The sequence below is a fragment of the Hydra viridissima genome, unplaced genomic scaffold, assembly GCF_058129835.1.
Source record: "Hydra viridissima isolate aposymbiotic clone 2 unplaced genomic scaffold, HvirCarnegie_v1 scaffold_6, whole genome shotgun sequence".
Classification (NCBI taxonomy): domain Eukaryota; kingdom Metazoa; phylum Cnidaria; class Hydrozoa; order Anthoathecata; family Hydridae; genus Hydra; species Hydra viridissima.
In genome coordinates, this window is record NW_028324305.1 from 3,760,932 (window position 1) to 3,890,813 (window position 129,882).

Below are 129,882 nucleotides of genomic sequence, written 5' to 3' on the forward strand. Positions count from 1 at the left end.
AAAAAAAACTAAAGCAGTAGTAAAAAAATAGTTGTCGCTTCAATCTTAAATATGCAGTCTTAGGGGCCCATCTACTAAAGGTTTTAATGGCTGTTGAACACAATTTTGCATTCAATTGAGATCCAAATACACTAGCAGACAATATCATTATGAAATGAAAACTTATGATTTCTTGTTTTTGAAAGTTTCATGATGCATTTTAGATTTTGGATATGGTCATTACATACTTTGTTGCTGGTCATCATACAACTGGGAACTGTAGGGAACTTTATTTCCTAGATTAATAAGTTTGTTAATACAAATTGTTTACAAGATTCCCTGCTTTATAGTTACCACAATCCCTCAGATGTTTCCCTTTTTGTTTATTTCAGTACTTACATGGCTGGTATACTTTTTGTGTAAGCACCCTGAAGTTGAATCAAAAGTATACAATGAGTTGAGGGCATTTACAGAAAATGACCTAAAGATGGAAACACTTGATAAATTTGTGTACTAATTCTTTTTAATCTTTTAAAAATGTTCCCAAAATCTTTTATCATAATATTTATTTGTATTGCAATATATTTTTTTATGTCTTTCAAATGAAATTATGGCAGCCTTGATTCATGTTTGTAAGTCATATGTATATGTATATATATATATATATATATATATATATATATATATATATATATATATATATATATATATATATATATATATATATATATATATATATATATATATATATATATATATATTTATATATATATATATATATATATATATATATATATATATATAATAAGTTGGCAGTTAAGTCCCACCATTTTAAAAACTTTTTAAAAGTGTTTATTTTTCAATAAAAATTAAGAACTAAATACTCATTAATCTATTCTTCCTAATTTTCAACAACAGTTTCAGTTCCTTTATGGTAGAAGTTATCTGGTTTTGACAAAAGAATTTCAACAAAATAAACTCTTTATTCTGCATCAGTATTGAATGAAATTCTAAGCATAACATTTGAAAGAGGTCAAAAGATATAGAAATTTGTTAGTGCCAAATTAGGAGAGTACAACAGATGTGGTAGCTGTTCCCTGCAAAAAAACACCATGCTGCCAATTAGATGTTTGTTGAACATAGAGTTCTTTGTTGACTGTTTAGTTCTGTTAAATAAATTTCTTATAGATAATTTCTTTCCTATCCTACCATATGTACAACATTGTTTTAAACGGATAGTTATTTTGTTTTACATATAGTGTTGCTTGTTTACTGAGGCTAAGCTTCTGTTCTTTGTGCTTCTCTATAGAAATAGGAGAGCATTCCATTTTCTCTGTCAGTTTCCTGTGATTTGACACAAATTTTTATGGAGAAGTTGATTGAATTGCTTTTCATCAAACTTAACTAGGTAAGATTGTGTGTCTTTGAGGTCTAAGTTTCCATTGTTGAATTTGGCATACAAATTTTGAGTAGTTTTTTCAGCTATGGCATCAGCACAAATATTGTGAGGAGGTTTTCCTTTAGTTCCTTAAATTTAATTATGCTTATATATTGCTTAATTATATGCCATTGTTAATTTATCTATATCTAAATTAATTTAGTTGAACTTAATATATCAAAAAACATTAAAAACTTTTAGAAAATAAAAATTATTTAAAAGTAATACTGTACTCAGTTAATTTAATAAATAATCAACTGACAAAAAAAAAAAGTTTCATATTAAAAAAAACTTTCAACTTAAAATGTCTTATAAAAGATATTATTAATATTTTAAAAAATATACATTTAAGTATACATGAACAGATAAAAAAAAAACAATCAAACTTTATCACTAAAAATTCAATATTATAATTTTGCTTCAAAAGTAAAATTATGACAATTTGTTAAACAAAATTAAAAGTTTACAAAGAAAAAGGTGGGAAAACTTAGTTGAAAAGTTAGTTGAAAAAAAAGGAGTTATTTTAGATATGTTTTATCTTCTACAGCTATACGAAGCAAGTTATTGACGAAACAATGAGAGTAACAGTCCCAGCTCCATATGCAGCTAGATATTCTGATTATGATATCATTGTCGGTGGACACCTTATACCTAAAAAGGTTTAAATATAGTTGATAATCTCTACCAAATTAACAGTTATATCATTCTTTATTGATAATAATGATGAGAAGTTTCAAAGGTCTTGGAATTTAAAAATGTTTTTGTTTTGTTTTAGACGCCAATCATGTTAGCTCTGGGTGCTGTTCTGATGGACGAAACAATTTGGCCCGAGCCTGAAAGGTGTTTTACAATTAATCTTATTGTCCGAACTTCTCTTCTCGTCTTTATTTCAATTCATTTTTGTTGTCTTTTTCATTATTCTTAATATTCTTATTTAGATTTGATCCTGATCGTTTCAGTCAGGAACAAATGAAAGGCCGCTCTTCTCTAGCCTTTCAGCCATTTGGATTTGCTGGAAAGAGAAAATGCCCGGGATATCGATTTTCTTATGCTGAAGCTTTAACCTATTTGTTTTATATTGTCAAGAACTTTCATATTTCTCTAGTTGAAGATCAATCTGTACGAATGCATCATGGTTTAGTTACAAAACCAGCAGATGAAATTTGGATTAATATTTCTCTAAGGAAAGACATTTAGTTTAGCTCTTACTATTTTATGGAATGATAATTCGAAAATCCTTTTTTCAATTGAGAAGGTTAACTTTCATTGTTGATGAAAAGTTCTTAGATGTATTAAATAACCTCTGAAATATACTCTTACTATTAGTATGAATTCTTGCTTCGACTTTAAACAAATTACAGTTGAATCCCGTTAACTCGGACCCTGGATAAGTCGGACTTTTATTAAGTCGGACGAATTCCCCTTGCACATTCTCTGTCAACTTACTGTAAAATCATCCGCTTAAGTCATACCCTGGTTAAGTCGGACCATTCGCTAACTCGTACTGTTTTTTGAGGTCCTTTCGGCAAAAAAACTTCGCTTAACGAGGACGTTTATTTTGAATTTGCATATAAGTGAGTTTGATAAAAAAACTTCCAATACTTCAATTAAAGTTCCAAACTCTAAACGCCCGAAAATAAAATACTTTTGCGTCAAATATAATTAAACAAAGCTAAACATTTTCACGGAGAGCTTTCGATTTAGTTATGCTTCGATTAAATTCTATTTGTTAATAACTATTGCATTAAAAGTTTAAAAATATCAATTAAAATTCAAAACTTAGAACATTCGAAAATTAATTACTTTTGCGTCGTTTCAAATAGCTTTGAATGCTTCAAAGCTGTTTGAAGAAGAATTGTGCGAGTCACTGTAACGAACATCAATTTTGGACTTTTTTCGTTTATAGTGGATATTATATATATAAAAATATATATTTCACATAAGGTTATATTACTCGATATATATGCACATAATATTTATATATCGAGAAACATTCGATAAGTCTCGAAATCTAAATAAGTCGGACATTTTCAAAAAGTCCGACTTAACGAGAACTTTGCTTAATTCGGACATTCGCTAAGTCGGACAAAGAATATATACCCCTTCAGATTCCGAGTTTACGGGATTCTACTGTAGTCAGGTGATTTTAACAACTATTCAAAAACAAAAGCACCTGTTTACTGCTGCATATGACGGAATAAATGACATAACAAGTGCAGCTGTAAATAATTCTAAACGAAAGTTTTCTGAACGCATTAGTAATCATTCAACAAGTAACTCTTTATTAAAAAATGTGACTCAACCTTCTTTTAGCGAAAAATGGCGTGTTTCAAATTTGTTTTTGATTTCTAACGGCTTTCAATTCGCTTCCAAAAATAACTGTTTTCGAAATAGTTTGATTAACTAAAACGAATGCTTACTTAGAGCAAGGACTTATTAATAGATGGACGTTCAACGCATTGTTATAGATCAAAGATGCCGCCAATTAGCCAAAAACTATGCGTGTTACCGTCAATTCTCTAAATTCATGATACAGATACTCCGACTTCTACCCGTCAAATTTCCGTCAAAAAACCTTCCTCAGTAAACCCATTATAGTTATGCATTTACTGAAGCTTATGGTTATAAAAAACAAAAAAATTAATCAAAAATAGTTCACAAGTCTGAAAAAGGTTGATTTGAGCTATGAACTTTGCTTAATAAAAATTTAGCTGTGTTTAAACTTTGACGTCTAAAACTAGGCTTTTGCAAAAAGGCTTTGTTTGGTTTACTAGAATGGATAGAGTAAAGTGAAACAAATTTTCCTTATTAAATTGAAGCTGCTATGATAAAGTTTAAAGGTCGAAAAAGATATTTTTAGTGTTCTTTTCACACCACTCTCAGATTATGCTTCCCACTTTAAGGTTCAAATCAGAGAGTATTTCTTATTTTTGTCGGAAATGTAGAACTTATTTGCCTCGCTTTTTTCTCTTGAATTTGTGATTTTTTTTTTCGTGAACGACCTTGTTAAAAAATTTCTTACTTTCGATACCTAAACTGCATTTTGTCTAAAGGTATTATAATTAAAAGCATCTTAAAGTTCATAAAATACTATTCGTTTCAGGAGTTGGAAAGATATATAAAGTATGTATTTTTAATGAGCATTTTTGTTTAAGCATTTTTAAACTGTCATGTAGAGCTACTTTAAGTTATGATGATCTTATTTTTTTAATTATTACTGTTGTTACTAATAGTAATAACAGAAATAATAAAAATGATAACACCATACTTTTAGTTGCATATTCTTGAGCCTTCTACAAGTGATGCAAAGCCTTATTTTTAACCTTTTCTAAATATTATATCAAAAGAAGTAATCTTATATTCATATTTATTATCTCATTACAGGATAAATAATGAGTCTTCATGAGGAGTATTTAAAACATTTATGTAGAAAGTGTTGCTGCATAATAAAGCAGGACAGTCACTATCAAATAAAACCTTTTGTTATCTATAAACAAGCAATTCTTAGCTTTTACAAGCTGGATACAACCTCAGACTATCAAAAAGTTCATCCTGAATATTTATTCAAATCATGTTATATGGTCTTATACAGGTTAGATTTAAAATCAAAAAAAGGCTTTGAAGTTGAGAGGAATGATAAATTCTTCACTTTTTCTGAACACACAAAAACCTGTTATGTATGTAACACACTCACAAGAGTTGGAAGAAATAAAAAAGTACATGCGATAAGTATTCATCAACAGTTAAAAGCATTTGTATCAAAGCATAGTTTTGACTGTTACAATGAAAATAATAAAAATTATTTTGTAATAGTTAAAATCAATAGTTATCCCCAATCAAATGGCATGTGGAGACTAATTGTTTTAAATCGTGAAGTGCCATTATCCATTAATATTAACAAATCTCTTCCAGATCAACTAAATCTTCAATCTGCTAATATTATATTCTCCAACATTTCATGCATAAACATCTGTAAATGTAATAATGACTTCCAGTATCTTTTTTTGTAATCAGAAATAAATTTTCTGATTTTAAAAATTTCCGAAGCACTTCAAATGAGGATGTTGGAATAATTGAAACGAGAGAAGGCAATACAGTTGAAAACTTTAAAGTTATTAGACATAAAGGTTGTTCATTAATATGTTTAGAAGTCTGTTGTGATTTTAGTACCATCTACCATACTAACTTGGCTGTAATGGAACCCAGGTTAAAGAGAAATGTCAATCATCTATTACCTTTAACTAGCCATTTTTTAACTGTCTAAATTTTCTTGCACCAGTATATGTAAAAAATGTAATAAAGACAACTTGCATTCTTCTATATGGAAGTTCAATAGTACATTACAACAATTTACAGTTTTGAATAATTTCTAAAATCAAAATTAAGAGTTATTACAATATTTTCATAATCTGGGAGTATTTGCAAGTATAAATTAGCACCCGTTTAGGCGTTAAGCTCCACAACATGTGAGTATAAGCACACCTTTAGTGGCAATGTAACATTTCTTTTCATGCTTTTTAAAATTCGATTCTCTAAGATATTTATTGTACCATTTCAGACAGCTAAATTTAGTTATTAAGCGTTCTTCTGTTTTTTTCAGCATTTTGGTTTCTTCTGCAATCAGCTTCTCTGTAGGAATTGCTGGTGGTATGAGCTCCAATTCAAAATCCTCTGATAACAATTCCGCTAACTCTTCAAGATCTATCTCAATAAAATCATCCACAACTAATTCAATTTGGTTATCAATACTTTCAAGCAAAAAAGAATAATCTTGATTAATAGCAAATTTTTCTGTCATATTCATTTTAAGTATCGATGCTCAGTAAAATACTTTTAAATATATTTTTATTGGATAGTCGAGACCATCTTTTTCCGACGTCGAAAAAAATAAAAATACTCCCCGGTTTCGCAATTATCACCTATTGTTTCGCTTTTGTTATTTAAACAATAGCGTAACACGCATATCTTTTTTATAAAACAATGCGTTGAACGTCCATCTATTAATACGTCCTTGCTTAGAGTAAACAAACGAACTCGCGTGATTTCGTGCAGGTTTTAAGCTCAATGACTTTTAGTTCAATCTCAATAACTTTTATTTCAAGTTCCATATGCTATATTTTGAAGTGAACTAGTATGTGACTATAATACTATGAACTATTAAACTCTTCCCTTCTATTCTCCTAGACTTATACTCTATCCCTCAGATTTGTAAAAAATCAAAACCAATGAGAAGCTACCAATGTTTAGGTTCAAAGACTTTAAAGTAAAGTTAAGTGATATCTAGTTTAGTAAATGCTAGTATTATCTGCCCACTAATTTTTAATTTCTAAATAATAAAAACTTGAAGCATACACTAGAATAGCATTACAGAAATACAGAATATACGTTAGATGTAATATATAAGGAATAGCGGGTTCTGAGCCAAACCCATTTTACACGATAGCGGGGTCTGAGCCAAACCCATTTTACACGTCCGTTATGCATTTTTTCATCAATCAAAGGGTGTCGTTTTCATCATCATCATGAAGGTGTTTCAGAGTCATTGATACTTTTCTATACTTAAGGAAATTCAAGAGGGGTATGTGATTCTAGCGCATGGATAGATTCAAGACGAGTTTGTTATTTGTAGACATATTTTTCAAGATTCTGACGCATTGTTAGTTTCAAGATGTGATATGTATTTTTTTAAAAAAAAATATAAATTGTAATATATTTTTTCTGATAATGTGAGATGTCATTACTCTGTAGGAAAGAGTTTATCATAATCCATAAATGAGAGGCACGGTTTTATAATTAAAAGGTAGGTGTGAATTTCCATCCGAGTTTTGCAAACAGATGGGAGCAAATGTCGTCGTAAAATCTTTTCTTGTCAATGGTTTTTAAAACTGAAAAATCTTCCAGACGACACGGATGACTTCTATTTTGGAGCAGTTGAAACAAAATGTACTGCGCGTTCATAAAACTTTTTCTTTTTAATTCTTTCGGTTTGTCTTTTCCATACACCAGATCGTATAAGAAAGACAAATCCTTAAAATCTTTGATTAACTGTTCTTCGAGGTATTCTATATCGTCTCGCTTACCGACAAGCACGTAATAGATATAGTTGGCATTTTCATACTGATTAGTATAGTTGAGTTGTTTTAAAAAGATTAAAATGTGTTCTTTGGTAATGCGAGAATATTTAACATGTGTGTTTTCAGAATCGATTAATAAGTTTAACGCCTTGAATTTTTTCTCCAATTTTTCAAAGACTTCTTCAGGAATCTTACAGTTTTGTTTGCCTTGATATTGTTTTATGCATTCTTGAAAATGAATGATACGTGAATAAGTATATTTGTTTACCGAATTGGATCGGTCGTAGTCTTTATACGGAACAGTTGTTTCTAACATTTCTTGCTGACCCGAACACAAGAGACAGAATTTTTTATTGCTGTCGTCCATTTCAAACTGACTCGGATCGTTGTTGATGCAAAATTTACATTTGGTATGCAAGATAAGTTTTTGGGCAATTTTAATATCAGTCCATTGTCGTTGAGAAAGCGTTTCTTCTGCAATGGTAAAATAACTACGTTGAAGTTGTTTTTTTTCTTCGTCAAATTTAGCGCGATCCTCAAACGAAAGTTGCGTCTGCAAGATGTCTTGATATCGCTGGATGAGGTAATTTGTCTTGGCGATAAACGTTATTTTTTCAGTCTTGCGTTTATCCAATTCGTCTTTTGTCTCCATCAGGTGTTTAAGAGCTTCATCTGACAGATCGTGTTTGTTTTCCAAAAGAAGAAATATGGATTTTAAGTGCGCTATATCGTCAATGTTATCCTTGTCAAACTTTTCCATAATTTTCGTGTTTAATAAGACAATGCTCATTTTTTAATGAGAGCGTGTTCTTTTAATTTACCATCGTATTTTTTCTATTCAACAGTAAAATATTGTGAATTTAGATAAGAGTAAAGAATAATTTTATATATCCTTATATATAAAATTTACAAGGGTTTTATAGAATAGCACCTAAAAAGGGAATGCTTGAGAAAGGTGAGTTTGGACCGAGCAATAATCCAGATCCAATAGATTGATAGCCTTTTCCATTTTTAATAAAGAGTCCTTCACCAATAGTAGGTTTTACCCAAGGTCTTAAAAAGATTCCTGATCCTGCAGCAGTCATTTTCATTCCATTTCCATTCTTTTTAAAGTAAACGATTCCTCTTCCTGCAATTTTATCAACCATAGCAGAGCCAGCAGAAGAACCTACACCTGCTAACAATCCAGTAGCTAGAGCAGGAACAACCTTTGTAGCAAGAGTGCTACCTATCATGCCTAGTAACGGTAAAAGAGCTCCGATAAAGCCACCTTCAATGGTTGAGTTGTATGCAATTTGTCTTTTGCTCAATTTAAGAGTGACTCCTTTACCGGCTTCATACGCTTTTGTAATTTTGTTCAATTGTGCATGAGTGAGAGCGAGAACATGTTCACCGTTCAATTCTTGATGAGATAGTCTTATATTGACATCAGTCTTGTCTTGAATCGCTTTTTTTATTTTATCAGATTGATTTTGTGAAATGTTTAATTTTACTTTTTGGTAACTCATTTTTTAAATAAAAGAAAAAAATTATCGTTGAACAGCGCTGCTCGTAAAAAGGTCTTGAAGTACAGAGGTTATTTTTTCTCTCACGTGAAATCTGAGGATAATGTCTTTACCTCTAAAGTCGATCAAGTTACCGTTTTGATCTACAATTCTTGTTTCCATTCTTGAAATTCTACCCACCATGATAGGTAAGTATATCAAGTGAAAAGGCTTTTCGCTAATTTTATAGCCTGGAGGAGAGTCAGGATGAAAAGAGTAAATGTCAGATGTTCTTTTTCCGTTATCATAAGAGGCTCCAATCACATCGTTTGTGATTCTGATGATAGATATATCATCTATTCTCGAAAGCGACTCAGACTCGTAATAGTCAATATAACTTGTAACTTTATCTGGATTTGTTGGATCTTCTTTTTTCTCTACATAGGTATATTCTCCTTTATTAAATCCGAGAACAGAAGCTAAACTGTTGTTCACGTTAAAATTCACCCAATATTTTGTTGTTGATCCAGGTTTTCCAAATTTCAGAGTAGATCTTAAAGTGGTCAGGTTTGCACCGATCACAACACCATCCGTTCTATACAAGGTTCCAGTTTGTTTTTTCATTTCATTCTGAAGATAATCATTAATCTCACTAATTTCATACGCGCCTTCTTCAATGTAAATGGTGTAGCTGTTTGAACCAGCGTTAGGACTGTATCTGAAAACATTATTTGTCGAATTGATGTTGGTGTAGCTGTGAACAGTGTCAAAGCCGACAAGAGCCATTTCATAATTTTTATTAAGTTCAAATTCGATGGGGTTGTCAAACTCAGTTTGGATGACGCTGTTTCTTACGGTTGGAGTTTCTTTTTTTGCTTTTGCAAGGAGATAAAATTCGCTCATCTTTTTATATAGAGTTGGGAAAATAAAAATTGTCAAATCCGCTTCGATATTTCCCACAATCCTTTTTCGAGGATAAATCAATGACAGCGAATCCATGAGGTTGAGACCAGCAATATTTACAAAACTTTTTAAACTCTTCTATTTTCATATCGCTTGAAACGTGGTCTTGATAAATGTGGTTTATGTTTTTAAAGTCTTGAGGAAACAAGCAAATGAAATTAGCGTTTTCTCGGATGGTTTGTCTAGGCAGCATAAAGTAGTTTTGAGCGAGGTAAAAGCAGTCAACGTTAGAATGTCTTCCTCGGATATAGTATTTTTCACATTTGTTTTGTTTAGTCAATTGCAAATCGTCAAAGATCATTAAATTGTTTTTAGACGAATCAAGATCTTCAGGATTAGGAACATCGTCAGCCGTTTCGAAAAATTGACATTCCATATCTTCTGTGTTATCCCATTTTTTTGAAATTTCATTAATAACGCATTCGGGGCTTATGTTTAATTCCTCAATTTTGTTTTGAATGTTAAACAAATTAAGAATAACTTCCTTTGGCAATTTCTTCTCGAACGAGTTTTTTAATATTTTATATTCCGGTTTAAAAAGAGATTTTCCAAAGACTTGCAAATGATTGTAATCTAACCATCCAGGTCTTAAAAGTAAATTGAGTAGCAACGTTGTTTTTCCACATCCTGATTTCCCAATAATGATTCCACGTATACTTCTAGGCAAAAGCTTGTTATTTTTCCTTTTGTTTTTATTTACATTCCATGACAAATCAATCACTTCCATTTTTTATTATGTTGAATATAAAAAATGTATTGCGTTAAATGTAAAAGAATAACAGAAACGAACAACGTGCAGCATTCTATAAGCAAAAGCAATAGAAATATGCTTAGAGGAACTTGCGTCATCTGCGGAAAGGGTAAATGCAAGTTTGTTTCTGCGAATAAAGTCAATGGAGGAGACTTGGTGGAATCGATCAACAATTTTTCGAAAAAAATAAAGCTTCCATGGGCAAAGTTTCCAGGAGAAATGCACATTCCAGGGATGAATTTTGCAGGACCGGGAACCAATTTAGACAAAAGACTCACTTCCACCGACATGTATCAAGAATGGAGCAAACCGGTAGACAGAGTAGACAATGCAGCGTATCAACACAATTTAGCTTACAAATATTTAAATGACGTTAAAAGCAGAAATGTAGCAGATCAGATGATGCTTGAAGAGATGAATTCAATTCCTAACCCCACCCAGAAAGAAATAAACGAAAGAAAACTGATCACTCCCATCATCAAAGCCAAAGCTAAATTTGGATTAGGTGTATCCGCAAAAGAATCTAAAAATTCGAAGAATTTACATGGATCTGAAGGATCTAAAAAAAAGCACCGGAGAACCTGAAATGGACAGATCAACTTGCAAACGAGCTTCATAAACCAGTAATGCATCATTTTAGAAGAAGAAAAGTGTTTGTGAATGACATGGATGAAATATGGGCTGTAGATATGGTTGACATGCAATCGTTTTCAAAATTCAACAACGGTGTAAAATATTTGCTCATGGCGATCGATGTGTTTTCAAAGTATGGGTGGATTATACCGTTAAAGAGTAAAACTGGAGTTGATGTAGCTAGCGCTCTAAGTAAAATATTTGAGGAGAGAAAGTGTGTCAAAATGTGGGTGGATAAAGGTAAAGAGTTTTATAACAAGCATGTAAAAGCTCTAGGTGTGCAATTATACTCTACTGAAAATGAAGAAAAAAGCTGTGTCGTCGAGCGATGGAACAGAACAATGAAAGAGAGAATGTTTAAATATTTTTCAGCCAACAATACCAATAAATACATTGACGTATTAGATGAAATGGTGAAAAATTATAACAACTCCAAACATTCTTCCATCAAAATGACTCCAGTGGAAGCTAGCGATGAAAAGAATAAAGGTAGGGTATGGTGGAATCTGTATGGAAAGGATCAAGCATTACCAGAAAAACCAAAATTTTCCATAGGTGATCAAGTGAGGATTACTAAAAAGAAATCACATTTTGAAAAAGGGTACACGCCGAGATGGACCGAGGAGGTTTTCACAGTGTCAAAAGTTCAGCATACTAATCCGCCTACGTATAAAATCGCTGATGCTAACGGTGAAGAAATTAAAGGTACATTTTATGAACAAGAAATGCAAAAGACGCAACAAGAGATATTTAGAATTGAAAAAGTCATTCGTAAGCAAAAGAACAGATCACTAGTCAAATGGATAGGATATCCAGACTCTTTTAACTCTTGGGTGAACAATAAAGAAGTGATTTCTATGAAAAAATGATATTTAAAATTCAAAGATTTTCATTATTCCGAAAAACGAGTTAAATAATTTTCTTTTCTATATAAAAGAAATGAGTTTTATTACAATTGAAAATTTTGATGAGAGTAAATTATCAGTCGGAGAAATTTACTCAGCGACCAAACCAGTAACTTATCAAAAAATACCATTAAAATATTCTTATTCCAATGGAGATGCTCCTCTTGTATTACGATCACCTATCTTATTTTCGTATGGTGTATGCGAGAATAAAGAACCGGCAACACAAAAATTGACTGGTTATTCCATGCCTTTTCTCTGCTTTGATGCTAAAAAAGAAAAAACAGAAGAAGAAGCAAAGTTTATTAGCATGATGGAAAAGATTACTTTGTTCATTAGAGGTGAAGTAGATAAATTGTCAGTCAAACTTAAAAAAGGGGGGAGAAAAAAGCAAATTAATTCAGAAGAATTGACTATTTTAAAATATAAAGCTGATAATGCTGAATCTGCACCAGTCTTTTATGCAAAGACGTTTACTAAAAATGTAAAAGATGAAATAGTCATTACTTCTTTATTCCATAGAAAGAAAACAAATCTTGATATACAAAATGGAGTTAAAGGAGAACGCAGTAATAGAAATTTGGTCAAATGCTCTGGACATGATTTTATCAACCAAAGATGTTATGCTATTGGAGGACTTAGAATTGAGGGGGTATATATTGGTCCTTCAATTGTGTCTATTCAAGTTAAACTGGTGGAGGCTGTCATCATAAAAAATGCACCTTTGCCTCATAGCATGATGCTGTGTGAAGACTTTGATTTAGAGGTGAAAGAATCAGATGAAATAGAGCAGGATTAATTAAAAATCTATTATTTTTTAAAATTTTCTGAATTTTAAAAAATGATCAACGTTGAAGGGATTGTACTGCCGAACAAACCTCTTACCAACTTTCAATTAATAGATGCTGCAAAAAAGCTTAAAATTAAAAACTTTAGAGGTGTTTTTGTGAGGGATGAATTGCCAGAAAAGACAAGAGTAAAAGAATGTGGTATTACCAATACGGGAGATTCTAGCACAGATGGATTTCATTGGGTCTGCTGGTATAAAGACGGAGACAAAAAATACAGCTTTGACTCTTATGCCCAGCCTCCTCTTGTAGAGCTAGTCCATTATTTAAAAAGACCAGTCTATTATAACAGTGAAAGAGTTCAGTTTGGTAACACGTCTTATTGTGGACACTTGTGTCTTTACGTCTTGAAAAAATTACAGGAAGGGGAAGGCTTTCAAAGCGTTATTAACACACTTTGGTGAAAAAAAAGTCGTGTCTATATAAAATGATTGACAAATTTGGAAGAACTGAAATGGGAAGGTATTTTTATGATCCTTCCTCATCAACAACCATAACAGGTGATCTCTATGTCAGAACAGATGGAAACAGCACCATCACTGCAGATTTGGATTACAACTCTCATAAAATCATCAACTTGGGTGAACCGACTAACGCACACGATGCTGCTACTAAAAATTATGTAGACACGCATGCGTCAGGAGGAGGATCATCGATTGGAACGGCAGACTTGGATTTGAATTTTCACAAGGCGATTAATTTGAACGAACCCACTAATTTGCATGACGCTGCTACAAAAAATTACGTCGACGTCAGCTCGAGTCAGTGTATTAAAACAGACGGATCTAGCACGATCACTGGAATCATCGACATGAATTCACACAAAGTGATTAATGTGAGCGATCCTACCAATTTAAAAGACGCTGCAACAAAAAGCTATGTCGACACCAAAGTTGCTTACAATAACATTTCTTACGCTGACATTAACATGACAGCTCATAAACTAACCAATTTAGCAGAGCCTACATCAGCCTCAGATTCAGCTACGAAAAACTATGTAGACACGCATGCTTCAACTACTGTGGGAGCCGCGGACTTGGATTTGAATTCTCACAAGTTGATCAATGTGACTGATCCAACCAGCGCGCAAGACGGAGCGACAAAAAATTATGTGGACTTGCTTTTGCAAAAATCGAGTTTGACCAGTGTCATTCCAGGATCAGGATTCACCAGTTTGGGTTTTAAGTCACAGACGGTGGCGGCATTAACCACTTCTCCTGTGTTTGCGTTTTCCGGAAAATCAGGAGTGCTGAGAAGGTTGTGGTTGGCTTTATACAGCGCCTCTGGCACAAATATTCCCGGTCAAGTTTTCATTCGAATCTTTACAGACGGTGAAATTAATGTGGGGAATTATGCAGAAACCACGGAAGGAATAGGAGTGGACGCAATAGGACTTGCCACTGATTTTCTTTTTTCACCATTGGGAGGTTCGTTTTACGCCAACTCTTTGCAAGGATGCAACATGTTTAACACCACTTCCTTGGGAGGATATTTCACGTTGGACATGCCTTTCAGAAACGATCTATCGATTCAACTGGTGAACAAAAATGCAACAGCCATCACGTATTGGATTCAACCTTTCATTTCCACTCTTGCTTCCATTCCTGCCACCATCCCTCTTTTCAAGCTGTACTGCAGGACGTTCCGATATTTGAGCACCACTTATGGCAGCGAATACGTATTGATGAACACCAACGGAAAAGGAAATGGCGTGTCATTGAAATACATCAAAATGCACATCATTGGTGCTTCTGGAAACTGGTGGGAATCCAGAGTCAGAATGTACGACGGAAATCTACCTCCAGGAAACGGCACCGTTCTCACTCCTTGGACTCCATACAACACCAACAATTACACCTACTTTCCAGGATATGACGGTGACAGCACATGCTTCTTTTCCTCTTCAGGATTAGAAGATTTTTATTTGTCGTCATGGAACGGAGCAAATTTAACTTCCTTCAACAACAAATCCACAGGTCTTCTTTATCAATCCACCGCATCCATCGGTTCCACCACCACCATTTCTTTTTACAGAAATTTTGGAGAAGCAGATTCTATGCCTACTGTCGCAGCTGGTAGAAGGCTTGTCGTCACTCTCAACTCTGGTGATGCACAAGTTGGACAATCTGGAAGTTTTTACCTTCTTCTAGGTCAAGTCTATTATTACGCTTAAAAATTTCAAAAGTGAAATTCCATGGATCTAAAAGATTAAATGTACAGATGAAAAAAAATTTTGAAAATGACTTAAATAAAAATCTTAAGATATAAAAAATGAATTACAGACAGTGTGCGATAATAGAGCGAATGAATGCTATGGATGAAAACGTAACTTGTGAAGATCTGGATAGTCTTGAAAAAGATGTGTTAGAATTACAAAGATTAGGTGAATTAACTGATGATATACTTGAAATGTATGAAGATTTAAATGAGTATAGATATAGTTATTATAGAAATAATCGTTACGATAGTGATGATGATGAAAGCGAAGATGATGAAAGCGTAGAATACATTGATGAGGAGGAAAAAAGAAATAGAATGATTGAAGCATTGTGTGAAGGTCTTCATAATGATAAATATAGAGTGTGTCCTTCTGCTGCTTGAACATTTTTTTAATTCTTTCTGTAGAATTAAAAAATTTGAATTTTGAGTTAAATAAATTTCTTACAATATAAAAAATAACAATGAGTATTATAGATGATATTAATTTATCGCAATATGTAGACCCTGAAGATATAGATCCTGAAGATATTGTTCCTAAATATAAAGGTTCTAAAGATAAAGGCCATAAAGATATAGACCCTGAAGATATAGATCCTGAAGATTTAGATTACGATGAATCGAAGATGGACAAGCTAATAAATTTATTTAATAAACGACTAGAAAGAGATCAAGAACAACATCTAAGAATTGAAAGACCTGACTATGAAATAATAGTAACAGAACCTACTAAATATTGTAAAAAAATTAAAGTTAAAGTTATTATAAAAAAACCATATGTAGCTGAAGTTACATTAGAAAATAAATTCCTTTAAAGAGAACAAAGTCATTTTATTCCTCACATGTGAGGAATAAAATGATGTATAAAAAATAATTTTTTTGTGATAATAAAATGGAAAATAATATATATATAAAATTATTTCATAATGACCGAAAGGCGTGCAATAAATCATATCTTTTTTTCGACAAGTATTTGAAGCATCCTCCCTCAAAAGTAGGAACAAGATATGAAATATTTGCTCAAAAAGACATTACACTAAATCGGCTAAGCCATCAGAAAATAACTTTTATGTTTGGAATAAAACTTAAAGGCGGATTAGCTTTAGTGAATTTAAGAGAAAGTCTAAAATCAAAACTGGATTATTACAGTCACAGCATCATACTAACAGAGTCGGTGGATAATGTGATCATGGAAATTTACAATAACAGCAAGTCAGATGTTATTATTAAAAAAGGGGAAAGTTTATGCTTTGTCAATTTCATTAATGAGTGAAAAAAAAATATTTTTTTTCGCTTAATATAAAAAATGGAATACAATCACGATGCTAAATCTAAACTTTATCCAGTTCTTCCAACAGCTCCTGCAGATGATGGAGGACATGTTTACCGTCTTCAGAAAATAAGCGAAATCCAAAAAGAGATGGACAACGAGAGGAAAAAGAGAGTGCATCTCAGCAAAAAGTATCATCGCGCTTTCAGAATCATTTCTTTTGTAGACACTACGTTGCAAGCAGGCGGTGTCGCGCTTGGAGTTGTTGGAATTGGAACTTTGAGCACCATCGCTGCTGCCCCTGTTGCGATTGCGTGTGAAGGTGTAGCTATTGGAATGGGTTTTTTGTCCATTGTAGGAGGACAAGTCAACAAAAAACTGGCATTAAAAGCGGAGAAGCATGAAAAGATTAAAGTGTTGGCAGAGTCGAAATTGAACACCATCAACAGTCACATTTCAAAAGCATTAGTAGACAACATTGTTAGTGATTCAGAGTATGAATTGATTTTAGACGAGCTTCAAAAGTTTAAGAGCCTGATGAAAGAAATAAGAACTAAAACAAAAATCAACATTGACGAGATAACTAAAGAGTCGTTAATCCAAAAAGGAAGAGAAGATGCGATAAAAGCGTTCAACAATATGTTTCGTAAAAACTAATTTAAAAAACACAGATAAGTTTGCGTTTAAGTTTTTTTCTTGCGTTTTAAAAAATGTCCTTTTTTAAAATACTAGACCCAAACAAGAGGGATGAAATGGTGAGAGAATATGTTGAAAGAAGAAAAAGAATCTATCAAGATAGTTTGAATGAAAATATTTATGATGCTAATCTTCAGACTGATTTGAGCAAGCTTTACAAGCCTTTGATTGAAAGCAATGAAAAGATGATCAAAAGCATCGAAGAAAGTCGCAATGAAAAAGCGCCTCCCAGTTTGGATGAGACAAATCATTTAGGAGACATTTCATCCTTCTATTTAAATAGGTATAATAAGCGTTTCGTAAACGATGTTAAAAGAAATTTCGAAATTAGTAAAATTGGTAATAAATTATACATTGGAAAAATGGAGGTGGAGGTGGATGGAAATGATATCGTTGTTGGAGGAGAAAAGTATGAAGGAACAAAAGGTCTTTGGGAGCTTATGACAGAAACTAAAGCTCCAAACGAATTATTGAGCGACGTTAACGATGAAGATTTGGAAAACTATTCAAAAATTATTTTCAACAGTGGTGCTATTTATTCTAATTCAAATCCAAACAAGCCAAAAGCCTCCAGAAGCGAAAAATACCAAAAAATTATAAAACCGTTTTGGGATAAATTTAAAAGCGAATCTAAAGTCAAAAAAGGTAATGGCGTGATTATACTTCCGAGCGATCCTAACGCATTAGTTCATAATTTTACATTGAGTGTCGCTGCATGGCATGCTGGAAATAAAGAGTCTAGAAATGTGGCTGTTTCCATTTGTGATGAGCTGTTGAGACAGAATAGGATTAATAAAGACGAGTACAAGGCTATGATGGCGTATATCGATATGAAATAAAAAAAATCTTTGTAAATAAAAAAATGATCGTTTATAGAAATAGATATGTTAAGAAGCATATTGTGGGTGGAAGTGGGATAATTGACACGCTTAAGAATTTCTTGAGAAGAGCGGCAACTTCAAGCGCTTCAAGAGCGGCATCTACTTTAGCTAATAAAATTGCAAAAACTGAACTGGGAAGAGAAGCAATCATGGCTACTAAATCTGCAGGAAAAGAGCTAGCTTCTACAGCCATTTCCACTGCTAAAGATGTGGCTATTGATAAAGGTAAAAAGACCATTGAGAAATTGTATGCCAAGACTGGAACTCCAAAACCGCATGAAGCTGCAAAGAATGATCTAAGTCTTAAAAGCAAAGAAATTATTTCAAGCATTGTTAACAGATCAGCACCGGTTATAGATGAATATTCCATGCTTGGAGGAGCGATTAGAATACAAGACCTAGTAAAAAAGGGAAATGGGCTTTTGATTGCATGAGGATCTAAAAATTTTTTTCTTTGATGTATAAAAATGGCAAATTCCGATGTTTTAAATTTTACAGAAGAGATTATTGTTGATGAGGAAATTGAGAGATTTGAGTTTCATGAATACGAACCAGTGAATAAGAATCTAAACGTGGATGGAGAAATAAAAATCAATATTGAACAGCAAGATTTGTTCACGCTTCCATCTGAAGCATACCTTTTGGTTGAAGGAAGACTTTTAAAAGCGGATGGAACTTCTTACGCTGATGCAGATGTTGTTACTTTGGTTAACAATGGTATCATGTACATGTTCAGCCAGATTTCTTATCAGTTGTCGAATCAAGAGGTGGAAACCATTTATGAGCCTGGACAAGCGACCACCATGATTGGATATCTCAAATATCCGTTAGAGTTCCAACTGGGTGAAGGAATGAATCAGCTGTGGCAAAGAGACACGACAGCTTTAGCAGATCTTGTCAACAACACTGGATTTAAGCAAAGACAAGACTACATCATTGCAAAAAGTGAAGAAAAAGGATCGTTTTTGTTCTGCATCCCTTTAAAGCACATTTTTGGATTTTGCGATGATTACGATAAAGTGCTCTATGGATTCAAACATACACTTACTCTTGTGAGAAAGAGCGATAGTGATGCTATTTTTAGAACAAATGCAGCAGCTTCAGGAAAAGTGGATTTGACTAAACTGTCTTTGTTTATGCCTCATGTCACACCCTCTGTAGCGAGCAGTAACAATCTTTACAAAATCATTGAATCAAAAGTAGATGTTCCATTTTCGTTCAGATCTAGACAATGCGACACCATCGCTGTTCCTGTATCCAATAACTTTAGTTGGAGGTTAAGCGCAAGATCTGCTAGTGAAAGACCTAGGTATATCGTTGTTGGATTCCAAACCAATAAATCTGGAAGTCAAGAACTAAATCTTGCAGTCTTTGATCACTGCGACTTGAAAAACATGTATGTCACTTTAAACAGTGAAAGGTATCCTGCTGTTGATTACAATTTGGACTTTAACAACCAAAGATACTCAAGAGCTTATAACGACGCTTCTAAATTTGACAATAGACTTTATGGAGTAAGCGATATAATAACTCAACCTAATATATCAGCCTTAAACTATAGATACATTTGCCCTCTGTTTGTTTTTGATGTAAGCAAGCAAGCTGAGAGGTTAAAAACTTCAGTGATAGATGTACAAATAAAAGCTACATTCAATGCGAACGTTCCTGCAAACACTCAGGCTTTTGCTGTTCTCATTTCTGATAAATTGCTTAGGCTTAAATCAGATGGAAGCAGAATGAATGTTGTTTATTGAAATGTTTTCAAAATAATATTTTTAAAATAAAAAATGAGATATACGAAAAAGGATTTGAAAAAATTGCTGAAAGAAAACGGAATTTCCAAAACCTCAAACAATAAAATGTCTTTATTAATGCTTGCGTTTGAAAACAACTTGATTAGTAAAGATGAATGGATTAAAGACGTGAAGGAAGACCGGCCAGTGGGTAGACCGAAAAAGGATTTAAATCATTTGCAGTAAGAATAAAATGAAACAGTTTTTTCCGTTTTTTCTAGAATGTAGTATTAAAGAGACTGACGTAAATAAAAAAAGACATCTTGAGCTTCTTGCATTTGAAAAAACAGGTGTGTTTCGCGAATCTGTTTACATCACTGAACACGGAAATTTTAATATTCCAAAAGAGTACAGCGACGAAGAGAGAGACAGGCTTTACCAACTTGTATGGAATAGCGAAACAGAATATTCACTAATAGAAAAGGAAATCAAAGAGCGTCTCAGTACTTGGAAAGGCTTGCCTAAAAAAGAAAAGCTAAGAATGATTGACAAGTATGTGCTTGGTTTGGATTGTGATTTAGAGGAGAAGAAAAAGATTTCTGGAAATCTAAAAAGCGCGATTTTAAATCATTCACTTGCTCCTAATGATATTGTATATAAAAACTTTAGAATACTTTGCATCAATGACATAAATTTAAAAAAATCGAATTTGATTTAAAAAAAATCTTTGCAAATAAAAAAAGATGAAATATACAAGAAAGATTTTGAAAAATTTGTTAAAAGAAAACGGTGTCAAAAAAACGTCTGACAATTTAATTACGTTGATGTTTCTTGCGGTTGAAAACAATCTGATTAATAAAGAAGAAGTTTTACAAAGATCAAAAGACAAGAAACCTGTTGGAAGACCTAGAAAAAATGAGAAAAAAGAAAAGAAACCTCTTGATCCTAAATATGCGAGACTTGGTTTAATTAGAAATAATCCTTTAGGTTTGAGAATAACTCATGTGGATACTGGCGAGGTGGTGGAATACAAGTCTGCTTACGAATCACAGAAAAAGACGGGACATGGATGGAATTACTTTGAATGTCGAAATGGAAAAGTAGTGGATGGATATAAGTATGAGATTTCTGGAACAAGAAGTTTTTAAATTCTTTATATTGAATTTAAAAATTGAAAAAATGATATAAATAAAAATAGTGCGTTATTAAAATGGAAAACAAAACGGTGAGAGAATTAAAAGAAATTGCTAAAGAGCAAAGAATAAAGGGATACTCTAAAATGAGAAAGGGGGAACTTATAATGGCTTTGCATCCTCCTAGAGTTGTCTCTGCTCCTGCTTCTCTTCGTAGACGAACAACTGAGGCAAGACCTTTACCTGTTATTGAAAGGTCTACTGTAGTTAGGTTTGTTAAACCAGCTGTAAAAGTTTCTGTTAAGCCTACAAAATTAAGACTTGTTGTTAGTCCTGAAAGACCTGTGCCAGCTCCTCGTCCTGCAGTTAAAAAGCCTGTGCCAGCTCCTAGACAAAGGACTGACGACTTGATTTCATTCAACTCTTCTACTCTCTTGCAAAATCAGGCATCAAGAGATGAACCCTCTATTCTTAACGAATCAGTCGAGGATTCAACAAACGTTATCACTCCGGTTCCAGCACCAAGACCTGGTTTAATTTCAACTCTGACCAGAGTTACAAAAAGTGTAGCGTCTTATGTTAAAAACAAGTTTATCGATATTAAAGACTGGGTAGAGCCCTACGTTCCTGAAGTAGTTAAGAATCAAGTAAACGAATCAGTAGAACAAATCGATGAAAAGATAAAGTTGATCAAATCACTTGTATTAAAAACAGTGTATAAGCAGCCTGTGGTAAAACCTTACACCATAAAGTTTGATATGACCAAGCATTCAGCAGAAAGATCCACCAGAGTATTTTCTTACACACCTTCTTCTCGATATCAAGATATTGTTCCTTTTTTAGACTTGGTGAGAGAGTCAGCTATTCAAACCATGCATGGAGAAGTCAACACAAAGGTAAGAATGACTCTTGTCTGTGAAATGACACGTGTAAGCATCTTAACAGGTGAAGAAATGACTCAACAGGCTAGTTTTTCATCCTTCATGGAGAGACTATTGAAAGGCACAGATGTGAGAGCGCTCATGAGTCAAATGGAAGCAAAAATCCTGAAAAGCAGCGCTAATTTTAACAAAATGGGATCTAATTGCGTCTTGTCTAAAATTATAAGAATGGACATTAGCTTTACTGATTATGAGCCCTTTAAAGGTTCTTCTTACATGGATCTGCCTAAAAAGTTAAAAGATAAAAAAGCGATCATCAACATGGAAAACACCGATAATGAATGCTTCAAGTGGTGCGTCACCAGAGCTCTTAACATGAAAAATATGCATAACGAAAGAATTGATAAAGAGTTGATTGAGCAATCGAAAAAGCTCCATTGGGAAGGAATGGAATTTTCTCTAAAGGTGACTGATGTTGAAAAGTTTGAGAAAAATAATCCTGACATCAGCGTGAACGTCTTTGAGTATGAAATGAACAAGCCTCAACCTTTGCAAATATCTAAACATCATGATCGAAAGGAAAATATCGACTTGCTGCTCATTTCAAACGAAGAAAACAGCCATTACTTCCTTATTAATAATTTCAGTCGGTTTGCCGGCTCCTCAACAACAAAAGGAAAAAGAAAACTTCATTTTTGCAGAAATTGCATGCATGGTTACGACCTTGAAGAAAAGCTTCAAATTCATTGGAAATACTGCTACGATAACGCACCAATGAGAATCGATCTTCCAAAAGAAGGGTCGACCCTTAAGTTTAAAAACTTCAACAATAGTATGAGAGTTCCGTACTGTGTCTATGCCGACTTTGAAAGTTTCATCCAACCCTTTGAGGACATTAAGCAACATGATAGTAAAGAGTCGCATACTAAAAAATACCAAAAGCATGTTCCAAGCTCGTTCTGCTATTACATCATAGGACCTGATGGCTTTAAAAGTAAGTATGAGTATACATCAGAAAGCAAAGACGATGACGTGGCTCAAAAGTTTGTGGCTAGTCTTGAAGAGAACTTTTTAAAAATTTATGACGACAGCGATTCACGACAAAAACAATGGGAAAAAAATAGAATAGAGTTAGATGAGGATAAAAAGAAGTTTGAAGATGCAACCGAATGTCACATTTGCAAAAAAGATCTTAACGGTGACAAAGTGTGGGATCACTGTCATTTAACTGGAAAGTACCGTGGTGCTGCTCATAACAAATGCAACTTTAACTACCAAATTCCAAAATTCATACCCGTTGCCTTTCATAACTTGTCTGGCTACGACAGTCATTTATTCATCAAGAAATTAGGTGGAAAAAAGGCGAAGCTAACTTGCATACCCAACAGCGAAGAAAAGTACATTAGCTTCTCAAAAAGCATCAAAGTAAAAGATTCGATTGATAAGAAAGGAAAGCCAACAAAAGTGTATAGAGATTTGAGGTTCATTGACAGCTGCAGGTTCATGTCAAGTCCTTTAGAAGATTTGACTGACAACCTTGTTAAAGATTTGTGTGAAGAATGCTCAAAATTAGACCCTAAGACATGTAAAAAGGACTGTCTGGTTAAGAAAGGTAAAAAATGCAAATGTAAAGATAATTGTAAAGACTGTGCTCAAAGAAGATTTAAAAAGGGAGACATCATGTGTAAACATCTCAACTCCTTCTACAGTGGAGAACAAAGAAATTTGCTGCTAAGAAAAGGCGTTTACCCCTATGAATGGGTAGACTCGATTGAAAAGTTTTACAAAACGCAATTGCCACCTAAAGAAGCCTTTAATTCTAGACTAAACGATAAAGACATCAGCGATGAAGACTATGCGCATGCGCTAAAGGTTTGGGAAGTCTTTGGATGCAAAACCTTTCGAGACTATCACGAGCTATACAACATGTCTGACGTGCTGAATCTTGCCGATGTCTTTGAAAATTTTAGAGACACTTGTTTAGAATATTATGGTCTTGACCCTCTTTGGTATTACACCTTTCCTGGTTTGGCTTGGGATGCCATGTTAAAGGAAACTAAAATTGAGCTGGACTTGATAACCGATATTGATATGCTCCACATGATCCAAAAAGGTATACGAGGCGGAATATGCATGATCTCCAACCGACTCGGAACTGCCAACAACAAATACATGCAAGACTATAACCCTTCACAACCATCGAAATTTATCCAATATCAGGACGCTAACAACCTTTATGGATGGGCTATGAGCAAACCTCTTCCCGTTAGAAAATTCAGATGGATGACTGATGAACAACTCAACAATTGGAAATCGATGCCTTGCATTCTCGAAGTCGACTTGAGCTACCCTCATGAGCTTCACGATTTGCACAACGATTACCCTCTGGCTCCTGAAAGATTGGTCATTGGAAAAGTAACCAAGCTCGTTCCCAATTTAAATCATAAAGAAAAATACGTCATTCATCACGAAAACTTAAAACTCTATGAACGACTTGGCCTTGTCATTACCAAAATTCATCGTGGAATCAGCTTTGAAGAAGAACCCTTCATGAAACCATACATTGACGGAAACACTGAAAAAAGAAAACACGCTAAAAACGAGTTTGAGAAGGATTTTTTCAAGCTTATGAACAACTCCGTCTTTGGGAAAACAATGGAAAACATTCTAAAGCATGTCGATATTAAACTGGTTACCACAAGAAAAGAAATCTTGAAATTATCTAAAAAGGAAAGGTTTAGTCGATGCATCATTTTTGATGAAAATCTTACTGCTATTCACATGAAGAAAACGCAAGTCACTTACGATAAACCCGTTTACTTGGGAATGAGCATACTTGACCTGAGCAAGACTCTCATGTATGAGTTCTATTACGACTACATGAAACCAAAATACGGGGATAAGGCTAAACTTCTAATGACTGACACCGACTCACTCATTTTTGAAATTGAAACGGATGATTTCTATAAAGACATTGCTTATGACGTAGAAAGCAAATTTGACACCAGCGACTTCCCGAAAGATCATCCTGCCGTTCAAAACGTTGGATTCAAAGTTGGCAAAAATAAAAAGGTTATTGGAAAGTTCAAAGATGAGACCGGTGGAAAGCAAATCACGCAATTTGTTGGACTTCGACCCAAACTCTACTCCTATTACATCCCTGAAGAAGTTGAAAAAGAAGATCAAGAGCACAAAAAATGCAAAGGTGTGAAAAAGTGCGTGGTTGAAAACCACATCACTCACCAAGACTACTACGACTGCTTAATGAACAAAAAAGAACAGCGTGCCACCATGAACGTTTTCAGATCCCATCAACATGACATATACACAGAAGAAATCAACAAAGTCGCACTCAGCGATAAAGATGACAAGAGGATTCTTATGAATGATGGCACTCACGGAACATTTGCCATTGGACACTACAAAAAACGGACTGGCAAACATCTTGAAACTAACAATGCGTCAGAATCTTGAAAAATATGTCTACAAATAACAAACTCGTCTTGAATCTATCCATGCGCTAGAATCACATACCCCTCTTGAATTTCCTTAAGTATAGAAAAGTATCAATGACTCTGAAACACCTTCATGATGATGATGAAAACGACACCCTTTGATTGATGAAAAAATGCATAACGGACGTGTAAAATGGGTTTGGCTCAAACCCCGCTATCGTGTAAAATGAGTTTGGCTCAGAACCCGCTATTCCTTATATATGATGTATAATGCCAGTGTTAGATCAGATGCCGATTTTAGATCACATTATTTTTAGGCTAACGGGTTCGATATAGTTGACTAAGTAGGGTGCAGCCCGAAGGGCGAGCTCTCCCCAACATGTCAACTCTTTATAAACCATAAGTTCTAACCTCTTAGGTAAGTAGAATAGACTAATCTTAAAAAACCTCGTTGAGATAGAGCTTGTCATAGCTCAGCATAGAGCACTCAAAAGTAGTCACAGATGCTGTACGAGTTATATTTATGGTAATGCAATTACCATTGTTTCCAATCTTCAATCCTGAGCCATGAAGGTGTTGATCGCTAGTGCTACGGAAGTAGATAGCGAGGAACTGGCGCGTACCAGCATATCAATCATTAAGGGTTTTGGCTTCGTTGTTCTGCTCACCAGAAACCATGTTCGTCTCGGGGAAGACTTTGCAAATTGTTCCAGAAAGGCATCGACAAATTTCTTCATAAATTCTGTGTGGGTTCAAGCCGTTTGAGTATAGCAATTTGTTCCTCCCCTCTATAGCTATGTTACTCTTACAGGATTGAGACTTGGCTTAGTTTTTTCTGGCTGGCGTGCAAAAGGAACTGAGCTACGGCAGGCATTAACAACATACTTCAAACTGTCAGAAGCAATATTAACATCAAACAGCCAGCTGGTTAGTGTACCTACTTGTTGAATCCTCCAATGACGAATAATATTTTTGAAAATCTGAACAATACGATCAGGAGAGGTATGCTGAGCTGGAGACAGGAATAGGTCACGCATAACCCAATAGACACCATTGGACATAATGCTCTAAAGTTCTTGGCCCAGCATCCAGTTGCTCATCTATTCCAATATGGCTCGGCCAAGATTGCTTACAAAACGAGCTCTAAGGTCAGTCTCCCTTGTGAGTGTAATATCATAGACCACAACCATATCCTTACTTAGACTAAGGAACCGAATCAGTAATGTCTGATCTGAAGGATTTGCTAAGGAGCTAACAGCTAAAGTTGATATGATTATCAACTTTTCGCCGCGGATAGCGTTCTGCGTCAGTACGTCCCTTGTGGGGTCGAGCTGTATGCCATACATGCTGGATAGAGAAGCCATCCTGGTTATTGGAGATATAGTATTTGGAGAATAATCCGACTCTCTAATAGAGATGTTAAATAAAAACACTAAAAAATTGTGCCAGGAGGTGTGGGTGAAAATATCGAGCTTGTAAGTAAAAAAGAATGGGGAAAATTTTTAGATGAATATAAAATATCTGGTTGTGAATCGGAAACAGAGCTCATACTACCAAATATTCCTACAGATCCAATTCCAGGCGAAAGGAGTGAAAAATGGGGCTTAGATAAGTTAGCTGAAATGGATGTTGGTTGTCTCTAGATGGATGCTATAAAATAGTTACAGAAGTATACCGAGATATCCTGATGCTCTTATAACTCCAGAATCGGCGGAAGGGAAATTGTTAACAAAAATCTTGGGGATCATCTACGGTCCAGTTTCGAGCAAGATAATAGGTATGGTAGATCCAATTTATTTATAACTACCGCAAAAGGTACTGGAGGCCCCTTCAAACCTAAAGCTTGGAACGTAGAAATTTTTCCTATCAAAATTAGAACAACTATTTGGATTGTTGAAATAAATGGTCACAAAGTCTCAACAAAAATCCTAGAAGTGTTAGGGGAGGTGAAGGCTACATCGTTTGCTGATTTAAGCCCTGAAAATTCAAATGAACTCGCAAACAGTTTGAAAGATGTCTCCAAGTTATTGGAGTAAGACGGGGTTAAGTTAATCTTGTTCGATAAGATCTCGAACAAACTGAGGAGCGCGGGGCACTACTTGGATGAAAAGATAAAGGAGAAAAAATCAGATTTGGAAAGAATAAATAGAATTAAGAGTAAGATGGCAGATACCAAGATGGAAGAGCTCGGAAGTAAGCACGAACTGCTTGAACAGCAAAAAAAAACCGAAAGGGAATATTCAAAAGCGGAAAAAGGGTTAAAAGAAGCAGAGTTGTGTCTTAGGAGCTAATTCTAACAGATACGTGAGTTTACAGATTATATCACTTCTTCAAGAAGTAGTTTCTCGTTGGGTGAAAGGATCCGTCTAATATTCAGAGAGCAGGGATCGCAATAGGTGTGGTGATGACAACTATTGCCACAACAATAGGTTGGTTAGTTAATAGTTTAGATATATAACCACTAACCGCTACAACCATAGCACAACATGGGCCAGGTTCAAAGCCTCTAGTTCCTGAATCAAAAGGATAAGGGGTCATGGATAGGCTTAAAGACGCGCTTCGCTGGCTCGCAGGGAAAGCTGCTAATGCATTGCCCGGTATACTTGGCTCTACTATTGCCTGATACAGGAGATAAAAAGTTAGACGAGCTACCCGCAGGTAAGTCATAAGACGAACACCAAGCAGGACTCAATGCCTTAATCATGGGCGGTTCGGTAGCCGCCTTGCTGGGTTTAGCGGTCTAGTACGTCGCGCACTGAATTAGCAAAAATATTTTTGTCCATTGCTAAGCGCAGGTCTAAAGATCACACGTTTCAAACAGGAGTATTGTTTTCGCAAAGACAACAGGAGTACTATCAGGCTCATAGAATTTATTATTTATCTGGTTTATCTAAGTATCAGGCCTCATTTTCCACCATCCTGGCGTATCATTAGAATTCCTGGACACAAATGGGGCTGTGTCATCGAGAACGGCAACATCAAGAACCGTGCTACTCTTACCCTGGAAAGTTGATTCACTTGAATCAGCAACGTCAGATGAGAAAAGAAACATCATTTTTCTTAGAGGTTGCAGCTAAAATTCTGGATAGTCGTATCCGCAAGCACGGTGAGGTAACTATTGGTTAAGCTAGCGTGCAAGTGACGCTGAGCGACGAACTGTTACTATGGACAGTGTTTACTTGATGCTTTTTCATGGCTTGGATGATATAATCTCACACATCACTGATCTAATTGGAGAAGAATAAAATTGATCATATAAGATTAACACAATGTCCAAAGAAAGGCTCTACCCGACGTTGTCCAACTTCATGAGCGTACCTTTCATAAAACCATCTGCGTCACATATGGCCCGAGAAAGCTTTGATTTAATAATAGAAATATGACTCATGAAGTGTTTTGTCTGCAAAAAAATTTTTTTTTTTTAAATTCACATTTAATTACACAAATTGAATAACTTCTTACTTTTGCATTTTTATGGCATAAGCAATATCCACCAAATCTTTCAAATAGAACTTTAATTTATATCAACCATAAGTATTTCTGTCGTGGTGGTTAGTATTATTTTCAAAATTGTGTTTTTATCGAATTTCTGGGAAACCGCTGTTGCTCATTTAGTTTGCACATCAAATTACAGCAAAACTCACTAGTTTGAAAATGCCAAATAATTAAATCACATGAAGACTGCAGCAAGACTGTGTGTATGCATTGTATGAAAAAGTGTACTCACAGTCTTACACCATTTTTGATTGAAAGAATCAAAGAGCATTATTCGTGTCAAATTAACTTTCATGATGCAAGAGTGCCTGAAGGCATTTGTGACAGTTTCAGAATTTGTCTTCAAAGAAAGCACAATGGAGGGAATATTAGTCTTCCAACTCTTTTTCAGTTTTCCGCAATAGTCATTCACCCCACTACGAGGTGTCAGATTTGTGATTGCCTGATATGCAAAATTGGCCATACAAAGCTGAATGAAAAACACCCCTTGGAAAATTTGAACACTTCTCAATCTGCAAAAGTTGAAAGATGATGCTCATTTTGTTTAACAGTAATTGGAAAAGGATTGACACACAATTGCACTCAATATACCTTTAGAGAAAACATGATCCAACTTGCTTCAGCAGACCTCACAGTAGGTGAACAAATTGCATCTTCAGTTATCACTTCTAAAGATGCTTCACCATATGGCAATATCAGAGTCATACAGGCGAAAGGTGGAAGACTTCTTCCTCTTACACAAGGTAATGTTTTAAGCTAACATTACTCTGAAGCATTTTATAAGGTGGATTTGAGAAAAATAGAAAACATTTTATTTTTGCTATAACACAAGTTATTTGTTTTTTATTTATTATTTCAAACTCTTAGTTTTAGAAAATGGAAATAATATCTTAAATATGTCCATTATTTATTACAAAAATACTTTAACGTAATTCTAGGTCCTTCTTGCTCAAAAACCCTTTTTGGTAGTAAGTCATAGCTGAGAATAGAGGATTTAGTGCAACTTCATCCAAACACAGGGTTGTCTAATTCAGGAATTAAAAAACTTGCCACCACTTTGAATTGAGTTACAAAATCACCAAATTTTTTTAACCAAATTATAGAGCAATGTTTATGCAACTTGGAAGTCAACTTGCAAAATTATTTTTCTCAGAGTGCAATTAATATTTCTCTGGATCAAACAAAAACAAAGGTAACAAACTGTTTTACACTGCAACAATCTTAAAGAGATTCAAATGCGATCTTGACAAAAAGATAAATATACTCAGAACATCTTGTCAAGCTGGGATTGGATTATGGTGGTGACTTTTTCAAAATTAGTCTGGGCATTCAAGAGCTCAATACAAATAGTCTCATTCCATGCCCACCCAGCAAAAAGACCTTGACTTGCCAAACTGCAGCAGACAGTAGTGTAAAACGACAACAACTTGTTGCAGTTGCTGAAGATGTACCAGAAAATTATGATAATGTGAAGAAACTTTTGACCTTGATTTGCCCTGATAATGTTCCATTTGTTATGTCGTGTGACTTGAAAATGGCAAACATTCTCTGTGGTTTGCAGTCGCATGCAGGTAGTCACCCATGTACATGGTGTGACACTGACTCGCCAAATTTGGAAAATTGTGGAAATCTTTGTACAATTGAATCACTTCAAAATTAATTTAAAGCTTTTAAAGCTGCTGGAAAAGACGTGAAAAAAGCAAAAGATTTCAAAAATGTAGTCTATGACCCTCTTATCTCTAAGTCAAATAATGAACTTATGCTTGACTTGATTCCACCCATGGAACTGAAACTCCTCTACAAAGCATTGAAAGACAGGTGGTCAAATGCGAAAGAATGGCCCACTGCACTTCACATTAAAATCCAGTCTTTTCATGGAGGTTGTTTTGCAGGAAATGACTGCCACAAACTACTTAAAAACATTAATGTAATTCAAAGGATTCCTGAACAGAATTGTGCTTTCCAAATTTTTGGCATCACTAAAAAATTTCGGAAAAGTTGTTTCTTCCTGTTTTGGAACATCTCTTGATGAGAACTATGCCCAAAGAATTACTGAATTAAAGAGCTTATTTACAGACCTAGAAAGGGTAAGTGTGACTCCCAAAATTCATGCTGTGTTTTATTACATTGCACAATTCATTGAAAAATGAAAAGAGCCTATTTGTAAGTTTAGTGAACAAGCAACCGAATCTCTGCATCACAGCTTTCATTCTCACTGGGAGCTATACAAAAGAACAAACAGCCATCCTGAATATGGAAAATGGCTACAGCTCAGTGTTGTGGACTATAATGTTAAACATTTGTAAATTTCAATAGAAATAGCAGAAATATGTAACGTAAAATTTATGTTTATTTGTGTTTGTCATTGATCTTTATTAGAAAGATGCGTTTTCAAACTAGTGAGTTTTGCTGTAATTTGATGTGCAAACTAAATGAGCAACAGCGGTTTCCCAGAAATTCGATAAAAACACAATTTTGAAAATAATACTAACCACCACGACAGAAATACTTATGGTTGATATAAATTAAAGTTCTATTTGAAAGATTTGGTGGAAATTGCTTATGCCATAAAAATGCAAAAGTAAGAAGTTATTCAATTTGTGTAATTAAATGTGAATTTAAAAAAAAAAAATTTTTTTGCAGACAAAACACTTCATGAGTCATATTTCTATTATCAAATCAAAGGTAAGATTCCATAATTCAATAAAAAAAATTACTTCTACTGTAATATGTGCAAAGTATATGAAGCTATCATTAAAACAATATGTATTAAAAACTGAGAATTTTAAAAAATGTTTTTCTTTTCTCAGACAAATTAGTTTGATTTCAATTTTTGCATTTTTGATATCAGGGGTGTGTTTATATCACTCCCTCCAGAGGGTTTCTCTGGAACTTAAGGTTGGGGTTACAACCTTCTTGGGCCATACGTGGCGTCGCCTGTGATCTCAGAGACAACACTGGCGACACTATTTGCCACGGATAGGTCTGCTCTGAGATTCTGGATTGTCCTCCAGTGACTATATAAAATGAAGAGGCTTGCAGAAGATTGCCGACTACTATCTAAAAAGAGAAAAAACACCCCCAAAAGGCTAACGGTCTGAGTAGCTCTGATAAGACTGGTTTGCTGACAAGAGTCATCGCTGCTAGTCTCGCAGAGCATTGCTTTGGCTCGATCCCTGGGATTGCACTTGCTTGAGTCGGCGCAGCATTAGGCATCCTATCGAGTCTGCTCAGCATCATTGAAAGCGGTGCAAATCCTCTTCGAAGAGTTATCACACTCTATATACCCAATATTGTGCTGCAGTGGCCTCCCTCTCGGAAGGTATAAGTGCCGCTATTAATGATAGAGGATTTACGGTCCAACTTACGCCGCCATTAATAATGGAGAATTTACTCTGTACACTGTTCTGGATACGGATATGCAAAAAACGTCCAGCAGCAAAATAGATGGAAGACCCAAAACTCTCGAAGACATCAAGCGATACCTCGATATGAGGTGTAATAATCTCGAATACATCATTATTTTTGAGTTGATGTACACACTGATCGCAACAGCAAGGCGTTTTCTCCACAGTGTATATTACTTTTGGAGGCGAGCTCTGGACTGTGGTTGATACCTGTAAAGAGCTCTGGACTGTGGCTGATACTTCGGTGCGAGGACGATCATTTTTTTTCTGACGATTTCGCGTCTGTATTATTAAGAAGATGAGAGCTGCGGCTCCGATGGAGAACGCTATATACTCAGGTTCTACAATATATTTCGCGAACCAGCAGTGCCGCTTCTTTTGTTCTACTCTCTCACTTGTTTCACCTACTTAACCACCAGTTTCATCATCTTCTTTTCTGGTTCTGATTACTTTTGTCTCTCATCCTCTTCGTCCATATTTTTTGCGATCTCCAGCTTCTGTTTACCAAAGTCTCGAGAAGCAGAAGCTGCTTTTCCATTTGTGCAGCCACCGATGCTTTTCCAGCCTTAACAACTCTCTCGTCTTTTTGTTTCAGATTGTCTATCGGTTCTTCCATCATACTTTATTGAGTCTACAGCTTCAATAGGCAAATCAGGTTCTTTTGAGTTTTTTTTTTTTTTTTATTAAACTGCTGATCACGTTGAACGCACCAAGCTAGACGAGTTAAATTAACATGCTGAACGCCTTTCAACATCAAGGTCAACGGAGCTATACATAAATCGAAACGGCGATATACTTCTACTGAAAGGGTTATTATCAAGATCATTTTTCAGGGCAGCGTAATCACCAACGGGAAAGAATCTCTTTACAAGACCTGTGAATGTTGACGTAGCCATTTGGCTCAGCCCGGCTCCTATGCTCCTACCCAACATTGCGGTATATTCCGTGTACACAACAGTCACCTCCTCCCAATCCATCTTGCTGACATTGTCATGAGTTAGTTTCCTCCCGAGCATTTTTTTACTGCTTCCACTGCTAACAGCAACAGCTAACCGACTACGATAGAGCTTTACAGAGCTATTTTTTTAGGGTTCCGGGCTAACTTCGATGAATGAGTCCAAGTCGTCCCCAAGCAGTTTTTCTAGGAGATTCGCCATTATTGACTTTAAGATATGTCGTTTCAGGATCTTTCTCAAAATGTTTACACAAGTCAGGGTCGACACACAGATCGCCAGCAAAAACCATGGGATGATACACAAAATCATAAAAGTTCGACACTCCTTTCACCATAAGCGAATATTAGAGTAATGGCATATCGTCTCGAATTGAGGTGCAATCGGATCTCATCAACATTAGACGAGTCTTTACCATCCCCTTCATAGTGTCGATGTGACTTTCCATGTCGTTTGGAATGTCATGTGACTTTCCATGTCGTTTGGAATGAGGTAATTTTATTGCTAAACCTGTCTTTACCAAGAGTCTGCGAGATGAGATGCCTGTCACAGCCCCACAGATTGTGGAAAACATTTAGTATCTTTATTTTTCTTGGTTGGATGCGCAGCTTGAGGTTACATTTTTTGTGGGCGTTGCTTTGGTAGTGTCCCATAATGTGAGCCTGATCGAAAACTCTGTCATCACCTAATGGTAAACTGCAGATATAACAGTCTTCTGCTCCTGCTAATAAGATTTGATCTGCTTTATTCATTACAACTTTTTCTGGATTAGCAAAAATCTCGTTTATCTTAGCTCAGTGCTGAGTCATCAAAGAAGTGCTCTACCGCGTCCTCAACACGCTACAGGAAAGAGCCCTTAGCTGCTAGGGACCTGCTTTGAAATCAAGCGGGTTAAGCTCTTTTTTAGGTCAGCTTGGGGACCTTCAACTGGCACGTTTAGACACTCAAAGTTGACGTAGATTATAAATCGTACAGGTGCCTGCCTTTGCTCATTTACAAATCTCCGCGTGTTTTAACCAACCTCTGGCATCACAGTCTTCTGGGGTTTTTCGCCGAGGCCGAGGCAATCTACACTTTAAGCTTTCAGTAGGTCTACTCTCGAAAAGACATATAGGCAGCCACGGCAAGGATGTTTCCTATGTCCATTTTTGATTGTTCGTTAAAGCATCCTCAGCAAGTCCTTGATCCAGATATAGCGACTTTTTTGGATTGGTTTTATCTAGTCTAAGTTGTAGGTCAAAAGTGAAGCCTTTCCGCTCGCTTATATAAATTTAGTACAGTCTGTTCTAAAATCCAAAGACAATCATCAACAGGTCAGGGTTCAGACGCTCATATTTTCTAACAACTGTAACCTTCAGCGGGAAATTGATCCCTGTGAAGTTTAGTTCCCCTAGATGTTGCCTTTACTTAGCTGAGCAATCAAAGTTGGACCTCGCTGGGTATTTTGCAGAGAGGATGGCTCACTCGAAGCATCTGTTATCCATTGAGACTTCCAAGCCTCCCTTCTGAACCGCCCTTTCTAACAATTAAGTTATGCGGGAGATCATACCATTAAGCAGATCGAGCGCATCAGACTCTAGCTCATTAACTAATGGGATAGTGGTTGTATAACTCTTGATTAGCTTAGTACTATTATTAAGCTCGAATGCCGGTAGCCCTTCAGACTATTCTCCAGTTGCCTCATGCGCAGGATCATCCCACTCAAATCCGGCCTCTCTGAAGAACTTGATCACATCTTTGTCACTAATCGTCTGAACCGGAGCCTCAAGTATCTGATCCGGGAATGTCTCAGGTGTAGAAATTGATACAGGTGGTTGGGTCAACTTTGGTGCTGGTAGTCGTGGGGGTGGAGCCGATTTAGGTGTACTTATTGTTTTGGGTGCTAGTGGTCACTGTGATTTGACCGTTTCGGAAGCTGGCGATAGTGCAGAAGTGGGTGTGCTGATTGCTCTGGGTGCAGGTGGTCTATTGAGTTTTTCGTTTTGGCTGTGGGTGGTCTTGGTGGTGGGACCGATTTGGATCTACTTGTTGTTTTGGGCGCTGGTAGTAATGGTGGTGGGCTCGATTTTGGTGCAGGTGCTAAATAGTTCTTCTATTATTTATTGTAATTAAAATAAGTACAAAAAATATTCATTTTCTTCAAAAATGAATATAATATTCAGTTTTGATTATTTTGCAAATAATTACAGATAGAACTACACACAAACTAGAATAAAAAATTACAATATGCTGGTAAGTAAGACAAAAAAAAATTCTCCCAATCTAGTTAAGGGAGGGCAAACCCCCTTTCTATATGAAATTTAAAAGTATTAAAAATCTTTAGGTATTTTGTTTACTTAAAGAACTTCACCTAAATAGAAAAACAAATCAGTTTCAGTTTTAGTTTATTACTCAGTTACAGGTAAAAATTTTTTTTTTTTAGGTAAATATTAGTTTTTTTTTAACTTTCTCTAGGTCATGTTGACTAAACACACACACACACATATATATATATATATATATATATATATATATATATATATATATATATATATATATATATATATTGTTGTGCTCTCTACCTTTATATGATAAACGGGGCATAAATATAGTCTGCAAAAAAATTACCCTTTCTAGGTTACTTTTTTAGCCCCCGCTAGCCCCGTATAGAGTGACAGGTTTTCACACCTAAATTGGACTGTCGGGTACTTTCAAAGTCATTCCACATGAAACTTTTTTGCTTAAAATTATTTTAACATACACGGGCCATATTTCAGGAATATGCAAACTGAATTCACAACATTAAAATTTCAAATCCCCTAATGTTTAGCTCAAATAGCTTTTCTGATCGTTCTGCAAACGAACTGTGATCTCGGCTGCTGCTTCTAGTTCTACAAGTTAAAGAAAATCACCTTCATCTAGAAAAAGACATTCTAACATTAACATTATTGACTGAACAACATGAATGATGTTAACTGTACAATTGCTTTAAGTATTTAATTATGATTTAATCAATCAAAACACCATCTCATTGAAATCTAGCTTCCAAAATTTTCAAGAAGCGGTTCTGATGATTTGTCACTGCTGTTGTTATTATTTTTTCTTCCTTGCAATTTCTCTTAAGTTTATATAAAGGCTTCACCAATTTCTAAACGAATATCAAGTCCATTAAAGTGCCTAACCCAAGCCTAAATAAACATTGTCTCAACACTGGACGAGACACTACTACCTTCGATACATACTGATCCAGAAACTTTCTGGCAAAGAACAGTTTTCTTTTTTTTTTATTGAGGAACGCCATTGCGATAAAATCTGATGATATTTACTGTGCAGTAAAGAGTCATTTCAGCTGCAGACACTATGTGAAGAATTATCATGAGTACCCCATACTCCAGAAGGCTCTCTACAATCTTACGGAAGTCTTCGAGACAATCGTTCTAGAGCGTTGAACCTTACGCAGATCTTGAGATTAAATTTTATTTAAAGAAAAAGTTTTTTTTATAGCATATAGAGAGATGAATTGCGATGCACATGACAATGTCTTTCGTTGAAAAGCTTAAAATAACTCAAATAGGTGAGTTCTTAGGTCTGATCCATGTGAGTAGGGAGGAGTTTGACTTATATGCTAAATTACTGGATCACCACCTCAATTTGCAAAAAAGAAAGCTTTTTTACCAGCATCATTTTAGAATCTCACCAGGCTCATCAGATACGATGGAAAAGAGTCTACCTTCATTATATTATAGCCCAAAAGGGTACTGATGCAAGATGCCCGCCATCAAGAAACTCGCGGCAGCCGAAAAAAGTTACAGGCGTATGGTTAAGGAAGCAGGCTAATTGATAGATTTTCTTACCAGCATCTTACTACATACCTAGGCTTATGATTGGTGTGAGTAAACCTAATGCGGTCCACCAAGCAGACTTACTGTATCTGCCACATGACAAAGTTGCCAGGCGCCCATATTAGTATGCTCTATAGATTGTGGTGAGTCGTTTCAAAGAAGCAGAGCCACTCACTAGCAAGAGCACGGCAGAAGTCGCAGCTGCTACCATTCGCATAAACAAGTGAGGTCCGCTGAGGTGGCCACACCTGCTTCAGGCAAATCCCGACTGCAAGTATCTGGCGGCTACAACCAAGATCCTCAAGAACACGGTGTTCAGGTGCGGATAGCCGCTGCCGGGAACCACTGCTAACAAGGGATTGTCGAGTGTTTTAATCGCACTCTTGTTGAGAGACTGTTCGGCGCACAGACTTCATCAAGGCTGTAAAGGTCTCTTAGATACCCATACAACCTGCTGGGAGGGCTGCTGGTCTTGAGGAGGCTATTATATCTTCTGGCTCTTTCGTGGGTTACCTGTACGCGCCAGGCGAGCCGGAAGGTAGTAGTCGCAGAGCTAACGATGCTGTCTGGTCTATGACTACACACACTATTGATTCAGTCCAGAGACAACAAGGTCTCACAGTCTTACTGATATGCCAGCCAGACGTTTCCTCCGTGAAGAGATATCCATCGTTCCGGATGGAACTGAGCTACCACTAAATAGGAAATTCAATGCATAGCGGGTGGCCTTAAGTCAGAGTTATTTTCCCGCTCAACTCAATCCACCTCTTGGTGTCATTTTGGTTAAGAGAGGTTTTCACTTACTCGTAGAGACCAATCTGGTGCTCGATACTCCTGATCGTGACTTCAGCGTGTTCCACATCACTTTCTGGTCTTTTAGACAATCTACAACGGAATCATGCTGCAGAACGTTGGTGACCACAGCCTTACTGATCCCCTCGAGTTTGTTCTTCACCCCTTTTTTACCCTCATAGAGAATTGAATAAATCTTAGGTCTCAGCCCAACGAATTCATGGATGAGGCGGCTGCTACACTCTGTTTCAACTTGCCAAAAACCTTCTTGTTTTTCACGTTGAAGCACAGGTGATCCTCCAGGTAGTCGCTGAAGTCAAAGAGATCGGATTTCTCTCGCATATCTTTATAGAGATTATCAGCCTCGACCTCGAATATCAGGCAAATTGTATCTGTGTACAGGAGATGTGCCTTCGGACCGTACCCGGCTTTGATCTAACCTTACCAGAAATTATACATCAGGTACTTTGACTTGTCGAGTACAGATTGCCCAACATATCACAGTCTGCTCAGCCTAGTTTTTGTGCTGTGGATGGCCCCCAGATCGCCATCGAATATCCTTTGAGATAAGTACGCAGGATCGGGGACGAGCTTCCGCAAACGGTTCGTCTCACTTATTCGAATGAGATCGACGTAAATCTTCTTTCGCAGATTTTCCATTACCTTACCGAAGATGCTGTTATTCATCAGCTTGAAGAGTTCAATTTAAAATTTGGAGGTGGCTTTTTGTTCCACAAGTCAGAATTCATTTATATTTAGGGTGCCATCCAGGGTTCCTGGCTGAGTTTTACGGCTTTATGGATTTTTGTCACCACCAAAACCAAGCGATTGGTAGAGTTTGAGATTGCGATAGTCTACGACATATCGCTCTATACGCTGAAGGTTTGGAACAATCTCGTGAAACCCTTTGTATCCGCAATTAAACCTCTCACCCTAATTTTTCTGAAAATCGCTGAGCCAGTCATAGGGGACTATCAGTGTTTTGGGGGCTAGAGGATATTCATCATGTATATTGTGTAGCTTGCACTCATACTGTAGCTCCATTTTTGGAGCTAAATTAGGAATGAGCAGTTCTACTTGTATAGCGGTGGTGGGGAACCTTGTCACCATCCAGGGGTTCTTTGTAGTAGAAGTAGACTACCTCTTTCCCGTGGAAGTATTGATCTCGCGAGCTCATTGCTCTACCCCTGCTTTCGAATAATCCAATCATCTAGGCTACCTCAGCCTTGAGGCTAGCCAAGAAGTTCTCCACCGCAGCCTCACCACGGAATAAGAAAGAATCCTTAGTTTGCCCATCAATGGCGACCCTTAAATAACAGTAGCTAGATGGGATCTACTTAGATAAGAAATGGTTCCTACTCTTGGCTGGGGCACCTTCTACGGGTATATTGAGACATTCGAAGTCGGCATATATTACAAAAGGTATGCGTATCTGCTTATATCCATTCACAAATATTGGTGTGTTTTGCCCAGACTTTGGCATCACAGTTCTCTAAGATTTTCTCCGATCCCTAGGCAACCCTTGCGGTGTCCCTTCAGGAGATCTGCTCTTGAGAACACATACAGGAAGCGACGACAAAGGAGCTTCCGGTGCCCACCATTGTTTTACCAATAGCTTATCCTCCCAAGGTCCTTGATCCAGACATTATATGGCTTTTCTGGATCAGCTTTATCTACAATTAGTAGCAGGTTAGTTACTATGCCTTCCTGCTTGCTTAGGTGGATTGGGTACAATCCCTTATTCCATGCGAAGACGTTCACCAAGAGCTCAAGGTTCAGACGCTCAATTTTTCTGATATCTTTAGCCTTCACTGGGAAATCCATCCCTGTGAAGTTTAGCTCGCCTAGATGTTGTTCGCACCTAAGTATTTGGTCAGTGTTGTACTCTACCGGATATTTCGCGGATAGAATGGCCCACTCAAAACATCTTTTATCCCTATTCTTCAAGTTGATGAATGAGCGTTTGGGCATATATGGGGGTGTCTTTAAGTAGCTTGAAAAACGGGATGAGCAATAGGCAACAGAACAAAAGTCCAGCGATTCACAGCGAATGAATTCCAGCCAGATTGCTGTTCACGAATTCCTCAAGTCGCTCTATCATCCATTCCTTCGACCTCACGAACATCCTTGAAATCATTTTTATTTGGGATTGTAATTATGTTGCTCCTCTGGTTAACGGTTTTCCTAACAATTTCTGTCTGATCATCACCATAGAGATTGTCAAGAGCAAAACTGTCCCTTTCCAGTTTAGCCTCATTTGTGAGATTTTCTGCCCTCCCTCATCTTTGTCCTTTTCCAACACTTCACGGATGCAGGGATTCATGTCAATAAGAAGCGCGTAGGCATCCGACTTTAGCTTATACCCTGGTGGGATGAAGGCTCTATAGCCCTTGAAAAAGTTGTTATCGTTGTAGATGACAAAGGCTGATAGATCTTTTGGTGTTTTTCCTGCAGGCTCATCCCAAGTTAAATCTAAACCCAAATGCTCCATGACTTGGTCGAACTCTTCATTACTAAGCGTCAGAGTTGAAGACTCATGTCTCTAATCAGGGGTAGCTTTAGCATCAGCCTGTAAGACTGGTCTGGACTTTGGTAGCATATCTGGTTTTGGTGGTAGTGATAGATTAGTCTTAGGTGGTATAGTGGGCTTAGATAATGCCTTCAGTGCGGGTTGTTTTTTGGTTTCTTGATTTTGCGGTAAGAGAGAGATGGCGAGCCTCTCGAACTCATCAACACTAATTACTTTCTCTCGGTACAAACCTAATAGGTCCTGCTTAGTGACAGCTTCAATGTCGGTCGTTTAGTTAGTACATTAGTATAAGTTTAATCTCTAAATGGAAAGTATATAGTCCATAGATCAACGTCTCGGGCGCCGGCTCACCATATACCCTGTCGTTAGCTGTAGTAAGACCCAGAGCGTTGACCTTTGGATAAAACTAGAAGTTCGCTAAGCCATAGATCTCAGCCTCTCACCGTTGGGCTTACCTCAGAGGACCTAAAAACTACTACTACTACAAGGTTGATCTAAAACCGACCTTTTACTTCAACTTATGAAGATGGATTACGTTCTAGGGATCGCATTGCCACAATATTCGGTATCTAATTAGTAACTTTTAAAATGTGCATTAAAAGTTGTTTTATGGACAGTTTTGGACATTCACTTTTATGTTTAATAAATTTTTTACAATATGGTTTAATGAGCTTTTTAGAATACGACAAAATAAGTTTTAAAATTCTCTTTTGAAGTTAAAATAAGAAAACAATAACAAACAGCTTCATGTACATCACACTTTTGTGCAAATATTAATAACATAAAATCTTTTCATCACCGTATTAAGAGTTGTATTACGAATAGGGTATATCATGTAAACTGCCTCCACCAGTTTGTATAGTACGCCTCTTTTTCACAGCATTTCTTCTGGTTCACCTTTGATCTAAGATCAGGAAATTTGTCTCTGCATTGCACACGCGTTTTTATCATCAATTACTCTAGCGCTCGATATTTTCTGTATTAGAATATTTTTATGCTTAGAAATGCCGTCAATAAGTATCTTCAGCATGCCGTTTGTCCATTTTGGATTTCGTTAACGCTTTCTCAACACCTGCCCGGTAGTTAGTACATTACCATCCATTATAAAATGCTAAAGTGCTTACAACTGAAAAAATGATTAAGGTATGTAGATATGTTAAGCATTTTTATTCCTGTAAGCAGGCATTGGCTCAAATCTAATATAAAACACTTTATTGCTTTGACACTGCGTGAATTGACAGAACATTTTTTTATGATGTAATTATTCTAAAAATATCGTATTAATGTGATTAAGCTTTTAATTATGCTTAATTTAGTTTAACAATATTATTGGAATTAACGAAGTGGTAAAAGGTTTTTCCTGAGACAAGTTAGTCGACTAAATTTAGTTAGACTAAAAAGTTAGTCGACTAACTTTTTTGCGTAACTAAAACTAGTCGACTAACTTTTTAGCGTAACTAAATTTAGTCGACTAACTTTTTAGCGTAACTAAAATTAGTCGACTACATTTTTAGTATAACTAAAGTTAGTCGACTGACATTTTAGCGTAACCAATATTAGTCAACTAACTTTGCAGTCGAACTGAACTTAGTCGACTAACTTTTTAATTTAACTAATTTTAGTCAACTAAATTTTTAATTTGCGAAAAATATATTGTTACTGTTTCCAAAAAATAATTTTTTAAAATCTTGTAATACATTAGTTGTGAAGTGGTTTGAGCGCCATGTTTTTTTCATCTGTTTCAAGGTTCAATTTTCAGAGTTTTTCAGGTTTTTGGAGAAAGGTTTGCGACATATACACCTGGAATTTTGTAGTAAAACTTATCTAATTAGTCGCCCATTATTATTAAGTACTTGTTTTAAATTTCAATGAAAAGCGGTTCAGATCTGGATTTTTCAATTTTTAATTAAAGTGAATTATAAACTATAAAACACATGTGAAATCAATTTATAAAAAAAAACGGTGTCATGTTTTTGAAAGTTGTGTTATGTGCAGATGCATTTTCGGATTTCCTTTATATAATACCTGCAATGATTTTTTGAGGTAGTAATGCCTAATTTATTTCGTACTACACTCATAAAAAAGCAGATATTTACAATCAGAACTATAAGATTGAAACAGTTAGACAACTAATGTTCTTTATTATTTTTATATTGTGTAATTGAACATATATCATGTTCAACTCTCAATTTTGTTTTTCTTTTAAAAATTATTATTAAAATTCTAAAAACTAATTATATTTTCAGTATAAAATATCAGCTGTTTTTTGACGGAGTCGTTCTGCTAACGAACCAATTTTTATTTAATTCAATAAAAGAAAATTTGGGGCAATACTTGGTACAAACAAAACATTTTCATTACCTAATTGTCACAAATTATATTACGTACAAAACAATACATTTTGATGAATGTCTTTAAATTGATTTATTTGTCATGATTCATATTATGTTCAAATAAATTCATGGTATAGGTTATTCAGTTTTTTTTAGCACTAAATCTTGTTTTAGTCAAATAATTTTCGTTAGACTATAAAGTTAGTCGGCTAATTTTAGTTAGACTAAAACAAACCTTAACTCCCACCCCTCATCTTTTGCTTCATCAAAGCAAGTTCTTTTTTTAATTCAATACTTTCTAGACGAACACTCTGTAATGCAAGCTTAAGACGATCTGGAGATGTAAATGTAATTGGCACATTTAATTCAACAGGGATACTAGAATTGGCCAATCTCTTTTTCAAACATTAAACTTCGCTTTTTTCAAAGCTTTTGCATTGAGAACAGCATAACATCCACTCAATTAGCATAATACATGACGGAGATCAAAAATACTTTGTCTGGTTTAAGGGAAACTCACTCCTAGATGAAAATAAATCAAATTTTTTTTGAAATACAATGTTTGATATAAAGATTTGATTTTAATGCAAAGCCATCAGTTATTCCAAAACAAAGGTTAAAAGAAGTAACAATAGATAAAAGATTTTATGCTTAAATATATTGCATAGATATTCTGTATTTTGTATATATTGAATGATCATTTTGAATGAGCCAATATAATACACGAATGTTGAAAGCAAGACTATCATCAACATATATTTCATATCGAGGACATGTGTGGATTGTATCATAAAGTTTAAATTTTGCCACAACAGGACTCACAACCATGGTCCAGTCACAAATTTTTAACTTGCTAATACAATTTAAGAACTCTTCAAATGATTTATATATAGACGTAAATGCAGTGATATTATTTATAATCGTTAAAGCATCTTTTTAGCAATGATGGAAGATGCAGATTTTCTTTGTATAGGAATTGATGGTGTGAAGATTCTTTTGGTAAGCAGAGAGTCGGCAATCATTCAGGTTTTAATGTCTTTTTTTTATCTTTACAAAGTATCATTTCTGGAAGATAATGCTTTTCACAAATAAACAGGCGCTTATTTTCTATTTGAACTTAAATCTTCACAACGATCTTTAAGAATAATGGCAATCAGACTTTCCCTTCAAGAAGTATTAAAACTGTCGCTAGAAGCAGGAACTTTAAATATCGAGACTCCCTTACCCCTCCTAGAAGCACTGCATCCATAAATAGAACAAGTAGCACCTGGCATTCTAAGTATTGGATGAAAAAGATGTAATTTAAACAAGCAGTTAGTAGATAAACAATCGATGAAAACATACTTTGTGCGCTCTGAAGCGGACTTGGCACTAAAAAAATGCGATCAAGGAGCTGATCAAAGGAATACAACAAGTGGCCGGACTATCTATTTTTTATGACTATGGTTTAACTAGGGATCGCCGGTTACAGTGTACGGTATACTAACTTTACGGTAAGCTTTACCGTATACTTGATATGCTAAAAGTTAGTATACAGATTCGTACACCTGTTTACTTTTATTTCTGAAATATTTTCGGACTTTCTTGATAATCAGATAATTATATTTCTTTAATGAATTAAATTACTGGACCATGTCAATTATTTGACTTATCATGATCCCAGTAAGCACGGATACGCATAATAAACGTATTATTTTTTATTATTAACTTTAAACCCTTTTCTGTACCACTTTACTTTCTCTTTACCATATGCGATTGAAACAAAAAATAATAACCAGCCGTAAAAAACTTCCCCGTTATTCCCACCCTCCCCTTTGACAGCCGGATTAAAATTAGCGTTGTTACGACTTTGAAATTATTCGAGTGTCGACTAAATCGATTAATGTATATAATATATTAATGTAATCGATAAATGTTGATTTAGTCTAAAAACTGTCAAGCAACGTTGAAGTATATGATTATAATACTTGAATATTATAATCATATAGTTTACTGTTGCTTGACAATTTAATTTTTAGATGCTATGAAACTTTAAGAGAGTAAAAAAAAAGCTAGGTGGCATGCAATACCGTTATAACAACACATGCTGTTGTTTTATCAAGAGCATTTTCTTTGTTCAACTTTAATTCATCTAATCTACTAGATGAACTAAAATCGAATCTCAAACAATCTAAAACGGAAATTATTATCACAAAGTAAAGAAAATAAACACGAATGGGCATTTTATATCACTTTTTACAACAATTAAAGCAAAAAATTAACAAAAAAATTTAATAAAAAGCGGTTGCGTAGATAGGTGGGGGCAGATAGGGCGGCTAAACTTTTTTTTGGGGTGGCAGATTTGTAAAACTTATTCGCATCCTTAACTGAGTACCATAACACATTACCTAACATTTTGTTTTAAAAAGCATCAACTGGTTACTTCAATGAGAAAAACGAAACGTTAATGAAGTGGTGCTGCATACAGTAAGCTAAGAGTTAAGTTAATCTGATACAGCAAATTAGATTCAATGTTCAGATATTTTGGTTGAATTAAAAAAAAAAACAGCTGTTGAATGTTATTCTTACGCATGGCTCAATCTTTAAAAATAACTTATCTTTACAAGATAAACTTTCTTATATAATAAATAAGATAAACTACTTATAAACATGTCTCTTTACTAATTGACCAGCATCATAACAATATTAGAGATTGATAAAATTAAATGAAGTGCGAAAATTGAAATAAGAACTTTAGGATGATTACCCGACTAAATCGACTTTTAGTCGATCAGTAGGAGACCTATAGTCGATTAAATCGACTATTCGATTTTTTCAGAGTCGACTTATTTTGACTTAAGACTTTTAGTCGATTTAGTCGAAGTCGTAAAAAACAACGCTAATTAACCCTTTAACTACCGCTATAAAAATTTTGCCGACTAATACCGGCGCTTGAAAATAAAAATAATACCATGCCGGAATATTCCGGCAGCGTTACATAGACTTTTTTATGATATTGGTTTAATTATTTGTTATTGCCTGTTCCCCTAATTGGTACTTCTATTACAATATTCACGGATGTTTTTTAAAGAAAAGTCTCCCGAATATTTCCGGCTACCGAAATTATTTTTATACCACTTAGCCCGAATAATACGGATTTATATTGTGGCTTTATTTTATTACGTTTTCAAAAAGGGCGTCCAATAAAAAAGTTTACTCTTTACAAGAGGTTATAAGTTACTTTAGTAGTTTGGATTGTGACGATGATGACGAAGACAGTGGAGAAGATATAAGTGATGGTTCTCACGATGAGATTGAATTAAATCTTAGCAATTTTAATGAAGATTGTACGTAAACTGAACTGCCTGTTTTAAAATAGTTTTCTCATTAAAATTTCAGTTGTTAATAATCGTTATTAAAATATTAAAACTTATAAATAAGAATTAGGGTTTACAAAAATGCAGCCTTCGTAAACAAAACATTTTACAGAATTTTTTAAAAAATTATACTTATTTTACGGAAGATTTAACCGGTAAATTTAATGGTATAAATAATTTTTTATTTTCGACCGCTTTTGGTAGTTAAAGGGTTAAAATATCCATCGATAAAAGGTGATTTTTTGTTAATTAAAATAATCCTTTTGGATCCAGGCTCCAATGTTTTTATAAATAAGTTTTCGCAACATCAAATTAGAGGAGTGCCGAACCAACAGATAAAAAGTCAAAGTGTCAGGTAAAACATTTTGTATTTCCCTTGTAAACGATCATTAAAATTTTTTTCACTAAAGTTAGGCATCGGCGGTTTGATTTTCCGTTCATAACGAGTAATAACGAATAAAGTAAAAGCTTCTATATCAGTCATTTGAAACAAATCGACTTTTAGAATAATTTTTACATTTAGACCTACAAAGTTGTAAGATTCAAGAAAAATATTTCGATATCTTACATTTTGTTTCAACCTGCTTCAAGACATTGCGCAGAATTACTATTCCATTAAAACCAGAATTACAATTCGATTAAAACTTATTTTTAAAAATCACAAACGTAGATAAAATAAAACTGTCGTACTAAAAACTTTGGTGTTTTAAACGCTTACAGAGTTCTATTTTAATAAACTTCAGAAATTTGTCTTTTATTTGTTATTATTTGTTTACAATGAAAAAACCGCCCATGCTTAATCGAAATGTTTTTAAAGTAAAAAAATAGAAAAAAAAAAAAAGAATAGAAAGCAAATTTAAAAACATTTCTTCTTTTTTCTTTTTTGTCGTTAAAGTTCATAGAAAAAAAAAAAATTTTACTTTTTATGATTGCATTAGTAACTAAGATAAGAATCCTTAGCAAGTTATCCATCTCATGTTGCATCATTACTGCTCCGAAAAAATGCTAAGTTTTAATGACATTTTAGAATTAAAAGTCGAATGAAATTCAAAAAATAGATTTTTTTTTTTAGCCAACCTTTAAACAGCCAAAAACTTGATCAATCAACATGGAGATTGTTTCGATCCAAGTATTTATTTTGACTGCTTTGCTTTCAAGTGTTGTTGCTGCCCCAACGTATGAATTTGTTATAAGTTATTAAGCTTATTCAGAGATAAAAAATGGGATTTGAGATCCTAGGAATGTCAATTTAACTATTGCTGTATTAAAATATAGATCTGTTGATGCTTGCATAATGTAATGCTGCATGCTGGCAGAGTTCTTTTTTGTGCCATCTTACCTTTTTGTTAAATCAAATGTTTAGTGCCCTGCTGGAACTGAACTAAGAGGACGACAGGATTGGACTAATCAGATGCCAGCTGGAACAGCATTTGCTTGTTTTACTTGCTGCCCTGAGGGATATTAAAGTGAGGATGATTATTAATAATGTAATTTGTTGTGCAAATGTCGTACTAAAATTTATATGCTTTTTACTTGTCAATGAAGGCGTCTCAAATAAAATGACAACTTTAAAAAAATGTTTGGTCAGCTAACATTACATGAAACTTATAAATTGTATTATTTGCATCATACTTTTTATGATTTTCGTTCATGTATACAATAAGTTTTTCGGCTTGTATTTGCACGCCCTGACATGAAATGATCACTTATGCTCGCGCAAAATTTTTCGCAATTTCTTTTTGTAGGTTTGCATTATCTCAACGAAAACTACTTTTGCTGCGAAACTGGTTCCGGTGCAAGTTGCAGTAAGAAGTTTATTTTTAAGATTTAGATTTTCTTGTGATTGTGATGGTTTTTTCATGATTCAAATGATAAAACATTTTCAGCATATTTAGGTGCAACATTTTTTTTTTAAGTGAGTAACAGATGCAGCTGCAACAGCGGAGTATTAAAGGGTGGAGTTATTCCAACTATGAACAAACTTAAGAGCTAAATGACGTTTCGCAAGTTTATTAAACTGAAATAAATTTTATAAAAAATTTTAGAATGACTTTTTTTTTGATTTTTTGTCATTCACTAGTTTTGTTTAGCTCTCTTCTTTTACTAAAATCCGAAGAATTGGTTAGAAAATCCCCAAATCATGGTTCATATTATTAACTTAAAAACAATATCGACAATAAAATATACAGTCCCAGTGCCCAGTAGGCATTGGACGTCCTTAGACGTCCGCTGGACGTCTAAGGACGTCCAAAACGTCCATGGACGTCCTCTGGACGTCCAGTGCCTACTGGGTGGGCACCCGATGTCAAACCGACGTTGGGTTTACGTTGGGTTTTCATCGGTGATGTCAACCGACTTATTACGACGTTGTTATAACATCGCGATAACGACGTCAAAACGACGTTGTCTTACCAATGTTGTTCTGACATCGTGCGATGTCTTTTGCCATAAATACGACGTAAATCGACAATTTTACTAATAAACAAAATTTACCTACCGTGGTGTGACCAAACAAAGTGATCGGAAGAAATTTACGTTAACTCTATTTTTGTAACTTATTATGGGACATTCCGATCTTAATTATGCGTGGTTGTGGTATTTGGGTGCTTTACCATAAGTGCTATATATAGCCCATTTATGAAGATTGATAAAAATAATTTAGCTATTTTTAAAACTGTATAAATAGAGTAAAAATTTATTAAGAACATGTTGATTAAAAAGTAACAAAAGCGGTGTTGATCTTCAAAATTTAATATAATACGCAATCGGTATTAATCTTGATCACCTTCGGATCAAAGTTGGTAGCAGAGGGTAGTTTTCTTCACAACGGAAGAATGATAAAAAGAAGAAATCAGAAATTAACGAATCAAATGGAAGATCAACTAATCGTCCAAAGTGAAGTATCAGCATTAAACAGGAAGAAAACGATTTTAAACTCTTCGTTTACGCAAATTAAACATCAAATTATTCAGCTTCTTGGAGACGACGATCCGACATGTAAAAACGAGTTACGCGATTTAACTCATCAGTTAACAAAGACACAAAACGAAGTTCTCGAGGTGATGGTTGATTTATCAAACAAGTACGAGTTTCTGGAGTCAAAAGAAAATTTAGAAAAACTCAATCAAGAAATTGAAAGAATAAATGGCGAATTCACGGAAGCGATGGAACATGTAAATAGATGGATACTGTGCAACGGAAGTGAAAGATCTAATTTTGACCAAAGGATGGATCGAAAACCTATGCTGACCATGGAAAAGCAGCAACGTGATCAATGGTCGAGTATTCGAAAATTAAAGGACGAAGAAAAAGATAATAGCGAATATGAATCAATCAAATCGACTCATAGCCGTTTGCGTACAACAAATAATTTAGATGAAAAGACTGCAAAAATTGGACAGGATTTATGGAAACAACTAAAACGCGTTTCTATACCAATATTTAATGGAGATAAAAAGAGCTACGAAAATTGGAAAGCTTCATTCAACGCATGTATCGATCAAGCTCCAGCGACAGCTGAATATAAATTACTTCAGTTATGTCAATATTTAGGTGGCGACGCATTAAAAGCAATAGAAGGACTTGGGCATTCATCGTTTGCCTATGAAGCTGCGAAAGAAAGACTTGAAAGAAAATATGGCGGAACGAGGAGAAAGGTCCTCATGTATTTGGATGAATTGAACAACTTCAAACCTATGAGGGAAAACCAACCAAGAGATTTGGAAAAATTCGCCGACTTGTTGGATGTGGCAGTAATAAACTTAAAAGAAGCTAATAGAACTGAAGAACTTGGTAACGGAACATTATACCACCAACTGCAAAAAAAGGTTCCAGAGATGATGTTAATAAGATATAAACGTTGGGTACATGAATACAGATTAAACGAAAATGTTGAAACTCTAAAAAAGTTTATTGTTGAAGAAGCGGATTTTCAAATGGCAGCAACAGAGACTCTTCATGGCTTAAAAAAAGGCACTGGTAGCAAACCGTCTGAAGGAAATTCATACTTTACAAACAATGAACGAAAAAAGAAAACAAATTGGATAAAAAAATGTGCTGCTTGCAAAAACGATCATAAAACATGGGAGTGTCCAACATTTAAAAATCAAGTTGTTGAAGAAAGATGGGAAACAGCCAAGAAATGTAAACTCTGCTTCAGATGCTTAAACTCTAATCATTTGTCAAAGGAATGCAGGAATACAAGAATTTATGGGATTGACGGCTGTACAGATACTCACAATCGCTTGCTTCACAAAAAGAAACGTCAAAATGAGAGAATTTCTGAAGAACCCAAGAATATGGTAATTGAAAACTCTCATATATCAAACATCCAACTACATTCAAAACACGTCATTAACTGTATATCGCTTCGAACGGTGCCGGTTATTCTTCGTAATGGAAATAAAAGAGTTGTAGTTAACGCATTGCTTGACGATGGAAGTACAAAAACGTATCTGAATTCTGATGTGGCGGCTGAGTTGTCACTGCAGGGTAAAACAGAAAAAGTAACTGTAAACATGATAAATGGAAAAGTTGATTCATTCGAAACGATGCCGGTGGAATTCCAGCTGGAATCATTGAATGGAAAAACAATTATAACAGTGGAAGCCTTTACAGTAAATAATGTAACTGGAAACTTAAAAGCCGTTAATTGGAGAAAAATGTCAAATAATTGGAGACATCTGAGAAACATCGAGTTCCCAAATATTGGACGCAAACCAAAAATTGACATTCTAATTGGTGTGGACTAGCTGAGTTGCATCGTGCAATTAAGGAAGTAAGAGGAGAATTTAATGAACCAGTGGCCCGGCTAACACCGCTTGGATGGACATGCATTGACGGCACTGGAGGATCCCTTCAAACACACTTTACGAAAATGATACCAAAGGCAAAGGAAATAGAAGATGCGAATGACACCATTAAAAAGTTATGGGCAATTGAAGGTGAGGAAGAGATGCAATTTAAAAAAATAATAACAAGCCCAGAAGAAACTACCGCCCTTAATATTGTAACAAGTTCGCTGAAAACAGAAAACAGAAAACAGAAGATATGAGCTAAAATTGCCATGGAAAGAAAATAGACAGCTGGATGATAATTATACAATGGCGTTAAACAGACTACAAAACACGGAAAAACGTCTAATGAAAAACCAAAGTCTCGGAGATGAGTATAGCAAAATTATTAAGCAGTATCTAGAAAAGGGATACTTGGAGAAAATCGATAAAAAGAATCTAGGAGATGGTTGGTACTTACCACATTTTCCAATTCTCCGTCCCGAAAAATCAACCACAAAAGTCAGAATAGTGTTCGATGGATCTGCAAAATACAATGGCAAATCCATTAACGACTTTATCTATCAAGGACCAAAACTTCAACAAGATCTTGTAACAGTTTTACTTCGATTTCGAAAATATCCAGTCGCTTTAGCTTGCGATATAGCCGAAATGTATTTACGAATCGGAATACATAAAGATGATCGAAGGTACCAACGAATTCTATGGAGAAATTTGGATCCAACTGCTGAGCCTGATGTGTTTCAGTTTAATCGACTGGTTTTTGGGATCAACTCAGCGCCTTTCATGGCTCAATTTGTAACACAAGAACACGCAAGAAAGTATGCACAAACATTTCCTTTAGCTTCTGAAGCTGTTCTTGAAGCAACTTACATGGACGATACAATAATTTCTGTTGTTGATGAAAAAGAAGGAATTCAATTGTACAAAGAACTCACGTTACTATGGAGTTCAGCCGGAATGTTTGCACGAAAATGGCTTTCAAACTCTGTCAAAGTTCTTAAAGTAACACCCGAAAATGATCGTGCAGAACATATAAATTTAGATTCTGGAGAATTACCTGCAATGAAAACGCTTGGAGTTGTCTGGGAAGCAAAACCTGATTTATTTACTTTTCATTCCGTCGCTACAGAAGAAAATGCGGTATATACTAAAAGATTTTTGTTAAAAAAAATGGCAATTCGATCCATTGGGTTTTTTATCACCATACATCGTTCGAATAAAAATAGTTATGCAAGAGTTATGGATTGACGGAATTGAGTGGGATGATCGAATTCCGGATTGGATTTCGAAAAATGTAGATCAATGGTTTCAAGAACTAAAAGATCTTTCTATGATAAACATTCCTAGATGTTTACAAACGACTTCAACAGTTGTAAACCGATCCATACACGTTTTTACGGATGCGTCTTGTAAAGCATACGGTGTTGTTGCTTATCAACAATGTTTGTATGACACAGGAGAAGTGACCTGTGTAGTCATAATGTCAAAGGCCCGAGTAAGTCCATTGCAATCTATCAGTATACCAAGACTGGAGTTACTTGGAGCTGTTCTCGGTTTACGACTTGCTGAGAAGATTGTTAAGGCCTTGAAGCTTGAAATTAAAGACGTAACTATATGGTGTGATAGTCTTAAAGTTTTATGGTGGATAAGGAATCACAGTCGAAAGTTGAAACCATTTGTTGCTAATCGTGTCGGACTCATTCAATCAAAGACTGAACTAAAACAATGGAGGTACATACCTACAAAAACTAATATAGCCGATTTATTATCTCGAGCAACATCGGTGAATGAGTTAAAAAACAATAATGTATGGTGGCATGGACCAAGTTTTCTGAATTCTTTAGAGGAAAAATGGCCTCAGAATCACGTTGAAATCACACAAGAAGCTTCAATTGAAGTAAAGAAAAACGCTGTGTTAATGAATTTCGCATTATCTTCCGAAGTAGTAAATCAATTGCTTGATATAAATCAATTCTCATGTTGGAAAAGACTTGTTAGAGTTAACGGATGGATGTATCGATTTATAAATAACTGTCGATGTAAAATTGATTTGCGTACGATAGGTGATATAACAGCTGATGAATATCATGAAAGCGAAAAGGAAATTATTGTTAAAGCTCAACAGGAAAGCTTCAAAGAAGAATATAACAACCTTAAAAAAGGAAAAACAATATCAGTATCAAGCAAAATTATATCTTTAAATCCACAAATTGATGAAGATGGCTTATTACGCTCTTGTAGTCGATTACAAAATGCTTACTACTTGCCTTACGATGTTAAGCATCCAATCATTTTGCCGAGAGGTCATGCGGTTACAAAATTGATTGTTAAACATTACCATGAAGAAGGAAATCATGTTATGGGAACAAATCAGTTACTCACAAAATTATCAGAACGATATTGGATTTTACGAGGACGAGAAGAAATCCGCGATGCAGAAGCAAAATGCAACAAATGTAGAAGAAGAAAATGTAAACCTGCTCAACAACTTATGGCTCCTCTGCCAGCAATTCGCTTAAAGGAACCACTACGTGCGTTTGCTCGGATTGGCATTGATTTTGCTGGGCCATTTCTAACAATGCAAGGTAGAGGGAGGACACGACAAAAAAGATACTTATGCTTGTTTACCTGTTTACTATCACGAGCAGTACACCTCAAGATAGCTTATAATTTAGATACAAATTCATTCCTCAATGCCTTTTTTCGAATGGTGAATAGAAGAGGGTTACAACTGGAAGTTTTGACGGACAATGGAACAAATTTTGTTGGTGGATCTCGTGAACTAAAAGAACTTGTCAATAGCTTAGATAAGAATAAAATTACCAACTCTACAGCTGATAAAGGAATCAAGTGGTACTTTAACGCTCCACTAGGACCTCATCTTGGTGGTGTGTTCGAAATAATGATCAAGGCTGCAAAACGTGCAGTATCTGGAATACTTGAAAAGGCCGATATTACTGATGAAGAACTCCATACGGCCTTTACAGGTGCTAAGAGTTTATTGCACTCCCGCCCATTAACGTATCAGAGTGCTGATATAAAAGATGATGTTCCATTGACTCCTTATCATTTTTTAACTGGACAAGTGGGAGGACAATTCGCTCCCGACTCAAGTCAATCAAAAAATTATCATCCTAAAACACGTTGGCGTCGAGTACAAGAATTATTACGTCACTTTTGGAAAAGATGGTTGCGAGAATGGCTTCCCTCTTTATCAAAGCGGTATAAATGGAATCAAGAAAGCCGAAAAATGAAAATAGATGATATTGTATTAGTCATTTCTCCGGATACAGCCAGAGGACATTGGCCGCTCGGTAGAATTACAGAAGTATTTGAAGGAAAAGATGGACGTGTAAGAATTGTAAAAGTTAAAATTGGCGAAAAAGAATTTATACGACCAATTACAAGATTGTGTCTTCTTGAGTTCGATAATTGAAAAGGTTTGATAGACTGGAGTCTATCAAAGAGGGGGAGAATGATCGGAAGAAATTTACGTTAACGCTATTTTTGTAACTTATTATGGGACATTCATATCTTAATTATGCGTGGTTGTGATATTTGGGTGCTTTACCATAAGTGCTATATATAGCCCATTTATGAAGATTGATAAAAATAATTTAGCTATTTTTAACCGATCAAAACTGTATAAATAGAGTAAAAATTTATTAAGAACATGTTGATTAAAAAGTAACAAAAGCGGTGTTGATCTTCAAAATTTAATATAATACGCAATCGGTATTAATCTTGATCACCTTCGGATCACAAAGTCCTATGCTTTAAGTAGGTCCTAATTTAAGAAATGATAAATTTCGTATATATAAAAGAAACATTTGTGGAAAATAACTTTGTTATTTTAACTAGATATCTAGTTAGATAAAATAACTAAATTTTTTTCTCTAAGGGCCTGTTTATATGGAAAGCGGGCTGGCTCGTTTGCCGAGCCAGCCCGTTTGCCGAGATATCGACGTTATCAATATTTAAACTTAATTTTTCTTTGCGTTTATATGAATAAACGAGCTAACCCGGATAGCGAGATCTCACTGTTTTTTGCCGAGATCTCGGCAAACGGGCTGGTTAAATTCTTATATAAATTTGTACGCATGCGTACAAATTTTTACATTTTTTAAATTTGAAAGCTTGCGCGTAAAATAATAAATTTAATAATAAAACTGCCAACTTCCGTGTACTTAAAATTTTAGTTGTTTTGCTTTTATAATTTACCAAAGATCCAGTATCTTTAAAGTAATATAAAGTAATAGCTACTTTTTTATCTGCTCATAGAGCTTTAGAGTTAGGCGAAAAAGGGTCAGGAGATAAATAAGGCCTCAACTCTGAAACCAAATTCATGAAAAGAAACCGTGAAAGCCTAAAATTTGATTTCCATACATCAATGGGAGCTACACTAGTTATTATATTATGCCATCATAAATCAGTTCTGCCAGTTTTAAACCAGCAACTACAATTTTTTCTTTTAAGACGCCTCTCTCTTGCTTGTTTCATCTTTTGAAATGACTGTGATCGTTTTCGTAAAATAATAATTTTTAAAAAATTATCGAATTTAAATTTGTGAAGCTTATATACTAAGCTAGGTCGAATTCATTCGAATTTGTCTCAATTTCGACTTTTCGAATTTGAGTTCTCAAATTCGAAGTGGTCAAAATTTGTCAAATTCGATTTTTAGTCAAATTCGGAATTCAAATTCAAATTCAAATTACTCAAATTTTGTCAAATTCAAATTTTAGTTTTTCAAATTTTTTCAAATTTAATATTGAAAATCCTCGAATCTTTTTTTTTTTTTTAGGTAAATCACCAGGGCTTTATGACTCATCAAGGGTGGGGGTAGGGGAGATCTAACTGAGAGGCGACTGAATAAGTGCCTCTCAGTTAGATAAATTTTATACCTGCGAATCTACATATGGGCAAGGCACTTGCAAACACTGGCATAAGTGTAAACTGGCATAAGTGTCCCAAAGGAATTTGGAAACACTGGCTTAAGTGAGAATCAATTGCGAAAAGAGGCAAATTGGCATAAGTGTGAAATGGCATAAATGCGCCTAAAGAATTTGTAAAGGCTGAAATAGGTGTTAAACTTCCTTTAAAATCGAAAAACTGAATGGGGGTGAATATAGAATAGGTTTCGTTGACTGGAGAAAATTTCTTTTATATGTTTAATATATTTACAAGCGCAATTTAAGGTCAATACTCCACTATTTATTATCGGTCGTCATTCTATCGCAACAATCTCTTTAAACAATAATTTTTTGAGTTCAAGCATTTATGAAATAACGAGTGAGAAAATAATATTTATATGGGATCACTAGACGTTATTCCTGATTTTTAACAATATTTTTAGATATACATTTGACAAAAGGAACAAAAAGGAACATTTTCCACATTTTTAGATAAATCAATCACTTTCAATGAATTGCATGCTATTAGTTGGTGAATTTCCATCTCTATTGCTTGAAGAGGTTCCAGCTCTTATGCTTGAAAATATTGTAGTTTGGCTGGTTGAAGAAGACCCAGTCTTACATTGAAGACTGACATCCAACTTTCTTTTATTTCTTTTACCCCTTTCCTTAATAAAATGAATTTTGGTTGAACCTTCAACCAAGACTTCAGTTGTTTCTTCCTGAAGAAGTTCCTCTTCAGCATCCTCCTCTGCTTCATCCTCGTAAAACTTTGCGGAGATCCTAACCTTTGGCAAGTTGTCCTTACAGTAAACTAGCATGTGGACATTTTCAACATCAAGCTTTGTCCTTCTGTAGGTCAAAACTGCACCTCCTGATGAGAACACTCGCTCAGAGCTAGCAGACGATGTCTGAAAAGTAAAATAAATTTAATATTGTGTCAAATTTTCAAACAAATTAAATTAAAATAGACTGGGAAAAACTTTCAAACGGCTGAAATTCAAATTTAAATTTTAGTGACGAAAGTTCAAAAATTTGGTTTTACGAATTTTGGAAATTGGCGAGTCCCTACCCCTTCTAAAAAGCTATTTCAAAACATAGTTTTATTTATAAAAAAAAATATCTTTAAAATAGTTTTTTTTACCTGAATACAAAGGTATTTTCAGGCACACTTGGCAATAAGAGGACACTCCAAATGATGCCTTCTCCACCATTGTAGTACATCGACATCGGCTGGAATAGGATCTGTTAAGTTGAGGTACCTGTTCATTTCTAACTGCATGGGGCTAATGGCTGCCTCAAAAAGTGACCGAGTGGGCTGGCTAGACTGAGAGGATCTCATTTTAGCCCTAAAAACAATAATGACTATAGTAAAAAAGATATATGTATATACTATTTTTTTTTTAAACCTAAAAATATTCTAATTTAAAATTTGAATTTCAATTACCTAATCTTAACTTCAATGCTGTAGTCTTCTTCATCAACTTCCTCAAAAAATCCGTGATTCAAGTCATGTACTGGCTCAACTTCATTCTCCTTGATCATCAGCTCAATCATTTCCCTGTAATTTGGACTTTTATTTTCTGCAAGTGTAAGTCCTTTGTAAAATGGGTGGAGAACTGCTCCATAAGCATAGAGCTTATTTTTGGTCCCACAAACCGGAAATCTCTTTTCCAACTTTGACTGTAAGGTTTTGCAGAATACTTTGGTCTCCTCGTTGATTGTTGGTTTATTGAGTTGAAAATTTAGATAACCATTGATATTAAAAAGTCTTGATACCACATAGCAGATGGTTGGTTTTTTGTCAGAAGAAAATATTAAAGACATCTCTTCAATCTTGGTGAGTGGACCAATTATAACAGCAATCTGAATAAAAAATTATTACAATTATTGATAATTATTTTTCAACTAATTTATACGAACCAGGCCCCTACTCTTCTTAAAAACGGCTTCGGCAATTTTGAAATTTAGAGGCCCTTGGTGACATGTGGGTTCTAAATTTTGGGACTGAATTTAAGGGAGAAACATTTTGTCCCCTTTTAATGCAGACCTGGGCCAGAAAGTCTTCCTTACCCCGTGAAATAGCACCTGATATTCAATAACTAAATAATTAAAAAAAAACTGCAAAAAGCAAATTAATATAAGAAATATTCGGAATTATCGGGAATAACAAATTTTAATAGTTCGGAAAAAAATCTCATTCACCTGTTCAAATTCCTCTGATGTAGGGATTTTTTCTCTCAACTTGGGATTAGTTGCTTTGCTAAAATCCTCTTTGATCCTCTCAAGAGCTGGCCTTAACTTTAGAATGGATAGCATCATCATCAAGCTAGAATTCCAGCGGGTTTCAACAGGTGCAATGATCTTGACAAATTCAACTTAAAGAAATATTGTTAAAAATTTGGTTTAAAACTAGTCAAACTAGGTTATACCAAACGCAACTTCATTCAAACCGTGAAATTAATTGTTTTATACTTTACAATATACAATAACATCAGCGATGGATTAAGGGGGGGGGGGGGGCTAGGGGTATTAGGCTCGGAGCCCCGTACATTTAAGGACTAAAACCTTTTTAGCGGAGCTTTTTTTTATAGACTTTTTTAGAAATAGCTCTGGGCCAACAACAAAAGTCTTACTTTGGCATGTAATAACCAAATTTGTATATAATAACTAAATATAAATATAAACATATAATCATGGCCGCCGAGAGGGGGGAGGGGTGGACGGGGAAGATTCCCGGGGCCCCGCGTGTGTACAAACAATTTTTTAAAATAATTTTTAAAATATTTAAATAATTTTAACTTTTAAAAGATTTAATTAACTTTTATTTTTCATTTTCAATGACCAGAACATGCTTCTTTTGGTCCTGGGTATGTAATTGATCATAATGAGGGCCCCTTAAGAAAACTCCCCCGGGGCCCGAAATTTCTCTCCGCTGCTATGCATATAATATATAATATATACATAATATAAAATTATACATATAATGAATGTATAATCCAAACTTAAAATTGAAAACTTTTTCAATTGAAAATTGAAAAGTTTAAAGTAATTAATTACCAGTTTCAATGTTTGAATCATCCTTACATTGATTGTTTATCCTGATACACTCTTTCTTGATCCTCTGTTGATCAATGCTGCTTTTGTAAGTTCTAGATGACAGTTTCCTGAATGCATCAACAGCATTCTTCACTTCGGGGATGCTGAGACACTCAGTCAACACAAGGTTAAGTATATGGTCAATACACCCAAGGCCTTCCTGAATTTCCTTTGTTAGTTTTGGAATGGCTGCTAGCATATTAGCTGCATTATCACTTGTGCAGGTCTTGTGGACATTTGATGGAAGGCCTACAATCTCACTAATTGTCTTATCAAGAAGTTCAGCAATATTTTGAGATGTATGTCTACCCTCTGCACTTCCATAATACACCAGAAGCTTCTCTAGGGTCCAGTTCTTTGAGATATAGTGAAGTGTCAAACCAAGGAATGGATCTAAGTTTCTAAACCAGAAAACAAATTTTCCTTTATATCAAATTTTATTACTAACAGGTCGTTCTATGCTAATCAAAAGGCCGGTACTTACCTATAGTATGATTACGCTGCGGCCTAGGCCCTACGACTTTCAAAAAGTTGTCATTTCTCATTTTATATACAAAATCATTGCTATTATATATTTATATAAAACCATTTTCATCGCTATTACATATTTAGTAAATTGAAACATTTCTAAATAAATTAAAGAGTAAATAATTAAAGTTAAAAAAATGTTAAAAATCATGTCGGACGAACAAAAAACATTATAATGAAGAAGAATATAGCAAAAATTTAGATTCTATGGAGCCCAAAAAATTTCCTGAAAATTATCAATTTAATTTACTTTTTGATTTTGACGAAAACATTTTGCAAAACTTTTTTTAGGGCGCCAAAAATTGATTTAACCTAGGACGTCTTAGCGTAAATTCAGCCCTGGCCACCCAATGTTGTTCCCTCCCCGGTAAAAAAATTAACAAAATCCTGTTTTTAATGGATGAATAACTTTTTTAAATTGATTTACTTTGATGACCACAAATCAGTTGTGAAAGCCACTCCAACGGCATTGTCTTTTAGATCTGTTACAATCTTGTTTGTCACTGCCTCCTTGACCAATCGGTTAAGAAGAGGAAGTTTTGCTCTAACCATAGTTCTGGCGGACTTCACATGGAACTTTGGATCCAAGTATTTGACAAAGTTTTGAAATGCTGCCTCATTGACATGGTTGAAGGCAAGATTACTACCTGTTAAATATTTCATCACAGCCAAATCAAATTTCAGCTGGACAGGTGACCTCACATTGTGTTTGACAACCCTCTGAAAGTATGGTGATGTGGTTGTGACAAATGATGCCCTACCACGAAATGGAGACTTCAGAAAATGTTTCTTTCTGGTTTGCCTATTGTTGGGGTGAACGAGACCTAAATTGAATGATTTAATGATAAAAAAAAAAAAGGGTATATTAGATAATTAAATTTGATAACGATTTATATTAACAATGAAAAATCAAAATCATTTCATTTTAAATTATAAAATTTGGTAAAAATTTCTATTTTACTTTAAAATCGAATTTAGTCAAAATAAAATTTTATCTTACTTTGTGAAGCATCAACATCAGTTCCGGAATTAGAGAGATTTGAATCTGTAAGGCCAGATCGGTCAGTCTTGTTAGAAGTTTTCTTCTCAACTTGGTTGTATAACTTATCAAGCATCTTAGTATCATCCAGTCTTTTTTGATTCCATGCTACCTCAAATGAAATAACTGCTCTGGCCTGTTCCGGATGTAAAGATCTAATATGAGTTCTCAGGGAGCTAGTATTTGAGTTAGGTGTAGACAGAACCTTTCCACAAATGGCTCCTGTTCCTGCGGGCACTTTAATCTGACAAATTACCTTGGGATTACTTTTGTCTTTTTCGTTGAGAGGTTGGATTTTTTCAAAATAGGACCACAATTAGTAAGTTTTTTTAACCATGTTGACTTGATTTTAGCTTACTTTTGGTTTAAAAATGAACTAGTTTTTTCAAGAAGTACTAAAATTATAAGTATTTTTATTTATATTGTAATGATTGCTACATATACAATTCCCTATGGACATTTATATACGATTTGCCCTTTGGAGATGTAATAATGATTACAACATTACAATTCCATTGGACATTATTTACGCGTAAAGGGAATTGTTTTGAATGCGCTTTGAATTCACGCATTTTTTTCATTAAACTCCGAGTTTTTAATTGTTACATTCTATTGTTTGTTTTGTTTGAAAATGTTCAATTTTTCAATACCAACAAATAAAAGCATAGTTTTGCGCGCAAAAATAGAATCGTAATGTTTTAGAATTTTATTGTAAAGCTTAACCCTTAAATGCCCAAAGCAGCATAAAATGCTCAAAAAATTCTGATTTTTGGTACAAATAATCCTTCTTGCTATAGAAAAGTGGGAAAAATTTTCCTTGTCATAAAAACGACGTCAATGCACTTTTTTGAGTTGTATCAAATCTGATACAACGGGCATAATTGTACTAATATTTTAAACAACTTTAATTTTTTTGACTTTATCTTAAGTGTTCTAGCCTATTTAACGTCCTAAGTTGAAGCAGATTTCAAATGATTGTAGATACTCAAATTTTAGGGCAAGGGAATTTAAGGAATAAAGATAAATAATTACACTCAACGGTTAGAGGTTCACGAATGAAGAAGTGTCTTCTTTATTCTTGAACCTTTAATTGTTCCTACAAAATAAATATTACGCTTCCTCAATTCGACTATCAAACTATTCAAACATCATTGAAGTTGTGTTTATCAGGCAGTGAAGAAGTCAAATTGAGTACTACATCTGCACTGACAGCTAAACTTGTAACAGAAATGCTTTTTAACTTCCCTTGATTAATATCAAAGTCATACAAAAAGCCTGAAATGCCACTACGACCCCAAAGCTTGAACCCCCACTTATGTGACTTTTTAGGCAAGTACTGACGCGGTAGGGACTTCCCTTTAAAAGGAACCATTATCTCATCAACAGCGTGAAACTCTTCTGGTGAAACTCTCAGAAAGTTTTGGCGAAGCTCTTTCACCCATGTTTGTAACTTCCACATGCGGTCATTTGCTTTTTCTTCCTCGGCTATTTCTAAACTGTTTACAAAATGAATATTCTAAAGAATCATTTCAAATTTGTTCCTTCCCATAACTGAAGAAACCCCATCATAGGTCATAAATGTTTCCCAATATGATCTTCGACTTGGGAGCCTTACCAAACCCATCCTGAGAAATACACCAATAAACTTCTCAATATCCTTTCTTAGTATGCTTTTTTCTGTACCTTTTGATTGCAAAATATAAATATTTGTTTGCTCTGTGGTGTTTTTCAGCATCTCATCACTAACAAACAATTTAAAATATTGAAAGGTTGTTTTTTCCATATCTGGTGTTGGTGTCATTCCAGGCTCCTTGAAGTTTACGTCATCTAGGGGTTCAAAGTTCTTACTTCTCCATACAAAAGTAGTTGGTGTAGTATTATTTTTGTTAATAGGTGTCTCATTAGCATTCTCAACTGGCCTTGATGCTATACATGCTAATGGCTCATCACCACTTGTTGAATCATATTCATTCTCACTTACTTCTTCAATATTAGTATTGGCTTCATCATTTCCCAAATCAAACTCATTGTCACTTTCATCACTCTCCCCAAAATCACTTTCTCCATCAAGTACATAGTTTAAAATATCAGAGACAGTTATCTTTTTATTTTCATTCATCTAAACAAATATACAATAAAACTTTTTTCTTTTACTTTTTTTAAATGAATAAAAATAAAAACTTGAACTTTTTTGAAAAAGCTTTCATACTTAAACGGCAATTGTATCAAATTTGATACATACAAATGCAATTAGCAAATGTTATGCATATTTGATAACCAAAAGGCATGAAATAGTTTGTAAAGTTTTCCTGCACCTTGATTCTAAAAAAAAAAAGTAAAAAACAGCACAAAAATTTATAAAACCAATATGAAATAGAAGTAAAAACAACACTTGGTAAACACCACGTGAACCACTCCTCGCAAATGCCGTTTTCAAATGTTTATAAACTGAAAAATCTACCCGGATGAAAAGTACTAATTGTACAAAATCGAAAACTCACTTCTCAAATTTGTAACAATGGGTGTTTTCAGATAAAAACAAGCTTCCATTTAAAAAATACAGTGGTTTAAAATTTGTGTATCAGATCTGATACCTGGGGTCATTAAGGGTTAACTTTGTTGCAGTGCTTAGAACTATTTTATAACTGCTTAAAAAACTGTGTTTTTTGACTTAATTATAAATTCAATTCCAAATTTGATCAAATTCGAAACTCAAATTTGAATTTCAAATGTTTTCAAATTTTTATCCAATTAATTAGAATTCGAAATTAAAAATCGAATTCAAATTCAGATCTCAAATTTGAAAAAATTTGAATTCGAATTTGGCCCCTATTTCCGAATTTAGTCGAATTTTTTCGAATCGAATTCAAAATTCGTCCGAGCTTATTATATACACGGTCGTTTATATATTAGGAAAAAGCGCTATGTTTAGGCACGCATGCGCCAGTTAATAGAAAAAAAATTTTGAGCTTTTAAAACGGTTGCGGTTCTTAGCTACGAACTATATTTTAGATAGCAACCATTGCTTTCTATGTTATTTGTAGAACTGATTGATTTTACCATACTTTTGACCTAATTCAATAAATTTACATCTTAATTGTATCATAAAACCAATAAAAAATGGAAAAGAAAGTCTTATTTTTACTAAAATTTATATTTTCATTCAGGCTTAATTGTTGCTAATTAGTGATTTTGTTTATTTATTTGAAATCCAATTTCTCAACTTCTGACTGTAGGATTTCCGTAATTTTTTTTTTTAATTTTAGATATATCTTTTCTGTAATTATGATATTTTTCTGGTTGTTGCTTCAACTTTTTTTAGGTGTAAATTCTAGATACTCATCTAATAACATTTTAACAGAGTTAACTACTCAGAACTCTCTCAAAACGTCATGCACTCGAGTGCATGACGTTTTGAGAGAGTTGGGTGCTTTTTAGACTAAGAAGCACCAAACTCTCTCAAAATGTCATTATGTCAGAATCAAGAATTTATACTAAGAATCTTAGTTTAGTTTTTCTATATTTAGATGTTATTAAAATATAACTAAACAAAAAAATATCGCAAACGAACTAGGCACTTATATATGTACGTAAATGATGTGCATGTATAATATACGAATGATGTATCATTTATATGTAATGTATATGCATAAAGCATTATATGCATATTGTATGTATTAATATATGTGTGTGTTGGTGTTTGTGTGTGTGTGTGTGTGTTATGCATGTGATGTACCATATTTTATTTATTATATAAACTATAATTTAATTCAAGATTTAGTTCAAATATAGTTTAATTTTATAAAATAAATACAATACATAATATTGTTTACGATAGTTCTCTTAAAAATTTTAAACATATTCTTAAAGTTTAGCCCACATTAAATTTGTTTATATAATAATTATTAATTAGTTTTCTCTCATTGATTCATTATTGTTTTATCTTTAGATGGAACTGCACTACGAAAATTTAAATTACTTGTGCAGGACTTGTGCAAAATGGATTGGAAAAAGACAATATAGTTTGACTAATAATCTTAAAACTATAATAGAGCAAGTGTTTCTTGTTAAATTTGAAGAAATAGAGAACATTCATCCAAAAAATATTTGCCACAAGTGTTATTGCACTATTAATAATGCAAACAAAAGAAGAACAACAACTTCTTTATCTCTGTATACTAACTGGTAACCACATAGCATAAACTGTGCCACATGTCAGATGGCTGAAAATGTGCGGCATGGTACGGTTTTCACACGTTCACTTTTAAAAAAATCTAAACTCATAAAAAATATATATCTTGTAAATACAAAAAATGTTGGACAATTGCAATGTTTAACTCAATAAAAGAAAATATATTACCTATACATAATTTAAACATAGGTATTGATATATCAGAACTACAAAATGAATTGAATCCTTTTTTAGAGCTCTGTTTATGTTGTAAATGTAATAAAATACCACAAATGCCTGTTACATTGAAAAGCTGTGAACATTTATTTTGTTTTTTATGTCTTGTGGAAGAAATGAAAAATAAATATATTGATGAGACTTTCTGCCCAAAGTGCAATAAAAAAATTTATATTGATGATATGGTGACCAGTAAAAAAACTAATTCTCTTCTTCAGATATTAACTCTTGTATGTAATTTATGCAAGCAAAAATTTAATGCATTAAAAGAGTATGAAATATTCAAAACTCATAAAAGCTTATGTCATAACGAATTACTGTTATCAACATCATTACTGACTTCATCAAGTAATTCAAAAAAAAGTATAAATGATATCTTTGAAATAAATAAAGACAGTGATATTCCCCAAGAGCTAGAAGAAGCAGCCCTTCATATTATTAAGCAAAAAATGGCAAAAAGTGGACAAAAAACAATTGAATTTAAAAGTGGAGGACCTCGAGTAAGTCTTTATAAAGATATGTCTTTATAAAGATAAACATTTGAAAATTTATTTTTTATAAATAAATATTTTCGTGTTTTATTTCTACTTTTCAGCCAATGATTTTTACTCATGCACCAAAAGCTTATGTCAATAGTGCTCAGGCAGCACAATCAACATTAAGATTGCGTAATACAAATATTGCAAAGCATTTTGAGACTTTAGCAGGCAATTTAAACGATGCAGTTGCAAATCAAACAAGTAAATTGCTAAATTCATTATCACAAGACACAAGGCACTCCATACTAGATAATGCAGGACTAAACCACTCTGAAATAAGTGCAAGTGTGATGGTTGCAATGAAAACTGATATGGGAGTACCATGGGAAAAACTTAAAATTATGTCTAGGTAAATATATATTTTTTTTCCTTGAACAACTTGTTTCACCATCAGAAGGTTCATCAGGAAAGTAGCTTTCTGATGAACTTACTGATGGTGCAACAAGTTGTTGAAAAAAAAAAAAATCAAACTTTTTTTACACTGTGTTTCATCTATTAAGACAATAGATGAAACACAGTGTAATAAGACTTATCTATTAAGACACATCAGAATTCATTTCTGATGTGTCTTAATAGATAAGTCTAATTGATGATACACAGTGTGAAAAAAGTTTGATAAGTGATTTTCTACTAATTTATATATATATATATATATATATATATATTGTTTTTACAGGTGGCTTAAGACTTATAATATATGCACTGCATCAAATGCGTCACAAAGAGTAGTTGCTGAAAATTGGTCAGGCAATGAAGTTATTGTTGAGAATGCTCCTTTCTTTTTCGAAAAAGATGAGAAAGATAAGTTAGAAATTAAGGAAGTTCCTTGGGGTTACATTTCTGATTTACCCAAACATATATTTAGACATATAGTTTTTCAGTATTACAACTTATAGTTTTTCAGTATTACTTAACTTTTCAGTCCATTATAATTTTTTTTTCTAGTTGCAATGATCTTGTGAATCATAATTTTATTCAAAATAAAGAAATTCACATCAAAATTGGAGGAGATTATGGTGGTGGAAGTTTCAAGATGAGCTACCAGATAGTTAATACCATAAATCCAAATAGTTCTGAAAATACTATTGTTTTTAACATATTTGAATCAAAAGACCTCAGAGCTAATATTAAAGTAGCCATGGCAAGATTTGAAAAACAAATAGAAATGCTACAAATAATGAAATATAAGTATGTTAATAAATTATGATGTATATATATATAATATAATATGATATGATATAATAAAATATGATATATATATATATATATATATATATATATATATATATATATATATATATATATACTGTAAAATTTACATGTTAGATATATATATATATATATATATATATATATATATATATATATATATATACTGTAAAATTTACATGTTAGATATATATATATATATATATATATATATATATATATATATATATATATATATATATATATATATATATATATATATATATTAATGTTTGTGTACATACTTATAGGGATAATAGTATCAGAGTATTTATTTTTGGAGATTATGAATTCCTTTGTTCACTGTATGGAATTTCCGGAGCCTCAGGTGAGCAGTTTCATTACTTTTATCTTAATTTTTTTAATTATGTATTTCAGGACAGGATTTCAAGACAAAATAAACTTAAGTTGGGTAGGTCTTTAGAACTGCCCAGGAGGCTGATAATGTCTGACCACTAAATCCTGCTTTGTTCATTCACCTCACCAAAATAGGATTAGTATTTAATAGTTGGTAGTTTTTTAGGTAAACATTGTTGTTTATTCTGTTACGCAACCACAAATGAAATGAAGGTTTGCAAAAAAGAAAGAACAGGCATAGAATCTCGTACCTTGGAAAATCTGCAAGCTGATTTTGAAAGATTTATGAAAGATGGTAGCATTAAGAAAAAGGCCAAGTTTTATAATAATGTTATAGCAGAGCCTATCCTGAGAATACCTTTAAACCAGGTTAGTTTTTGTTTTACATTTTGTTAATATTTAATCCATAGTTATTTCCCATAGAATCACATTGACTATATTTAAATAATAAATTTATTTTGTTCTCTGCATAATTAGGTGTCTTTACCAAGTCTGCATATTGCTCTTGGTGTTTATCTCAAGTTTTTTAACATGTTTGAGGAAGAAGTCCATGAAGTGGACATTATGATGGCAGCATCATTAAAAAATAAAAATTGTCTTTTATCTCAACCGTATCAAGACTATATTTTAAAACAACAAAAAATTTTGAATCTAAAAAGGTGCATTGATAAACTAGATGACCAAATCCAGCTGGTTAATGATACTGTAGCTATAGCCATATTGAATAATGAAGATTGTGTAGAAAATATTCAGTCACTTTACATCCCTCAACTCAATTTGCTAAACGAAACAAAAATGGAAAAAGTAAAAATTGTTATAAAATTTAATAAATATAACTTTGTGAAAATAAGATTGTTTTATGTTATTTTTGACATGCGGATAAAAAACATGTTTTTTTAGGTTAGAGAGTGTAATGGTTTGGAAAACGAACTGATTTTTAAGAAAAGTGAGGGACCATGCATTCAACAGATTGAGTTGATTTTGCAAAAACTCAAGGTACAGCGACAAGCATATCATGGGAAAAGTTTTATAGGAAACCATGTACATAAAATGCTAAAAGTAAATATGTGCTATATGTTTTACATATAATATTTTATATTTTTATATATAATATATATTTAATAATTATTATAATAATAATGATGATGACGGTGATAGTGCTGATGATAAAATAATAGTGATAATTATAAGCTGAAAGTACCAAGTAATGTATCATTTGTGTATTTTCAGAAAAAATCTATATTAGAGCTTTGTAATTCTGTTCCGCTTCTTGTTTATAACAATGGATTGTCTGGAACAACTGTTCATGAAAAATCAGTTGAAATCAGTAGCAAGTATAAACAACTTTTCAATAAGCTTTCCAATTGTTATAGCATATTTTCTTCAAAAAGTACTATGACAATAATTGAATTAACACAACTAGGTATGTTTTATGTAATAGTTTTGTAAATAAAATAGTTACTATTTTAAATAATTATTTTGTATTTGTTTTACATTGTAGTGCCTCTTTATTGCTTGTTTTATTGTAGTGCATTAAATTTTTCTCACATAAACGTAAAAATCTAATTATGTAATAATTAATAGCTATATTTTAAATTTTATGGTATAGTTGACAACTATAAACTAAATTGCAAAAACCTAAACAATAAATTATATAATAAGAATAAAGACATAATATAATGTAATTTTTTTTCTTCTGCTTAAGCATTTGATAACTGTGTTTTTGTATACAGAAACATGTTGATGATTTAATGCAATTTTATCATGCCAAATGGCCTCAGGGTTCAGTGCCACCTAAGTTGCACATGATGGAAGATCATGCGATACCATTTTTACAAAAATGGGGTGCTGGCTTTGGATTCTATGGTGAACAAGGAGGTGAATCAATTCATCATGAGTTCAACAAATTAAAGATAATATATCAATCTATTCCTTCACCAACAATGCGATTAAAAAGCATCCTTAAATCGCACCATCTAAAAACTAATCCTAAAAATAGAGCGCTGAGACCTAAAATTAAAAAAAGAAAAAGGAAATGATATCTGTGTTACATTTTAAAAATTATATGTCAATAAAAAAAAGTCAAAAAAGAAAATGTAAATAATTTAAAATTGATATTTATTTTTGACTTTATATAAAAAATAAAGTTTTATTTATTTCAGAAAACTTTTTTATTTGAATTATTTTTATGTATATATAGCAAATATAAAAAGTTGAAAAAAGAAAATATAAATAATTTAAAAGAGGTATTTATTTATAACTTTATATAAAAAAAGAATTTTTTACATTGCAGAAAGCTATATTTTTAAGAAATGACACCTGTCATTTCTTATGGGTATTATTCTTGTTTTTATCAACATAAAAAAAAATTATATTTTGTTAAAATAGTTACTAATAAGAGGATATAAAGTAATAGGATTAAATGTAAATATGCTACAAATAATTTAAGCAAGGTAGTTATGTTAGTTTTTAAATAAATGTAACAAATTTATAATCATTCAAAATTTCTTAAACTAAAAAGTTGAGTAATATGAGAATATTATGTATCCAAAATAGTAAAAATTTCCAAATAATTATATCCATTGTATATTGCTAATAAACACCATAAAAGTATAAGGTAATTCAAAGAACTTACCGATAACAAAAAATTAACTGTATTTTTATCCTCAATTGTCAAATCCAATTGATTGTAATCCAAGAAAGTTAAATACCATATTCTTTATTTTTCATATTTCAAAGAATTTTTTCAAATTTGTGTCAATGAATCAAAAATCAATCAACATCTCAATTGATTTTGTATCTATCAACACAACAAAATGTACATACAATAAACCATGTTACTTCCATCTAAAAGAGAAGAAAAACACACACACATATGTAAATATATAAATTAGTAAAAACTCTTATTAAATTTTTTTCTTCACAGAAGAAAAAAATTATATAAGCATTTTTGCTAATTTATTATTGCTCTGTTCTTTAATAACATTGAGCACTCTATTTGTAGAATACACTAACATAATTTATATATAAAAATATATATTTATGTGTATATATATATATATATATATATATATATATATATATATATATATATATATATATATATATATATATATATATATATATATATATATATATATTTATATGTGTGTGTATATTTATATGTGTGTGCGTGTGTAGTATACAATATTAATTTTAAGATAAGTAAGAAAAATTAAAAGGTAATAATAAAAAATGAAACTTTATTATATTAGGACATAGTCCTATCAGTAAAAGCATACTTTTAAGCCAAAAAAAAGCTGAAGCAATAACCAAAAAAATATCATTAATATGGAACATATTTATCTGAAGTTTAAAAAAAAAAATTTTGAATTCCTACAGTCAGATTTTTAAAAAATCGAATTTAAATAAATAAACAAATCTGTGTTTTACTCTAAAAAGTAACTAACTAGAGATGAAGTTTAAGCGCGCTAAGACCATTTTAATACTATTTTATTGATGTAATTATGAAATTATATGTATTAATATACTGATATAAGTTAAAAACAAGAGTACAGCATTATATTTCAAAGAAAATGTTAACAAATTAACGGTTGTCATATAAAATATTTTATGTCGTTAAGAGCCGCAGCCATTTTAAAAGTTCAAGACTTTTTTAAAAATTTTAACGCATGCGTGCCTAAACAGCGCTTGTAAACGACCGTGTATAATACAATTTGGCTTTTAAGAAGCATTATTTGTGTTAAAATATCAGTTAAACATATTGTTAAAATGCAATGTTTTTTTTTTGTCGCTAGCCGCCATCTTTAAAGTTATTATTTTACCGATAAAGAGGCCAGCCCTGCTAGATAAAGCCAGGCTGACCTCGATATCATTTTTAATTTTTTTGGCAAAAACTCATATAAACGCAATTTTAAAACTGGCTCGTTTTCCGGGCTAGCTCGGCAAACGGGCTAGCCCTTGTCCATATAAACAGGCCCTAAATGTTTATTTTATGTAAACACCACGGTAATTTTGTTATATTTTTTTTGAACTGGAAGTTTGAATACCGGAAAATAAACATCTTATTGGAAAAGTTAGGTTAGCGATATATAATAGAGGTCAAAAGTACGACTCGTTTTCAAGTTTGAAGCGGTTGCCGTAACTATAGTTTGTGTACTTTTGACTTGTGTTAGACATAAAACAGATATATCATTAGCGATAAAGAACAGAAGTCAGAAATACAATTCGAAATGTGCTTTTGACTTCTATTGTAAGATTTGTATTTTTGATATCTGTTTGTTATCGCTTTATGTAAAATAGCTATAAATAACAAGTCATATCTTTCATTGGCAATATAGAACAGAAGTCAGAAATACAACTGACATTGTACTTTTGACTTCTATTGTAAGATGTTACATGAAAACAAATTGTGCTAACCACAACATTAACTTTGTTTTTTAAAAAAAAGAAGATAAACACTTGATAATAATTACATTGTTTCACACACAAACACATATCTATACATATACATATATACACTCATATATGTATATGCATATATAGGTATACATTTATGTGTGTGTATATATATATATGTACTTATATATATGTGTATATATATATATATATATATATATATATATATATATATATATATATATATATATATATATATATATATATATATATATATATATATATGATTATTAGTAATTATTAAATATAATTACTACTCTTTGGTGCCTTATAGACGTCCCCTCCCCCCGCTAATTAATTTTTCAAAAATTTTCCACCCAGGACATTCTTATTCCAACCCCCCTGGCTATTAAATTTTAGAAAAAATTCCACCCAAGATAAGACAATTTTTTATAAAAATTTTCTTTTTCACTACTTACTTACAATACGTAATATCATTCATTCAAAAAACTTTGTTTTAAAAAACAGAACGTTCTATTTTCTTCTTTCTATCGTTACGTCATTATTCATTAAAAAAAAAAATTTTCTTCTTTCCATCGTCACGTCATATCATTTACAGTACTTATTTACTAGTATATGAAAGAGAGAAACTTATTTGAACTGGACTTCTGTTAATATTTCTTCTTTGGACTTTAGTACTTCTTTATTATATATTTACTTGTTTTCAGACACTAATATATATATTAATAATTAACAAAAACATTACTAAGTTATTGGTTTAAGTATTAAATAACTCGAAATTTTTCAACCCCCCCCCCCCACTTATTCCAGCCCCCCTGTTTATTAAGTTTTAGTAATATTGCCAACCCCCCGCTTATTCCAATCCCCCCTTCTATTAGGCACCAAAGAGTATTTAAAAGTATTAGCAAACATAGTTTTTTTAGATGTAAAGATATAACCCATCAAAGTTAGGGTTGCCAGATTTCTTTTCTAATAATACCGGACACTTTCTACATCCGAACCCCCCCCCCCCCCCTAATATTCTTCGTAGAAATCCAATTTGTTTCATTTGGAGAACTAAAGATAGAACAATATATTTATATTAATACAACAATACATTTTATGAGGAAATAAAAGGAATAATGAGCCGTGGGACCCCCTACTTTTTTCTAAATTTTAATAATAAAATATAAAAAGATATATAGAAACTTTTGTGACTCCCGATACAAAAGTTAAAAGTACTTTTACTATTACTTTTACACTACAATATAATACTAATTTTTAATTTTTTTTTTTTTAGTTTTTAATAATGCTACGTGCTTCCAACATATATGATTGTGAAAGTGACGCCTAATTAAATTCCTAAATAAAAAAAGCAATATTTTTATTTAGGAATTAAATTTCAAACAAAATTGTTTTATATTAATGAGGCGTCTTTTTCTTGCTTGTTGTAGATGTATAAAAACTGAAAATTAAACAGCTTTTAATAAATTTTTGTTTGCATTTATTTTATTATTTACACAAACTTGTAATACTCCAATAAAAATTCTAAAATTTGAACATTTGAAAATTAAATTCCTTTGCGTTTAACATAATTAAATGTAGCTAAACATTTTCACTAATAATAAACAGAATTTATTATTTTTAAAAAATAATAAATTCTAAAAATAATAATAAATTTATTATTTTTAAAAAATAACGCGTAAACAATCAAAGGAAGAAAAACAGATATTCCATAATTTTGAAAAAACCGGACATTTACAAGTCCGGTATTTATTTTTGCTTTTTACAGGACAGACTATTGAAATAATGGACTGTCCAGTTCAAAACCGGACACCTGGCAACCCTACTCAAAGTTTATTGTTCAACTGATTCCATTGAATTTTCTGGTATTACCATTCATTATGATTGGCACAAAAATCCAAGATTGCCAACATGGGTATGACAGAAACTTGAGTCTGTAAGAATTTAACAAATAAAAGGAGAAAGCAATAGTGAGATTCACAGTATATATACTGCTTCAGAAAAAGCAGGAAATGATTTGCTATGCTTTATGATTTTTTGACCAATATCCTCTGGTTAAGAATATCTGTTATCAAATAATTATTTTTAATAATAAATACTTTTAATAGAACATTGATCATGATTGCAGAAGAAAATACACTCGCATACAAAATTGCAAGAAATTTGATTGTCCAGTACAACTCATTATAACAGAATACTTAGAATTTCCAGAATATTAAGTAAGTACAGTATTTATGTATGTATATATGTATTTATGTATGTATGTATGTATGTATGTATGTATGTATGTATGTATGTATGTATGTATGTATGTATGTATGTATGTATGTATGTATGTATGTATGTATGTATGTATGTATGTATGTATGTATGTATGTATGTATGTATGTATGTATGTATGTATGTATGTATGTATGTATGTATGTATGTATGTATGTATGTATGTATGTATGTTTGTATGCTTACCTGTAATTTTTAGCTTAAAGTGGATACTGTAAGAGATAGAAAGAAAAAATTAAAGGAGCTTCAGGATGCTTAATCATTATCAACTGAGAAGAAAATCAACGAAATCAGAATGTTTTGTGTTGTAATTCCAGATATTTTGCCGCATAACGGTCATATGATCACCAAGGTATTTGTAATTTATTCTTGCCATTTAGTTTCAGATTTGTGGGTCATTCCACGCCAAGTGGTCCAGTGATCCCCGCACTACCATCTCCGATTTTAATAAAATTTTGTCAGTATGTTGTTAAACATGTTTCATAAAGATTACCAAAATTTCAAATCAAAATGTTTATTATTTCGGATTTTGTGGTACTTTTTGTAAGGTTTACCCAAACTTCAACTTCAGTCATTAGCTAAAATTCGTATATTTGGGGTCCTATATTTTTGCAATGAAAGGGTAATATATCTTAAAAACGTAGTTTCTTAGTAAACCGAAGATACAGATCACAAATAATTTATTACAAGTTTCATATGCCTACATTTTAGTATGGTTCGCCAAATATCGTCACAAACGCAACACTATAAATATTTTTTATTTATTTGTAGGGTCATATCTCTAAAACTAAAGGTTTTTGATTATTGCTATTTTGTCTAAAGGTTCTACATACTGTCATAATGATATGGATTAAAAATTTGCTTTTTTAAAACTTTCTCTGCTGAGTTATTCTGAAAGCAATATGGCGAAAAAAGTGAAAAACCCTAAAATAACGTGTGTTTGTACCCCTAAAACTTGATGTGGGCAATTTTTTTTTGTTTTTTTAATTGTATTATTGGAAAGACCTTATTTCAAAATTTTAGAAACAATAAAAACTGTCTTGGAGAGATCTTTCTAATGAACGAAAAAAACTTGGTCAATATATAAATTTTTTGAATTTTACAATATCGTCCTAAACATAAAGATTTATCATACTGCATCAAAATCAAAGCTTATTGTGCCAAAAATCAAAATATTTTAATGTTCAAAAAATATTTTTTAACATTTGCTTGAGTTATTTCTAGGGGTTTTCGGGTCTGGGTACCCGGTTTTTTTCGGACACGGCGAGTCTGTGGCTGAATACCCGGCCTAAGACTCAACGAGTCTCGTAATTTGAATGCCTGGACTTGTTTCGGACGCATCAGGGTGTTTTTTGAATCCCTGACCTCTCTAGTCATCTGTATGTGATGCATAATAGCATGCTTAGATAATGCTGTAGCTATATTATTGCTAGGGCAACCTACGGTAAAAAAATCTCTTGAAAATGGTACTACGCCAAGGAAAAGAAAAAAACTTACAACAGATTTATTGAAGAGATTATCTTATTATCTATAAAATACTGCGGATAAATGCATGTTATTGGCAATTTAAAATACTAGAGAAGTTGAAGCAACTGACTATGGGCACCAACCAAAAAGGGGCGCTTGTTTTTTTGTTATATATGTATTTTTTTAAATTTTATTACGAAATTTTAGGCGACGATTATTCATATGCCTAAAAGCACCATCAATCCAACACGTCACAAATGCGGTCCTGGTTATAGATGCAAAATCTAGTTAAACAATACAGCTTTTGCAACACATTTTCTGCAACAAAAAACTAAAAACAAATATTTTTATGTTAATATATTGTTTCTTATCTACAAAAAAAAAATTTGTGATAGAAAAAATTCAGTTGTACGAAGCTATAATTAACTTGATCCCAAATTACATATTTAAAATAGCTTCAAATTTGGAATTAATGTCTGAAACAACAATTGACAGTAAATTGTAATATCGACCTGTTGCAGAACTGATTGGATTTGGAATGACTGCAATAACATGCTGCTCAGGAACCCAACAATTGTCCTTGGTGCTAGGCCAGTAAAATGACTGAGCCATACCATGAGGATGCATAAAATCAATGAAAACATCTTCCTGTTCTTCTGAAATTTCACAAACATGCCCAATCCACCAATGTGCATCGTAAATACATGCAACAAAATTTCCAGGACTAAGATCAGACAGTGAAACTAATTTGGTTGAGTTGTTGTTGTAACTCTCATTAACGTTTGAAATAAAAGATGTATTATCATTTGAAATACGACTGACACAAACCTGATTTTCATTTACAGGTACAAATTTGTGATTATCACGAGTACCTGCAACTGTGTTTCCAGTACTATATCGTTTCTCTTGATAATCTTTAATATTGTCTACTTCATCACTATCAACATAAATAAATGAAATACCCGTGATACTTTCCTTGCAAAAATCATATAAATTTAAGGGCGTTAAAATTTGAATATCAATTGGCCGTTGAAGACTGCCACGTGCTGCTAAACGCTTCACAGTTCCTCCAATTCCATCACAGGGAGATTTTCCATGACTAGTTGCAAAGAAATTCCATTCTGCTCTAATACCATAGTCAGTATAATGGTGACATAAGTTCATAAAATTTTGGAAGTTTTTGTATTGTGCAGCTGAACCGTCACTGAAATAATGAATAAGTTCAAAAGATAAAAATGTTTTAAGTTCAGTTAATAATTTACTAAGAAATACATGAACAGAAATAGTATTGTGATGCATGCAATTACTGATAACACAATAACATTTATTTTTAAGTATGTCATTAAGTTTGTAGTAAACAACAAAAGGATGCAAAGTTGTTTTGCTGTTTTCCCAGTAAAACCCTTGAACAGCATCTTGCACAACAAATGAATAGTTTTCAGAAAAATCCATCAAAATGATCAACTCATTTGATTTCAGTTCATTTTTCAATAATCGCAAATAGTTGTTTTGGTTTTTGGTAATAAAATGATGCTTAGATAAAATAGATACTTTTGAAATTAAATCATCTATGAAGTCGTCTACTTTTATCCATTGCTTGAATGCTATAGTTTCATCAGATTCAAAGCCTTTAAATTGCTCTTCAAGATAAGCCTTTAACATTTCATTCCCTGGACATTTATCGCAATGATGAAGCATACATTCTTTAGATTCAATATCACAAACAATTTTTCAATTAGACATTTATAGTCTACCGTAACTGGGCTACTTGCAAGCATTAATTTTATATTCTGCACCAATGCGTACAGATACAAAATCCTTTTTCCCTGGACATGTTCTGCTAAAAGCTTTGTGTTCATAAAATTTCAAAATTTTTTCTTTAACATGTTCTGGCAATTTCTTTGCTCCATTTCTTTCTGGAAGTGCTAAGATTCCACTTTTTGCTTTTAAATTTTTTGCTGCTTTAGCCATTCTGTCTGATACTTTAAACTTGCTACATATTTTTATTCTTGACCAACTGTTTGGTATAAGAGTTAAAACTTGAACTTTTTCATGGGGATTACTGATTGTAGATATTTTATCTTTCAATTCTAATATCAAATCTGACCAGTCAATGCAATTCTCACACTCTACACTTGCACTGCTTTGTGGTAGGATACTATTATCTGGTGATAAACCACTAACAACAGCTATTTTTTCTGCAACTGTTATTTGCACTTTCGAAATTTTGCTTTTTACATAACTAGCATGATCTCTCTTACTAACACGTTTTCTTATTGCATGATCTCTCTTACTAACACTATTAATACTAGCCTTTCTGAGCTTGGTGAAATTCCAAGCTCAGAAAGGCTAGTATTAATAGTGTTAGTTGAACAAAATATATCATCTATGTCATCAATATCGTCAATTTTTTCACTTGAAGAGCTTGTGGTTGAATAAGCTTTGCAGCAACTTGGACACAATTTTTGACCTGGACAAATAACTTTATTTGTTAAATTCGAAAGACAGTCTGCAGTCTCTTGGTCAATACATCTCAACCCTTTAACTGAGCAACGATTGGCCATACCAAAAGGGTTTAGACAATGGTGCTATATATGCGTGTATTTAACCAACAGCAGTGATTTGTGGTGGAAACAAATTTAAGTAATATTTTTAATTAAATTATAAGTTCGCCTCACAATCAAACTCTGTTCCTCGTTCGAAAGTTCTGAGCAAAAGTCAATAAAACCCTTTTTTCGAGAATAAGTACTTAAATGACATAAACTTCCATCAAATTTTCCAATACAACAAGTAGTTAAGTTTTGTTCAACAGACATGTCAGGATAAATTTAAAATAACTCTTATCATAACATCTATTCTAATGTTCGTCTTCGAATGTTAGATGTTTGTGATAAACTTAAATATTTTAAATTAATTTAGAGAGATTTGTCCGTAGAATAATAATATACTTACTAAAATTACCTCTACATGGCAATAGTTAATATACGGACCTTAATATCGTTTTTAAAATATCAAAGACTTTGCAGACCTAACTTAGCTTATAAAAACTAGATTTTTTTCATTCATAAGAAAGATCTCTCCAAGACAGTTTTTATTGTTTCTAAAATTTTGAAATAAGGTCTTTCCAATAATACAATTAAAAAAACAAAAAAAAATTGCCCACATCAAGTTTTAGGGGTACAAACACACGTTATTTTAGGGTTTTTCACTTTTTTCGCCATATTGCTTTCAGAATAACTCAGCAGAGAAAGTTTTAAAAAAGCAAATTTTTAATCCATATCATTATGACAGTATGTAGAACCTTTAGACAAAATAGCAATAATCAAAAACCTTTAGTTTTAGAGATATGACCCTACAAATAAATAAAAAATATTTATAGTGTTGCGTTTGTGACGATATTTGGCGAACCATACTAAAATGTAGGCATATGAAACTTGTAATAAATTATTTAATCTCAACACCCATTTAAGAACTCTTGCCACCAACGACTTTGAAAAGGACTTTTTCAAGCTGATGAACAATTCAGTGTTTGGAAAAACCATGGAAAACATTGAAAAGCGAGTGGACGTGAGACTGGTCACATCAAGAAAAGAGGCTACAAAATTGTCTTCCAAGCCCAATTACGAAAGTTATACGAAACTCGATGAAAATTTGATCGCCGTGCACATGAAAAAAACAAAGCTGGTTTATGAAAAGCCGATTTATTTAGGAATATGCATCTTGGATTTAAGCAAAACTTTAATGTTTGAATTCCACTACGATTACATCAAGAAAAGGTACTCTGATAAAGCAAAGTTGATCATGACAGACACCGACTCCCTCTTTTATGAAATCAAAACGGACGATTTTTACAAAGACATTGCTGTGGACGTTGAAAGTAAATTTGACACGAGCGATATTGACAAAAACCATCCCGCCATTCAAAGCGTCGGTTTTAAAACAGGTGTCAACAAAAAGGCCATTGGCAAGTTTAAAGACGAAGCTGCAGGAAAAAAAATTGAAGAATTTGTTGAGCTCCGGTCCAAATTGTACTCTTACAAACTCCACGAAAAAGAACACAAAAAATGCAAAGGGGTCAAGAAAAATGTCGTCCAAAAATACATCACTCACGAAAATTATAAAAACTGCTTAATGACTAAAAATGAGCAGCTCAGGAAAATGAACGTCATCCGATCCTATTTACACGAAATTTACACCGAAGAAATCAACAAAGTCGCACTCAGCGCCGACGACGATAAAAGAATTATTTTGGAAGATGGAATTCACACCCTCGCTCACGGACATTACAATAAACAGAAATTAATAAAAAATGATTAATGTCGAAGGAATTGTCTTGCCTGATGTGGCTTCGACTAATTTTCAATTGATAAAGGCAGCAAAAAAATTAAAGATAAAAGACTTTAGGGGAGTTTTTGTAAGAGACGAATTGCCAAATAAGCCAAGGAAAAAAGAATGCGGGATCGTCAATACGGGAGACTCGAGCACGAACGGATTTCATTAGGTGTGCTGGTTCAAAGACGGGGATGAAAAATACAGCTTTGACTCTTTTGCCCAACCTCCTCTCGTCGAGCTCGTTAAATATTTGAAAAATCCCGTCTTTTACAACAGTGAAAGGGTTCAATTTGGAGACACCTCTTATTGTGGTCACTTGTGCCTTTACGTCTTGAAAAAATTGGATGAAGGAAACGGCTTTCAAAGCGTTGTCAACACGCTTTGGTGATTGATTTGTCCTCCAAAAAGAATAATGGAAAATATCGAAGCGGATTTGATGATTTTTATTTTTCAAATAGTCAGATCTTCTTCTTCAAAAAAAATTGAAAATGCTGAATATCAAAGCAGACTTAATTCAGCATGATGATTAAAATCAAACTGAAAGGATGGCGCAAAAAATTAAAAATATAAAGTTTTTACTTTTTCATTACGTCATACACGCTGAAAGACATGCTCGAAAATGTTTTGGCTCAGAATCGGAATGCACGCACAAAAAATATACCGAAAACGATCAATGACATTCACGGTAAAAATATTTGTGGTTGCATTAAGGTCGGAAAAAGTTTTGGCTCAGAACCGGAGAATCTAAGATCACAAAATGCACAAGATGCGTAAAAATATAAGTCAGAACCCATGCTCATAAAAAAGTTAGCACGCGAAAAATATTTGCAAAAAATGAAAATGGCCCAGAACCGGCATTTCCTAGTAGTTATGTATGTATGTATGTATGTATGTATGTATGTATGTATGTATGTATGTATGTATGTATGTATGTATGTATGTATGTATGTATGTATGTATGTATGTATGTATGTATGTATGTATGTATGTATGTATGTATGTATGTATGTATGTATGTATGTATGTATGTATGTATGTATGTATGTATGTATGTATGTATGTATGTATGTATGTATGTATGTATGTATGTATGTATGTATGTATGTATGTCTGTGTGTGTGTGTGTGTGTACACTAGGGGGTTGATTTTTTCACAACTATACTTGGGTATAGTGCCAAAATATGACATTCTACATTTGATTACCGATTTTAATAGTTCTATTAACTCAAGTTACAAAAACATCCCCCGTAATTAGAAATATATCTTTTTGTTTGAGAAATACATAACAGTCGACAAATTAGCAGATTATTAACAATTTATTTTGACAAAATAAATTTCAGTTAAACAATATATAATTTAAAAGTTCTTTTGCAGATTAAATCTGTTTTTCATTTTGTCTATATCTCTGGCATGAATTTCTTGCATAACTTCTATGGCTCTTTCAGCACAAATATTGGATCTCTGAATTCCTTGTATTCTGCTGGGCTCCTGTGATCAAAATCTTTTAAAGGTCTTCATGGCTGAAGTTGAAGTTATTGCTTGTTCTAAGTTTTTAAAATCGTGTTCTGAGTATTGCATGCCAGAAAATCATATATCAGACCAAATTAATGCAATGAAGTCGCAAATTAAGCGCAATCGATTACTATCCGATTCAGTTAAAATAAAAGCCAGAAGGGCATAGATTGCTCTTGAATTCCATCTGGCATTGCGCAACGATGGCAGACTTTTGAAGTTTATAGCTGGAAAGCTGCCATTCACCTTCATGTATTGGTAACTTTGTACCAACTCGAACAAAAACTCCATTTCGTTTCTCCATTTGTTAATCTTGACTTTACAAATTTGTTCACCTTGCTTGAAGCTTGACTTCAAATTTTCATAATTTTTTTGCAGGTTTTCAATAAATTTGTAATGCAATTCTGGCGATTTTGACACTCCTTCGTTAAGAATTTCCTTCATAGTATGTTTCAAAATTGTGTCCAACACATGGTAGTGACAACTAATGAATTGAAATGGTTCAAGATTTTTTCTTTAAAATTCTCTTTGCAGTTGAATTACAACTCCATTTCTACTCCCAGTATTCACACTTTTAGTTTCAGATATTATAACTTTAATACTACATAGTTGATATAACATAGTTGAAATTTATCCAACAGTTCAACTATTCTACTGTAAATACTAATAGCTTTCCCATCAACTAGTTTTAAAATGGCTAGTTTCACCTCCTTTTCTGCATTTTTTAAAACCAAGACTTGATACTCCTTCTCTGACATTCTTTTACCGTCAAAACGCAACACTCAATTCTCATTTTTTAAATTACTTATCATGTGCTTTTCCACTTTTTGAGCTGCTGACATTGTAGCTCTATAAACCCTAGATTTAGATGGGGCTTGTACATTGACACCACATTCAGATAAATTTTTGCAAACTTCTGCTGATTTCTTAATATTTAGCTTTGACTTCTTAACTAAGTAAACAGCCACAGTGGTGTTCTCATATTTTCTCTTAAATTTTTGTCTCGAGGAATATAATTAGAATCTTGCTCATTATTTTGTTCATTGCTTTCTTCATTGTTGTCACTGACCTCTACTGTATCTGTTTCAGGTATGCTAGGTCTCTTCCTGCCAGCCTTAGATGGATGTACTTTAACAGTTTTTGATATACAATAACCAACTTGACGATTAGTATCCACTTGTAAGAAATAAAATGCTTAGTCTTCGTTGCTAAGCCAGTTACCATTTACTTTAGTTATACCAAATAAATAATCCCACTTTTCATCATGACATTGCTTAGATTTTTGAACTGAATGATATTTGTTAATGAGAATTTCCACTTTTTTTTGTTATAGACCTTTCATTTATTTTGGTAAACTGAGCTTGAGCCATAAATCAGATAATTCTGCGCCAACTCTTTTACTCCTCGAATAAACTGACTTCTCTAAATTTGATAAGCAAATAAACCGACCAATAACAGAATAAGCTTTTGACATTTTATTCAAATTATCAAGTGGCTCTAAAACTTTGGGTATGTGAGATCTTGTTGATTTTGATTTCTCAAAGTGGACTAGATTTTGAGACCTGGCTTTAATATCTTTAGGTTTTTCAGCTATCTGCGAGCTTATTCTTGACATTTCTAAAATATAAAGTATGCGTTAATTATAATGGTAAGTTACATATGAAGCTTAAAATTAAATCTATTTTACATTTTAAGCACACATAAATAACTTATTTTAATTATATTAATTGTAGATTTTAGTAAACACAAAATAATCACCTTGATTTGAACAAGCTTATTTTGACAGCAAACGACAATTAAAGATGACACTTGCAGAATCAATTAGTATTTGATGAATTAAAACAATTTATACATAAAATTATATATATATATATATATATATATATATATATATATATATATATATATATATATATATATATATATATATATTACCATTATTCGTATCATGCAAAACGAAAAAAAATGTATAAAAAAAGTAAAAATGGTTACCTTTTTAGCTTGTTTAAAAAATAAAAATTTTTTTTTAATTTTCTACGGGGGATGTTTTTGCAACCAAAAATCTAAAAGCATGTATTTCTATAAACAAATTTAATAATGTCAGCTTTTAAAAATATACCCATTCACTTTTAAGTGAAAAAATTGAAAAGCCAACCCCCTAATGTACACATATCATTCAAATCGCTCACATTTTAAACTGTTATAACTATGCTTAAGAAAAAAAAAGAACATTTTAAAAACAAAACAGTTCTTATTTAAGTTCTAAACACTACTTCATACAAAAATATAAATTAGTATAAAAATTTAAAATATGCAATATATAATTTTTAGTATTCTCAAACTCTTCTTTACTGTCTATTTTCTATGTTGAAAAACTTTCATACCTTGTAAAAGTTTATTTATTGAGAAAATTAAGAACGAAATATTTTCTGCTGCCACATAAAAATGGTTTTGTGGTAATCCCTCAAATGCACTTCCACTAAAGCTGATTTTGCCCATAAAAACTTAATACAACACTATTATTAAATAGTATTTAATAATAGTTTTGTATTATTATATCTTCAATGGCATATGCTATTTTTATGTTTTTGTGAATATTGTGTTTTTCTTTTTCTATTTTCAAGTTATCTGCGTGTTTTTTTACAAATATTTCAAACTATTAAAAAAATTTAAAGTATTTATTAATAAAAAGCTAACTTTTAAAAACTACTATTATTTCTATTTAATAAAAAATTCATAAATAATTAAAAGTTTTAAAACATTTTTTATGTTATAACTTATAAAAATCTTATTTAGTTAAAATATGTTTGAAATTGTTGCTTTTGAAAACACTTGCGAAACAGACTATGTTTCATTGAAATGGCTTGAGGGAGTGGATGCTAGTAATGTCCAGTTAATGATATCAAATCACACCCAGTTCAGATTGATGGACACAAAAAAGCAACGTCTTTAAAGAACTGTTTTTGTTTACTCTTTATTTTTTAAATTTAGAAAAAGTTCACCAAAATCGGTAGTATTTTATGTAAAAACTCCTTTCTTTATAAATTCTTTCAAATATCCAGCTGAATTGCGTAATCAATAATTTTAATATTATTTTTAGTTTTTACCTACATCCGTTTGTAAATTTTACTTGTTAATAATTATTAACATGTAAATCGTTTATCGTTTAAACGATAAAAAGTATAGAGTTTATAATTTTTATTGATTACGTACAAGCGCATTTAAAAATGAATTGTTTATAAATTCATATATTAAAACACGTATTGTATATAAACCCTGTGCGACAAAGTAGAGAAAAATAAATCGGAAAATTACAGGACCTTCACGGGCAACCCTGTGAAATACAAGATAGCCTATTATGAATCGTAAGGGCGAAAAAACTGTATGTTTAAGCATGGACCTATAAGAGATGGACGTGCAACCTATTGTTTTACATCAAAGATGCCGCAGAAATCAGCGAGCCATGCGAGTTTCCGACAGACTCTAAATTTTCACCCGTCAACAAAAAAATCTATTAAAATGGCTGCCCACAGTTTTAAAATAGAAACTCTGATCACGTGGTATTAGTTTAAACTTTTACAGCATTTGTTTAATAAGACTGTTCAGGATAAAGTAAAAACTACTCGCGTTGACAAATTACTAAACAAATTACACCAAGGTAAAGGAAGTTAGTTGTCGGCACGAACAGATATTCATCAATATACCAAGATGAACATTCGTAAATTTGGGAACTTTTTTCGTGTAAACAATAACAGCCAATGAATAAATAGACCTGTAAGAATTATTTTAAAATGACTAAAAAAAGTATAGCAAAATATATAAAAGCTTAAATAAAGTTTTTTGTCAAGATCTGGCTTCATTCAACTCCTTGGTCCTTCATTCACCAGCCTTAAATTTGAGTATTTTTTCCGATATGTCACCATTTTTTGCCTCGACTACTCTATAAGCTCCATAATATATATTCCACTTTGCATTATTTTTTTAAAAGGTGTATTTTCTAATGGGCTTTTTTATAATTCATTTGATAAAGCAAAACCTTTAAAAAAGTCATTCAAATTTATAATTACCTTGCAAAATGCGGCCAGTAAGGGTCTGCGTCTCGTTATTTTTTTAAATCGAGACGAGACGATCCTAAAAGCTTTGTCCCGATTAGCGATAAATATCGAGACAATTTTCAATTTTCACTCGAAATCCGGGACGATACCGAGACGAAACGAGATGTCCCGGACAAAATAGGAGCTTCACAATTTCCCGGAATTTACATCTCTTTTAACGGGACATAACGAGACATAACGAGACATAGCGAGACATAACCAGACATACTAGTTAATCCTTAATGTGAAATTTAGTATTCTGCTGGGGCGCTCGGCCATTACAATTGTTTTGGTTACTTTATCGTAGTTAAACTATTTACCAAGACTTAACAAGACAAATAAAAATTGAAATGAAAATTTGCATGTATTTCATTTTTTTTATTTGTGATTGTTGTACTGTAATGCAATTAACTAAATTTTATTGGCAATAAATAATAGTTTTTAATTACAAACTTTGTCAAACAATTCATTTACTTGTGTCACTAGTTGAAGGTGCATCAGTTGGAGCTTTGGATGGTCCAGCAAAAGGAGCTGGAGCAGAAATCCTTGAACTGGTGATTAGTGGTGTAATACCTGGTACATGAGATGTTGTAGCAGTAGAGATTCTAGAGGAGGCCGTACTTGCTCGTGACATTGGCTGACTTGGCAGTCTTGGATTAAGCTGAATCTCAACCACATCATCTGATTCAACAACATTGGCTTGATCACTCTCTTGAGACAACAAATCTGGAAGGAAATTTACAAAATTTTTTTAAACGGAGCAAAATTTCAGTTTGAAAAGAATTTAAAAGTTTAAAGTTAAAACAAAAAACATAGAAGCAATAAATGGAAGTGGCAAAATTTAAGATTTTACTAAAGGCAAAGATAAAGTTAAGATCTCTCTTTAGAACTTTTGTGAATGCCCTACCAGGATCTTTGTCATCTTCTGAGGTCAGTTTCCAGGACTTGATTTGAACAAAGTCATAGTTCTGTTGGATATAGAGCAACTTTTCAACATTTTCCGGCTGAAGCTTGGTCTTTTTGTGTGTGACTATGTTTCCTCCTACAGAGAAGGCCCTCTCGGAAGTGGCCGAAGATGCTGGAATTGCCAGGTAACGCCGTGCCGCTTCAGCCAAAAGAGGTAAAGTCATTTCATGCTTTTTCCAAAACCCAAGAACATTATCCTGGACCTCTTTCATTGGCCAGGGATGCATATTCTTGTAGACATTCTATTCCTTGGCAATGTCGGACTTGTCCGAAATTGCTGTGAGTTGAGAATGAAATTCAATTACGTCTTGAGCCAACGAATCTGTTTCCTCCTCCAAGTTTGCAGTGGCCGTTGGTTGATCCATGATTTTGTTGAGCCATTCATGATGATTGGTGTGGTTTTCAAAAAATTTGGAACCTATACTTTGGAACAAGAACTTGTAGGTTTTATCATAGGTTCCAAATTTTTTGGATGCCACACCCTTGTAGTAAAAATTAAGGAGATGACCAACACCAAGAAACATGGTATGAGCGCCAGCATTGGGAAACCTTTTATCAAGCTTGGCTGAAAAAGTTCTTAAAAAAGATTTCCTTGTGTCTGACAAATCATCTTAGACCAACTCAACCCTGTTGATGTGGTGCTGCAAATTGAGGAGACCACCAACAACGATGTGTAGAGTTGGCTTTTTATCTGCACTAAGTCTCTCAGATGTCTTTGCCAACAGTTTGAGAGTAGGCATCAGTTCCTCAAATATTTTAAACTCCAATTCAGAGGGCACAAGAGATGCAACATCTGCTGGGTCAATGCCTGGCCTTGCTATTATTGCCAAAAGAGGTTCTTTCATGTCAAAGACACTCTGCACACACATGTATGTAGAATTCCAGCGAGTGTTGTTGGCAGTGATGAATTTTTTGTGGACCAACTCTGTAACATTTTCCTTTGAATCGGTTTCCATGGCAAGACGAATGTCCCTGTTCATAGCTGCTATTTCGGCCTTGATTCTTTCATTCGCCAAATGACTCTTGTGCGTCTTTTCTGCTAGCCTTTGAGCACAAGTGATTGCATGATCTACTGTTGTGGTGGCATCGACAGTGTCCTTGATGGCCAAATTCAAAGTATGGTCCACACAAAGCAAAGACTCATCAATAAAGGTGCACTTTGGAATTGCAGCTTTGACATTGGCAGCATTGTCATGAGCTTTGACAACTGAAACAGTTCCTGATGCAGGTAGATCGGCAACAACCGTAAAAAAGTAACAAAAATTACAGCAAACTGAAATGTCTAGTATTGTCACAGTTTGGTAATTTATGTCTAATGCAAACACTAAAATAACAAATATTCACTTACACTTATTATGAACGTACATAATGGCGAGATCAGGCATATCACTTTAACTGTTGAACACAATTAACTTAACTCATGTAAAAAAGTACATTTTGTAATTTAACTTACTTGTCGATCTTTTTGGCAATGTTGTCTGCTGTGTGCCTCTTCCTGAACGGACTGACAGAAACGACAAAATTGTTCAGGGTCCACTCCTTGTCAATGTAACGAACAGAAAATGATCGGTATGGATCAAAGTTCCTTGAAGTCCAAATGTCCGTGCTCAGAGCCATTCCCGGACTTTCCAGTAGATCAGTTTCCAAAACTTTATCCACAGCCGTTTTGACATTGTCATACAACAAAGGCAGCTTGTACCTAGAATAAGTTGTGGCAGCCTTGATTTTCAGCTTTGGATCTAAGTAGTGCATAAACTCCTTGAAAGGTCTTGCCTCATCAAAGCTGAATAGAAAATTCATCCTTGCCAGAAGTTTCATAATATCCAAGTCACCTCGAAGTTGCTTTGGATCTCTGGATTTGTACTTCAAACACTGACTCAGTCTTGCCTTGCTTGACTTGCGCTTTATAAGACAATATGGGATGGAAAGTCGTCTTTTCTTAATGGAGCGGTTGAGAACTTGAGGAGATTTTTCGCCTGGAAAAAATCTTAAAATAGTTTAGTATTGCTAAGTCTCGTTACGCTTTTCCCGGTTCATTTTGAGAAAACGATTCCGAGACGCAGACCCTGAATATCTAGTTAATATAATTGCTCTGTCTCGTAACGTTTCATAATTATCCGGGACACAGTTTTTAAATTCCGAGAAAAAATTTATGTCCCGATTTATAACTTTATTCCGGGATAATCGTTTCCTTTGTCTCGTTATTTTTTTCCGGGAAATTTCTCGTCTCGTTACGCTTTTCCCGGTTCTTTTCGAGAAAACGATTCCGAGACGCAGACCCTTAGCGGCCAGATATTTCATGTTTTAGTTTTTCATATTTCATATATTATTTCATTTGTCATAAAAAGCACATAATAACCCTTTTTTTTTTTTTTAAATAAAAACTAGTTTATATATAGCTGTTAAATCATGTTATGTTAAAATTAAATACTCAGTTATTCTTGCGGTTTGCCATAAATTGGCTTTGCTAAATTCATTAAAACTATGACAAATTATTTTTTTCTTTATTGTATTTACATTCATTTTATGTATAAGTAATTTATCCTTAACTGCATATATTTCTGTTGTTGAACATAAAAATAGAAACTTCTATAATATTCATAAACTGGAAGTCTACAGCAATATAGTAGATGGAGTAGTTCCCTGGACATGAAACCAATATGCTCTAGATAGTTACAAAGCTAGTTGATATTTTGTATTATTTAATACATCTCTAGTTATACATGTACTAAAGTAGTTAAGTAAATGATCTCAATTTCTATATTATCATCAGCGTTGTATCTTAAAATGTTAAGAATATCTAGTTATATAAAATTAAGCTTAAAACCTGATTCAATTGCTGTTATCTTGAATAACTAAACGGAAGTTGATGTGACTGGTTAGAGGAGGCCAAAAAGTTTCGACGAATCCGACTGACTTTAATATAATTTAGTTTCTATTGTTTAAAACAAAAGATTTGTAACAATGCGCAACGAGCATGGTTCGAAAAAAAAACAATAGGTTGCACGTCCATCTCTTATAGGTCCATGGTTTAAGGGAACCTTACGGGCATCCCAGAAGGTACCCTGTGAAATAACAGATATGCCTACATGGGAACCATAACGGGAAAAAAACGGTAAACATATGGAACCCTTATGGGCATCCCAGCGGCAACCCTTATGGTTCCCAGATGGGGACCTGGGACAACTCCCGCAGGGATCCCTTAGGGATACCCGTATGGGTCCCTTATATACGCCCGTATGGGTCCCTTATGGGACCCATACTTATTGGTTGGCTGGGCAGTGATGTTAAGCATATTTGACAAACCTCAAATTAGAACTCAATTAAAGGACAAAAACTTTGACATCACAATTAAAGCCATTAAGCTTGGTGCATGGCGAGCGTTTAGTAAACAACGGTTTTCTGGTGAATAAAAGGAGCTCGGAATTTGTCTCACATGAAAATGAGCTTGCAAAAAGCTGCTCAACTTACCCCGCTGGGGTAGGTTGAGCAGCTCGGTAAACTTTAGGGAATATTTTCTCAAACAAATAAATATTTTTTTCTAATAGTGTAAAAATTATGTAAATCCGATGCACCATTCAAGAGATCTATTAGATTTAGTAAAAATTGCTCAACTAGCCCCGCCCTACCCTACTTCCCAGACAGCCTACGACACTGGGCCAGAATTCCGGCGAATCATCGCACGCCGTGACGACAAGATTAGTAACGGGCCAGTACTGGCCCGAGTCTGGCATGCTTCTGGCGAGTAGTCGTGCGCCATTGCGATGGCATTTGATATTGGGCCAACAATGGCCCGATTGTGGCGGCTACAGAGTTTTGGTCGAATGTCCTTTTGCCATAACCGCCATTATTTTGAATACTTTCTGCGTCATCCATTATGATTTTACAGACGCGAAGACAAATGCTTACAAGATTGCTTTTGCTGTTGTTTTTTTATTATGTTATTATTACAAAACGTATTGTAATGATAATAGCAAATGTACGTTTGCTATTAAAAAAAAATGTTGCTTTTTTTTTAAAACGTATAATTATGTTGTAATTAGAATTGCGATTGCTACATCCTAACTCTTGCAGTAGTAAATACTACTGTAAAAAGTTTAGATGTCGTATGATGTAAATAATGTAAATTTCACTTGTGTTAGCACATATCGTTACAGTAATTTTATATAAAGTTTAGCTATGTTTTTATACTAAACAGTTTGAATAATATTCATGCAAGATATTGATTTAACAATAAAACAGAAATGGTTAAAGAAAAGGCTATTTAAAGGTTAGAAGATAAAGTTTTAATCACAATAACTGTAAGATAATGAAGTTTTTTAATAAACACCAGATAATGAAGTTTTTTATATTATTTATATATATATATGTTTGTGTGTGTGAATATATATATATATATATATATATATATATATATATATATATATATATATATATATATATATATATATATATATATATATATATATATAAAGATGATAACAAAATAATGGCATAACAACAACAAAGAAAAGATAATAACAATATATATATATTGTTATTATGTTTATTTTTGTTGTTGTTTTTGCTGTTATTAATTTATCTTTGTTTTTATTATTATATGTTCCTTTTTTATTACTTGTCATTAAAAAAATCTTATTTAATTTAAGTTAGTTTTAAACTCATTTTAAGTGACCTTGGTTGTAATCTATTGTCATTTACATTATAATCATGAAAGGACTTAGTCAATTGTCACTTTTCTCATTTTAGCAATTATATATATTATATATTTTTCTATCTTAACTTCGGGATAATGTATTGTTCCTGTTACATATATAGTTAGAGTTATTTTAAAAAGCTTGCAACAAATATTTAATGAAGATATCAGTTGTGAAATATTTAATCTACAAAACTCATTTGGTAAGATAACTGTTACCCCCTCATACATATCTACAAAAGACAATTTTCGTGCTATAAGTGAAAAAGTTGTAGATAATAATGATTCAGTTTTTGGAACTGTTGTTAATATATTTTCAGATAACAATGTTATTGTTGAAACTGAACTTGGTCATATTTAAATTTTAGTTATAATAATGATGATGAAATATTCTCATCAGATTTGACTACCCTATTAGCTGATTGGGCTGTTCAGTTTAGTGTTAATCTGACTGCTTTGTCATCTTTACTGTGTATTCTCTGTCTGTTTCATCCTGATTTGCCTATTTAAAAAACTCAGCACAATTTTATAGTTGCATATCAAGCAGGTGGTGATTATTTTTGGTGGTGGTGTTTAAAAGTAGCAAAATATCATTTTGGCCAGTTTTGTGTCTTTTGCAAGGTTTTAATTTTAAAAAACAATTTAAAATTTAAAAGACAAAATCAATATGTTTATTTCATACATAGTTTTATATGAGGTAGTAATTGAAATATTTAACTTATTTAGGTTAATTTTACTTGTGTCTTAAGTAATTTTCTTTATTATAATAACAATTTTATAACAACATTGTCTATATTTATGCATTCAATAGCTGCTGATTGGAGAAATTACATTTGGTAAATGTAATTGGCATAGAAATGATTCCCATAAATGTTTAATAAATTGTTTTTGATTTCGTATTTTATTTGCATTAGATTTTTGAGATACTTTGGTATTTTTAGTATATATATGTACACTACAATGTAGTCATGAATTTAAGTTAAAGGATGTAATTTATAACTTTTAAGGTTGTAATTTATTGATACTTGTATTATATTCATTAAATTTTTTTGTCAATGGTCACTCTCCTCATTTTTGGAATGCACTATAGCTATATGTGTATATATATGTATGTATATGCAATAAAATGCACATTAACCTATTGTTAAAAAAAAACAATTTCATTAATTTTTTCTTCTTAATTTTAGTTTTCAGGGTCTTCATTGACATTCAATCGATGTTCATCTGTCAGACGGATTCTCTCCAAAGTGAGTGAAGGAACACTTCATTGCACTGATTAGTAGTAATATGCTTAGAATTTATACTTTCAGTTATTTTAAGTTATTTTTGTAAATGTTTATTTTTATTTTACTAGAATTTTAAGGATGAAATTTCTAAGAGATCCTGATTTTTACAGCTGTTAAAAAAGAGCTGGTTATTTCAGTGGAAAACTTGAAGAAGAAAAAGATTTTATTGGGTAAGAAGAAATCTTTATTTTTATTTAATATATATTTATTTGTATGTGTTCAATTGTTATATTTATAATTTTGTCAAGTTAAAGTTTGTATTTAGGTGCTGTAAAACTAAATCACTTAAACTCGGGAGCATCAAGTGAAGAGTTTGAGCGTTGGCTGAAGAGTATTTTCAGCTTTCAGGAGATCGAAATGGTGGACGAAAGGCTTGAGAAGAACGAAAAAACTCGTTTGATAAATAGCACTATTTCAAACTATCAATAATATCTGTATTATTTTAAATTATTTTTGTGAATTTGAACTGGAATAAATATCAAAAAATATTTACTTTTGTATTTGCTTTTTGTGCGATATCACATTAGAAATGGCTAATAATAGTGCGTTAGTGAATGTATATTGGTTAAAAGTAACGGGTCAGTGCTGGCATACGATCACGGACGAATGCTGAAAAATGATCCCGGGCCAGTGCTGGCTAGCGATGCTGGGCCATTGGCCGTTTTGACATTGGGCCGTGATCAGTTGCCGGTGTCGTACAAATTTATTTCCCCCATAAATTTATTTCCGTGGCGCAAGTTTCAGTTACTAAGGAAATAAAATTATGCGGCTTGCGCATAAAATTGTTTCCCAATGTAAATTTATTTCCGTAGCGGAAAAAAATTTGCAGAAAAAAAAATAATTTTTTTTATTTATTTGCGAGGTAAAGAAGGTAATTTTATAGCAAAATTTTTTAACTCAATAGTAAACTAGTCACTCAAATATATAAGGAGATCTAAAGGGGGAGCGCAAAATACCTGAGCCCATAGATTTTTGGGGTTGATTTAGTTTACTTTTTTACTGGTATTTTAGTTTTTTCTATATTTTCTTAAATTTATTATACTAATACTGCCAAAAGAGGTCCTATTGGAATTACTTAGTCCGAGCGTCTGAATACTTTTAACCGTGCCTTTGAAATATTCTCATAATATTAACTTTAGCAGCTGTGAGCAACCTTTTACATGGATTATTAGTAAAAAAATCAATAACAATTTAAAAAATCTAAAATGTATTATCATATGACCAGATCGACAAAAAGGCTAGTATTACAACCTAGCCAGCACGGGAAAGTACAAAAAAACGTGTAACTAACGTTTTGGACGCGTTCTAAACGCATGCTAGTAAAGACGCTCAACGATATCCTCTTTGGGCGATTAAGTTCCATATGCGTATAAAGTTGATTCTAATATCCAAGCTGACATTTGGTCCCGAAAATACGTCTTTGAACGTTCAAAAGACGTTCAGAATTTCTTTTAAACGTTCAAAAGATGTTTAATATGTTTTGAGCGTTGAATTTAGTAATCACAAATATTCTTGAGCTTTAACGTTCAAAAAACATAATAGTGACGTAAGTGAATACACAATTATAATACAAGAGCTTTTTTCCAAAAAATTTAAACTAACAAAACATATTTTACATTACAAAATCTACAAAACTGACAGTATGAATTTCTTTTTCACTGTTGCCTTTTCTACCCATCTAAAAAAATAGAACAAAAAGTATTAAACGGGCGTGTCATTAAAATCTTCTTGGTCTGATGCCTGATTCATGAAATATGATTCAAGTAATTTACTTCGTTCACCTGCCATAAATATAAATCAATGTTCATATATTAACTTTGAAGAACGAAAAAATTGTCTTCTTCTTATACGTGTTACAGGATATAAACCCTATCAAACATATTTCTTGACTCTAATTGTCATCGAATATGCTAATCCAGCAGGTAACTGAAAAAGTTTTAGTACAAAAGGTAAATTGAAATTTTTCACTAAAATTTTTCACTAACACTTTTTTTCCCATATGCTTAATAATGTTTTTAACAGAATTGTGGCTATGAAAAAAGCCTTTTTCGTGATGATTGTGCTGCCTAATCCAAACAAGACGCATCTTTTGTATTTACCATACAGAATTGACATCATAGATAGAAAATGTAGATTCTTCAAACAGGTTTAATCTTGTCTTCTGAAGGCATCAATATCCACAGAAGCAAAAGTCTAACTTTCAGCATGCTCTGATAAAACCTTGCAATAATAAACAAAATAAAATATATTTGGTATGCCCTATGGTAAAAATAAATCAAAATAACTTAATTCCTGATGCATAACACATTTTACCATTAAAACATTAATATAAGTCGATCCCTTAATGTTTGATTTGACAAATCCTCACATTAATACCTGAAATAAAATAAATATGATATATAAAAATGATAATGAAAAAGTATAGATCCATTCATGGACTAGGTATTAGGGGATGGCAGGTGCTATATGTTCAGGTTACACTGATTTATTAAAATTACTTAACTTTAGCATCTTGTCTAATTAGTAGAAAACTAAAATAATCTGAAGCTATATTAAAAGTTAATTATCAAATAATACAAAACAGACATTTCCATGCGCTAATTTTTTAAGCATCTGCCACTGATTTACAAGAAACATGAAAATAATTTTTGCAGCTATTAAACTGCATAACTTTTTAATCCATACTGAACTTCTAATCTTTTACTAGACAATCTACACAACAATCTACATATTATCAGACAATCCAAATTAACAAACATTAAAAATTGCAGAACTACTTTCACAATTATGAACTGTCTTTTCCAAATATGACCTTGGAAATGATGTAAAATACTTTGCTTTAAAGCAACTGTGCAAATGCTGGCGCATCGCAGATTGATTGTACGAAATGGATGCAACATTTTGTCCCATACAAATATCTACTGCAAATGTAATTGCAAACAAACCACAGTCAATTCCTCCAATTTGTTGCTGACATGGTTGGTATAGACACATAACTGTATTTTTAGAAGACGATATAGTTGAAGCAATTTGGTTTTGTACATGCAAAATTGGCATTTGTTTCTTCATTGAGTCATAAATTTTAATAACTCCATCACTGCAACCATGTGTGCTAACCAATAGCCAGTGAAGGGATCCGTCATGCAAAATTTGTAGCATCTCCTGTGACTGTTTGCTGAACATAAGATGTGTTCCTAATAAAGTGTCTTGCATACCTTGAATAGCAGGAAATTGATTTCTTAATATTGCTTGAGCAGCATTAATTTCAATATCTGTTAACATGTTTTGATTCAAAATACTCTCAAACACAGATAAACTAACTGTAATGCTATTTTTTGGCAAATAAGAATGAATATGGTCAATATTTCTAATATCTGACTGATTTTGTAATGAGATTGTTTGACTAGATCTAGTCTTTTGGACAACATTTGTTTCTGGGTAACTACTAAATGACAAATCTAAATGAGTTGCTTTTAACAAATCTAAATGAGTTGAATATTAGTTTCTATGTCTTGACATGGATAATAAGGTTTAAGCTGAGAAACATTTACTTTTGTCTTTAAAATTTCACCCTTAAGGTTTTTTAAAGTGCTTGCACTGCTTTTCTTGAGCAACTTTTATATTTTCTCTAACTTTTTTCTCTACAGCTTTACAATCATTAACTACCTTTTCTACTGCAAAGTCATATAATTTTTCAGAAAAACTACTAGTTAAACTATCATCAGTCTCATTCTGAACATTTATCACTTCAATACCTGGAGGGTGTCTTAAATACATAAGATAAAATGGAGTCATCTTTGTAGAATTCTGGCATGATATGTTCAGTCCATAAGCAATTGCAGATGTGTAACTAATATAAATCATCAAAAAAGAAAATAATAATAAATGAAATTGTACATTTTAGAGAAAATGAGTTAAAATTATAAAGACTATCAAACCTATCCCAGTCATTCATCTCATTATTAGTATACTTGCTTAAAGCACGCTTAAAAGTTTGAATTATGCGTTCATCTTGACCATTACTTTGAGGATGGTATGCTGATGTCACAGAATATTTAATACCCATTAATTGAAAAATTTTATGATTAAGCTGTATAACAAAAAAATTAAAAATAATAAAAAAATTTAACTACCACAAAGAAGATAAAAGTTTTAGAAAACCTTTTAGCATTTACCTTATTTACAAATTCTCTTCCTTGATCAGTGATTACTTTTTTTGGTGGACCATACATATGAAAAGTGTTAACCAAAACAGTAGCTAAAGCAACAGCAGATTTTTCAGGCAATGCCCTAGCAACAATCCATTTTGTAAATAAATCTGTTATTGTTAAAACATATTTATTGCCGTTTAATGTTTCTGTAAATGGACCAATTAGATCAAGTCCTAAAACTGCCCATCTTTCAGAAACCTAAATTGGGTGTAGTTGTGGTGCAATTGTTTTTATATTTTCAAATGACTGACATCCCACTGAGAAAAATGAGCTCTTCAAAGAGCTCTTTTAACAGTAATTGCTATAAAAAGAGCTCTTTGAAGAGCTCATTTTTCTCAGTGGGATTGTTTACATGTCTTGATCTATAATATAGACTATCTATTATTTAATTAGAAAAATATAATTTATACAACTTAAAGTGTATATTATTAATGTAGGTTACATGTTTATTTTCTAGATGTTATTAGGAAAAAAAACAGGTAACCTACGTAAAAAACAAGTAATAAACATGTACTTAACCCATGCTTCCACATCAGATGTAATTGACATCCAATAGTATAAAGCTTTAATTTTAATTTGTGTTCTTACTATTCCTTGATGTGCCCCACCAGCATCATTATGGCATTCTTTGAGAACCCTCCTTCTTTCTTCTTGACTATATAAGACAAGTCGTAGAGATTCATCTCTATTATAGTACAAACGTCCATCTGAAAATTTAACCATTTTTTAAATATAATTCAAACATATATTAAAAGTTTTAACTTAAAACTGAATATTTTAAATTGAATGGAAAGTTCTCAAATATTAAGTTATGAGTACTGACTTGCCTATTCCTATAAAATTCTTTGCAGCTAATCATAGCCCTCGTTTTTCACTGTTCAAAACAGTGTTTGCATACTTACCCTCTTACGTATTGCCTAATCTCTTCAGGACGTAACTCTTGAGTTTTAACATTGATCTTAGGCATTGTTTAAGAATAAATGTAAAAATAATATATCAGAATATGCCAATTTATTTATTTATAAACTTTCAATCAATATCGGAATTAAATTTATGGGTGTTGTTGTTAAGTTTATATGGGTGTTCTTAAGTTTTCGGGCGGACCTCTTAAGCCAATCGGCGTGCGACTCGGAAATAAATTTATGGGGGAAATAAATTTGTACAACACCGGCATCGCGCCGCTGTGGCAAGCGGAACTGGGCCAGTATTGGGCCTCTAACGGGAGGCTGTCTGGGTTCTTCCCGGAAAGATTTTTCTTTTTTTTTTTAAGGGAGACACTATCCGTTTTCTTTTCTTCGATGTATATGTAGTCTTCAATTAGATTAATCAGAAGAAATTTTTCTTGGTGACTGAAAATTCGTCTTTTAGAATTCATTTTACAAACACTTACAAACAAAAGTAAGTTCACTTTACAAACAAAAGTAAGCTAAAAGTGATTAGTGGAAATGCATTTATAGTCTCTTACATGATAAGCAATTCCGATTATAAATATTTACGACGAAATTTAAATTTAATTTAAAAGGAAACAAAATAGACAGTAAACAAAAAATAGGCTGCAATAACATATTTATTTGTTATCTTTTCCTTTTTACAGCTTTAAAATTGTAAAAGTGTCATGATTAACTAAACTATTACCTGTAGTGAAATTGTGATTTATATTATCATATAGTTTACATATTGATCGTATACAAATTTCGTTGTGTGAATTTGTTTCAACAAAAGCTTTTTCCCGTAAAAAAAATCCGTTGCCGCTATTATTTGCTAAGTGCATAGGGGGACTATTTTAAAGGCCTGGTTTAATTGAAAACTCGTTAAACGTTTAAATCAAACTCGTGGTTTAATTTAGTAAATGTGACTCTTACATAACGCATTTTTTATTTTTAATTTAGAAAAGTTGTAATTTATCTCCAGATATTTGTAAATAGCGACTAGAAAACGTGCTGCCAAAATTAGGTTAAACTGACGCACAGTGAAGCGAAATGGTCAAAAAGCGGCCAAAACTTAAAATACTGTCCCCCCTCCAACCCTTTGAGAGGCGGGAAAGTATTTTAAACATAATTGTTTTCAAAACTTAAAATAAAATTTAGTTTTATCAATAGAATTCAAATTTCATAAAAAAATCTTTTGGCGTTCAGAAGTAATGACCACGTACAGTTTACAACCCCCTCATTGTGGGGGGAAAAATATTTTACACAGATTTTTATTTTTCATACTTATGCCCATAAATCCATTTCAGGCAATTTGGGGCAGCTGATTTTTTTTGTAGTTATCCATGATAACATCCCCTAGGATAAAAATGTCATTTCAGGGTGGAACTCTGCGGAACTTTTGAGATATATTGTTTTCAAAAACAATATTTATCGGAAAATTTATATTTTCACCTAATATTTTAATTACTCATTTAGCAAAAGCTATATTCAATATTTTAGGCTTTTTACTTTTGAAAAAGGTAAAAGAACGCTAAATAAAACTTAATGATAAAAAAAAAATAAAAAAATCATCTAAATGAGTAAAACTAAATAAAATTTAGAAAAGTATAAAAAGTTCTCGAATTTTAGCGAACTTTTTTTACCTTCTACCAGGTAGGAAAAAATGCTTCTCTGACTAGGATAGTAGACACGAGAGAACCAAAATATATATTTTTCTTATCATTTGATATTTTTTCTAATAAGTTGTAAAAAAAAATTAATGAAAATGGTGTATTAAAAAAATTCCACTTATGGCCACTTTTTGAGCTTTTCGCTTATTAGTGTGACGTATGTAAAATGACGCAATTTAATTGACGCCATGTGAAACTGGTGAATGACAACAAATCAAAGAAAAAATCATTTAAAATGTTTTAATCAAATTTATTCTAGTTATAATAAACTTGCGAAATGTCATACTAATAAACTTGCGAAATGTCATTTAGCTGCTAAGTTTGTTTATAGTCGGAATAACTCCGCCCTTTAATACTCCGCTGTTGCAGCTGCACATGTTACTCCCTTAAAAAAAAAAATATTACACCTAAATATGCTGAAAACTTTTTATCATTTGAATCACCAAAAAACCATCACAATCACAAGAAAATCTAAATCTTAAAAATAAACTTCTTACTGCAACGTGCACCAGAACCAGCTTCGCAGCAAAAGTAGTTTTCGTTGAGATAATGCAATTCTACAAAAAGAAATTGCGAAAAATTTTGCGCGAGCATAAGTGATCATTTCATGTCAGGGCGTGCAAATACAAGCCGAAAAACTTATTGTATACATGAACGAAAATCATAAAAAGTATGATGCAAATAATACAATTTATAAGTTTCATGTAATGTTAGCTGTCCAAACATTTTTTTAAATTCTCATTTTGTTTGAGACGCCTTCACCGACAAGTAAAAAGCATATAAATTTTAGTACGAGATTCGCACAACAAATTACATTATTAATAATCATCCTCACTTGAATATCCCTCAGGGCAGCAAGTAAAACCAGCAAATGCTGTTCCAACTGGCGTCTGATTAGTCCAATCCTGTCGTCCTATTAGTTCAGTTCCAGCAGGGCACTAAACATTTGATTTAACAAAAAGGTAAGATGGCACAAAAAAGAACTCTGCCAGCATGCAGCATTACATTATGCAAGCATCAACAGATCTATATTTTAATACAGCAATAGTTAAATTGACATTCCTAGGATCTCAAATCCCATTTTTTATCTCTGAATAAGCTTAATAACTTACAACAAATTCATACGATGGGGCAGCAACAACACTTGAAAGCAAAGCAGTCAGAATAACTACTTGGATCGAAATAACCTCCATGTTGATTGATCAAGTTTTTGGCTGTTTAAAGGATGGCTAAAAAAAAAAAAAAGTCTAAGTATTGAATATCATTCGACTTTTAATTCTAAAATGATCAAATCTTAGCATTTTTTAACTAGGAAACCTTAACAACGGCCATTTTTCGGAGCAGTAATGATGCAACATGGATGGATAACTTGCTAAGGATTCTTAAGTTAGTATACAATCATAAAAAGCAAAGTTTTTTTTTATTCTACGAACTTTAACGACATAGAAAAAAGAAACTGTTTGCTATTCCTTTTTTTTTTTTCTATTTTTTTACTTTTAAAACATTTCGATTAAGCATCGGCGGTTTTTTCATTGTAAACGAGTAATAACAAATAAAAGACAAATATCTGAAGCTTATTAAAATAGAACTCTGTAAGTGTTTAAAACACCAAAGTTTTTAGTGCGATAATTTTATTTTTATCAAAGTATGTTATTTTTAAAAACTAGGTTAACGGTTTTTATCGAATAGTAATTCTGCGCAATGTCTTGAAGGGTTGAAACAAAATGTAAGATATCGAAAAGTTTTTTTGAATCTTGCAACTTTGAAGGTGTAAATATAAAAACTATTCTAAAAGTCGATTTGTTTCAAATGACTGATACAGAAGTTTTTTACCAACCTACCTTTGACTTTTAATCTGTTGGTTTGGCACTCCTCTAATTTGATGTTGCGAAAACTCATTTATAAAACATTGGAGCCTGGATCCGAAAGGATTATTATAAATAACAAAAACTCACCTTTTATCAATGGATATTTTAATTAGTGTTGTAATCGAATTCGACTAAATCGACTTGAGTCGAAATTAATCCACTTTGAAAAATCGAATAGCCGATTTTATCGACTATGGGTCTCCTACTAATCGACTACAAGTCGATTTAGTTGGGCAATCATCCTAAAAACCTTATTTCAATTTTTTCACTTCATTTAACTTTATGAATCTCTAACATTGTTATGATGCTAGTAAAGAGACATCTTTGTAAGTAGTTTATCTTGTAAAGAACATTGAATCTAATTTGCTGTATCGCATTATCTTAACTCTTAGCTTACTGTATGCAGCACCACCATTAATGTTTCGTTTTTCTCATTATAGTAACCAGTTGATGCTTTTTAAAACGAAATGTTAAGTAATGTGTTATGGCACTCAGTTAAGGATGCGAAAAAGTTTTATAAATCTGCCACCCCAAAAAGAGTTTAGCCGCCCCATCTGCCCCCACCTGTCTACGCGACCGCTTTTTATTAAGTTATTTTGTTAATTTTTGGCTTTAATTGTTGTAAAAAATGATACAAAATGCCCATTCGTTTTTTTGTTTTGTTTTTTCTACTCTGTGACAATAATTTCCGTTTTGTTTTGTTTGTTTATTCGATTTTAATTCATCTAATAGATTAGATGAAATAAAATTGAACAAAGAAAATGCTCTTGATAAAACAACAGCAAGTGTTATTACAACAGCATTGCATGCCACCTAGCTTTTTTGTTTACTCTCGTAAAGTTCTATTCGTTTCACAGCATCTAAAAAATAAATTGTCAAGCAACGTTAAACTATATGATTACAATATTCAAATATTGTAATCATATACTTTAATGTTGCTTGACAATTTTTAGTCGAAATAATTGAATGAAGAATTTTGTTCAAATATTTCGACTATATCGACTTTTAGTCGACTTAGCCGATTTTAAAATTGTATTAGTCGATTTCGGTCGACTTTGAAAAATGCATTAATCGATTTAGTCGACAGTCGAATAATTTCAAAGTCGTAACACCACTAAATTTAATCCGGTCGTCAAAGGGGAGAGTGGGAACAAAGTGGGAATAACGAGGAGAGTGGGAATAAAGGGAAGAGTCACTTTTTTTTGTTTCAATCGCATGTGATAAAGACAAATTAAAGCGGTACAGAAAATGGTTTCAAAGTTTTGATTGGCTCAAAAATGAGTCGCTGTATTTACTGCGGCACTAATACTTCTAAAAATTTACATCTATTTTTTGTTTGTTTGTAACTAGTAATATGAATTAAACCTCAAAGAACGTCATAGATGTTGCATTAACTTCTCTATTGTTCGTTGAGATTTAATTTTCTGAAGTTAATTTAAAAAAGGGCTCTGTGCATTTCGTTTCACAGCTGGCTTAAATAATAGTTCTTTAATTTAAATGTCGCGTTTTAGTGACATCTTACTATTTGGAAAGCATGGCTTCATGCCAGATGGCTTTAACAGATAGTTGTTGAAAATCTTTTGTTTAAATCTTAACTTAATACGAAAGCATAATCTGCAGTTATTTGATATTTTTTCGGGATAAAATTTTCAATATCGAGATTAAAATTATATTAGGTAAGTTTTATTCTTTTGATTTTCTGACAAAAAAAAATTAAGGGATTTTAACTTACAAATCAAAGTATGCATCTATCAGTATTTTAATCTCAAACCATCAAAACTTTGCGTGATCATCTTAAGCCAGGAAAAGGAGGAAACCTGTAGAAATCATTTTACAGGATCCTTTTTCTGCCTTAAGATGATCACGCAAATCTTTTAATTTTACCACTACTTTTGTTTGAATGCTCAGAAAAGACCTTTATTTTTCATCGGACTTTGAGGCCGGCGCACAGTGACTCAGGATGATTAAAAAACGGCAAAAGCTCAATAAAATTTGATAAAAATTGTAAATAAACATTGTATTTGTGGAAATGATAGTTTTTTGGGTCAACGAATCCAAATTTGTAAAATAAACTATTTTTTACGCCACTTTTGACGCGTATATACGTGTTCGTTCGCTTTCACGCGCTCGTAAGGTTTGGCTGCACGCGTAAAAAATACTTTTGATTAAAATTTTAGAGTTTCTTAGCCAATGCACAACATTTTGGTTAGTTAATCTACTTGATATTTGCATGCTTCCGGGAGAATTGCCATCATTTATTTCAGCTGCAACTATTGGTATTGTTATACCATCTATATAAACACAGCTTTAGCAATATTATGGATCGCAGCTGAAATCAGAAAAAAAAAAAAATTTTAGGTTAGTATTTAATTTTTTCCAGAGATTAAAAATAGAGCATGATATTCAACACCTAATTCTTTTATTTTTTCTCCTTTGGTGCGCTCTCCAAGTACCACCCATTGTTCATGGGGTCTTCCAGAACCAAAGTGGCTTCTTTTATTGTCATAAGATTTTCTTAAAGCCATTTATGTTTTTTATCTATAAATGAAATATAATTTCTACCACATTGCATTAGTCTTTTCTTCACTTTTGAAATAAATGTAGCTAAAGTAGCCTTTCCAATATTTATGTTCTCTTTGCTAATTTCTTCAGCTTTATTTGATTTCGTTAAGTAAATCCTTCCATAATTCTAATATATCCACTCCTAATTCACTTACATTCTGGATAAGATCAAATCTTTTTATTGTTATTGTTTTTAAGAATCACCAAGTTAATAAAATCATTAATATATATCAGAAACATTTTGAGTACTTTATATAATTTTCACTTTAAACAGTTTAACATTTTATGTTATTATTTCTTTGACAATTATCAAATTAAGTCTCCCATAATGTTTAAGTAAATAATGTTACTTGTATATTACAGGAAATACTGAAGCTGTTAAGTAAAGCTATTTCAAATATGTTGTACTTATCGAATAATAAATCATTATTCAAAATTAACAATAGACGTTTTAACAAACTTTAAAGTTGCATGTGATGACAAAACTATGTTGCTTGAAACTATATTTGATATATTAAAACATGTTATACAAATAAAAAACTCAAATTCAAGAAATACGAAATCTCAATGAGTCCATAAAAAACTTGCTTTCCGCCATTTTCATTTGTTTTGATATGATAAACTACTGCTAAAAAATGGCGGAAAACATGGTTTTTATGGATTCACTGACTTTTGTATTTCTTGAGTAACTCCCTATACCGCAGGTAACCGCAGCAATCCCTTTATATTCTACAAGTAAAAGTGTTAGTTGTCTGAAAAAAATATAGATCTCCTCTGAACTCGGTGGCCCATTTATTTAGCTGATATAAAGTATGTATATGTTCTGCATTATTTTAGAAAATTCATCTAATTTGAACAAAAAAAAATCAGATTGCAATTTTTTTTTCAACATATTTGAAATATATAAAGTTAAAAGATTATCGTAAAGTTAAATAAAGACTTTTATTTAGATGAAAATGTCTCCATTTTTACAAAATAAAAACCTCTCGATTTTCAGATTTCTTTGAAAATGATATTTTTAACCTGTTTTAGCCTTAAGAAAAACATCATAAGTTTTATAAAAAAACTATTTTTACTTTTGAAGTAAATAATCATTGTAATTTATTATTACTGAAAAAAGGGTAATATATTTTCAAAAACGTTGTGAGGGGTTTATTGCCACTTTTGTTGTTGTTTTGAGTCACGTGTTTAATAATTAAATGATATAATATTTCTTAATCGGTTTAATTGTTTGTTTGTACTATGTAGCTGTAGTAAGGTTTAGGATTTAGAGAGGTATGGGTTTAGTATTATGTGTAAAAGAGCCGTCCTCAGTAAATTCTACAATACAATATAACTCAATAAACGCTCAATTAGTGTGTAATGGTTAGCACTCTTTTATTCATAACGTTTATAAACTACAAATAATACTCTCTTACTCGAATTGTAGTGTTCGATAGTGTTTTTATCAATTACTCTTCTTTCTGTTCTTCTTTTTTATACGAATGTCTTCATTGAAAGGTCATAAACCTCCGGTTATCCTTCTTTGATTAATATTTATTCTAACTCCTGTTTCATTTTTCCTTACTTCTTTTTCTCTTTTATTCACTCATAAAACTTCTTGTTTATTCAAATATGTTTCAATCACAAAAAATCTCTCTTTTTAAAATTCTTTTTCAAAAGTTTCTCAAAACTCTTTTTTATCTTCTCTGTAAAACTCCGTCTTCCTCCTTCCATTCGTCTTCCTTTTCTCTGTAAAAAGCTATTTTTTTTGAGCTTTTATAGTTTTTGGTTGTTTTCGGTTGCGATAACTGTTTAACATTTATTTAAAAGGCCGGTTAGTCTTAGGTACGTCTTTTATGATCGTTATTTTTTTCTTAACTCTGCCATCTGTCTTTTTTATAACTTTATGCAAATAAATCAACTATTTCATATGAAAGAATCATTGAGATCGTTGTTGTGAATGTTTGTACGTTTTACTCTACATCAGGAAATCAGAACAATTTACGAAAAAAAAGCACGGATTCTGCAATTTTAAGCCGGACGACTGTCGTGAAGAACAAACCTGTGAATAAATCCGGTCAAAATGAATTTCTATAAAATGTCAAATGCGCGTTTTTTAGCATTTATGATCAGAATAAGAAAATCAGCGCATTTCCTCACCAGACCTTTCTCAAAGAAGTTGGTAAAGCAGTGTTAACTTAATGAGTAAACTGTTTCTTTAAAAAAAAAAGGAAAAATCTCCAGTCAACTTTTTAGATTTCAGAGCCTTTGCGAGGGAGGCCGGGTAAAAAATCATCACATTAACATGAATCCCTCCTTCCACTTAGTTAGCACATGATGTAATTTATAGACGACCCTAAAGTCCAGAATTGGCAGTTTCGGCTAATAGATTTTTACACTAATTTAAAACACTCATAGACGTTTAGTTGAACTGTACTCAACAGAATGTGAAGAAAAGTTGAGTGTAGTAGAAAGATGGAATCGTACGGTAAAAAAGATATGTGGAAAAGTTTTACAGCAAAATTCATAAATAAAAGAACATGTTGGATGATCTAGCTACACAAAATAATAACGCTATACACTCTTCAATATTATATTCACAATTAGACGGACTGAAAATGTATTCACAATATATACAGCACAAAATTCAACCTCGATACTACTATAGAATGCCGGTTCTAGCGCATTGATACCCTTATATATGGGAGGTTTGAATGTTTTTTTCCAAGATGAAGAATTATAAAAATAATCTTGTTATTTCTATAATTCCAAGATGGCGTCTTTTGTTTTCTAAGTTGACTTACCTTTTATTCAAAAAAAGTTTCTTGTTATTAAGTTTTTAAAAGCTTTCTTAACGCAATGATTTAAAATTATTTTCTTATTTAAAAAATGTTTTTAGCGAGAACAAAGCATGCGTGTGAAGTGAAAGCGTTGTTTGATCTTTTGTTCAATAACATGAGGATGGTGTGTTTGCGAATAAGTAAAGAAGGAATTAGTGTGAGAACAAAAACAACGATGAATTTAATGTTTGAAGTGGATGTTTTTGCAGATCGGTTTGACGAGTACGTGTTTGATTTTGAGGAATCGTTGCATATGGGTGTAGAGAGTTATGTGAGCAAGGTTTTTAAAACGGTGAAAAGTGGTAGCGAGTTGACTTTGTCGATTTTGAATGCGGGAAGTTTGGAAATCGGCGTGAGATCTTTAGACCAATTTGCGTATAATATTAAGGTGCTTTCGGAAAGCGTTCAAAACGTGAATTTGAGTGAGCGTTATTCTTTTTGATCAAAGAGAAGAATTTTGACTTCTAGGTTTAGCGATATGTGTAAGATGATAAAGCCTACCTCGGAAATTAGAGTGGTTTTAGAGAAAGTAGCGTTGGTATTTTCAATGGAGACAAGCGGTGTTTTTTGGGAGAGTTTTAAGTTTGGAGAAGAAACAGAGGATGAGGTGAGGTTTGATTTGGTGCGTAAATCTGATCAGCTGTATCGAGTTTCAAAAATAGTTTCTTTTTCTAGCGTGTTGGATGTGTTTGTGGGAGAGACGTTAATGATTTTGTCTACAGGAGATATGGGAACGGTAAAAGTGTATTTTTTATAAAATGGCACCTAAGAAGGGAATGCTATTGAAGGGTGAATTTGGTCCGAGCAGTAGACCATAACCTGAGAGTTCGTCTTCTCCAGAACCAACACGCTCGTAGCCTTTTCCAGTTTTAATGAAGAGTCCATTACCTTGAGTATTTTTGGACCAAGGACTTAGATATAAGCCAGAGCCAGCAGTGGTTAATTTTATTCCTTTTCCGTTTTTGCTCAAGTAAACTATTCCGCGTCCAGCGATTTTGTCGATTAAGGTAGAACCGGCAGAGGCTCCAACACCTGAAAGCAGACCAGTGGCAAGAGCAGGGACGACTTTTGTGGCTATATTGCTTCCGAGCATACCGAGAAAAGGGAGTAGAGCTCCGATGAAACCTCCTTCTACTTTTGCGTTGTGCATGAGTTGTTTTTTGCTGAGTTTAAGAGTGACTCCTTTTCCATTGTCGTAGGCTTTTGCAATTTTGTTCAATTGGGTTTTAGTGACAGCGAGAACATGTTCGCCGTTTAAGTCTTGATGAGTGAGTTTTATGCTGACTTCGGTTTTGTTTTGAATGGCTTTTTTAATTTTGTCAGCTTGTCCTTGCGAGATGTTTAGTCTGATCTTTTGATACATTTTTAATAGAAAAGGAAAAAAAAATTTATCGATTGAAAGCGCTTCCGGAGAAAAGATCGTGTAGAGTTGAGGAGATTCTTTCTCTGATGTGGTATCTGACGATGATGTCTTCTCCTCTAAAATCGATAAAGTTTCCATTTTGGTCAACAATTTGTGTTTCCATTCTTGAAATTTTGCTAACAACGATAAGGAGGTATATCAAGTGAAAAGGTTTTTCAACAATTTTGGTGCCGGGTTCAACTTGTGGATAAAAGGAGTAAATATCGTTTGTTGATTTTCCGTCTAAATAGGAGGATCCTATAACGTCGTTGGTGACTCGGATCACTGCAGTTTCTTCAATTCTTACGATGTTTTCAGACTCGTAAGTGTCGATGACTTTTGTGATTTTATTAGGGTCAACAGGGTCTTCTTTTTTCTCAACGTAGGTGTATTCGTTTTTGTCGTATTCGAGGAGCGTTCCTATGCTGTTATTGACGTTGAAATCGACCAAGTATTTTGTCGTTGCTGTAGGCTTTCCAAAGGTTAATACGGCTTTTAACGAAGATTCGTTAGCTGTAATGGTGACTCCGTCTACTCTGTACAAGCTTCCTGTTTGTTTTTGCATTTCAGTTTGAAGGTATTCGTTGACCTGGTTAATTTTGTAGGATCCTTCTTGAATGTAAATGGTGAAGCTGTTTGATCCAGCGTTTGGGCTGTATCTTCCCCCGTTTTTTTCTGAAGACAAATCAATGACGGCAAATTTGCGAGGTTTAGACCAGCAACGTTTGCAAAATTTTTTGAATTATTCAATTGTTATGTCCATCGCAGCGTGATCTTGATAAATCTAGTTTATATTTTTATCGTCTTGAGGAAAGAGGCAAATAAAGTTGGCATTTTCTCTGATGGTTTGTCTAGGGAGCAAGAAATAGTTTTGAGCGAGGTAAAAGCAGTCGACGTTGGAGTGTCTTCCTCGGATGTAATATTTTTCGCATTTGTTTTGTTTCGTGAGTTGCAAGTCGTCAAAGATCATCAAATTGTTTTTGGTTGAATCGAGATCTTTAGGGTCGGGCACGTCTTCTTCACTTTCGAAGAATTGACATTCCATGTCTGTTTCTCCGTTCCATTCTTTAGAGATTTCTTCAATGACGGCTTCAGGACTGGAGTTTAACTTTTCAATTTTGCTTTGAATGTTAAATAATTCGAGAATGAGTTCTTTTGGCAGTTTCTTCTCAAAGGCTTTTTTGAGTATTTTGTATTCTGGTTGGAAAAGGGATTTGCCAAAGACTTGCAAGTGGTTGTAATCCAGCCATCCAGGTCTAAGCAGTAAATTGAGAAGCAAGGTTGTTTTTCCGCAACCGGATTTCCCAACGATGATTCCTCGAATGCTTCTTGGCAAAAGCTTGTTGTTGTATCTTTTGGTTTTGCCTATGTTCCATGACAAATCAATGACTTCCATTTTGTATAAGGAAAAATATTTTTGTTGTATTTAAAATGTACTGCGTTAAATGCAAAAGAGAAACTGAAACCATTCACTTGAAAAATGAGTTGACAAAAAATCATCGAAATATTCTCAAAGAACATGCGATTCTTGCGGAGCGACCAAATGCAAGTTTGTTTCTTCAGCGACAAAAGGAGGAGACTTGGTGGAATCGTTGAATAAATTAACTAGAAATATTAAGCTTCCGGGGCCAAAATTTGCAGGAGAAATGCACATTCCTGGGATGAACTTTGCAGGACCTGGCACAAGAACGGACTTAAGACTTACGTCAACCGGCATGTATCAACCTTGGAGTAAACCAGTGGATCGATCGGACAATGCAACGTACCACCACGATTTGGCTTATATGCATTCCAAAGACCCAGCCGTCAGGAAATTAGCAGATGAGATGCTGCTTGAAGAATTGGACTCCATTCCAAACCCCACTCAAAAAGAAAATAACGAAAGAAATATTATCAAGCCCATCATCAAAGCCAAAGTTAAATTTGGATTGGGAGTAAGCAAAAAAAAAAAATGCCTCTGAAATGGACGGATCAGCTTGCAGAGGAGCTTCATAAGCCGATCATTCGTCATTTTAAAAGAAGAAGGGTGATTGTGAACGACATTGATGAAATATGGCTGCAGATTTGGTCGACATGCAATCGTTTTCAAAATTTAACAACGGCGTAAAATATTTGCTCATGGTGATCGACGTGTTTTCAAAGTATGGATGTTTGAAGAAGTACCACAACCTGTTCTTATCTCTTATTTCTATACAATGAATTCTAAATTACATTGCGATAAAATGTCTTAAACTCTCCATCGCAGAGTACATTCTCACAGGATGGATCGTTCCAAAAAGCAAAAAAGCAAAGCAAAAAAACAAAACGGGTCTTGAAGTGGCTGAAGCGCTTAAAAAAATCTTCGCAGAAAGAAAATGTGCCAAATTGTGGGTGGATAAAGGAAAAGAATTTTACAACAGGGATGTGAAAGCGTTGGGTGTTCAATTGTATTCCACTGAAAACGAGGAAAAAAGCTGTGTCGTCGAGCGATGGAATAGAACGATGAAAGAGAGGATGTTTAAATATTTTTCAGCCAAAAACACCAATAAATACATTGACGTATTAGATAAGATGGTGAAAAATTACAACTGCACAAGATACTCTTCCATCAAAATGACTCCAGTGGAAGCCAGCGATGAAAAGAATAAAAATAAGGCCTGGATGAACCTGAATGGTAAACAGAGAGAAAGAAAAGATCCAAAATTCTTAATAGGCGACAAAGTGCGGATCACAAAAAAGAAGTCTCATTTTGAAAAGGGGTATACGCCAAGATGGACTGAAGAGGTTTTTACCGTGTCAAAAGCAGTATACGGATCCGCCTACGTATAAAATTGCTGATGCTCACGGTGAAGAAATTCAAGGCACTTTTTACGAGCAGGAGATGCAAAAGACGCATCAGAGCATATTCAGAATTGAAAAAATCGTTCGCAAAACCAAGAGCAGATCATTAGTCAAATGGTTGGGTTATCCAGACTCGTTTAATTCGTGGGTGGACAATAAAGAATTGATCAGTTTGCTTTCTAGCGACATTGGTCATTTCCTTTCCAAAAAAAATTTTCAGGTCCATTAAAAAATGAGCAAGATGATGGTTTTGTTTGAGCCCTTATAAATGAGTACCTTAAGACGGAAGATTACGAGGAGTCGTATTATTATTCACCTTATGAAGAAAAGTACCATTACAAGATTTACAGCTTTGAAAATGATTTGGATTTTACCATAATTCGTCGAAGGGATGCGATGCAATCGGAGTTAAAAATAAAATGCGGAAGGGTTTGTTTTGAAAAAAGCGACATGGTGTTAAAGGATGTGTTTGAATATTCTCGAAGAAAAATAAATAAAGTTAAGGAGCAGAATAAAGTTAAAGCGTTGAATTTTGAAGTGATCTAAAATTTGAAGAATTTCCACGGATCCAAAAAGGATCTAAAAAAATATCTTTCCCATTAAAAAAGATGAATTTTGTGACGATTGAAAATTTTGACGAGAGCAAATTATTGGCTGGGGAGATTTATTCTGCAACCAATCCCATTCAGTACCAAAAGATTCCGTTGTATTACGAATATGTAAATGGAAAAGGTCCTTTTATTTTAAGAACCCCTGTTTTGTTTTCTTTGGGTGTGTTTGAAAATCGCAGCGTGGAGACGAAAGAGCTGACGGGATATTCCATGTCCTTTGTTGCTTTTGATGAAAAAAAAGGCATGACAGCAGAAGAAGAAAAGTTTATAGAGGTGACTGAAAAAATATCAGAATTTCTTCGCGAGCAAGTCATCAAATTGGCACCGTTGTTGAAAAAAGGAGGTAGAACGAAAAAAATAATGACAGAGTATTAGTCCATTTTTAAAAACAAATCTGCGATGCCAAACGCGTCTCCCATTTTTTTCGGAAAGTTGTATACAAAAGAAAAGAGCATCACTTCCTTGTTCAGCAAAAAGGAGAACAAAAAGATAGTAAAAGCAGATCCATTGGGGTTTGTTCGTCAAAAGTGTTTTGCTGTTGCGTCTTTGAGAATTGAAGGTGTTTTTATTAGCTCTCAGATCGAGTTCATTCAAGTCAAGCTTCCAGAAGTGTTCATCACTAAAAAATGCTCCTTCTGTTCAAAGCATTATGAGCGATTTGGATTTGGGGGAGGTTGAATCTGACGAGGAGATTTGAAAAATAAAAATGAACTAAGTAAATTCTTTTTTCATATAAAAAAGATGACGATTGAAAATTTTTCAAAAAATATAAATCTTCCAGGAATGATTTTTGTAGGGGACAATCCGGTGGACCGAGTGGACAATGCAGAATACCTTCACGATTTGGCTTATCAAAAATTTAATAGCTATATTGATGCGCGAAATGTAGACGGACACACTCCGTTGCACTTGGCATCTCAAAACGGTCATAACGAAGTTGTAAAAATTTTAATTGAAAACGGAGCCGACGATGTCTAAGATTTGGAAGACTGATGAGGATTTTTAAATTTTACACGAATTTAAAAATGATTAACGTCGAAGGAGTAAATTTACCAAACGAGGCTTTGACCAACTTTCAATTGATAGAGGATGTTAAAAAGCTGAAAATAAGAAACTTTCGAGGTGTTTTTGAAAGAGACACATTGCCGAAAAAACCGGAAAGAAAAGAATGCGGCATCGTGAATACGGGAGACTCAGGCACGGGAGGGTTTCATTGGGTGTGTTGGTATAAAGAAAATGATAAGAAATGCAGTTTTGATTCTTACGGTTAGCCACCTCTTGTTGAATTGGTTCAATATTTGAAAAGCCCTGTTTATTATAACAGCGAAAGGATTCAGTTTGGTGATACCTCTTACTGTGGTCACTTGTATCTTTACGTCTTAAAAAAATTGGATGAAGGAGCCGATTTTCAGGATGTTATCAATACCTTGTGGTGAAAAATAAAATCTGAGGCATATCAAAAATGATTGACAAATTTGGTAGATCAGAATTGGGTCGTTATTTATACAACCCTTATTTAACCTCTCTTTCAAGCGATCTGTATGTTAGGACAGATGGAAACAGCACCATCACTGCAGATTTGGATTTCAACTCTAACAAAATCATCAACCTAGCAGAACCGACAGATTCGCACGATGCCGCCACCAAAAATTACGTGGACACGCATTCGTCAGGTGGTAGCACAATTGGGGACTTGGATTTAAATTTTCACAAAGCGATCAATTTGAACGAACCGACCAATCTTCACGACGCTGCCACGAAAAATTACGTTGACGTCAGCTAAAGCATGAATGTTAAAGTGGACGGATCGAGCACCATCACGGGAAGCTTGGATTTAAATTCCCACAAATTGATCAATATGGCAGATCCAACCACTCTTCATGACGCAGCGACAAAAGGGTACGTGGACACTAAAGCAGCATACAACAATATTTTGTACACAAACGTCAACATGACGTCGCATAAATTGACCAATTTGGCAGAGCCCACTTTGTCCACGGATTCAGCCACAAAAAATTATGTGGATACGCATGCGGGTGGAACTACTGTGGGAACGGCAGACTTGGATTTAAATTCCCATAAATTGATCAATGTGGCGGATCCGACAAGCGCACAAGACGGAGCGACAAAAATTTACGCAGACACTTTATCACAAAAATCAAACTTTTTAGGGTATGTTCTAAACTCAAGCTTTTCATCTTTGGGACTGAAATCTCAAACTGTTGCAGGATCAACCACCGCACCTGTTTTCAGCTACGTCAACGGTCCTGGCGTTCTAAGAAGATTATGGTTGGCTCTTTACGGAACAGGAACAGGAGTTCCAGGAATGGTTTTCCTTCAAATATTGGCTGACGGAGAGCTTGTTGTCGGAAACAGTTCAACAACCACGGAAGGAATAGGAATAAACACCACTGCTCTTGCTTGCGACTTGCTTTTTTCCCCTCTCGGCGGTCCATTTTACACCAACTCTTTGCAAGGATGCAACGTGTACAACACTACCTCGCTGGGAGGATATTTCACGCTCGACTTGCCTTTTGCAACAAACCTAACCATCAAATTGGTCAATAATAATGCTGCTTCCGTCACTTACTGGATTCAACCTTTCATTTCCACATTCACCACCATCCCTCCTTTCCTTTCCTCCGTTACATTGTACTCGGCGACGTTCAGGTACCTCAACACCACTTACGGAAACGAATATGTGCTTCTGAACACCAATGGAAAAGGAAATGGAGTTTTTCTAAAATACATCCGGATGCACATCATCGGCGCTTCTGGAAACTTTTGGGAGTCTAGAGTCCGAATGTACAACGGATATGCATCTCCTGGAAACGTCATTAGCCCTTGGACATCTTACAGTGCAAACAATTACAACACTTTCCCTGGTTATGACGGAAACAGCACATGCTTCTTTTCCTCGTCTGGATTAGAAGATTTTTATTTGTCCTCGTGGAACGGATCAAAAGTTTCTTCGTTCAACAACAAATCGACGGGGCTGTTGTACCAATCCAACGTTTCCATTGCATCCACCACCACCATTTCGTTTTACAGAAATTTCGCAGAGTCTGATTCCATGCCCGGCGTCTCAGCTGGAAGAAGACTCGTCGTCACTCTCAACTCCGGCTTTTAGAATTTGTGATAAACTTTTGCTAATAATGAGCACTAAAGACTTGAAAGTAAAAAAAGAAGACGAAGAGGAGGACATCGCCAAAGAAAGAAGAGAAAGATTGAGAAAAAAGTTTCCTTTACTGCTAAAAAGATGAGAAGAATCGTTTATTATGACGGGAAGAAGTTGAAAGGGACAGTTTATTTTAATGAAAATTTGAATCATCCTCCAAGACGACTTTGTCGGCATTCCAAATACGAAATATTTGCTCAAAGAGACATTAAGCTGAATCGTTCATCAAAGCCAACGATTATTTTTATGTTTGGAATTAAAGTGGATAGCGGGATGGCTTTGGTGAATATGAGGCATGAGCTAAATTTAAAGCTGAATTATTTCAGTCACTTTTTGCTTTTTTCTGAATTGGTGGATAACGTCGTCATGGAAATTTACAACAGAAGCGACAAGGACGTTGTGATAAAAAAAGGAGAAAGTCTTTGCCTCGTTAATTTCTTTTAGCCACCATAAAAAGAAATTTTTTATTTTTCCTTAATAAAAAAATGGATCAAGAGAGTTATAAAAAATTATATCCGGTTATTCCTTCTGCTCCTGCGGACGAAGGAGGACACATTTACCGTCTTCAAAAAATAAGCGAAATCCAAAAAGAGATTGACAACAAGAGGAGAAAGAGAGTTCATCTCAGCAAAAAGTACCATCGCGTTTTTAGAGTCATTTTGAATGTGGACAATACGATGCAAGGGTTGTGCATTGCTTTGGGTGCGACTGGAATTGGTCTTTTGTCAACGATTATTGCTAGTCCAGCAGCGATTGCGTGTGAAGGCGTGGCTATTGGAATGGGTTTTTTATCGATTATTGGAGGTCAAGTGAACAAAAGAATGGCTTTGAAAGTGGAAAAGCATGAAAAAATAAAAGTGTTGGCCGAGTCAAAATTGAACACGATCAGCGAGCACATTTCCAAAGCGTTGATGGATAATAAAATAAGCAATTCAGAGTTTCAATTGATTCTTGGTGAGCTTCAAAAATTTAAAGACTTGGTGGAAGAGATACGAAACAAAACTAAAATTGGAATGGATGAATTTGCTAAAGAGTCGCTGATTCAAAAAGGTCGAGAAGAAGCGATTCAAGCGTTCAACAATTTGTTTAAAAAAGGGATCTGAAAAATAATTTCTATCGTATTTTAAAAACCATGTCTTTTTTTAAAATACAAGACCCGAACAAAAGAGATGAAATTGTGAGAGAAATTAATGACAGAAGAAAGAGGATTTATCAGAACAGCATCAACGACAACATTTTAGATGCTGATTTTCAGACGGATGTGGGCAAGCTGTTTAAGCCGATCATCCAAAGCAACGAAAAGGTGCTCAATAAGATAAAATCCGAGGTTAAAAACGAGTTTAAATCTAAGCAGGATAGCATCAAGCCTAAGGCTTTTTTAGAATCAACAGGATCTATTTTTCCTGAGGATGATCAATTCGTAAAAAGTTTGTTTGATCTGGACACAAGAGCAAAATTTAAAAGAAGTTTTAAGAACAAGTTTGAATTGAGCAAAAGCGAAGGTCAATATACGATTGGAAAAATGGAAGCGATGTTTGAAGGCAACGATATGATTGTTGGAGGTGAAAAGTATGAAGGAACAAAAGGTCTTTGGGAGCTCATGACCAATCCTAACATTTCAAAGGACGTGACAGCAGAAGATGTAGCTAATTACTCAAAAATTTTAGTAGAGAGTGAAGCTGTAAAGTCAAATGCGAGATATAACAAACCAAGAGCTGCAGAGATTGAAAAATACAATCAATTCATCATCCCTATTGAAAATGAGCTTAATTCTTACAAGAGCTCTTTAGTGGCTGAAGATACTGGTAAAGAAGATCCTATTTCAGTTCCTACTAGTTATGATCTTCAAAGGCTTGATCAAATGCATGCTGAAGAAGAAAAGAGGAGAAGAAAGAAACAGTTAAAAAAGGATTACCGTGAAGGCATGGCACGTATTGAAGAAGAGAAAGATAAGATGGGGATTGAAAAATATAATGAGTATAAGGATCGCATGAAAAAAGCTTATGACAGGAGAAAGAAAGGATTAGGAGTGATCGTTCTTCCTAGCGATCCGAATGCGTTGGTGGAAAAGTTTGAATTGAGTGTGGCTGCTTGTCGTGCTGGCAATACGGGATCTAGAAATGAAGCTGTGAGCATTTGCGATGAGCTGTTGAGGCAAAAAGTGATTAGCAAAAACCAGTACAAATCATTGATGAAGGTCATCGAGGTGAAATAATTTTTTTCGTGTATTTAAAAATGATCATTTACAGAAACAGGTATGTTAAGAAACACGTTTTTGGAGGAAGTGGAATCATGGACACGTTTCGAAATTTTTTAAAAAGAGCAGCAGCGTCTAGCGCATCGAGAGCAGCGTCTACTTTGGCTAGTAAAGTTGCAAAAAGCGAGTTGGGAAGAGAAGCGATTACAGCTGCAAAATCTGCTGGTAGAGAATTGGCTTCTTCGGCGATTGTGACTGCTAAAGATGTGGCTATTGATCAAGGTAAAAAGGCTCTAGAAAAGGTGTATGTCAAGACAGGAACTCCTAAAAATGTTCCAAAAGTTGTTGCTCCGCTTACTCAAAAAAGCAAAGACATTATTTCAGGAATGGTCAGCAGCGATTATTCTTCTCTTGGAGGGTCTCTGTCCAAGAAAAACGCCATTCGGATCCAAGACCTGGTGAAGATGGGAAGAGGACTTAAAATTGTCTGAAAATCACTTGCGCTTTCGCAAAAGTGGCATGAGGAAATTTTTTTTCTTTGGTATAGAAAAATGGCAAATTCCGATGTTTTAGACATTACAGAAGAAATTATTGTTGATGAAGCAATTGAGAGACATGAATTTCAAGAATATGAACCGGTCAGCACCAATTTAAACACGCCCGGGGAGATAAGAATCAACATTGAGCAACAAGATTTATTCACGCAACCATGCGAGTCGTACCTTTTGGTCGAAGGAAGGCTGACAAAAGCAGAAGGAACCTCCTATGCTAATGCGGATGTGGTTTCTCTTGCAAACAACGGCATCATGCACCTTTTCAGTCAGATTTCTTATCAATTGTCGAATCAAAAGATGGAAACCGTATACAGTCCAGGTCAAGCTAGCACCATGCTGGGTTTCCTAAAATATCCGGTGGAGTTTCAAGTGGGGGAAGGAATGAATCAGCTGTGGCAAAGAGATACCACTGCTCTTGCCGATTTTGCAAACAACAGCGGTTTTAATCAAAGGCAAGATTACATCATTAAAATGCCTGCTGATAAAGGCACATTTTCATTTTGCGTTCCTTTGAGTCACATTTTTGGATTTTGCGAAGATTACGAAAAAGTTCTTTACGGGTTCAAGCACACCGTGACCCTTGTGAGAAAAAGTGACGTTGACGCGATTTTTAAGAGCGCTGAAACAGCCGCAGGAAAAGTGACCTTGAGCAAACTGTCTTTGTTCATGCCTCATGTTACCCCCTCTGTTATGGCCAAAAACAGCCTTTACAAACTGATTGAGGCAAAAGTGGACGTGCCGTTAACGTTCAGATCTCGACAATGCGACACCATTGCCGTGCCCGTGTCCAATACGTTCAGTTGGAGGTTAAGCACCAGATCTGCCAGTGAACGACCGAGGTTCATCATTGTTGGATTTCAAACCAACAAAGACGGAAGTCAAGATTTAAACCCTTCCGTTTTCGATCACTGCAATTTGAAAAACATGTACGTCACCTTAAACAGTGAAAGGTATCCTGCCGTCGATTACGACTTGGATTTTAATAACAATAAATTTTCGAGGATTTAACGCGCTAAAGTCGTGGTAAAGTCTTGCTAAGTCAATGCATGCTTAAAAAAGTATAATTATGTACTTCAGGGAGCCGGGTTCATTGAACCTCCGATTGCTACGTCAAAATGTATTTTTTTCAACGAGCTTTCCTCGTAATATTAGCAAAACTTAGCAGTTGATCTAATTTACATAAAGTGATAAAATATATCAGCAATATAGAATACATGTGCTGACAATACGCTAGGATTTTTTTAAAATAAATTGAAAACCACTTTCACAAATTTTATCGTTAATTTGACAATAATACTCCTATCCTAATTTCCACGCTTTATTCCCTCATTTTACCCGTTGTTAGTTTCAGCATTCTGTATTTCCGCATTTTATCCGTGACCGTTATAGTACTATAAAACAGGAATCTGTTTTATGGCTTCGGTATTTAGATGTATACGGATATATTATATGGATACGGTTATTATCCATCCATCGCTGAATATTTTTCTTAATTCTCGTTAAATTGGCTCAAGTTTTTTTTATTATTAATATTAGTATTATTAAGGTGCTCTAAGAAGTCCTAATGCTCTTTTCACAGACCACCGCCCCATATAGAATAGCATTTAATAGATTAGCTCTCAATTTCCAACCTCACTGAATAAGTTTTTGTGCCAGGCCGGGAAGCGAACCCAAGGCTTTGCGGTTGAAGTCCAAGTGCTTGACCTCTACGCAATGGTTGCCTACTACGCTACGGTTCATTGCTAAAATTCAGTTCAGAAAGTTTGAACCAATTGTAATATTTTTTTTTGTTAGTAACTCACCTAAATTTTTCTATATGTCCAAAAGTTTCGAATTACCTTTAGCTCTACTTTGCTAGGAATAGGCCTAAACATTTCTACTGCGCCCGAATATAAGGACGTATCTTAAACATTTTCTGTTTGTAATATGTCTACACCTTCCTACCGCGTCCGAAAGTTTGGACGTATCTTTAATTTTTTTTGTTAGGAATACGTCTAAATATTTCTACCGCGACCGAATGTTTGGACGTATCTTTAACTTTTTTTGTAAGGAATACGTCTAATCCTTCCTACTGCATCCGAAAATTTGGACGTATCTCTAACTTTTTTCATTAAAGATACGTCTAGACGTACCCGTAGCCACTGCGAAGTTTTAAATGCTATGTAAAATTATCTTATCTTATGGTAAAAATATTTTTCCTAACTAATTGGTTTGAAAGAAAGTAATTTGAATTATTTTCTTTGAATAGTCGAGAATGTACTACTCTCAACTGAATTATACAAATCTTGAGTTAATATATTACATTATTTTATATTATTTTTTAAACTCTTTACATGTCTAAAAGTAAAAAAAAGTCATTTTAGATGAATATATGAAATATGGTTTTACCTACATGCTAAAACAAACCATTTGCTACCCACAGTGTATTACTTGTTATAAAGTACTAGGAAATGACTCTATGAAACCCAAAAAGCTTGCTATTCACTTGAATAAGTGCCATCCTGATCTTCGAACAAAACATTCTGAATTTTTCAAAAGAAAATTTGAATCACTGAAGAGATGTAAGTTGGATAAAACTGGGATTATTCACAAAACTCAACAGAATATAGTAGAAGCATCTTATAAGGTTTAATATATAATAGCACAGAAGAAAAAAGCTCACACATTGACTGAAGAAGTTATACTTCCATGTACAAAAGAAATCGTTAGATTATTATTTGGAGAAGAAGCTGTAAAGAAGATAGATAATATATCTTTATTATATAATACAGTCAAATTAAGGCTAACTGACATTTCATCAAATATTAAAGAAAATGTTATTAATGAAATTAAATAATCACCATATTTTTCTATTCAGTTGGATGAGTCCACAGATGTAAGTTCAATGGCACAATTAATTGTATTTTGTAGGTATATTCACAATAATAAATTCAAAGAAGAATTTTTGTTCTCTTCTTTCCTTGAAACAACAAAAGCAGCTGATATTATGGAAATTATGAAACAGTTTTTCAATGACAATCAATTACAATGGAAATATTTGTTAGGAATTACTACTGATGGAGCTCCTGCCATGATAGGTTGTAAGTCTGGATTGCAGACTAGGGTAAAAGAGATTGCTCCAAATGTAGTTGGTGTACACTGTTTTATTCAAGTTGACTTTTTTTACAACAATTTAGAGAGCCTGTACACTCGTTTCCATTTCGAACCACACAACCTTTGGAATGTGGATTAGAAACGAAGTGGTAGTTTTTATATCAAATGAAAAGTGGACTGGTAGAATATTTTGAATTTGACAATTTTGAAATAACAACTGCTTATCTTGTGGACATTGTGGGTCATTTTAACAATTTAAATTTGCAACTTCAAGGCAAAAATGCTAATGTCATTACATACTTGGATAAACTGAAGGCATTCATTGAAAAGCTCAAACTGTATAAGACTAGAATTAATAATGGAAACTTGATGTTTCAAAATTTAAATAGCGTAATTGGAAATAACATGCTTCCCGAAGTTATTAAGATAGAAGTACTTTGTCAGCTAGATAATTTGATTAATGAATTTGGTAACTATTTTCCAGATGTGAACCTTTTGAGTAGTGAAGTAATTATATCACCATTTTCCTGTGATGTGAAAAATGTGAATGAGGAAGCACAAGAAGAATTTATAGAGTTAAAGAATGATACCACTGCTAAGGATCACTTCAAAATAACACCATTAAATAACTTCTGGTTGAAAATGAGGAATTCATATCCATCGTGTTCAACAATTGCACTTTAAGCCCTTATTCCTTTTTCAACATCATATTTGTGCGAAGCAGGGTTTTCAGCCATGTTATCTGTAAAAACCAAAAAAAGAAATAGACTTGAAATTGATGCAGTTATTAGATGTGCTCTATCAAAAACTAAACCGAGTTTTCAGATATTAATTGCTGATAAGCAGTGCCAGAATTCACATTGACCAGTTTTTGTATCATATATTAACTAAGATAAAATATTTTTGGGTCATAGATAGTCTATTCAATTAAAAAATACCTTGAATAAAATATTGTCCTGATGAATAAAAATTACAGTATTAAAATGTTTGCCTTGTAATAGTTTTTAAAAGCAAAAGGGTCCATGGAGATTTTATGATATATAATTTGGGGAATAAATAAGAAAAGGTTGGGAACCACTGGTTTAAAACGTTACATAATTTAGATTTTAAAATCGAATTTTTAGTTCGAACTAAAAATTCGATTTTAAAATCTTGAACCGTGGGCCGAATCTCATAATCGCCGAATCTCATACTAACTATAGTTATTATTTGAACACGTTCTATGGTAGTTAGCCACTCCTTATCAATGATATATTATATATACTAGTCTAACTTGCGGGATTTTATTGGACGAAAAGTGAGGTAAGCAAAAGAAAGTATCACTCAGAATGCGATCAAAGTCCGCACTCAAATTATACAAATTATGCGCAAGCTGTTGTTTTAAAATTATGCGAATTGTTGAATACCAATAAATAGGCACGGGGACACAGGAAACCCTCAATAAAAATTTTTTTTTTATTGTGACTAACGTTAGTCACATTATTTTTTGAATTGGATAATAAATAACTAGTTTCCAGCTGAATAATTTTAAATATTGCCGCCTCTAAGTGTGCTAATCAATCCAGTACTACTGCAAGTTACTTTAGGATTAAAGAGGCGATTCAACTGGGCAATCAAGCACTTGAAAAAGACTCCGCTTTGTGAAATTGATGTCGGAAATGACCCTGCTGTTGTACGACTGTAGTTTACCCATTCGTCCTGTCCATAAAAACGGTACAAAAAAAGGAACGTAATTAATGCTTCGAAATCTCTTCATTATCAACTTGGTGATATCTAGATTCATGATAGCACAACTTTCACAGAAGCAGCTGTTTATACATAACGGACATGTCTGGTTATTGCAAAATCCATATTTAGTTTGAACTTGGATGTTTCTCTGGTTGCGCGGTAAGATGTGTTGATTGAGACCAATAAGACTTGTAAGCAACCTCAAGCAAAATAATTAATCGAATTAAACCGGAACTATCATGATAAAGAAAAAAAAAACACAACAAAAGCAACCTTTAGGCTGTGTGTGTTCACATTGCCTAACTAATGGATCATACGGAATTCACACGTAAGACCGTTCACCATGCAAATATGTTATAAAAGTATTTGTCATGTTGTAGCGGGTGATTAAGATCCAAAAGGTGTCATTTATGTTTTTTTAAACTATATTTGAACACTGTTTTGTCTTTTTCAAATGCTGCTTTAAAAAACTAGTAACCTTGTCACATGATATTCAGCCATGAGACTTTTCTAAGAAAATAAAAATATACATTAACTTATTAATAATTATTAAAATTAAAAAAACTCAGCGATTTTTTAAATATTGTAGACTCTAAACTTTTAAAGTATAATCACAATTGCATAAATATATATATATATATATATATATATATATATATATATATATATATATATATATATATATATATATATATATATATATATATATAAAACGAAGAAACAACAGCTATGTATGGTACTTAAAGTTTCATGCCTAACGGCAATCATCAGCCATGAAATACAAATCAAAAATATATAAAAAAAAACAAAGAAATAACGAAAGAAAAGAAAAAAGAAAGAAAAAAGAAAGAAAAAAAAAAAAAAAAAAGGAAGAAAGAAAGAAAGATAGTGTGAAACAAAGAAGGTAGGAAATAAAGAAAGAAAGGAAATAAAGAAAGAAAGAAAGCAGTAAAGAAGTAAAGAAATGAAAGAAAGCAATAGAGAAATAAAGAAAAGAAAAGAAAGAAAGATAGAAAGAACGCAAGAACGAAAGAAAGAAAGAAAGAAAAAAAAGAAAGAAAGAAATAATTTAGGCCTAGTCGCCAATATATATATACAGTATTGGACAAAACATTTGCAACCAAATAATGCTAATTTAGTTTCTTTATATAAAAGTGCTGCATTTTTTCAATTTAGAGAAATAACTATGTAACTGTTTAGAGACAAAGTTCTTCAAGTTTCATTCATCACAAAGTTCATTATTTGTACACGAAAATTAATAAGTTAATCAAAAGTACTAAAAAAAGATGATTTTCTTCTCGACAAAACAAGTGCAACTCGACAAAATGTTGACCAAGCTGTATTTCGCTATCAATATTTCGTGGCGAATCCTTTGTTATTGATCACAGCCTTGCATCTTCGAGGCATAGATTCGATCAGGTGATCAATGAAACTTTGTGGAATTGCTGCCCAGGCCTTTTGGATTTGTTCAAACAGTTGATCCTTATTACGAACACCTTCACGATTAATTCTGCGGTTGACAATCTCCCACAGGTTCTCGATAGGGTTGAGATCCGGAGATTGAGGCGGCCAATCCATCACCAATAGGTGGTTGTCTTGAAACCACTGCTTGACTACTTTTGCAATGTGTTTCGGATCGTTGTCTTGCTGAAAAGCCCATTTTATTGGCATATTCCATTCAGCATAAGGTAACATAACATCTTTCAGGATATTTTTATACATGAAACGGTCCATTATTCCATCGTTTCAATGCATTGGACCTAGACCGTTAGCAGAAAAACACCCCCAGACCATTACATTGCCTCCACCATGCTTCACGGTCTTATGACAGTAACGTAAATCGAGGCGTTTTCCGGCCGGTCGACGTACACGGCAAATGCCATCGCTCCCAATGATGTTGAACTTCGATTCACTAAACAGAACAGTTCGCCATTTCTGCACATTCCAATCAATATGAGATGTAGCAAAAAGGAGTCTTTTCTTCTGGTTTTTTAGTGAAATCAGCGGTTTCTTTGCAGGGCGTCGAGAAAACAATCCGGCTTCAACAGCACGTCGTCTGATTATTCGGTCCGATACAGGCAGCTCTAATTGCTTTTGTATCTCGAATGATGATATCCAGGGATCCTTCTTGACGGATCTGACGATCATAGAATCCTCTCTAGAAGTGGTGGAACGCGGTCTTCCACCTTTATTATCTGCTGCCAACTTCCCCGTAGAACAATATTTGGAACATAGTCTTGATACGGTCCATTTTTTCACGCGATATTTATCACAAATACTTTTTTGTGACATTTCACTTACGTAATCGCCAATAATTTTCTTTCTTAGTTCCAATCCAAGACTGTCGGGAGCCATTTTTGCACTTGAAGTCATAAAAGTAATAAAAATAAATAATCACGCTTCTCAAGGCTTACTGTTTTACATTTACCTTGTGATGATACAATAATGCTCTGTGGAACACAACGTCTTGGTTGGATGTGAACTGTATTGATGTAATGAAACACTTGTTGCATTTCACTTCTTGTATTGATGTTCTTCGATAAAACACTTTGATAAAACTCATTTCGATAAACTGTCTTGATAATACTGACTGAATTACATGTCGATTTACATGTCTCTTATATAGTAAAATGAACCTGTGTGAACCTGTTCTGGAAGATTCTAGATGCTTTTTTTCGATGCTTCTGGAAGCTTCTGGATGCGTGTGGATGCTTCTGAATGTTTCTGGATATTTCTGGATGCTACTGGATGCTTCCAGATGCTTCTTCTGGAAACTTCTGGAAGCTTCTGCATGCTTCTGGAAACTTCTGGATACTTCCTTTAATTATTAAAAAAACTTCCGTGACGTTGACGCGGATCAGACTTAAGAAAATGAAACAAACCAAAAAAGTTGCACCTGTTTTGTCCGCTGCAAAATAACACTTGTCAACGAAATTCTGCCTGTGTGCTGTCACCTGTCAGCTGATTGCTCATGTCATGGCATGCTATGACTCCAGACTCCTGAACTGTTTGCTGTGGTAGTATAGTTCGTTTCGTTTTTAAGACATGTAAAATTAGGAATACTTTTTAGAATTTTTCAATATTGGTTGCAAATGTTTTCTCCAATAGTGTATATATATATATATATATATAAATTGAAAAGCTGAAACACAATTTCATTACTAGTTCACTTAAATTCTCTTTCTTTACAAAACCTTGCCAGTTTTTCAGTCTCTGGAAAATCATTCAAGTGGTTTTCCACAATACTTTGAAATAAATGGTTTCTCATTTCATTAATTTTAAATGAAACAGCTCGAATTTGAACCAGTTGAAGCAATATGCTGTGCAAATGCCAATGCAAACAAACAACAATCTATATTATTAGCTTGTTGTTGTACTGGTAAAACTCGTACTGTCAAGTTATCTTTGACACACTGCATTATTGTGCGAATTCAAAACAATATTAGCCAATTAAAGCCACATAGTCAACTTTCTTTGCTGAATGTTCATTATCATTATCTGAAAGATCAATCACTTGGTTATATTCTCAGGGCTTGACAAATTGATGAATATTTAGAGAAAAACGAACATAGAGTACATTAACTTTCTTTATTGAAAGAATAGCACAGGGTTCATGGCAGTTTTAGAAATCCATTTTCCCTGAGTTTTCCCTGAATATTCCCTGATACTTACCCAATTTCAAGGACTTTTTCCCTGAGTTCGGGAGGCGAAAAGTATATAATTTTCCTTGTTAATATTGAAGGATATAATACTTTCGCAACTGAATCCCCATGCTGCCCTAATATTTTTATCAAAATTTTTTAAGGATATAAATACTTCTTTTTTAATTGATAGCAATCTGTTAAAGGAAGGTTTTTAAGTAATAAAATGTGGTTTAATAAGGAAACAAAAACCATAAAAGTTCAATAAATATTAATCATATTATCTTTCCATGCAATTTATTGATAATTAAACCTTATTCCTTTTATTATTCTTTTATTTAAAAAATAAAATGAAGAAGTTTTTTTAAAAAGATATTTCGAACAGAGTAATGTGTTTTAACAATATATAAAGTTTATATGAGAACCATTCTATATAAAGTTATTTTAGCAACTTTCTCTTTTGCTCTAAGATACCAAGTGCTAGCTCTAATTTCTTAATTTCTTCGTTTTTCTTATTTGCTTTTCGTTTCATAGCATTAGCTTTAGAAATTAACCCTAGATCTTGCTTCTCTTCAGCTTCCTCAACAAATTTTACAAAACCAAACTGCAACATTTCACTGGTCTTCTTCAGTTGATCTCGTCTTGTTTCAACATCTTTTATTTCATTGCTAACAACTTTCCTTGCCAATTGACTTGCTTCTTTTTTATTAGTGTCTGTTATTGAACTATCATGTGGCTGAAGATTATTTGATAGCATATGGTCTTTAACTAAACGCCTTTCAGTTATTGATTTTTTTTGTTATCGATTTGTTCGAGTATTAGTTATAGTTATTGATTTGTTCGAGTATTGCGGCATTTATACTAAAACCTCTCTCAACTGAAGCTTGTCCAAGCCTTAGTGTAAAAAGTATTTTGACAGCTGATGCCAACTCGTTATATTTACTTAGATTGCACTTTTTAAAATAGAAGTCATGTAAACTATCTCTATCTCTATTGAATTCATGAAAATTGTTTTGATAAACCCTTGATTCTCTAAAGAAATTGGTAAATTGATTTATAGCTTTATCAGAAAAGACTGGTGAAAGATACTTTAAGCTGATCAAGTGTTTCAACAAAGATTTGTACTTCTTTTCAGCGTTTTCTGGAGTCATTGTTATCAATGCATTAGGGTTAAAAACCTGAGAATTGCATACAATGATAGACCCTAATAGAGTTCGCTCCATGAACTTTTCAAATAATTGTACATACATGTTAGTGCAATCTTTTTGGAAACTTTGAATATCAGTAATTGTTATTATATCTTTCTTTTATAAATAAGCTAATCTTGTTTCAGCTGCAAATCCTAGTTTGATTTGATTTCCCTTAAGTAGATTCTCTTTTTTGTAAAAGTCAACTTCTGGTATAGACCAAATATCAATAACTTCGCGTTTCACAAACAAGCTCAGTATGGATAGCAACAGCCTTTCTAAGTCACTAAACATGAATAGAATCATTGGCTTGTCAGTTTGGTATGCCAATAAATATGACTCTAATATGCTAGCAATAAAGCTGAAAACTTCAAATTTTAAAAGAATAAGTTTGTCTTTAACAGCTTTTTTGACAGTTAAAAAGCTTTTTGATTTGGGTTGCTTTGAAGATGGTAACTTTTCCCAAAACTCAATTAACTTGCATATATTAGGCCAGATTACAATGCAACAATCCGCAACAGATTTGCTTTCAACCCACCTTGTTGCACAAAAGAAAAGAGGGTACTTTTTTGCATCTGTGACTGTTTCATAATTTTGACACCTAGCCGGGCTGTCATGAAGAATTTGCCAACACCTTTTCAGAGTTTCTTTAATATTCCATGTGGTTGATTCAATAGCTGCTTTAAAGGTACCATATAACATGCAAGGAGCAACTTCCAATATTTATAAGCTGTGGGATCTCGTTGTTCTTTCTATCTTTATTTAGATCATTGAGAAATTTCCAATTTGTAGAGGGCCTATCCATGGAAACTTGAAACATTTTACTTGAATCAAATCTCGATAAGTTTTCGCTGAAATGAGTAAGAAGGTCAAAAGCTCTGGGATGACCAAGAAAAGCTGATGTCCAATATCGTATTTTGACTTTGTCATTGACATCCCAATATCGAACGAGTAGGTCCATCTGACATGTTTGGGTTATGTCTTTCAAACTCTCATTAAAAGATACGATGTAACAATCTGATTTTGTGATTTCTTCTTCTAAGAGTGTCTTTAAGTATGGACTAGCGCCATACTTCAAGACACTCTTAGAAGAATAAATCACAAAATCAGATTTTTACATCGTATCTTTTGATGAGATCGATCTTTTTCTTCACATCTAAGTGACTCAGCTTGCAACTCTTTTCCATTAACAAAGAAACAGCTAACAGACTTTGCAGCAGATTGATGCGTTTTACCTAAAATAAAATAATTGAATATTAAACATTTAGCTTTCAAAAATGTGCCACATTTTAATGTTATCTTTTTTGTCACAGTCAGTTTAACTTGCAAAACTTGAAATAGTAATGTAAAAACAATAACTGCAACCACAAGGTTTATTACAATCTATTAATAACTGAGAGTATAATATAACGTCAAGAACTAATCAAACATTATTTCTTTTTAGTTTTCACTGTCACATTAAAAAAGTTTGTATAAATACCTGCAGGATGACTTTTAACAGTCTGAATAACCATATTAGACAATTCAAACGGTTTTTACATCTTTTGCAATCAGCTTTAGTTTTTGCATGAGCGTCAGGAACTAACTAATCTTTAAAAATATGGTGTTGTAACCAATCTTCTTGAAAATAGGTCTCTTCTGAAGTCATATCTTATATTATCATATTAAATTAAATATTTATCTAAAGGCATGGTTATTATTTCTTATAAAAGTTATAAAACCACTGTAGTGAGCAACTTTCAATAAAAACAAAAACTCAAAATTTGTATATTGCAAAATAACTTCAAGTTATATACAAATTTAATAAACATTCCCAGAGTTTTCTAGTCTATGTTTATAACAAACAACTATTATCCAAAACATAACCTCAAAAAGTAAACATAACTTCTTCCGAATTTGAAGGAACATGTTCAGATCTTGAATCTTCCAGTATGGATGGCTCACTAGATGATTCATCGTCACTTGAATTCATTTTTAAAAAAGAAAACTCAATATCCTGTGGCTTATGCAAAAATTATACCATCATACTGTATTACAGAACCGTATCAATCTTGTTTACAGCCAGATTAGGAATTGGCAAAGTGGTATAAGTCAAGTTGCTGGCTGCTGTGAGGAGGGAAAACTAAAATAAAAACGACGATCGATAGAAAAACATACACAAGATGATTCACCAACTCTTCACATAAATAAGTGATAAAGCGTGAGAAGAAAAGTTAAATACAACTGTGGAAAAACGTAAATACGAAGACGCGTAAATGATAAAGCGATAATAAGAAAAGCTAAAAACAACGATCGGAAAAGACACATACAAGATGACTCATCCACTATTCACATAAATAAATGATAAAGCAAAAAGAATTAAGTCAAAAACAACAACTGAGAAAAGACGTAAACGTGGAGACTCGTAAACGATAAAGCGACAATTAGAAAAGTTAAAAACAACGATCAGAAAAGACTTATACACGATGATTCACCGATCTATCACGTAAGTAGACGATAAAACGGAAAGAAGAAAAGTTAAATACAACTGAGAAAAGACGTAAACACGAAGACTCATAAACCTGCCATATAAATAAATGAAAAGATATCGCAACAGGAAAACAAGCAAAAACTATAAAAGCTCAAAAAAAGGAAAGAATAAGACAGTCAAAAAGGAGTTAACTAGAGTTAACTAGAGTTAACTGGAGTTAAGTGGAGGAAGAGATAAGAAGAGAAAGAGTTTTTGAAGAAGAGATTTAATTGAGAATTTTAAGAGAAAGAGTTTTTGAAGAAGAGATTTAATTGAGAATTTTAAGAGAAAGAGTTTTTGAAGAAGAGATTTAAAAGAGACTTTTAAGAGAAGGAGTTTTAAAGAGATTTAAAAGAAGATTTTTATGAGAAAAGAGTTTAAAGAGATTTAAAGAGGAATTTAAGAGAAAGAGTTTTTGAAGAAGAGATTTAAAAGAGAATTTTAAGAGAAGGAGTTTTAAAGAGATTTAAAAGAAGATTTTTATGAGAAAAGAGTTTAAAGAGATTTAAAGAGGAATTTAAGAGAAAGAGTTTTTGAAGAAGAGATTTAAAAGAGAATTTTAAGAGAAGGAGTTTTAAAGAGATTTAAAAGAAGATTTTTATGAGAAAAGAGTTTAAAGAGATTTAAAGAGGAATTTAAGAGAAAGAGTTTTTGAAGAAGAGATTTAAAAGAGAATTTTAAGAGAAGGAGTTTTAAAGAGATTTAAAAGAAGATTTTTATGAGAAAAGAGTTATAAGAGATTTAAAGAGGATTTTAAAGAAGAAAAAGAATTTTGTGGTAAGAAGAGTATTTTGATGAATTATCAGTTTAATAAGCAGTTGAATAAAAGAAGAAAAGAAGATTTTAAAGAAGATTGATTGTTGGAGAATAACCAGAAGATTTAATTAAAGAAG

The 129,882-nt window shown here is 33.2% G+C and overlaps 10 protein-coding genes, 2 long non-coding RNA genes and 2 pseudogenes across 18 annotated transcripts in view; 9 read left to right on the forward strand and 5 right to left on the reverse strand.

Moving 5' to 3' along the window:
- Nucleotides 1–2,743, forward strand: part of LOC149886685 (cytochrome P450 20A1-like) — a 4,849-nt gene extending 2,106 nt beyond the window's left edge. For 2 of the 4 annotated variants that reach the window (XM_090091752.1, XM_090091753.1), the window contains exons 8-12: nucleotides 204–258; nucleotides 372–489; nucleotides 1,965–2,076; nucleotides 2,193–2,257; nucleotides 2,356–2,743. In XM_090091752.1, coding sequence (XP_089947878.1) covers nucleotides 204–258; nucleotides 372–489; nucleotides 1,965–2,076; nucleotides 2,193–2,257; nucleotides 2,356–2,614 — 609 coding nt within the window. In that variant the 3' untranslated portion in view covers nucleotides 2,615–2,743. Of the gene's footprint in view, nucleotides 1–203; nucleotides 259–371; nucleotides 490–1,288; nucleotides 1,388–1,964; nucleotides 2,077–2,192; nucleotides 2,258–2,355 lie in introns of all 4 variants that reach the window. The other 2 variants (XR_016453751.1, XR_016453752.1) reach the window with 2 other exon arrangements.
- A 15,377-nt stretch (nucleotides 2,744–18,120) lies between these two features.
- On the forward strand, nucleotides 18,121–19,893 carry LOC149886686 (uncharacterized). The gene is made up of 2 exons (XM_090091408.1): nucleotides 18,121–18,439; nucleotides 18,638–19,893. The coding sequence occupies exons 1-2, from the start codon at nucleotides 18,121–18,123 to the stop codon at nucleotides 19,891–19,893; spliced, it is 1,575 nt and encodes a 524-aa protein (XP_089947534.1).
- Nucleotides 19,894–48,862: 28,969 nt separating this feature from the next.
- On the forward strand, nucleotides 48,863–50,779 carry LOC149886687 (uncharacterized). The gene has a single exon (XM_090091409.1). The coding sequence runs from the start codon at nucleotides 48,863–48,865 to the stop codon at nucleotides 50,777–50,779; it is 1,917 nt and encodes a 638-aa protein (XP_089947535.1).
- Nucleotides 50,780–50,904: 125 nt separating this feature from the next.
- Nucleotides 50,905–54,260, forward strand: LOC149886688 (uncharacterized). Its single transcript, XM_090091410.1, has 3 exons — nucleotides 50,905–50,971; nucleotides 51,066–51,964; nucleotides 52,083–54,260. Exons 1-3 carry the CDS (start codon nucleotides 50,905–50,907, stop codon nucleotides 54,258–54,260), a joined length of 3,144 nt encoding a protein of 1,047 aa, XP_089947536.1.
- A 1,705-nt stretch (nucleotides 54,261–55,965) lies between these two features.
- On the reverse strand, nucleotides 55,966–59,228 carry LOC149886689 (uncharacterized). Its single transcript, XM_090091892.1, has 5 exons — nucleotides 58,795–59,228; nucleotides 57,940–58,112; nucleotides 57,182–57,600; nucleotides 56,879–57,083; nucleotides 55,966–56,645 (listed from the first exon to the last, which is right to left on the reverse strand). The coding sequence occupies exons 1-4, from the start codon at nucleotides 59,030–59,032 to the stop codon at nucleotides 56,897–56,899; spliced, it is 1,017 nt and encodes a 338-aa protein (XP_089948018.1). The 5' UTR covers nucleotides 59,033–59,228; the 3' UTR covers nucleotides 55,966–56,645; nucleotides 56,879–56,896.
- A 5,464-nt stretch (nucleotides 59,229–64,692) lies between these two features.
- LOC145188565 (uncharacterized) lies at nucleotides 64,693–69,193 on the forward strand. 2 transcript variants are annotated; one of them, XM_090091150.1, is made up of 10 exons: nucleotides 64,693–65,308; nucleotides 65,404–65,696; nucleotides 66,024–66,219; nucleotides 66,270–66,535; nucleotides 66,847–66,923; nucleotides 67,119–67,321; nucleotides 67,430–67,756; nucleotides 67,853–68,011; nucleotides 68,183–68,386; nucleotides 68,686–69,193. In XM_090091150.1, the coding sequence occupies exons 1-10, from the start codon at nucleotides 64,730–64,732 to the stop codon at nucleotides 68,989–68,991; spliced, it is 2,610 nt and encodes an 869-aa protein (XP_089947276.1). In that variant the 5' UTR covers nucleotides 64,693–64,729; the 3' UTR covers nucleotides 68,992–69,193. The 2 variants fall into 2 exon arrangements, with proteins under 2 accessions (XP_089947276.1, XP_089947275.1); XM_090091149.1 differs by lacking the exons at nucleotides 66,024–66,219; nucleotides 68,686–69,193 and having other exon boundaries at nucleotides 66,293–66,535; nucleotides 68,183–68,451.
- A 20,846-nt stretch (nucleotides 69,194–90,039) lies between these two features.
- Nucleotides 90,040–92,473, forward strand: LOC149886690 (uncharacterized). 2 transcript variants are annotated; one of them, XR_016453539.1, is made up of 3 exons: nucleotides 90,040–90,295; nucleotides 91,909–92,177; nucleotides 92,262–92,473. It is a non-coding gene; the product is annotated as an uncharacterized LOC149886690 (long non-coding RNA). The 2 variants fall into 2 exon arrangements; XR_016453541.1 differs by having other exon boundaries at nucleotides 92,273–92,473.
- A 1,558-nt stretch (nucleotides 92,474–94,031) lies between these two features.
- On the reverse strand, nucleotides 94,032–94,615 carry LOC149886691 (uncharacterized). Its single transcript, XR_016453471.1, has 2 exons — nucleotides 94,321–94,615; nucleotides 94,032–94,227 (listed from the first exon to the last, which is right to left on the reverse strand). It is a non-coding gene; the product is annotated as an uncharacterized LOC149886691 (long non-coding RNA).
- A 140-nt stretch (nucleotides 94,616–94,755) lies between these two features.
- Nucleotides 94,756–96,481, reverse strand: LOC149886692 (uncharacterized; annotated as a pseudogene). Its single transcript, XR_016453642.1, has 2 exons — nucleotides 95,946–96,481; nucleotides 94,756–95,857 (listed from the first exon to the last, which is right to left on the reverse strand). The product of XR_016453642.1 is annotated as an uncharacterized LOC149886692 (transcript).
- A 2,572-nt stretch (nucleotides 96,482–99,053) lies between these two features.
- LOC149886693 (uncharacterized) lies at nucleotides 99,054–100,728 on the reverse strand. The gene is made up of 5 exons (XM_090091123.1): nucleotides 100,659–100,728; nucleotides 99,930–100,046; nucleotides 99,653–99,755; nucleotides 99,315–99,374; nucleotides 99,054–99,202 (listed from the first exon to the last, which is right to left on the reverse strand). Exons 2-5 carry the CDS (start codon nucleotides 100,008–100,010, stop codon nucleotides 99,126–99,128), a joined length of 321 nt encoding a protein of 106 aa, XP_089947249.1. The 5' UTR covers nucleotides 100,011–100,046; nucleotides 100,659–100,728; the 3' UTR covers nucleotides 99,054–99,125.
- A 16,100-nt stretch (nucleotides 100,729–116,828) lies between these two features.
- On the forward strand, nucleotides 116,829–117,839 carry LOC149886694 (uncharacterized). The gene has a single exon (XM_090091411.1). It carries the CDS (start codon nucleotides 116,829–116,831, stop codon nucleotides 117,837–117,839), a length of 1,011 nt encoding a protein of 336 aa, XP_089947537.1.
- Nucleotides 117,840–119,202: 1,363 nt separating this feature from the next.
- LOC149886695 (zinc finger BED domain-containing protein 5-like) lies at nucleotides 119,203–120,063 on the forward strand. The gene is made up of 3 exons (XM_090091412.1): nucleotides 119,203–119,392; nucleotides 119,474–119,646; nucleotides 119,689–120,063. Exons 1-3 carry the CDS (start codon nucleotides 119,203–119,205, stop codon nucleotides 120,061–120,063), a joined length of 738 nt encoding a protein of 245 aa, XP_089947538.1.
- Nucleotides 120,064–120,089: 26 nt separating this feature from the next.
- LOC149886696 (protein ZBED8L-like) lies at nucleotides 120,090–120,608 on the forward strand. Its single transcript, XM_090091413.1, has one exon. The coding sequence runs from the start codon at nucleotides 120,090–120,092 to the stop codon at nucleotides 120,606–120,608; it is 519 nt and encodes a 172-aa protein (XP_089947539.1).
- A 5,503-nt stretch (nucleotides 120,609–126,111) lies between these two features.
- LOC149886697 (uncharacterized) lies at nucleotides 126,112–127,994 on the reverse strand (annotated as a pseudogene).
- Nucleotides 127,995–129,882: the final 1,888 nt, after the last annotated feature.

Coding starts and splice junctions, on each gene's coding strand:
- LOC149886688 (XM_090091410.1), top strand. CDS start 50,905: ATGATACCAAAGGCAAAGGAAATAGAAGATGCGAATGACACCATTAAA. Junction 50,972..51,065: donor AAAGTTATGGGCAATTGAAG/GTGAGGAAGAGA, acceptor AACAGAAAACAG/AAAACAGAAGATATGAGCTA. Junction 51,965..52,082: donor TCGCTACAGAAGAAAATGCG/GTATATACTAAA, acceptor GACGGAATTGAG/TGGGATGATCGAATTCCGGA.
- LOC149886696 (XM_090091413.1), top strand. CDS start 120,090: ATGAAAAGTGGACTGGTAGAATATTTTGAATTTGACAATTTTGAAATA.
- LOC149886695 (XM_090091412.1), top strand. CDS start 119,203: ATGAAATATGGTTTTACCTACATGCTAAAACAAACCATTTGCTACCCA. Junction 119,393..119,473: donor ATTTGAATCACTGAAGAGAT/GTAAGTTGGATA, acceptor AATATATAATAG/CACAGAAGAAAAAAGCTCAC. Junction 119,647..119,688: donor CATCAAATATTAAAGAAAAT/GTTATTAATGAA, acceptor TTTTCTATTCAG/TTGGATGAGTCCACAGATGT.
- LOC149886693 (XM_090091123.1), bottom strand. CDS start 100,010: ATGGAGGTTATTTCGATCCAAGTAGTTATTCTGACTGCTTTGCTTTCA. Junction 99,756..99,929: donor CCCCATCGTATGAATTTGTT/GTAAGTTATTAA, acceptor TCAAATGTTTAG/TGCCCTGCTGGAACTGAACT. Junction 99,375..99,652: donor CTGCCCTGAGGGATATTCAA/GTGAGGATGATT, acceptor TTCTTTTTGTAG/AATTGCATTATCTCAACGAA.
- LOC149886686 (XM_090091408.1), top strand. CDS start 18,121: ATGATCGTTTATAGAAATAGATATGTTAAGAAGCATATTGTGGGTGGA. Junction 18,440..18,637: donor AGCTGCAAAGAATGATCTAA/GTCTTAAAAGCA, acceptor TAAATTTTACAG/AAGAGATTATTGTTGATGAG.
- LOC149886687 (XM_090091409.1), top strand. CDS start 48,863: ATGATAAAAAGAAGAAATCAGAAATTAACGAATCAAATGGAAGATCAA.
- LOC145188565 (XM_090091150.1), top strand. CDS start 64,730: ATGTTTAACTCAATAAAAGAAAATATATTACCTATACATAATTTAAAC. Junction 66,220..66,269: donor AACATATATTTAGACATATA/GTTTTTCAGTAT, acceptor TTAACTTTTCAG/TCCATTATAATTTTTTTTTC. Junction 66,924..67,118: donor TGGAATTTCCGGAGCCTCAG/GTGAGCAGTTTC, acceptor GTAGTTTTTTAG/GTAAACATTGTTGTTTATTC.
- LOC149886689 (XM_090091892.1), bottom strand. CDS start 59,032: ATGCTAGCAGCCATTCCAAAACTAACAAAGGAAATTCAGGAAGGCCTT. Junction 58,113..58,794: donor TGATTCAAACATTGAAACTG/GTAATTAATTAC, acceptor TATTTCTTTAAG/TTGAATTTGTCAAGATCATT. Junction 57,601..57,939: donor CATCAGAGGAATTTGAACAG/GTGAATGAGATT, acceptor TTTTTTATTCAG/ATTGCTGTTATAATTGGTCC.
- LOC149886694 (XM_090091411.1), top strand. CDS start 116,829: ATGGCAAATTCCGATGTTTTAGACATTACAGAAGAAATTATTGTTGAT.